Source organism: Bufo gargarizans, unplaced genomic scaffold (genome assembly GCF_014858855.1).
Source record: "Bufo gargarizans isolate SCDJY-AF-19 unplaced genomic scaffold, ASM1485885v1 original_scaffold_1156_pilon, whole genome shotgun sequence".
In the NCBI taxonomy this organism is placed as follows: Eukaryota; Metazoa; Chordata; class Amphibia; order Anura; family Bufonidae; genus Bufo; species Bufo gargarizans.
Genome location: NW_025334258.1, coordinates 17,628 through 154,395, shown reverse-complemented (window position 1 = coordinate 154,395; position 136,768 = coordinate 17,628). Strand labels below are relative to the sequence as shown.

The window sequence follows — 136,768 nt, the reverse complement described above, 5'->3', positions numbered from 1 at the left end:
CAGTCTCCTGGACTTTTCCAGCATCTTGCACAAGCAAGTGTACTCATTTAGAAAGTGCTGCACCACTAGGTTGATGACGTGTGCCATGCAGGGAGCATTTGTTACTTCGCCCAGGTTCAGGGCGGCCACGATGTTGCACCCATAATCGTTGACCACCTTGCCCAGTTCGAGTCAGCGGCGTGACAGCCAACAGGGTGTTTTTTACTTGATGTATTTGAGCAACTACTCACTGGTGTGGCTACTCTCTCCCAGGCTGATCAGCTCTAACATGGTGTGGCAACGCCTGACCTGACACATGTAATAGGAAGGAGGGGTAGTGAGAGTATAAAGCAGGGATGGCTTTTTTGGAGAAATAATGCCGGCTGAGTGCATGCCATTTGCTCCCTAAAGGCAGCAGTCTCAACTAAATGGTACAGCAGGAACTGCACCACCAGCAACTTGGCCAAGTGGGAATTAAGCTTGCGAGCTTTCGCACCATCAGATTGCTGGGCAAGTAGAGTTGTTTCCTGGCCACACATTTCATTATCGATGGCTGACGATGGAGCAGAGGAGGAGGAGAAGTCTGAGCGGGAGAAGCGGAAAGGGATGATGACGATGTAAAAGATTGTGTACGTGGATGTGCCCTGGCTGCCGCAAGCTGGACAGGGAGAAGGAGGGAATTCCTGCTGCGGTGGTTGGCTGCCACCTTTGTTTGCTCACGCGATGAGGTGATGCCCCTTCATGTGGTTTATTAGAGCTGTGGTGCCTACATTTGCCTGCCCACATTCTGTTTTACTCTTGCACAGATTGCACAAGGCAATGCTTTTTTCTTTTGGCAGTGTGGAGAAAAACTGCCAGATTGGAGATACTCACGCAGAGGTAGAGGCACCCGAGCTGGGCTTAGCTCTGCCATATTTTGGGGCCAACCCACCCACTGCATCAGCAGAATCACCTGAACCTGGCCCTGACTGTTTATTGGGAGGGAGTGGCCTCTGCTCTTTATTGCTGCCGCCATCACCCTCCTCCTGTGATGTTGCCTCCTCCTCAGCACCCTGATCTGTCTCCAAGGTCCTTCTGGCTCCACACAATTATCACCCTCCTTTTCACTTCTATCAGACTGTGGTATATCATGGTGGGTTCGTCCCCTTCTCTACTCTTTTCTGACTGCCACTATTTCTGCCCCAAATAGGGCGGCTACGGGGGCCACTACAACTACCACCACCAACATGGCTATGCCTAAGGTCTGCAGCCTCCTCCTCCACCTCCTCCTCACAGGAGGATTTTTTTTGCGGTGGTCACCACCCCGCAGTGGTGCAAGTACCTTTTCCACTGCAAAAGCACAAAAACCCTTTGTCCTGCGGGCATGAACCTGTACAAAATGTCTTGCTGCATTGGAAATATTGATGGCAGTGGGATTTGTAATGTAATTAAGGTGCTCCAATATTCTATTTTTAAGTTTGCGTATGGTACTTCCAACACACATGAGGTCACATTCTGTACAACGGATGACATACACCACACCAGTGGTTATATTACAGTTTATGTAACTTTTGATCGAAAAAATGGAAGAATGGTCAAAATTCTCAAAAGTTTGTGTTGGAACAACATAATTGCATGTTTTACAAGGGCTACCACCACATTTGGTGAAACCCCTATAACTCAACCAGTTGTTTTTCTTGTTGGTGTTCTTTTTGGATGAGAATAATGAGGGCGACAGGGTGTTGGACAAGGTAGGGGCCTTCCTTGACACTATATGACATCCCGATTTTAATGCATCATACAATATCTCATCGTCATATAGAATTGGCAAACAGCTATTCACTATATTCCGTACTTTGCCAAATTGTTTGCTGAATGTTAAAGTTAAGGTAGGGATAGAGTCCAACTCCCCGTCGCCCTGATCATTCCCACCATTCACACGATCTTTACTGCACTTTGTCCCGTCCTTGTGACCAAAGAGCATATGGAATCTAGTTTTCTGCAGTGCTATATTTTTACTTCTCTGGAGCATCCAATCTGTATAAGTTCTATTCTTTAACCTCTTATCTATCATAGAACATTCTTCTTCAAAGGAAGAAGTGGAGCTGCAGTTCCTCAGGGCCCTGATATATTCACCCACAGGAATCGCCTTAATGACATGTAATGGATGATGACTCCTTGCATTGAGTATGTGTGTGCACTATCTCTATTAACCTACAAAAGGCCACCTGTCGACTAGACAGTTTGCAAATACCACTTGTATGACATCTAAGGTAAACCAAAACTAACAAGTGGAGAATGGTATAAAAAATGTAAATTTATTAATAAAATACAAAAGATGGAGCTACTACAGAGTTGCAAGAATACGGAGAAGCACAGGGTCACAGGCGCCACAGTTCACCAAAGTGTCTATGAATAATGACACATTAACAGGTACCAAAATAAAGTGCTATTGTGCGTTTAAAGGTGACCAAAATGGCCCAATATGAAGGTTCTACACAATATCTACAAACAAATAATGCAATAAACCCTGTTGATGGCAGGGGAAAGGCACAGCGTATCCACACATGGCATTAAAACCGTAAAACAGCAGACCATGGAAGTGAAATTCTCTAATGGAGATCACAATGTAAACAGTAGTTACCAAGGATGCATGGAGAGACTCACTATGGATACGTGCAAAGTCACTAGCAGGAGTTAGGACAAGGAGATATCAGTGTAGAACGTACCTGAAGACATGGTGGTGAGTGGGCGTGGGGACCCTGAGCGCACAACCTCGACGCGCGTTTCGCCCTACGGCTTCGTCAGGAGGTATGAGATGATATGTAGACAGGGTATATATAGGGAGAAGTGGGTGGGTAAGGGGGAAATTACCTCCATATGGTACACCTGTGGTCCACATGTCTGGGCGCGGGATGCTCCATGATGCTCGACGCCATCTCTCGGCGCATCCACGTCATCGCGCAAGCGCGAAAATATGACGTCATGGAGCGCGTCCAGATGGCGCCGAGCAGCGCATGCGCAATCCGCGGCCCTGTGGAACGCAGGTGACCCGCAACCGGTAGTATATAGATAGGGAGACAGAAAATGCCACAAACATGTCGCTGACTGTAACAAAATGCCAAAAGGGACACCGGACGTATCCATATTGAGTCTCACAAAATTACAACTGCGCCTGGACACAGCAAATCACTTCATGTGCACGTGCCAAATAATACATAAAGTCAGCCGTGTGTGAGTGGGGGCGGGGCGGAGCACATGAGTAACCAAATGGTTGCTCTAGCCCGTCCCCACTGACCACGGCCGAAACAAAAAAAGTGCCCCCAAGGACCATATAATTATGGACCAAATATCATATGCCATAAAGTGACTGTGAAACAGAAAAGAATAAATAACATGATGTGTTGTACATTATATAAAAATATACACATATATATGTAAAGAATATAAAGAATATAGACAATATCAACACTAATTTAGCAATAAAATTTCATATATATTTTTAATGATAATAGTCAGATGTCGACTATGTGTTCAGAATCGATGATCCGGACGACGTAATTGAATACGCCTACCCGTTAGTGAATGCTCATAATGATTAGATTTAAAATTAAGAAGTCACCGGAGCATAAATAGATCCATGCCTTAATAGATAAACGATCTATATAAATTACCTAATTCGATATCGAACACACAGTCGACATCTAAAAGCCAAGCAGCATGATTCAAAAAAACATGATACAAAAATCATAATTGTAATTGAATAATCATGATGCGTATAATGAGAATTAAAAAATCACGAAAAATATGTACAACTTAAATATAATATTTCATAAACGACAGACAGTGAACACCAGTGAAAGAATAATTGTGATTATCTGGTGAATAAATAAATTACATATGCTGAGGCAGTGATATGTCAAATCACCCGCCCCTGCAGTTATTAAGAGTCGAGGTATGGGTGGGGGACATAAGGGTCGACACCGCGGGCGGCAAAAAGGGCCGCCGGCGGGGTCGACCGAAAAAGTCACCCATCCAACAAAAGCCCAGACATCTGCAGTGAAATACAAGAAGAAAAAGGGAGTCGAAATCGACCCAACAGTGGAAAAAAGAGAGACGATCCAGGCCAAACTGGGACTCGGAGATATCCACATAATCAGAAGGCAATGTCAGACCTGCTAACAAAATGAAAACTATATAGCAACCCTGGGTGTTAGGGCAATAGGGTAGCTGTGCTGAGGAACAGTGTCCTTCATATATCCAATGAAGCAACATCCGGTGTTATCCCGCATGACGACCGTATTCTACTATGGTTGATGGCGACCTCCCCTACCACCAGAACCCACAAGGAACTGGGTATATGGAATCTCAAAAAGAAGGGAAAAAGACATATAATATTATAGTCATGAAACATATATTGACATCCAAATATATATACCCTGTGATTAAAATTTGCGCGCTATTCATAGAAAAGAAGAAAAGCTACTAAACTCATTGAGGCCATGGGGTGTGACGGTATCTAGGGTGACAATCCACTTGGTTTCCCTACGCAGCAATGCCACTTTAATGTTGCCGCCTCTGGATCCCAAGTGGATTCTGTCAATGCCCCTAACTGATAGTCCCCCTGGGTCGGATCTATGGAATTTGTGGAAATGTCTTGGGACTGCTTGTAGCGAGTCCCAATCCTTTTCAAGTGTGCCTGCCGCTGCCCGAATGCTGCGAATATGTTCCAAGACACGAACCTTAAGTGCTCTTTTGGTCATACCAATATAAAATAAATTACAAGGGCAGGTGATCTGATATATCACTGCCTCAGTATTGCAATTTATATGATGTACAATGGTGTAGTTCTTCAGACCAGAAGAGTCACAAAAGCCAGTGGACCGGATCATGTACTGACAAGCAGTACAGGATCCGCAGGAGAAAGAGCCCCAATACGGGCCCCTACTCCCAAAAATTCCACCGGTGGGTTTGGGCACATAGTGACTCTTGGTGAGAATGTCGCGCAAATTGCGCGACCTTCTCCAAGTGATCTGGGGATACGCCGGAAGGCTCACAGCCAGATCACCATCGGTTTGCAGGACTGGCCAATGCTTGCGAAGGATATATTGTATATACTTCCACTTACTATTAAAGGGGGTGATGAATCTCACGTTATTATCTTTTTTGGTTTTTGGTTTCGACCTACTTACCAGCAGAGAGTCTCTGGATGTTTTTTTGGCTCTCTCATAACCCTGTTGGATAGTGTTGAATTGGTATCCTCTTTCGAGAAATCGTTGTGTCAGGGCTGAGGCCTGCTGGTCGAAGTACTCTTCGCTGGAGCAAATCCTGCGAGTTCTCAGGAATTGCCCTGTAGGAATTGCCTGAATCGTGTTTGGATGGTGAGCAGAGGAGGCGTGGAGAAGGGCATTGACAGCTGTGGATTTCCTGAATAGATCAGTAGACAGATATCCATCAGGGCCTTTGATGATCATAATGTCTAGAAATTCAACGTTTGTAAGGCTATATTTCCAGGTAAGTTTAATATTGCGAGTATTTGTATTAAGACGAGCCAGGAAATCTTCCAAGGCAGGAATGGTGTCATGCCATAGAAAAAATACATCGTCTATATACCTCGACCATAGGAGTGCGGCATCGTATCCAGGTGTTTCATGCACCAGCTCTCTCTCCCACAGCCCCAGGAACAGATTTGCATATGAGGGCGCACATGATGCCCCCATTGCTGTACCCTGGAGCTGTAGGAAGAGGCGGTCCTTAAAGAGAAAATAATTATGCGTCAATGTGAATTCTAATAACGCTAGGATGAATTCAATCAGATCGTTATCGTAGTCAGTCATGACTAAAAAGGATCTAGATGCTCGCACTCCCTGGTCGTGGTATATAGACGTGTATAGCGATTCAATATCGCAAGTGACAAGAACCGCATCCTGATCGACGTGAATACCGTTCAATCGCCTCAACATATCTGTCGTATCTTTAACAAAAGATGGGAGGATTTCCACACTCTTTTGAAGGAAGAAGTCAATAAACTTCCCTATGTTGGTACACAGACTACCGATCCCCGAGACGATCGGGCGTCCAGGAGGATGGGTGCGGTTCTTGTGCACTTTTGGGAGCAAATAAAGGGTTGGTTTGACGGGAAAGTCAACCCTCAGCCCTTCCATCATTTTTAGGGTGATAATGCCCTGGTCATGGGCATCCCTTAGGATATCGTCTAATTCCCTCTTGAAAATCAAGGTAGGATCTTTCTCAATTTTTCTATAACATTGTTTGTTATTTAGCTGTCGAAAGGCTTCCTTTTCATACATCTGCACAGGCCATATCACGACGTTGCCCCCTTTATCAGCAGGTTTTATAACTACCTCCTTAAGATTTTGGAGTTCACGCAGTGCCTGTCTCTGTGGGCGTGACAAATTATCACCCCTAATATGTGAGTGATCAATGTTAAGATCACGTTTAACAAGCTTCACAAAGACATCCACTGCGGGACATAATGTTTTAGGGGGAAACGTCTGTGAACGCCTGTGCAGATGTATGGGGGATCTACTGGATGTGGTTTCTACCTGGTCGTCCAAAAGGGATTCTAGGTCTCTAATCGCTTGCCTCTCAACTGGAGACAGGGAGGCAGTCCCTTCCTGACCACGATTAAAGTATTTTTTGAAAAGTAATTTTCGAGCAAATAGTTCTAAGTCTTTGACTACTTCAAAGTAGTCAAATCTACCAACTGGAGAAAATGATAAACCTTTTTGTAGGACCTCTTGTTGTACTGAGGTGAGATTAATGGTAGAAAGATTTATTACCTTTAGTTCTTTGCTCTCTTCCCTCGGCCATTCCCGTTCCAGTGTTTCCGCTTTTGTACTGGAGTGCGGAGGTTGTAACCTGCCCTGTCGGGATCTGGACCGCGAGTAGTGCCCGGGCGTCCTTCTAAAAAAGGCCCGCCACATTCTTCCTCAGATAAAGATGATACTAGGGACTGAGATCGTGAACGGGATTCGGATCTGAGGTTCGTGCGTTGCCACTTGAATACTTTATTTTGCTGGTAGTCTCCCAGATCTCTTTGGAATTTTTTTGTTTTAATCGACTGGATTTCTTTTTCCCACTTGATTAAGTCTTCCTCAAGACCTCTATCGAAGGTCTCCAAATCCTCCTTAGTCAGCAGTTGGTTGATATTGTCCTTATGGCTGTCAATGTCCTTCTCCACAGCCTCCAAAGATCTCCGATCCGCCCCAATCAGCAATTCAATTAGGGTTTGTGAACATTTAGTGAGAGTTTCCTCCCATTTTGCAATAAAGGAGGGATCCTCACCCTCCAAGGTTGGAAAAATCTGGATCCGAAGTCCCCGTGGTATAATATTCCTATTAAGGTAATTCTCAAGTGAGGCTTTATTCCACCACAACTTGGTGCGTTTTTTAAGGGCCTCTCTGAGCTTATGCTTTAATTCTTTGCTATCACATTTCTCCGCATCTTGCACTGTAGTGTCTCCAAACACTGATCCCAATTGTGACATCCAATCTTTGTCACGTGATCGATAATCCATGAATGAGGAATTGCCTATAAATATATATTCAAATGCTATTAACCTACAAAAGGCCACCTGTCGACTAGACAGTTTGCAAATACCACTTGTATGACATCTAAGGTAAACCAAAACTAACAAGTGGAGAATGGTATAAAAAATGTAAATTTATTAATAAAATACAAAAGATGGAGCTACTACAGAGTTGCAAGAATACGGAGAAGCACAGGGTCACAGGCGCCACAGTTCACCAAAGTGTCTATGAATAATGACACATTAACAGGTACCAAAATAAAGTGCTATTGTGCGTTTAAAGGTGACCAAAATGGCCCAATATGAAGGTTCTACACAATATCTACAAACAAATAATGCAATAAACCCTGTTGATGGCAGGGGAAAGGCACAGCGTATCCACACACTTACCCACCCACTTCTCCCTATATATACCCTGTCTACATATCATCTCATACCTCCTGACGAAGCCGTAGGGCGAAACGCGCGTCGAGGTTGTGCGCTCAGGGTCCCCACGCCCACTCACCACCATGTCTTCAGGTACGTTCTACACTGATATCTCCTTGTCCTAACTCCTGCTAGTGACTTTGCACGTATCCATAGTGAGTCTCTCCATGCATCCTTGGTAACTACTGTTTACATTGTGATCTCCATTAGAGAATTTCACTTCCATGGTCTGCTGTTTTACGGTTTTAATGCCATGTGTGGATACGCTGTGCCTTTCCCCTGCCATCAACAGGGTTTATTGCATTATTTGTTTGTAGATATTGTGTAGAACCTTCATATTGGGCCATTTTGGTCACCTTTAAACGCACAATAGCACTTTATTTTGGTACCTGTTAATGTGTCATTATTCATAGACACTTTGGTGAACTGTGGCGCCTGTGACCCTGTGCTTCTCCGTATTCTTGCAACTCTGTAGTAGCTCCATCTTTTGTATTTTATTAATAAATTTACATTTTTTATACCATTCTCCACTTGTTAGTTTTGGTTTACCTTAGATGTCATACAAGTGGTATTTGCAAACTGTCTAGTCGACAGGTGGCCTTTTGTAGGTTAATAGAGATAGTGCACACACATACTCAATGCAAGGAGTCATCATCCATTACATGTCATTAAGGCGATTCCTGTGGGTGAATATATCAGGGCCCTGAGGAACTGCAGCTCCACTTCTTCCTTTGAAGAAGAATGTTCTATGATAGATAAGAGGTTAAAGAATAGAACTTATACAGATTGGATGCTCCAGAGAAGTAAAAATATAGCACTGCAGAAAACTAGATTCCATATGCTCTTTGGTCACAAGGACGGGACAAAGTGCAGTAAAGATCGTGTGAATGGTGGGAATGATCAGGGCGACGGGGAGTTGGACTCTATCCCTACCTTAACTTTAACATTCAGCAAACAATTTGGCAAAGTACGGAATATAGTGAATAGCTGTTTGCCAATTCTATATGACGATGAGATATTGTATGATGCATTAAAATCGGGATGTCATATAGTGTCAAGGAAGGCCCCTACCTTGTCCAACACCCTGTCGCCCTCATTATTCTCATCCAAAAAGAACACCAACAAGAAAAACAACTGGTTGAGTTATAGGGGTTTCACCAAATGTGGTGGTAGCCCTTGTAAAACATGCAATTATGTTGTTCCAACACAAACTTTTGAGAATTTTGACCATTCTTCCATTTTTTCGATCAAAAGTTACATAAACTGTAATACCACTGGTGTGGTGTATGTCATCCGTTGTACAGAATGTGACCTCATGTGTGTTGGAAGTACCATACGCAAACTTAAAAATAGAATATTGGAGCACCTTAATTACATTACAAATCCCACTGCCATCAATATTTCCAATGCAGCAAGACATTTTGTACAGGTTCATGCCCGCAGGACAAAGGGTTTTTGTGCTTTTGCGGTGGAAAAGGTACTTGCACCACTGCGGGGTGGTGACCACCGTAAAAAACTCCTCCTTCGTGAGGCATATTGGATATTCAGGCTCAATACCAGAGTGCCTGCGGGTCTAAACCTAAAAAAAGAGCTCATGTATATATATATATCAATAATTTGTAACAAATGCAAGAGAATGTGTTTCCAAGCTGGTTATATGTGGATCTCTGTATAGGTTTCTATGGTGTAGAATCTAGGCCATTGAAAGGTTAGTTACTACATGTTTTATAAGGCAGTCTGCTGTTTACACTGTGCGGTTTATTTTTACCAGAGTATTGAAGCCCAAATGTGGAGACAATGTTTGTCTCAGGAATACAATGGAAGGCAAGGGTTAACCTGGTGAAATGACCTGAGCTTAATGTGAAAGGCACCTGCAATCTGATGATGTGTGTATAGGTAACAGGTGATTTCATGATGGAGTGACCAATGAAGTAGTCCCCCACCCCCCCTCGATTTTTGAGAGGAGGAATTAGTGCGCATTTAAATTTAGCTCTCCATCGTGATACTTTGTTACGACTAAAGACGCTATGTCTGAAATGCGTTAACGATCACTGTATACAAAGTGGATGTGTCTGCTGTTTTATATACTACAATAAAGGAGAAGTTTTAGAGGACCTTCATTGTATTCTGAAGCCGTCTTTCCACATTTTGCACTGGATTTCTATTACTCTACTACATCTGCTAGTAAATTATTTGCCATGTAGAAATATCATTTCTACCAAAAACAGTGATTGATTCAGTTAGTGATGTCTGACTGCTCCTTTTATTTTGAACACAACTGTATATGCTGCTAGTTTGAATATAATCAACAACCCCCCCCCCCCCCAAAATAAAAGTGTGAATATAGGGAAAAGGATACATTATCAATCCCAGATGCTTTTGTATGTCTCCCCATCAAGCAGCGAACAACTGCAGCTTGATGCTCAATTTCAACTTAATACATACAGGTAGATTGCTGCCACACAATGGGTATTACTGCAGTAATCACGTTTATATGCTGCTTAACAAAATGAAACCCCCCAAACAAATGTAAATTGCGACCGTGTAAAAACTGAATATATGTAAACGGACGACTGAGGCTTGATGCTCAATTTCAACTTAATACACACAAGTAGATTGCTGCAACACTGTGGGTATCGCTGCAGTATTCATGTATATATATGCTGCTTAATGGAATGAATCCTCCCCCCAAAAAATGTTTTTATTGTGACCATGTGGAAACTGATATATGTAAACTGATTTCTGAGGCTTGAGGCTCAATTTCCACTTAATACACACAGCATGGGTATTGCTACAGTAATCACGTATGTATGCTGCTTAATTAAATTGATACTTCCCCAAAAAAATGTAAATTGCAACCGCGTGGAAAGTGAAAATATACGTAAATGGACAACTGTGGCTTGACATGCAATTTCAACTAAATATACACAGGTATCATCACGCACTACAAAGATTTCACGCAGGATCTTCAATTAACATGGCCACGGCAGCCTCTTCTTATTCAAATGGATAAGGTAAGTACTTTTTTTTTCACCGATTAACCCCCAAAGTCCTAATTTTTTATTTCAGATTCTACGATTAGTGATGAACGCGGCATCTGAGGAGTTCAATGATGGGGGCGGCGCAATTACTGTTCCCCGTCATTGGGCCTGCTACTCACAAAGAAATGTTCTTCGTGATGAGGTTTACTTCAAACTTCTTTCATCTCTATTTATCATGTTCTAAGGTCCACTCTCTGCTGAGGTTCAGTTTTCTCGCAGCGATCATGTGGAAAGTGAAAATACGTAAAAACGGATGTCTACGGCTTTACACTCAATTTCAACTAAATACACGCAAAAATTTGCTGCTTCACTTTTTATTATGTTGCAACGTGGTCCACTATCTGCTGAGGTTCAGTTCTGGCAGCTGTTTTATTTTATCATCAAGCACCCTCTAGTAGTGTACTAGTGGGGAACTGATACATGGGCATTTACTAACCTATTTACGCAAATATTGTGGTGTTAAAAGGTCTAAAATTATGAAAACCACCATATTTTCACAATAATTTGTGACTTTTAGAGTTTCTGGCCAAAAAACGGAATAAGTTATAACGCAAGATTGCACCAGCCTTTAGCTTCTGGCTATGTTTCTGGTGCAGGGAGTGCCAGAGATGCACCTCATTTATTAAGAGGCATCTGCCTCTTAATAATATAGGTGCAACTCATGCCAGTGCATAGAGGATCAAGACTGACCTATGGGAACCGCAATCTTGATTAATGTACCTCACAATGTACTCAGTAGCGATCAAGCCTTGTTGCAGTTAAACTTCCACGAACAATTACTTTTCCACCATCATGCATTACAGTTCATATCAGGTTGTAAGAAGCTTGGAAATCAACCTTGTTCCTATAATCGTATGGCTTATAGGAACATTTGATATGGGTTACTCTTTGACCCTGTTGCAGTGGCAGTACCATCTAGCTGAACTGTTGAACTATAATGCGACTTTTGCTAGAACATGAAAGTATTAGTAAAATGTTATTTTTATGCATTCCATTGCATCTTCCAGCACTGGCACCCATGATGATATGCCATGTAGTAATGACATGTGTAGGGAAGGGAGGTGTAGGGGAGAGAGGACAGGAGTGGTGGGGCTCAGAAGGGTAGTAATACAGTCCACAATGGCCTTGGCCTCCCTTCTGGTGCGCCTTCAGGCCATGGAGTAATTGGAGGGAAAACCCTTCACTCGGGGCACACCCTGGTATTGGGGATTCTGCCTGGTGGTAGTTAGAGTGTCCTTGATGGTTAACAGTTTGTAGGGTGCAATTCAGGTGGGTAGATGCAGAGGCAGATCACTAGTGGAGTCAATAATCAGGCCCACAGGTAGCAATAAATAAAGCGGGTTATTTACTAAACAGAAATATGCTTAAATTAGGCATATTTATGGTGCAGATTGTTGTGCAAAGGTCCTTTTCTCCACTATCTGCAACTTCTCCCTGCAACTATCTGCAACTTCTCCAACTTCTCCCTGCTGAGTACAGTGGCCTCCATAATTGTTAAATGGAAGTCGTTTGGAACTACCAAGACTCTTCCTAGAGTTGGCTGCCCCACCAAACTAAGTATAAGGGTAGAAGGACCTTGGTAAGAGATAACCAAGAACCAATGGTCACTCTGGGTGAGCTCCAGAAATCCTTTGTGCAGACGGGAAAAACTTCAAGAAGTTGCCATCACTGCAACATTCCACCAATCGGGGCTTTATGGCAGAGTGACAAGAAAAAAAGCCTCTCCTCAGTAAAAGACACATGAAAGCCTTCCTGGAGTTTGAATTAAAGCAAGCACCTAAAGGACCCTCAGACTGTGAGAAACAAGATTCTCTGGTCTGATTAAACCAATATTAAACTTTTTGTCCTCAATTCTAATTGTCATGTCTGGAGTATACCAGGCACTGCTCATCACCTGCCAAATACCATCCCTACAGTGAAGTATGGTGGTGGTAGCATCATGCTGTGGAGGTGTTTTTCAATGGCTGGGACAGGGAGACTGGTCTGCATTGAGGGACAATTGAATGGAGCAAAGTACAGAGATATTCTTAATGAAAACCTGATTCAGACTGCTCTGGACCTCAGACTGGGCAAAAGGTTTAGCTTCCAACAAGTCAATGATGCTAAGTACACAGCCAAAACAACACAGGACTGGCATAGGGATGGCTCTGTGAATGTCCTTGAGTGTCCCAGTCAGACCCGTGACTTGAATACAATAGAACATATCTGGAAAGACCTGAAAATGACTGTCCACTGAGGGTCACCATCTAACCTGGACAGAACTTGAGAAGATCTGCAGAGAAGAATGTCAGATAACCCTCAAATCCATGTGTGTCTACTAACGAGCAGATGATTGTCGGGAAGGAACACTTCTTTCCCGACAATTGCCGGCAGAATCAGGCTGTCTAATACAGCCTTTAGTTGCAATACTAAACACAGCCTATAGACAAGAGTGGAATACAGCAGCCATGTTTTTCTTATCGTGGACCACCCTTTTAAATACAGATTTTTTAAAGATCTCGAGGGATAAGACACAAGGTACAGAATAGAGCAAAAACAAGCTGTCCTGAACTCTGTTGCTGTTGAATGTGGACTTGGTAGATATAGGCCCTGGCTTTTCAATTACTTGTTACGGTTCTGATACAGAGCAAGGATGTGCTTTTTTGATGTTAAAGACCTAAGTGTTATGATACCTGGAGTATCTTTTCTTTTCATATAAGACTTTAAATTGGTATTACCATCTGGCACATTGATGCATATCGCTAGGATATGCATCAGTGTCTGATAGGTGCAGGTCTCACCTCTAGGACTCACTCTTATCTCCAGAACAGGCCTGGAAGTGAAGGATAATTGGCTATGCAAGAGCGGCTACCCTCCATTCACCACCATGGGGGATCCAAGAAGTCCCATAGCAGTGAATGGAGAGGTGGCTGTTAGTGTTGATAGAGCATGCTCTGCCGAACACCAGATCTCCAGTGTACGCATCCAAAAAATACCTGTGACATCCAGTGTACTTTTTTCGTAGACAGTGTCTGCTGCGGACAGTTGCATTAGCTGCGCCACATCTGCAGTGTAAAGTGTGCGCATCCCAAAAATATCTGTGACATCCAGTGTACTTTTTCAATAGACGGTGTCCGCTTATGACAGTGACATTACCAGTGCCACATCTACAGTGTAACGTGTGCGCTGAAAAAATGTATCTGTGACATTCAGTGTACTTTTTCAATAGACGGTGTCCACTTCTGACAGTGACATTAGCTGCGCCACATCTCCAGTGTAAAGTGTGCGCATCCCAAAAATATCTGTGACATACAGTGTACTTTTTCAATAGACGGTGTCCGCTTCTCACAGTGACATTACCAGGTGCACATCTGCAGTGTAACATGTGCGCTGAAAAAATTTATCTGTGACATACAGTGTACTTTTTTAATATACGGTGTCTGCTTATGACAGTGACATTAGCTGTGCCACATCTCCTGTGTAAAATGTGCACATCCAAAAATATCTGTGACATAATAATAATAACTAGTATTTATATAGTGCTTTTCTCCCGAGGGACTCAAAGCGCTTTTCAGCGCACACTCGTGGAATTAACCAAATCAGCATCCAAATAGTAATAGATGTTACTATTACCCACCAATTGATGGTTCTCATTTTATCAACCTCAGAAGGATGAAGGGCTGAGTTGAGCCTGCCGGGATTTGAACCTGCGACCCAAGGGTTGAACAGAGTCTACTGATTTTGCATTAGCCCACATGTACTTTTTCAATAGACGGTGTCGGCTTCTGACAGTGACATTACCAGTGCCACATCTGCAGTGTAACATGTGCGCTGAAAAAAATGTATCTGTGACATTCAGTGTACTTTTTCAATAGACGGTGTCCGCTTCTGACAGTGACATTACCAGTGCCACATCTCCTGTGTAAAGTGTGCGCATCCCAAAAATATCTGTGACATACAGTGTACTTTTTCAATAGACGGTGTCCGCTGCGGACAGTGACATTAGCTGCGCCACATCTCCTGTGAAAAATGTGCTCATCCAAAAACTATTTGTGACATACAGTGTACTTTTTCAATAAACGGTATCCGCTTATGACAGTAACATTACCCGTGCCACATCTGCAGTGTAATGTGTGCGCTGAAAATATTTATCTGTGACATACAGTGTACTTTTTGAATAGACGGTGTCCGCTTCTGACAATGACATTTGCTGCGCCACATCTACTGTGTAAAGTGTGCGCATCCTAAAAATATTTGTGACATACAGTGTACTTTTTCAATAGATGTTGTCCGCTTGTGACATTGCCAGTGCCACATCTGCAGTGTAATGTGTGCACTGAAAAAATGTATCTGTGACAGACAGTGTACTTTTTCAATAGATGGTGTCCGCTGTGAGCAATGACATTAGCTGCGCCACATCTCCAGTGTAAAGTGTGCGCATCCCAAAAATATCTGTGACATACAGTGTACTTTTTCAATAGACGGTGTCCACTTCAGTGAGGCCGTACTAGGACGCTAGTTTAGGGGAGGCCGACATGATAGGTTTTGGCGAGAGGGGGCGGGCAGTGTACGGGTTAATGTTCGGAGGAGTTTGGTGAGTGGAGTATAGAAGGGGCGGGTTAAGGAGTTTATATTTGGAGGAGGTTACCAGCGCCATTTTAGTGTGAAAAATTAAAAGAAACAACTCACACGATGCAGGTGGTGGAGGCTCTGATCCAGCAGTTGCGGGCAGCGGCCGAAGCTCGGGGACCCGAATGGCTGCAGAAGCAGGTGTCCGGCGTGCTGCAGGGGGCGGCGGTGAGTACTTTCAGCTCACCACCACTTACTAGACGTCCGCGGCTTGTGCGCCTGCCGACACGCCTTAGTCCCGATGTGACCCCCAGGGCTCGGCGCCGGGTGCAGAGCCCCTCCGGGGACCCTCCACTTAGGGAGGTTGGCAGAGTGCCTGTGGCCAACTCCTCATGACGTGGGAGGAATCCATGTGCACGGTGGAGCCCACGATTAGGCGGTCGGATCCCTTCCCCGTCTTCAGCAGTGCAAGGCGTGGATGCAGGACCAGGTGCGGCGAGTGCCTCCAGTCCAGGGGAGTGAAGTGTTGCCTCTGGCGTGGGAATGAAGTGTTGTCGGTTGTGGCTGTGCGCAGGGAGATGGCGGATGCGCACAGGCCACAGGAGACAAGCGGACAGCATGGCGGAGGCTCCGCCCACCGTGGAAGAGAGGACGAGCAAGGGCCTGTGCAGAATGTATCCAGCAGGCCTGATGCTGGGATATTGGTGCCGCATGGAGAAGTGTCTCTGGGTCTGGAAGGCGAAGATGGTGCAGCCCAAGAAGATCATCAGGAGGCAGGATCATCAGCTGCGGGGTTCACAGCCCCCAGCAGCTAGGTGAGGCTAACTGGGGTACTGTTAATGCATGGATGGGCTGCTCAGGGGGGTTGGGGGGCCACAGGGGGACCTGGGTAGGGGCTTGGGTCAGGTTTTTCATAGTTTGGCGGGGTGGGTGTCGGGTTTTGGTGCGCCAGGTGTTTCCTCTGTACCAGCATGGGGGATGGGGGCTGGGGTTAGCAGGGGAGCTGGCAGTGTGGCGAGCAGGGCAGGCGACTCGGTGTCAGTGCAGACGCAGGTCAGGGATGAAGAGGATAGACCGAAGGTGGTCGACGCAGTGCGAGGAGAGGTGTATGTTTGCTTTGAGGGACCATTGGGGGCGCATTTAAAACAGGAGGTTCGAGAACAGATTTGGAAGGGGGAGTATGTGGAAATTTTTTCCTTGCTCCCCCGGAGAGGTTTTATTTAGATAAGGGAAAGAAGGAGGACAGAAAAAAGAAGGAAGAGGAAAAACATAGGTTTCGTCTAATTCCGCATACTTTTTTCTAATTGGCTCCATGCATTCGCTATTTTGGCCAGTGTGATAGGGAAGAAGAAGCCGGAGTGCTGTTCGGCTCTTTTTTGTTATATGGATGCGATTGGGGAGGCGTTCCGGGTGTACGGGGACCGCGCTTGCGATACGACGAACAGTTCCGACAGAGGATGGCAGTGCAAAGTAACATAAGATGGGATCATAAGGATATCGGCTTATGAATGCAGGTGATGGCTCCGGTGCGTACGGGGCAGTCCTTTCAGGGTGAGTCGGGGGGATCAGGACAGTTAATGTTTTCGATGGCTTCAGCAAAAGGGCTATGCTTTCTCTTCAACGAGGGAAACTGCAGATTCGGGGCAAAATGTAGGTTTAAACATGAGTGTTCGGCGTGCGGCGGTAATCATGGATTCAACCATTGTTTTAGAGGGAGCAGGCAGAAAGGAGGGGAGGCCACTGGAAAATGGTCTGACTCCGGTACGGGTGGAAAAGATGGGGCCCTATTTAAGTAGATACGCTAATCAAGGGGTGGCAGAGTTTCTGAGGGATGGTTTTACTAAGGGTTTTTGTATTCCTACGGCGCCGTTGCCGGTTGTTATGTGGCGAAAGAATCTGCGTTCGGCAACTGAACATCCGGAGGTGGTGTCGGCAAAATTGGCAAAGGAGGTTTTCTTTGGGGTGTATGGATGACCCCTTTTTAGAGCCGCCTTTGGCCAATTTGAGGATATCTCCTTTAGGGATTGTACCTAAGAAGGAGCTGAATAAGTTTCGGCTTATTCAACATTTGTCCTATACTAAGTGAGCGTCAGTCAATGAGGATATCAATCCAGAACTCTGTTCGGTGGTGTAAACTTAATATGACGCAGCTATGGATTGGGTGCGTAATTTGGGGGTAGGGGCGTTGTTAGCAAAAACGGATATTGAGTCAGCGTTCCGTCTTTTGCCAGTTAATCTGGATAGTTTGCATTGTTCGGTTGTTATTGGCAAGGGGGTTATTTCGTGGACAGGTGCTTACCGTTGGGGTGTTCAGTGTCGTGCGCATACTTTGAAGCATTCAGTTTGTTTTTGGGATGGGTCGTTGTGGACGTTTCGGGATGTTCATCCATTATTCATTATTTGGATGATTTTCTTTGTTTGGGCCCGGCGGGGTCCCGGGTTTGTTCGTTTTTGCTGAGCACCTTGGAATCAGTTTTTGGTTTGTTTGGGGTGCCATTGGCGGTTGAGAAAATGGTGGGTCCCACTACGGAGTTGAGTTTTCTGGGTATAGTCTTTAACACTGAAAAGATGGAAAGTCGATTGCCTGAAAAAAGGTACAGGATCTGCGGACGGTGGTTGACAGGGCAAGGAAGGCGTCAAAGATCAGATTGAAGGATTTGCAGTTATTTCTGGGAAAACTCAACTTTGCGTGTCGGATTATGCCAATGGGGAGGATTTTTTGTCGATGCTTGGCAAGGGGTACGGCGGGTGTGACGGCCCTGCATCATTTTATTGGGATAGGGAGAGAATTGAAAGGAGATTTAGCAGTGTGGGCAGAATTTCTACAGCACTTTAATGGTAGGACCTTGGTTTTGGGGGCAGCTGTGGATAATTTTGATTTTAAATTTTAAATTGTTTTCGGACACGGCTGGGGGCTCTGGCTTCGGGGTGTACTGTCATGGTCAATGGTGTGCAGACAGGTGGCCTGAGGCCTGGGTGGAGAGGGGATGGGTTCGGAACTTGGCACTGTTAGCGCTTTTTCCAATTGTGCTAGCAATCGTGTTGTGGGGGGATCGGTTTAGAGATAAAAAAATCAGTTTTCATTGTGATAATCTGGGGGTAGTGCAGGCCATTAATAGTATGACTGCGTAGTCGCTACCAGTGGTTTTTCTGTTACAGAATTAAATTTTGGTCTGTTTGTCGCTGAATGTGTGGGTGTTATTTTCACATAATTTTTTAGTACATATTTTGGGTAGGTATATAACTGAAATTTCACTGAAAAATTAAACCTACTTTAAAAATTAGCTTTTAATAGATATTTTTAAGATAAATCCCAAACGACAATAAAATATACATACAATTAAGTGGTTGGCCGGATGTGACAAAAACGTTTTTAGTTAGACAGGTGGTGCGGGGTTGGCGGCGCGGTAAGAAGGCTGAGGACAGGAGGCCAGTCTCTTTTGAGTTGTTACTAAAGTTGGGTTCGCAATTGGATTTGGTTTGTCGTTCATGTTGGGAGGTGAGTCTGTTTAGGGTAGCATTTTCTTTGGCATTTTTTGGGGCGTTTCGGTTAGGGGAGTTGGTATGTAACAGCGTGCAGGCTATTGGTGGGGGGTTATTGAGGGAGGACGTTGTGCTTTCAGGGGACAGGGTAGTAATTAAAATCTGCAGGTCAAAACCGGATAAAGAAGGTAAGGGTAGTTATGTTAGGTTATTTGAGGTGCCTGGTTGTTCCATCTGTCTGGTTCGGTGTTTGTGGGAGTATGGCTTGGATGGTGTTGTGGTGTTGGGTCCGTTATTGAGACATGAGGATGTTCGTCATGAGGGGCGGCAGTTAGGGTATGGTAGGGACGTCGCGGTTGTTTGATGGTTGGGGGTGAGAGGTATGTTGTGGGAAGGGGTTTTAAGGGAAGTTCATTGTTATGTTCGGTTGGGTAGATCCCCGGACGTGTTGGTGCTTCACGTGAGGGGGGGGGGGCGATTTGAGGGTGAGGCCAGTGAGAGATTTACTGCGGGACATTAAATTTGATTTGTTGCGTTTGTGGTCGTTATTCCCGGGGATGGTAGCGGTATGGTCTGACATCGTGCCTTGCCGAGTGTGGAATGGGGCACTATCAGTGGATCGCCTTAATAAGGCAAGGATTAAAGTCAACAGGGCGTTGGGAAAATTTATGGCCAGGAATGGTGTGGTGGCGGTGCCACATTCTGAATTGGAGACGGATGTGGGGGCATTTTGGTGGGCAGATGGTGTACATCTAAATGCTGTGGGTATTGATTTGTGGTCTTTGGGGCTTCAAGGAGGAATTGAGAGAGCATTTGTGTTGTGGAGGAACGCGCAATCCTGAGGGAGGTTTGTCAGGTTGCACATTGTTGGCGGTGGTAGGTCCTCAAAGTTGGTGGTACGGATGCTTCGGGAGAATGGGAGGGCCTCAATGGTGGGGCTGGACTCGCATGGTTGGACAGTTGGCTCGGATGAAAGGCATCCGTCATTTGGTCTCCGAGCTGGTGCTTTATGTCTGGAGGCAAGATGGATGTGCCAGTTTGGGGGAGTTGTGTTAAACAAATTTGGGGCTTCAAGGACCTCCCTCGTCAGGGCTAAAACATTTTAGTTATGTTATTTATGGTTATTGTATTTATTTTTAATAAACGGCTGCTGTGGCCATTAAAATCCGAATTTGGTCTCAGTGTTTTTATTTACTGAGTTTAGAGTAATAAGGTGGGTCAAAGCAAGTAAGGGAGGCCCCGAAAGAATAGCCAATAACCTACTCATAACAGTGACATTAGCTGTGCCACATCTGCAGTGTAACGTGTGCGCAGATTTTTTTTTATCTGTGACATAGTGTACTTTTTCAATAGACGGTGTCTGCTTCTGACAGTGACATTACCAGTGCCACATCTGCAGTGTAACGTGTCCACTGAAAAAATGTATCTGTGACATACAGGGATCTGCTGCACCGCAACAGGCTGGAAGAGGCAGTGGGATGGCAAAAGGGAGAAGGCGGGCCACACCAAACAGGCCTGCAACTATTCCACGGAGCACCCCCTCGCAGAAATATCCCTTGCCAAGGGGTAGGTGTTCCGCAGTATGGCGCTTTTTTGAGGAAAGTGCGGACGACAAAAGAAGAATAGCTTTCAACCTGTGCCGTACCAAAATGAGCCAGCCTTACACCAGCAGGTGTCCCGAAACGTCACGCATGCCCTGACCAACACAGTTACTTGGAAGGTCCACTTAACCACGGACACATGGACAAGTGCATTCGGCCAGGGACGCTACACTTCCCTGACGGCACACTGGGTGAACATTGTGGAGGCCGGGAGCGAGTCGTACCCTGCCATGTGCTACTGACGCCAAGGATTGCAGGCCATACGTCGATCAGGGTTTCCGCCAGCACTACATTAGTGGCTCCAACCCACACTTCTCTTCATCCGTCTTCTCCTCCACTTCCACCTCCGAATTAAGCATGCAGCAACAGTCAGCCATCAGTCGGTAGCTGGAAGCAGTGTAGCATTGCAGTGGTCGTGCTGAAGCTGATATGCTTAGGGGACAAACAGCACACTGCCGCAGAGCTGTGGCAGGGGATAAGAGACCAGACTGAGCTGTGGCTCTCGCCACTCAACCTAGAACCAGGCATGGTTGTGTCTGATAATGGCCGTAACTTGGCGGCGGCTTTGGAGCTCGGCAAGCTCACACACATCCCATGCCTAGCCGACGTCTTAAACTTAGTGGTTCAGCGGTTTCTCAAAACCTACCCCAATTTGCCTGAGCTACTGGTGAAGGTGCGCCGCGTGTGTGCACATTTCCGCAAGTCATCGACATCTTCAACCAGTCTGTCAACGCTGCAGCAGCGCTGTAAATTACCAGCTCACCGGCTGTTGTACAATGTGAGCACACGCTGGAACTAAACGTTCCACATGTTGGCCAGACTTTGTGAGTAGCAGAGGGCTCCAAAAATCTCCATCTGACAACGCTGGGGGCAGAGTCTGTAGTTCCTTGGGCAACTGAGGAGGGGAGACAAGGGGAACACAAAACAGTTCCAACAGAGGCAGGGCAACACTCTCCAAAGCCTGAGACAGTTTCATGACACCCCGCCACCACCCTCATCCTGATGCGTGGCCTACTGTCACAAGGAAGGAACATATTTGGAAGAAGGTGAAGGAGTACACAGTGTCAGCGTTCTAAATGATTCCTCAGTGCCTTACACCTTCTGGGTGTCCAAGCTGGACACATGGCACGAACTGGCGCTCTAGGCCCTGCCGCCAGTGTTTTGTCTGAGTGGGTATTTAGTGCTGCTGGTGGCATTATAATAGATAAACATATCCGCCTGTCAACTGAAAATGCTGACAGGTTGACTCTTATAAAAATGAACAAGGCCTGGATTGACCATGACTTCTCGACTCCACCAGAGGAAAGCTGATGAACATAAGGCACTTTAAATGTGTTGTTTATAATGTACTGAATACACTGTATTCCCATGCACCCCTTTCACCACATACAAGGGTATATGGTTGAATCTTCCTTTTCTCATCCTCCTCTTCCATCATATCAACTTGCTTATTTGTTGCATATAATGCCCTCGCATATATGCCCTTGCATATATTGTTTTACAGGTTCAACTCACCTACAGGCCCTCGCATATAATTTTTTAGAGGGTTAGCTCACCAGCAGGCCCTAACCTACAATCAGACAAACAAAAATGACCCAGGGTATCCCCAAGGCGGGTAAGAAACAGTGCCCACCCTGAATAGCCACAGGGGATACACCTAAAGTGTAACTCGGTAAAAGCTCCCGAGTGAAATAGCAGAAACAAATGAAAAGAGAGCTCATATTACCAAAAATATAAATTTTATTACAATAAGTTAAAAAGATTTCCAGAAAAAAAGGGGAGAAGGGTAAATTCATACATAAGATGCCGTGAAACAAGGTGATGGGAGCGGAGAAAAAACAGCACCACCCTGGGAGGAAGAAGCACACGGTTGAGACAAATGAAGAGATGTAATGTAGATAATATCTGACATGGAAATAAGCGATCTTGGGTGCAGTGCCCAGTCCATGTAATAAGCAAATGCAGAGATGGAATCATACAATATCAGGTAAAGCACGGTCAGCTCATGCACCCCCACATGTAAAGATGGAAATTGTATCAAACAGGGCAAAGTGCCGGTGGACTGGAATTGACCACACAATCAGCGGGGGGCAAAGGGAGACCAGAGCTTACCTGAAATAACCGTGTGCAATGAAACCCAGGGTGGCGCTACCCCAACGCGCGTTTCGGCGTGCCTTCGTCAGGGGGTAGCGCCATCTCTGTGAACCAAGTTTAAATAAGCTCTCTTAGCCAATAGAAATGAGTACTTACTCGTCCCCAGGTGTACATGTTGACGAGGCGCGCTGGGATCCTGGCGATTCGCATCCGGCTGCCCCACAGCCGGCGTCCCGCCGGCACGCCTACCCCACGTGATAAAATCACATGATCGGGCGGCACTGGCGTAAGGACGCACGGGTGTGAGGCGCCGGAAGCGGCACCCAGGATGACGCGCGCTCACATGACAGAAGGGGAGGAGCATGAAAATACCAGCGGATAGCCCAGCGAACTGCCCCACAGTCTCAGGATCATGAACCAAGCCGTATTGACAGATAATGATATTACAAACAAGCCACAAAAAACCATCAGTACGGCATCTGTGGCTCTGTAACAATATGTGTATGCATACACAGTACAGAAAAGAGAAAATATTAATATACAAATACACTGTGATACATAAATAGAACTATATAAATAATTTCATACATACAGAATCAATAATAATAATATTAGCAAGAATAATAAATAAAATGTATGCATACGACAGCATGATTGGAAGTATCAAACATGATTATAATTAGATAAGAATGGAAAAAGCAACAAACATAAATCATAATAGGAAAATAATAATAAATGTATAAAAAATGTATGAAAAATATATAAAAAAATAAATTGATGAACAGACAGATGGGGACGGGAAGGAAGAGAGGGAAAGAAAGGGGGGGAAGAAGAAAAACCAAAGACCTATTGCAATATAATACATGATCAATATTGTATCTATATTTTGTATATGCAAAGTAAAAGAAGGATAATAGAGAGTAGTACAAAATAAATAAATAATATAATATTCGCAGCACTATAAAAATATATAACTACATGATTGGAATACCAAACATGATTACAAGTATAATTAGAAGGCAGACCACATAGATCATGATCTAAATAAATAAATAAATAAATGGATATGTGTGTATGCAGTGTGCAAACATCAAAATGTGAGAAATGAACAAAGGAATTAGCAATGAATGAGGGGGGGGGGGGGGGGGAAGAAGAAAAAGAAAGGACCCGCTAAAAGAAAAGAAGGGGGAGAAAAAGGAAGAAGGGATGTGTGTGTGGGTGTGTGTGAAAGTGAAAATGAATAAAGGTAAAGTGCAGGCACTGGAATAAAAGAATCCAGAAATAATGAATAACCGATGTATGTCGTATATGGGTGAATGAAGTGAAAGTGTGGAAGACAACAACAAGTGTTGACATGAAAGTGTGGAAGACAACAACTAGTGTTGACATAGGCACAACTGTACATGGCAAATGCCAGAAGAAGTGGGTGCGAGGCACAATGCTACTAATAGGGAGCAAAGGGCAAATAAAGAAAGTGCAAAGAGATGAAAGAGATCAGACCGATACATGTAAAATAAATGTATCCATAGATCAGTCCCACAAATGAAAAGACACTAAAATAAAGCAATGAATATCATGTTGAAAATGGTCCATTCCTGAGAGCATTGGAGACGCATGAGAACGCTGGGTATCCATCAATGGAAAAGCTAAAGAGAGAGAAAGGACGGGAATAATGAGTAAAAAGTGAAAAAATGATAGACTCAGAAAGAGTACAAATGAATGAAAGTATATACACAACAGTTAAAAGGAAAAAGGGTCCACAGTGGTGGGCCCAGCGGCTAAAGAAAAGAAGAGAAGCCCAGATTCTCATTAAGGCCCCTGGGGCGTAATGTCCCCAGGGTCCATATCCAGCGGCTCTCCTTTTGGGCAAGCCGCTTGGATGTATTGCCTGCACGCAGGTCTACCTGGATACAATCTATACCTCTGACTCTAAGACATCTCGGATTACAGGAATGAAATTCCTTAAAATGTCTAGGGATGGGTTTTAAGGTCTCAATTTCCTTCACCTCCTGTGCACTGATAATACCTCTCACGTGCTCCCGCACACGAACCCTCAACTCACGGGTCGTCAAACCAACGTAGATCTTGGGACATGGGCACACTGCGTAATAGACAATTCGTGTGCTGGAGCACGTGAGGGGCTGAAGGATTTTAAAGGATCTCGCTCCAGATGAGTCCACAAAATCAAAAGAGCGTTCCATGTTTGGACATGCGGCACATCTGCCGCATGGTCTAAAACCAACCTTGGGGCTACCTTGTCCAATACAAAGTTGAGATGGTGTAGGTTGAAGGTAGCCACGGACCAAACTATCCCGTAGGGTATTGGCCCTGCGTGCCGTAACCAAAGGTCGTGCAGGTAAGAGCTTTTCTAGAATGGGATCCGTCAATAAGATGGACCAATGAGAGGCCAAGATCTCCCTCATTCTCACCTACAATCTTTTACAGGGTCAGCTCACCTGCAGGCCCTCGCATATAATTTTTCAGAGGGTCAGCTCACGTGCAGGCCCTCACCTACAATATTTTACAGGGTCAGCTCACCAGCAGGCCCTCACCTACAATCTTTTACAGGGTCAGCTCACCTGCATGCCCTTGCATATAAGGTTTTACAGGGTCAGCTTACCTGCAGGCCCTTGCATATAATGTTTTACAGGTTTAGCTCACCTGCAGGCCCTCGCATATTATTTTTTAGAGGGTCAGCTCACCAGCAGGCCTTCACCTACAATCTTTTACAGGGTCAGCTCACCTATAGGCCCTCACATATAATGTTTATAGAGTCAGCTCACCTTCAGGCCCTCCTCTCATATAATTTTTGGAGGATCAGCTCACCAGCAGGCCCTCAACTACAATCTTTTACAGGGTCAGCTCAACTGCAGCCCCTAACGTACAATCTTTTACAGGGTCAGCTCACCTGCAGGCTCTTGCATATAATTTTTTAGAGGGTCAGCTCACCTGCAGGCCCTCGCATATAATGTTTTACAGGGACAGCTCACCAGCAGGCCATCAATCATAATTTTTCAAAGGGCGTATGATGCTCTTTTATGTGTAATAAAGGGTGTATTGGAGTGCCCGTTCCTTGTCATTTTTGGCAGCCCTTTCATTTAGTGCATAGGCTTTATGAGTGTAGGAGTCCCACTACCTGAACAATTGTACCACAATGTGAATGAGGCCCTCCTTTATGTGATATACAGGTTGTGTCGGAGTGCCTCTTCCTTGTAATTTTTTCGAGCACTTGCACTTTATACACAAGTAAATATACAGGAAAAAATGTTTCCTAACAATTTTTCCTCTAAAATCGATTTTATCTTTGTTTTTGTGCGTATTATTGTCTGTCTGTAAAAGTGGCGTACTACTCGGACAACATCGTTCCTAGCAGCAACCTGGGAGTACAAGCTGCATCCAGACATCCTCCCCATGCTGTTCCTGAACCATTTCAGTGGTGTTTCCATCAATTTCTGACCTTTTCCTGTGAACCAGACACCCTCCCCTCTTCAGAGCAGAGACTTCTATTGTGCTCGGGTGCTCGGTAGAGGTGTTCATCCCGAGCACCCGAGCACTTTGGTGCTCGATCAACACTAGTCGCTGTGCATACGTGGTGCGCTCTCCATTCACTTCTATGAGACTTCTGAAAATAGGCAAACATGCTTGCTCTGCTATTTTTGGAACTCCCATAGAAATGAAAGGAGAACATTTCATGCATGCACAGTGCGCTCCCCTTCACTTTGAGGCACCATTTTAGAGATAGGTGCTAGTCTTACCTCTAGGACCCACTCCTCTCTGATAATGATGGCATATCCTATCAATATGCCATCAATGTCTGACATGGACCAACCCATTTAAAGGGTTTTTCCAGGACTTATATATTGATGACCTATCATCGGGATAGGTCATCAATATCAGATCAGTTCAACCCCTGTTTCTGGCAACCACCGGCACTGGAAAGTATACAGTGGATGTAGTTGGAAGCAGAAGGTGGAATGGGAGTTGAACTGCAAAACACCGGCTCCGGAAACTACATTGTGGACAGGGCCTTCTGCACCCACTTCTGCACAAAACAGCTGTTAAGTCTGTTTGGGTCTCAGACCCCTAACCGATCTGTTATTGATGACCTATCTTAACCACTTAAGGACCACAGGTTTATACCCCCCTAGTGACCAGGCCCTTTTTTACAAATCGGCACTCCACAACTTTAGCGGTTTATTGCTCGGTCATGCAACTTACCACCCAAATGAATTTTACCTCCTTTTCTTCTCACTAATGGAGCTTTCATTTGGTGGTATTTTATTGCCGCTGACATTTTTACTTTTTTTGTTATTAATCGAAATTTAACGATTTTTTTGCAAAAAAATGACATTTTTCACTTTCAGCTGTAAAATTTTGCAAAAAAAACGACATCCATATATACATTTTTCGCCAAATTTATTGTTCTACATGTCTTTGATAAAAAAAAAAATGTTTGGGCAAAAAAAAAATGGTTTGGGTAAAAGTTATAGCATTTGCAAACTATGGTACAAAAATGTGAATTTCCGCTTTTTGAAACAGCTCTGACTTTCTGAGCACCTGTCATGTTTCCTGAGGTTCTACAATGCCCAAACAGTAGAAAACCCCCACAAATGACCCCATTTCGGAAAGTAGACACCCTAAGGTATTCGCTGATGGGCATAGTGAATTCATAGAACTTTTTATTTTTTGTCACAAGTTAGCGGAAAATGATGATGATTTTTATTTTTATTTTTTTTCTTACAAAGTCTCATATTCCACTAACTTGCGACAAAAAATAAAAAATTCTAAAAACTTGCCATGCCCCTCACGGAATACCTTGGGGTGTCTTCTTTCCAAAATGGGGTCACTTGTGGGGTAGTTATACTGCCCTGGCAATTTAGGGGCCCAAATGTGTGAGAAGAACTTTGCAATCAAAATGTGTAAAAAATGACCGGTGAAATCCAAAAGGTGCACTTTGGAATATGTGCCCCTTTGCCCACCTTGGCTGCAAAAAAGTGTCACACATCTGGTATCGCCGTACTCAGGAGAAGTTGGGGAATGTGTTTTGGGGTGTCATTTTACATATACCCATGCTGGGTGAGAAAAATATCTTGGTCAAATGCCAACTTTGTATAAAAAAATGGGAAAAGTTGTCTTTTGCCAAGATATTTCTCTCACCCAGCATGGGTATATGTAAAATGACACCCCAAAACACATTCCCCAACTTCTCCTGAGTACGGCGATACCACATGTGTGACACTTTTTTGCTGCCAAGGTGGGCAAAGGGGCACATATTCCAAAGTGCACCTTTCAGATTTTGCAGGCCATTTTTTACACATTTTGATTGCAAGGTACTTCTCACACATTTGGGCCCCTAAATTGCCAGGGCAGTATAACTACGCCACAAGTGACCCCATTTTGGAAAGAAGACACCCCAAGGTATTCCGTGAGGGGCATGGCGAGTTCCTAGAATTTTTTATTTTTTGTCACAAGTTAGCGGAAAATGATGATTTTTTATTTTTTATCTTTTTTCCTTACAAAGTCTCATATTCCACTAACTTGCGACAAAAAATAAAAAATTCTAGGAACTCGCCATGCCCCTCACGGAATACCTTGGGGTGTCTTCTTTCCAAAATGGGGTCACTTGTGGCGTAGTTATACTGCCCTGGCAATTTAGGGGCCCAAATGTGTGAGAAGTACTTTGCAATCAAAATGTGTAAAAAATGGCCGGTGAAATCCGAAAGGTGCACTTTGGAATATGTGCCCCTTTGCCCACCTTGGCATCAAAAAAGTGTCACACATCTGGTATCGCCGTACTCAGGAGAAGTTGGGGAATGTGTTTTGGGGTATCATTTTACATATACCCATGCTGGGTGAGAGAAATATCTTGGCAAAAGACAACTTTTCCCATTTTTTTATACAAAGTTGGCATTTGACCAAGATATTTTTGTCACCCAGCATGGGTATATGTAAAATGACACCCCAAAACACATTCCCCAACTTCTCCTGAGTACGGCGATACCAGATGTGTCACACTTTTTTGCTGCCAAGGTGGGCAAAGGGGCACATATTCCAAAGTGCACCTTTCGGATTATGCAGGGCATTTTTTACACATTTTGATTGCAAAGTTCTTCTCACACATTTGGGCCCCTAAATTGCCAGGGCAGTATAACTACGCCACAAGTGACCCCATTTTGGAAAGAAGACACACCAAGATATTCCGTGAGGGGCATGGCGAGTTCCTAGAATTTTTTATTTTTTGTCGCAAGTTAGTGGAATATGAGACTTTGTAAGGAAAAAAGAAAAAAAAAGAAAAATCATCATATTCCGCTAACTTGTGACAAAAAATAAAAAATTCTAGGAACTCGCCGTGCCCCTCACGGAATACCTTGGGGTGTCTTCTTTCCAAAATGGGGTCACTTGTGGCGTAGTTATACTGCCCTGGCAATTTAGGGGCCCAAATGTGTAAGAAGTACCTTGCAATCAAAATCTGTAAAAAATAGCCGGTGAAATCCGAAAGGTGCACTTTGCAATATGTGCCCCTTTGCCCACCTTGGCAGCAAAAAAGTGTCACACATGTGGTATCGCCGTACTCAGGAGAAGTTGGGGAATGTGTTTTGGGGTGTCATTTTACATATACCCATGCTGGGTGAGAGAAATATCTTGGCAAAAGACAACTTTTCCCATTTTTTTTAAACAAAGTTGGCATTTGACCAAGATATTTTTCTCACCCAGCATGGGTATATGTAAAATGACACCCCAAAACACATTCCCCAACTTCTCCTGAGTACGGCGATACCACATGTGTGACACTTTTTTGCTGCCAAGGTGGGCAAAGGGGCACATATTGCAAAGTGCACCTTTCGGATTTCACCGGCCATTTTTTACAGATTTTGATTGCAAGGTACTTCTTACACATTTGGGCCCCTAAATTGCCAGGGCAGTATAACTACGCCACAAGTGACCCCATTTTGGAAAGAAGACACCCCAAGGTATTCCGTGAGGGGCACGGCGAGTTCCTAGAATTTTTTATTTTTTGTCACAAGTTAGCGGAAAATGATGATTTTTCTTTTTTTTTCTTTTTTCCTTACAAAGTCTCATATTCCACTAACTTGCGACAAAAAATAAAAAATTCTAGGAACTCGCCATGCCCCTCACGGAATACCTTGGGTGTCTTCTTTCCAAAATGGGGTCACTTGTGGCGTAGTTATACTGCCCTGGCAATTTAGGGGCCCAAATGTGTGAGAAGAACTTTGCAATCAAAATGTGTAAAAAATGCCCTGCAAAATCCGAAAGGTGCACTTTGGAATATGTGCCCCTTTGCCCACCTTGGCAGCAAAAAAGTGTGACACATCTGGTATCGCCGTACTCAGGAGAAGTTGGGGAATGTGTTTTGGGGTGTCATTTTACATATACCCATGCTGGGTGAGAAAAATATCTTGGTCAAATGCCAACTTTGTATAAAAAAATGGGAAAAGTTGTCTTTTGCCAAGATATTTCTCTCACCCAGCATGGGTATATGTAAAATGACACCCCAAAACACATTCCCCAACTTCTCCTGAGTACGGCGATACCAGATGTGTGACACTTTTTTGATGCCAAGGTGGGCAAAGGGGCACATATTCCAAAGTGCACCTTTCGGATTTCACCGGCCATTTTTTACACATTTTGATTGCAAAGTACTTCTCACACATTTGGGCCCCTAAATTGCCAGGGCAGTATAACTACGCCACAAGTGACCCCATTTTGGAAAGAAGACACCCCAAGGTATTCCGTGAGGGGCATGGCGAGTTCCTAGAATTTTTTATTTTTTGTCGCAAGTTAGTGGAATATGAGACTTTGTAAGGAAAAAAGATAAAAAATAAAAAATCATCATTTTCCGCTAACTTGTGACAAAAAATAAAAAATTCTAGGAACTCGCCATGCCCCTCACGGAATACCTTGGGGTGTCTTCTTTCCAAAATGGGGTCACTTGTGGCGTAGTTATACTGCCCTGGCAATTTAGGGGCCCAAATGTGTGAGAAGTACCTTGCAATCAAAATGTGTAAAAAATGGCCTGCAAAATCTGAAAGGTGCACTTTGGAATATGTGCCCCTTTGCCCACCTTGGCAGCAAAAAAGTGTCACACATGTGGTATCGCCGTACTCAGGAGAAGTTGGGGAATGTGTTTTGGGGTGTCATTTTACATATACCCATGCTGGGTGAGAGAAATATCTTGGCAAAAGACAACTTTTCCCATTTTTTTATACAAAGTTGGCATTTGACCAAGATATTTTTCTCACCCAGCATGGGTATATGTAAAATGACACCCCAAAACACATTCCCCAACTTCTCCTGAGTACGGCGATACCAGATGTGTGACACTTTTTTGCAGCCAAGGTGGGCAAAGGGGCACATATTCCAAAGTGCACCTTTTGGATTTCACCGGTCATTTTTTACACATTTTGATTGCAAAGTTCTTCTCACACATTTGGGCCCCTAAATTGCCAGGGCAGTATAACTACCCCACAAGTGACCCCATTTTGGAAAGAAGACACCCCAAGGTATTCCGTGAGGGGCATGGCAAGTTTTTAGAATTTTTTATTTTTTGTCGCAAGTTAGTGGAATATGAGACTTTGTAAGAAAAAAAATAAAAATAAAAATCATCATCATTTTCCGCTAACTTGTGACAAAAAATAAAAAGTTCTATGAACTCACTATGCCCATCAGCGAATACCTTAGGGTGTCTACTTTCCGAAATGGGGTCATTTGTGGGGGTTTTCTACTGTTTGGGCATTGTAGAACCTCAGGAAACATGACAGGTGCTCAGAAAGTCAGAGCTGTTTCAAAAAGCGGAAATTCACATTTTTGTACCATAGTTTGCAAATGCTATAACTTTTACCCAAACCATTTTTTTTTTTGCCCAAACATTTTTTTTTTATCAAAGACATGTAGAACAATAAATTTGGCGAAAAATGTATATATGGATGTCGTTTTTTTTTGCAAAATTTTACAGCTGAAAGTGAAAAATGTCATTTTTTTGCAAAAAAATCGTTAAATTTCGATTAATAACAAAAAAAGTAAAAATGTCAGCGGCAATAAAATACCACCAAATGAAAGCTCCATTAGTGAGAAGAAAAGGAGGTAAAATTCATTTGGGTGGTAAGTTGCATGACCGAGCAATAAACCGCTAAAGTTGTGGAGTGCCGATTTGTAAAAAAGGGCCTGGTCACTAGGGGGGTATAAACCTGTGGTCCTTAAGTGGTTAAGATAGGTCATCAATAACAGATCGGTTAGGGGTCTGAGACCAAACAGGACTTAACAGCTGTTTGTGCAGAAGTGGGTGCAGAAGGCCCTGTCCACACTGTAGTTTCCGGGAGCCGTGTTTGCAGTTCAACTCCCATTCCACCTTCTGCTTCCAACTACATCCACTGTATACTTTCCAGTGCCGTGGTTGCCAGAAACAGGGGTTGAACTGAGTCTGATATGATGACCTATCCCGATGATAGGTCATCAATATATAGTCCTGGAAAAACCCTTTAAATGGGTTGGTCCATGTCAGACATTGATGGCAATAATTGAGAGGAGATCCATCATTATCAGGAGGAGTGGGTCCTAGAGGTAAGACTAGCACCTATCTCTAAAATGGTGCCTCAAAGTGAAGGGGAGCGCACTGTGCATGCATGAAATGTTCTCCTTTCATTTCTATGGGAGTTCCAAAAATAGCAGAGCAAGCATGTTTGCCTTATTTCAGAGTCTCATAAAGTGAATGGAGAGCGCACCACGTATGCACAGCGACTAGTGTTGATCGAGCACCAAAGTGCTCGGTGCTCGGGATGAACACCTCTACCGCACCCCGAGCACAATAGAAGTCTCTGCTCTGAAGAGGGGAGGGTGTCTGGTTCACAGGAAAAGGTCAGAAATTGATGGAAACACCACTGAAATGGTTCAGGAACAGCATGGGGAGGATGTCTGGATGCAGCTTGTACTCCCAGGTTGCTGCTAGGAACGATGTTGTCCGAGTAGTACGCCACTTTTACAGACAGACAATAATACGCACAAAAACAAAGATAAAATCGATTTTAGAGGAAAAATTGTTAGGAAACATTTTTTCCTGTATATTTACTTGTGTATAAAGTGCAAGTGCTCGAAAAAATTACAAGGAAGAGGCACTCCGACACAACCTGTATATCACATAAAGGAGGGCCTCATTCACATTGTGGTACAATTGTTCAGGTAGTGGGACTCCTACACTCATAAAGCCTATGCACTAAATGAAAGGGCTGCCAAAAATGACAAGGAACGGGCACTCCAATACACCCTTTATTACACATAAAGAGCATCATACGCCCTTTGAAAAATTATGATTGATGGCCTGCTGGTGAGCTGTCCCCTGTAAAACATTATATGCGAGGGCCTGCAGGTGAGCTGACCCTCTAAAAAATTATATGCAAGAGCCTGCAGGTGAGCTGACCCTGTAAAAGATTGTACGTAGGGGCTGCAGTTGAGCTGACCCTGTAAAAGATTGTAGTTTGAGGGCCTGCTGGTGAGCTGATCCTCCAAAAATTATATGAGAGGAGGGCCTGAAGGTGAGCTGACTCTATAAACATTATATGTGAGGGCCTATAGGTGAGCTGACCCTGTAAAAGATTGTAGGTGAAGGCCTGCTGGTGAGCTGACCCTCTAAAAAATAATATGCGAGGGCCTGCAGGTGAGCTAAACCTGTAAAACATTATATGCAAGGGCCTGCAGGTAAGCTGACCTGTAAAACCTTATATGCAAGGGCATGCAGGTGAGCTGACCCTGTAAAAGATTGTAGGTGAGGGCCTGCTGGTGAGCTGACCCTGTAAAATATTGTAGGTGAGGGCTGCACGTGAGCTGACCCTCTGAAAAATTATATGCGAGGGCCTGCAGGTGAGCTGACCCTGTAAAAGATTGTAGGTGAGAATGAGGGAGATCTTGGCCTCTCATTGGTCCATCTTATTGACGGATCCCATTCTAGAAAAGCTCTTACCTGCACGACCTTTGGTTACGGCACGCAGGGCCAATACCCTACGGGATAGTTTGGTCCGTGGCTACCTTCAACCTACACCATCTCAACTTTGTATTGGACAAGGTAGCCCCAAGGTTGGTTTTAGACCATGCGGTAGATGTGCCGCATGTCCAAACATGGAACGCTCTTTTGATTTTGTGGACTCATCTGGAGCGAGATCCTTTAAAATCCTTCAGCCCCTCACGTGCTCCAGCACACGAATTGTCTATTACGCAGTGTGCCCATGTCCCAAGATCTACGTTGGTTTGACGACCCGTGAGTTGAGGGTTCGTGTGCGGGAGCACGTGAGAGGTATTATCAGTGCACAGGAGGTGAAGGAAATTGAGACCTTAAAACCCATCCCTAGACATTTTAAGGAATTTCATTCCTGTAATCCGAGATGTCTTAGAGTCAGAGGTATAGATTGTATCCAGGTAGACCTGCGTGCAGGCAATACATCCAAGCGGCTTGCCCAAAAGGAGAGCCGCTGGATATGGACCCTGGGGACATTACGCCCCAGGGGCCTTAATGAGAATCTGGGCTTCTCTTCTTTTCTTTAGCCGCTGGGCCCACCACTGTGGACCCTTTTTCCTTTTAACTGTTGTGTATATATTTTCATTCATTTGTACTCTTTCTGAGTCTATCATTTTTTCACTTTTTACTCATTATTCCCGTCCTTTCTCTCTCTTTAGCTTTTCCATTGATGGATACCCAGCGCTCTCATGCGTCTCCAATGCTCTCAGGAATGGACCATTTTCAACATGATATTCATTGCTTTATTTTAGTGTCTTTTCATTTGTGGGACTGATCTATGGATACATTTATTTTACATGTATCGGTCTGATCTCTTTCATCTCTTTGTACTTTTTTTATTTGCCCTTTGCTCCCTATTAGTAGCATTGTGCCTCGCACCCACTTCTTCTGGCATTTGCCATGTACAGTTGTGCCTATGTCAACACTAGTTGTTGTCTTCCACACTTTCACGTCAACACTTGTTGTTGTCTTCCACACTTTCACTTCATTCACCCATATACGACATACATCGGTTATTCATTATTTCTGGATTCTTTTATTCCAGTGCCTGCACTTTACCTTTATTCATTTTCACTTTCACATACACCCACACACACATCCCTTCTTCCTTTTTCTCCCCCTTCTTTTCTTTTAGCGGGTCCTTTCTTTTTCTTCTTCCCCCCCCCCCCCCCCCTCATTCATTGCTATTTCCTTTGTTCATTTCTCACATTTTGATGTTTGCACACTGCATACACACATATCCATTTATTTATTTATTTATTTAGATCATGATCTATGTGGTCTGCTTTCTAATTATACTTGTAATCATGTTTGGTATTCCAATCATGTAGTTATATATTTTTATAGTGCTGCGAATATTATATTATTTATTTATTTTGTACTACTCTCTATTATCCTTCTTTTACTTTGCATATACAAAATATAGATACAATATTGATCATGTATTATATTGCAATAGGTCTTTGGTTTTTCTTCTTCCCCCCCTTTCTTTCCCTCTCTTCCTTCCCGTCCCCATCTGTCTGTTCATTAATTTATTTTTTTATATATTTTTCATACATTTTTTATACATTTATTATTATTTTTCTATTATGATTTATGTTTGTTGCTTTTTCCATTCTTATCTAATTATAATCATGTTTGATACTTCCAATCATGCTGTCGTATGCATACATTTTATTTATTATTCTTGCTAATATTATTATTATTGATTCTGTATGTATGAAATTATTTATATAGTTCTATTTATGTATCACAGTGTATTTGTATATTAATATTCTCTCTTTTCTGTACTGTGTATGCATACACATATTGTTATAGAGCCACAGATGCCGTACTGATGGTTTTTTGTGGCTTGTTTGTAATATCATTATCTGTCAATACGGCTTGGTTCATGATCCTGAGACTGTGGGGCAGTTCGCTGGGCTATCCGCTGGTATTTTCATGCTCCTCCCCTTCTGTCATGTGAGCGCGCGTCATCCTGGGTGCCGCTTCCGGCGCCTCACACCCGTGCGTCCTTACGCCAGTGCCGCCCGATCATGTGATTTTATCACGTGGGGTAGGCGTGCCGGCGGGACGCCGGCTGTGGGGCAGCCGGATGCGAATCGCCAGGATCCCAGCGCGCCTCGTCAACATGTACACCTGGGGACGAGTAAGTACTCATTTCTATTGGCTAAGAGAGCTTATTTAAACTTGGTTCACAGAGATGGCGCTACCCCCTGACGAAGGCACGCCGAAACGCGCGTTGGGGTAGCGCCACCCTGGGTTTCATTGCACACGGTTATTTCAGGTAAGCTCTGGTCTCCCTTTGCCCCCCGCTGATTGTGTGGTCAATTCCAGTCCACCGGCACTTTGCCCTGTTTGATACAATTTCCATCTTTACCTGTGGGGGGTGCATGAGCTGGACCGTGCTTTACCTGATATTGTATGATTCCATCTCTGCATTTGCTTATTACATGGACTGGGCACTGCACCAAGATCGCTATTTTCCATGTCAGATATTATCTACATTACATCTCTTCATTTGTCTCAACCGTGTGCTTCTTCCTCCCAGGGTGGTGCTGTTTTTTCTCCGCTCCCATCACCTTGTTTCACGGCATCTTATGTATGAATTTACCCTTCTCCCCCTTTTTTTGGAATCTTTTTAACCTTATGTAATAAAATTTAATTTTTTGGTAATATGAGCTCTCTTTTCATTTTGTCACCACTCTTACAGTAAAGACGTCCATAGTCTCACTGCTCTTACAGTATAGAGTCCATAGGTCTCACTGCTCTTACATTATAGAGTCCATAGTCTCACTGCTCTTACAGTTAAAGAGTCCATAGTCTCACTGCTCTTACAGTAAGAGTCCATAGTCTCACTGCTCTTACAGTAAGAGTCCATAGTCTCACTGCTCTTACAGTAAAGAGTCCATAGTCTCACTGCTCTTACAGTAGAGTCCATAGTCTCACTGCTCTTACAGTAAGAGTCCATAGTCTCACTGCTCTTACAGTAAGAGTCCATAGTCTCACTGCTCTTACAGTATAGAGTCCATAGTCTCACTGCTCTTACAGTAAGAGTCCATAGTCTCACTGCTCTTACAGTAAGAGTCCATAGTCTCACTGCTCTTACAGTAAGAGTCCATAGTCTCACTGCTCTTACAGTAAGAGTCCATAGTCTCACTGCTCTTACAGTAGAGTCCATAGTCTCACTGCTCTTACAGTAAGAGTCCATAGTCTCACTGCTCTTACAGTATAGAGTCCATAGTCTCACTGCTCTTACAGTAAGAGTCCATAGTCTCACTGCTCTTACAGTAAAGAGTCCATAGTCTCACTGCTCTTACAGTAAAGAAGTCCATAGTCTCACTGCTCTTACAGTAAGAGTCCATAGTCTCACTGCTCTTACAGTAGAGAGTCCATAGTCTCACTGCTCTTACAGTAAAGAGTCCATAGTCTCAACTGCTCTTACAGTAAAGAGTCCATAGTCCTCACTGCTCTTACAGTAAAGAGTCCATAGTCTCACTGCTCTTACAGTATAGAGTCCATAGTCTCACTGCTCTACAGTAAAGAGTCCATAGTCTCACTGCTCTTACAGTAAGAGTCCATAGTCTCACTGCTCTTACAGTAAGAGTCCCATAGTCTCACTGCTCTTACAGTAAAGAGGCCATAGTCTCACTGCTCTTACAGTAAGAGTCAATAGTCTCACTGCTCTTACAGTAAGAGTCCATAGTCTCAGCTGCTCTTACAGTAAAGAGTCTCAATGTCCTCACTGCTCTTACAGTATAGAGTCATAGTCTCACTGCTCTTAACAGTAAAGAGTCCTTAGTCTCACGCTCTTACAGTAAAGAGTCCATAGTCTCACTGCTCTTACAGGTAAAGAGTCCATAGTTCGTCACCTGCTCTTACAGTAAGAGTCCATAGTCTCACTGCTCTTACAGTAAGAGTCCATAGTCTCACTGCTCTTACAGTAAGAGTCCATAGTCTCACTGCTCTTACAGTATAGAGTCCATAGTCTCACTGCTCTTACAGTATAGAGTCCATAGTCTCACTGCTCTTACAGTAAGAGTCCATAGTCTCACTGCTTACAGTAAGAGTCCATAGTCTCACTGCTCTTACAGTAAGAGTCCATAGTCTCACTGCTCTTACAGTAAAGAGTCCATAGTCTCACTGCTCTTACAGTAAGAGTCCATAGTCTCACTGCTCTTACAGTATAGAGTCCATAGTCTCACTGCTCTTACAGTAAGAGTCCATAGTCTCACTGCTCTTACAGTAAGAGTCCATAGTCTCACTGCTCTTACAGTATAGAGTCCATAGTCTCACTGCTCTTACAGTAAGAGTCCATAGTCTCACTGCTCTTACAGTAAGAGTCCATAGTCTCACTGCTCTTACATAGAGTCCATAGTCTCACCGCTCTTACAGTAAAGAGGTTCCATAGTCTCACCGCTCTTACAGTAAAGAGTCCATAGTCTCACCGCTCTTCCAGTATACAGTCCATAGCATCACTGCTCTTACAGTATAGAGTCCATAGTCTCACTGCTTCTTACAGTAAAGAGTCCATAGTCTCACTGCTCTTACAGTAAAGAGTCCATAGTCTCACTGCTCTTACAGTTAAAGAGTCCATAGTCTCACTGCTCTTACAGTAAGGAGTCCATAGTCTCACTGCTCTTACAGTATAGAGTCCATAGTCTCACTGCTCTTACCAGTAATAGAGTCCATAGTCCTCACTGCTCTTACAGTATAGAGTCCATAGTCTCACTGCTCTTACAGTAAAGAGTCCATAGTCTCACTGCTCTTACAGTAAAAGAGTCCATAGTCTCACCTGCTCTTACAGTAAAGAGTCCTTAGTCTCACTGCTCTTACAGTAAGAGTCCATAGTCTCACCTGCTCTTACAGTATAGAGTCCATAGTCTCACCTGCTCTTACAGTATAGAGGTCCATAGTCTCACTGCTCTTACAGTATAGAGTCCATAGTCTCACTGCTCTTACAGTATAGAGTCCATAGTCTCACTGCTCTTACAGTAAAGAATCCATAGTCTACACTGCTTCTTACAGTAAAGAGTCCATAGTCTCACTGCTCTTACAGGAAAGAGTCCATAGTCTCACCGCTCTTACAGTAAAGAGTCATAGTCTCACCGCTCTTACAGTATAGAGTTCCATAGTCTCACCGGTCTTACAGTAAAGAGTCCATAGTCTCACTGTTCTTACAGTAAAGAGTCCATAGTCTCCTGCTCTTACGTATAAGAGTCCATAGTCTCACTGCTCTTACAGTATAGAGTCCATAGTCTCACTGCTCTTACGTATAGAGTCCATAGTCTCACTGCTCTTACAGTATAGAGTCCATAGTCTCACTGCTCTTACAGTAAGAGTCCATAGTCTCACTGCTCTTACAGTATAGAGTCCATAGTCTCACTGCTCTTACAGTAAGAGTCCATAGTCCTCACCTGCTCTTACAGTAAAGAGTCCATAGTCTCACTGCTCTTACAGTATAAGAGTCCATAGGTCTCACTGCTCTTACAGTAGAGTCCATAGTCTCATCTGCTCTTACAGTATAGAGTCCATAGGTCCTACTGCTCTTACAGTATAGATCCATAGTCTCACTGCTCTTACAGTAAAGAGTCCATAGTCCTCACTGCTCTTACAGTATAAGAGTCCATAGTCTCACTGCTCTTACAGTATAAGAATCCATAGTCTCACTGCTCTTACAGTAAAGAGTCCATAGTCGTCACTGCTCTTACAGTAAAGAGTCCATAGTCTCACCGCTCTTACAGTAAAGATTCCATAGTCTCACCGCTCTTACAGTATAAGAGTCCATAGTCCTCACCGCTCTTACAGTAATAGAGTCCATAGTCCTCACTGCTCTTACAGTAAAGAGTCCATAGTCTCACTGCTCTTACAGTAAAGAGTCCATAGTCTCGCTGCTCTTACAGTATAGAGTCCATAGTCTCACTGCTCTTACAGTATAGAGTCCATAGTCTCACTGCTCTTACAGTATAGAGTCCATAGTCTCACTGCTCTTACAGTATAGAGTCCATAGTCTCACTGCTCTTACAGTATAAGAGTCCATAGTCTCACTGCTCTTACAGTATAGAGTCCATAGTCTCACTGCTCTTACAGTATAGAGTCCATAGTCTCACCGCTCTTACAGTATAGAGTCCATAGTCTCACTGCTCTTACAGTATAGAGTCCATAGTCTCACTGCTCTTACAGTAGAGTCCATAGTCTCACTGCTTACAGTATAGAGTCCATAGTCTCACTGCTCTTACAGTATAGAGTCCATAGTCTCACTGCTCTTACAGTATAGAGTCCATAGTCTCACTGCTCTTACAGTAAGAGTCCATAGTCTCACTGCTCTTACAGTATAGAGTCCATAGTCTCACTGCTCTTACAGTAAGAGTCCATAGTCTCACTGCTCTTACAGTATAGAGTCCATAGTCTCACTGCTCTTACAGTATAGAGTCCATAGTCTCACTGCTCTTACAGTAAGAGTCCATAGTCTCACTGCTCTTACAGTAGAGTCCATAGTCTCACTGCTCTTACAGTAAGAGTCCATAGTCTCACTGCTCTTACAGTATAGAGTCCATAGTCTCACTGCTCTTACAGTAAGAGTCCATAGTCTCACTGCTCTTACAGTAAGAGTCCATAGTCTCACTGCTCTTACAGTAAGAGTCCATAGTCTCACTGCTCTTACAGTATAGAGTCCATAGTCTCACAGCTCTTACAGTAAAGAGTCCACAGTCTCACTGCTCTTACAGTATAGAGTCCATAGTCTCACTGCTCTTACAGTAAAGAGTCCATAGTCTCACTGCTCTTACAGTATAGAGTCCATAGTCTCACAGCTCTTACAGTAAAGAGTCCACAGTCTCACTGCTCTTACAGTACAGAGTCCATAGTCTCACTGCTCTTACAGTAAAGAGTCCATAGTCTCACTGCTCTTACAGTAAAGAGTCCATAGTCTCACTGCTCTTACAGTAGGAGGACTGCTACTACTACTATTACAAGTACTATGACTACTACTACTACTGCTACAACTATGACCACTACAATAAGTAGTACTACTAATAAAACTACTACGACTGTTACTATTACTACTACTACTGCTTTTACTACTACTACTACTACTATAAATACTACTACAATTACAACTACTACTACAACTACTATAATTACTACAACTATGACTACTACTATTAGCACAATTACTGCAACAACTATGACTACTACTATAAGTACTACTACAATTACCACCACTACTACAACTACTACTATTGCAACAACCACTACTACTTCTACTAGTACAACTACCACTACTTCTTTTACTACTATGATTGCTACTACTATAAGTACTACTACAACTACAATGATTACTACTGCTACAACAACTACTATTACTATGATTGTACTACAACTACTACTATTACAACTATAACTATTACTACTAGTGTTGAATGAATTGTTGATTTGCTCCATATTTCGTTTTAATGCTGTACATAAGCTCAGCGTGGATACTACAGTACCTGTGGGATCCATTTCCAAAATCAGATCCTGGCAAAAGCCAAAGAAACACACGACGGACGACCAAGGAAGCTGAAAACAATTCACAGGAGATCGTCAAAATAATGGCGGCATTTGCTAACATCAGTTTTTACACCTGTGTGATCATATTTTACACCTGGAAACAGGCATAAAAGATGAGTGACAACTACTCCCATCAGGGGCTAGTATCACACCAGACACATGGACTGCAGAAGATGCGCCTAATCTATGATGAAGCCTGTGCCTCGTCCTAAATTAGGTGCCTCTGCCAACAGCGGAACAGCTATCAAAGACCAGTATAAGAACCCGGTCTTTGATAAGTGACCCCCAATGTTCCTTCATAGAAATCGAGCATGGGTATCAGACCTGAATGTACAGAACCTGAACCCACGTGCTCCCTCTAAGGTCCAGAGAAGTCAAAAGTGGTTATAATGAGGGGCTACTGAAGTCTGCAGCAGATAGGATGTTCTCCACTGAGCCCTGACCTCATCTTCATGGGGTTCTGAGGCAGAAGAAGAAGTCTGTAGAAAGCTCTGGAAGATATTGGAACAACCAAAGTCCTTCCCTGAAATACTGCCAGCTTCACTTCTTCCACCGCTCTCTCTGGTAATGAGAGACTTTCCATGTCATTACTCGTGGATGGTATTATTCCATTGTAGACACTGTATATTGATATCAGACATTATAGACACTGTCATCCTGGTCGCCTTCATCTTCTCATCATTCTTGTATTTAAGCTGTGGGTAGGACCCTGCGGAGAGCACTTCAGTATTTTGGAGAAGACTGGATTTTCCTGTTCTTGCTGGGAATCAGTATGGCGACAATCAGCTTCGGACTGGATGTCACTATTGCCAAACTACAGCGAGGTGGGTAACACGGAACCTATATTGGGCAATATTACAGCTAAACCCCCCCCCCCACACACACACACACACACAAAAAGAAAATATGACCCCACCACTAAGCATGACCACAATGCAGTTCTATCATACCCTATACATAAAACACTACAGCTCCTAACATGACCTGACCGTAATACAATTCTGTTATATTATATGCATAGCACACTACAACCCCCAACGTGAACCGATCATGAACACTAGGAGATTCTGATAACATGTTCTGATGGGGGTAGTGATTCACCTGGTTATAAGGTGGTTTCCCTGTAGTAAATTCAGTTTTTTAATAATGTATATGCTCCATGCTCCGATTACCAAGTCTGAGTACATACAGCACAGTCACTCGGATATGGACCTCACGAGTCCTGATGCTGATGGATCCCCCTCATGTTTCTTGAGCATGCTCTGATTACTATGTCTGAGTACATACTGCACAGTCACTCGGACATGGACCTCACGAGTCCTGATGCTGATGGATCCCCCTCGTGTTTATTGAGCATGCTCTTATTACCATGTCTGAGTACATACTGCACAGTCACTCGGACATGGACCTCACGAGTCCTGATGCTGATGGATCCCCCTCGTGTTTATTGAGCATGCTCTTATTACCATGTCTGAGTACATACTGCACAGTCACTCGGACATGGACCTCACGAGTCCTGATGCTGATGGATCCCCCTCATGTTTCTTGAGCATGCTCTTATTACCATGTCTGAGTACATACTGCACAGTCACTCGGACATGGACCTCACGAGTCCTGATGCTGATGGATCCCCCTCGTGTTTATTGAACATGCTCTGATTACCATGTCTGAGTACATACTGCACAGTCACTCGGACATGGACCTCATGAGCCCTGATGCTGATGGATGCCCCTCGTGTTTCTTGAGCATGCTCTGATTACCATGTCTGAGTACATACTGCACAGTCATTCGGACATGGACCTCATGAGCCCTGATGTTGATGGATGCCCCTCGTGTTTCTTGAGCATGCTCTGATTACCATGTCTGAGTACATACTGCACAGTCATTTGGACATGGACCTCACGAGTCCTGATGCTGATGGATCCCCCTCATGTTTCTTGAGCATGCTCTTATTACCATGTCTGAGTACATACTGCACAGTCACTCGGACATGGACCTCACGAGTCCTGATGCTGATGGATCCCCCTCGTGTTTATTGAGCATGCTCTGATTACCATGTCTAAGTACATACAGCACAGTCACTCGTGCATGGACCTCACGAGCCCTGATGCCTAATGGGGGAGATCTATGTACTTTCGATTACTGTTCGCTGATCTGCCCCTACAGCTGATGTCATGGGATATAAAGGTCCTCCACCTTAGATTTCAGCACGCCTGCTCCTTTTGGAGCTTATCTCCCATCGTACATGTTTAGGGGAGGTCTGTGTATGGGCGGCTTTATTAGCCAGTCTCTTTGTATACAGGTCCATATAGTTGCCTCTTATAAAGTGATAATGTGAGATCTAACTCCGAGCTTTATATCTTCTGCAGTCAACCTGTGGGTGTACGATGTCCTAGACCAGTACAGATATCTACAGTACTTCTCCTGGGTGCTGTACCACACTCTGCTCATGACTGTATCAGCCGGGGTGGCCAAATATATTGCTCCACAAGCTGCAGGTAAGTGACCTGCAGGATGATACATACAGAGGAGAGCTATGAGCCTGCCCCTCCTCCTGCAGGGTGATACAGACAGAAGAGAGCTATGAGCCTGCCCCTCCTCCTGCAGGGTGATACAGACAGAGGAGAGCTATGAGCCTGCCCCTCCTCCTGCAGGGTGATACAGACAGAAGAGAGCTATGAGCCTGCCCCTCCCCCTGCAGGGTGATACAGACAGAGGAGAGCTATGAGCCTGCCCCTCCTCCTGCAAGGTGATACAGACAGTACAGAGCTATGAGCCTGCCCCCTGCAGGGTGGTACAGACAGAAGAGAGCTATGAGCCTGCCCCTCCTCCTGCAGGGTGACAGACAGAAGAGAGCTATGAGCCTGCCCCTCCCCCTGCAGGGTGATACAGACAGTACAGAGCTATGAGCCTGCCCCTCCTCCTGCAGGGTGACAGACAGAAGAGAGCTATGAGCCTGCCCCTCCTCCTGCAGGGTGATACAGACAGAAGAGAGCTATGAGTCTGCCCCTCCCCCTGCAGGGTGATACAGACAGAAGAGAGCTATGAGCCTGCCCCTCCCCCTGCAGGGTGATACAGACAGGGGAGAGCTATGAGCCTGCCCCTCCTCCTGCAGGGTGATACAGACAGAGGAGAGCTATGAGCCTGCCCCTCCTCCTGCAGGGTGATACAGACAGAAGAGAGCTATGAGCCTGCCCCTCATCCTGCAGGGTGATACAGACAGAAGAGAGCTATGAGCCTGCCCCTCCTCCTGCAGGGTGATACAGACAGAGGAGAGCTATGAGCCTGCCCCTCCTCCTGCAGGGTGATACAGACAGAGGAGAGCTATGAGCCTGCCCCTCCTCCTGCAGGGTGATACAGACAGAAGAGAGCTATGAGCCTGCCCCGCCCCCTGCAGGGTGATACAGACAGAAGAGAGCTATGAGCCTGCCCCTCCTCCTGCAGGGTGATACAGACAGAAGAGAGCTATGAGCCTGCCCCTCCTCCTGCAGGGTGACACAGACAGAAGAGAGCTATGAGCCTGCCCCGCCCCCTGCAGGGTGATACAGACAGAAGAGAGCTATGAGCCTGCCCCTCCTCCTGCAGGGTGATACAGACAGAAGAGAGCTATGAGCCTGCCCCTCCTCCTGCAGGGTGATACAGACAGAAGAGAGCTATGAGCCTGCCCCTCCTCCTGCAGGGTGATACAGACAGAGGAGAGCTATGTGCCTGCCCCTCCCCCTGCAGGGTGATACAGACAGAGGAGAGCTATGAGCCTGCCCCTCCTCCTGCAGGGTGATACAGACAGAAGAGAGCTATGAGCCTGCCCCTCCTCCTGCAGGGTGATACAGACAGAAGAGAGCTATGAGCCTGCCCCTCCTCCTGCAGGGTGATACAGACAGAAGAGAGCTATGAGCCCGCCCCTCCTCCTGCAGGGTGATACAGACAGAAGAGAGCTATGAGCCTGCCCCTCCTCCTGCAGGGTGATACAGATAGAAGAGAGCACAGAAGAGAGCTATGAGCCTGCCCCTCCTCCTGCAGGGTGATACAGACAGAAGAGAACTATGAGCCTGCCCCTCCTCCTGCAGGGTGATACAGACAGAAGAGAGCTATGAGCCTGCCCCTCCTCCTGCAGGGTGATACAGACAGAAGAGAGCTATGAGCCTGCCCCTCCTCCTGCAGGGTGATACAGACAGAAGAGAGCTATGAGCCTGCCCCTCCTCCTGCAGGGTGATACAGACAGAAGACAGCTATGAGCCTGCCCCTCCCCCTGCAGGGTGATACAGACAGAGGAGAGCTATGAGCCTGCCCCTCCTCCTGCAGGGTGATACAGACAGAAGAGAGCTATGAGCCTGCCCCTCCTCCTGCAGGGTGATACAGACAGAAGAGAGCTATGAGCCTGCCCCTCCTCCTGCAGGGTGATACAGACAGAAGAGAGCTATGAGCCTGCCCCTCCTCCTGCAGGGTGATACAGACAGAAGACAGCTATGAGCCTGCCCCTCCTCCTGCAGGGTGATACAGACAGAAGAGAGCTATGAGCCTGCCCCTCCTCCTGCAGGGTGATACAGACAGAAGAGAGCTATGAGCCTGCCCCTCCCCCTGCAGGGTGATACAGACAGAGGAGAGCTATGAGCCTGCCCCTCCTCCTGCAGGGTGATACAGACAGAAGAGAGCTATGAGCCTGCCCCTCCTCCTGCAGGGTGAACCAGTGTCAGACATAATAAAGGTGTTTTGTTTTACAGGCTCTGGAATCCCGGAAATTAAGGTCACCTTGCGTGGAGTTGTCTTGGCTGAATTCTTTACTTTTCGAACATTTATTGCCAAGCTAATTGGTGTCACGTGTACATTGGCTGCTGGGAGCACAATATTTCTGGGAAAAGTGGTATGTATTGTTCAGTGGAGGGTACGGCACTGGTCCTGCGGTGGGTGTGTGGGGTCTGTACAGTGGAGACATACAGGCAGTGGGGCAGATGTAATCACACCAGTAGATATGTCTCTTTGGCCAGTTTATGAGCTGGTGCAGATATATGCTTTTAAGTCAATTCTCTGGCATAAATTATAATAAATCTGTTTGTCCAAAAACCCCAAACACCCAATCTCCCTCCAGACACAAACCTATATGAATAAAGCTGATCATTAATAAACGGACTGACAGGTAGTAATGTGCCGCCATCTCTCCGCAGGGACCCTTCGTACATATGGCCACTATACTTGCAACTCTTCTAGGAAGACTCATGGTGAAACTTGTTGGAGCTAAAGAGGTAAGAGGAGCTGTATGTGTGTTACTGGTTTTATGTAGTGTGTTACATCGGTGTGATATTATCAGGTGTGATATGTACAGTGTGAGATGTTATCAGGTGTTATATGTACAGTGTGATATTATCAGGTGTTATATGTACAGTGATATTATCAGGTGTGATATGTACAGTGTGATATTATCAGATGTTGTGTACAGTGTGATATTATCAGGTGTGATATGTAGAGTGTGATATTATCAGATGTTGTGTACAGTGTGATATTATCAGGTGATATGTGTAGAGTGTGATATTATCAGGTGTTATATGCAGAGTGTGATATTATCAGGTGTGATCTGTACAGTGTGATATTATCAGGTGTTATATGTACAGTGATATTATCAGGTGTGATATGTACAGTGTGATATTATCAGGTGTTATATGTACAGTGATATTATCAGGTGTGATATGTACAGTGTGATATTATCAGATGTTGTGTACAGTGTGATATTATCAGGTGTGATATGTAGAGTGTGATATTATCAGATGTTGTGTACAGTGTGATATTATCAGGTGATATGTGTAGAGTGTGATATTATCAGGTGTTATATGCAGAGTGTGATATTATCAGGTGTGATCTGTACAGTGTGATATTATCAGGTGTTATACTGTGTGTGACATCAGGTGTGATATGTACAGTGTGATATTATCAGGTGTTATATGTACAGTGATATTATCAGGTGTTATACTGTGTGTGACATCAGGTGTGATATGTACAGTGTGATATTATCAGATGTTGTGTACAGTGTGATATATCAGGTGTGATATGTACAGTGTGATATTATCAGGTGTTATATGCAGAGTGTGATATATCAGGTGTTATATGCAGAGTGTGATATTATCAGGTGTTATATGCAGAGTGTGATATATCAGGTGTTATATGTACAGTGTGATATTATCAGGTGTTATATGCAGAGTGTGATATTATCAGGTGTTATATGCAGAGTGTGATATTATCAGGTGTGATAATGTACAGTGTGATATTATCAGGTGTTATATGCAGAGTGTGATATTATCAGGTGTGATATGTACAGTGTGATATTATCAGGTGTTATATGCAGAGTGTGATATTATCAGGTGTGATATGTACAGTGTGATATTATCAGATGTTGTGTACAGTGTGATATTATCAGGTGTGATATGTAGAGTGTGATATTATTAGGTGTGATATGTAGAGTGTGATATAATCAGGTGTGATATGTAGAGTGTGATATTATCAGGTGTGATATGTAGAGTGTGATATAATCAGGTGTGATATGTAGAGTGTGATATTATCAGGTGTGATATGTAGAGTGTGATATTATCAGGTGTGATATGTAGAGTGTGATATTATCAGGTGTGATATGTAGAGTGTGATATTATCAGGTGTGATATGTAGAGTGTGATATAATCAGGTGTGATATGTAGAGTGTGATATTATCAGGTGTGATATGTAGAGTGTGATATTATCAGGTGTGATATGTAGAGTGTGATATTATCATGTGATATGTAGAGTGTGATATAATCAGGTGTGATATGTAGAGTGTGATATAATCAGGTGTGATATGTACCACAAGAAATTTAGACTAGCACATTCATATTCATAGTCAAACAGGTGCATATCCATAAATCAAACATGGTTGTTAAAAAAAAATGGCTGCACAACGTTACACATACAAACAATAGAGCTGAGAAATGGGGATCATTCTAAATTAAAGTGGTATCATACCTACTATAAATGGAAAAATGGAAGCTCTTAGCGCACATTTTGATCAAACTTGTGTCGGGCCCATCTACCAGGCGTCAAGGTGGCTTCCGCAGACGAGTACCTGACACTAATTTACCGCCTCTCTTGGACTTATCTAAGCCTACATTTTCACGGCAGTGTAGGAACCAGCTACATTTGTAGGGGTGTAGCTATAGGGGGTGCAGAGGTAGCAGTCGCTACCGGGCCCAGGAGCCTGACGGGGCCCAAAGACACTTGTGCCGCATAAGAAGACACACAAAGCACTGAGGGAAGGGGGGCCCAAGCTGAACTCTTGCACTGGGGCCCATGAGCCTTTAGTTACGCTAACCCGTAATAATGCTCCTCAACAATGCCCCATTATTAGAAGAGCCCTTCCATATTAATAATACCCTCACAGAGCCCCCAGTAGAAATAAGGCCCCCTATTGTTCCCCCAGTGGTAATAAAGCTCCCTACAGACCCCTCAGTAGTAATAAGGCCCCCATAGTGCGGTTAGTAGAAATAAGGCGGATCTATAAGACCCTCCTATAGAGCCCCCAGCAGTTATAAGCCTATAATGTCCCCTGCAGTTATACTCCTCCCTCTACCATACAGTCCCATGTAAATAACATCACCTCCTCCCCAGCCGCCTCCAACGCACAATCCCATGTAAACATCACCCCTAAGGCTACTTTCACTCTTGCGTTCGTGCGGATCTGTACTTGTACAGGACGGATCCGCACCGATAACACAAGCGAATGCATCCGTTCAGGACCGATCCGTTTGTATTAGATTTTAATTTCTAAGTCCCAATACGGATCCGTCGCGACTTACATCGAAAGTCAATGGGGACGGATCCGTTTACAATTGCACCATTTTGTGTCAATGCAAAGGGATCCGTCCCCATTGACTTACATTGTAAGTCAGGATGGATCCGTTTGGCTCCGCAAGGTCATGCGGACACAAAAACACTGCTTGCAGCATTTTGGGGTCCGCCTCCAAAACGGAACGGGGGCCGTACGGAGCCGAACGAATGCATTCTGAATGGATCCGCATCCATTCAGAATGCATTGGGGTTAAACTGATGCATTTGGGGCTGCTTGAGAGAGACCTGAAACGGATCTCACAAACGGATCCCCAAACGCAAGTGAGAACGTAGCCTAAACATTAAGTCCCATGTACATAAACATCATTCCCCCCACCATCCACTTTCAACATACAGTCCCATGTAAATAACATCCCTCCCTCCCCCAGCCACCTCAAGCACACAGTTCCATGTCAATAACATCCCTCCCTTCAGCCCTAACATACATCCCAGTTAAATAACTACAACTCCCAGCATTTCTCTGCCTCTCCCTTCACTTACCTCTCCTCATGTACAGACATCACCATTAGGCTCCTTCTCCTCTTCACTCCGGTCCAATCCTGCACTGGTCACATGATGGTGACATCATCCAGGTCATCCTATCACAACCTGTTTTGCTGATCACATGACCAGTGATGTCATCACAGGTCCTTCAGCTCTTCCCAGTGTATTAGATACAATTGTATTGCCGTTCTGTGTACGGCCTAGCAGGCAGGCAGGACATTCGGGGCATGGGACAAAACATCCGGGGGGCCCAGGCCCCGAATGTTTTAACCTAGCGACGCCCCTGGACTAGTGAATGGGAGTCGGGAAACAGAGCTCCCTTGGGCCCCCAGGAGCAACTGGGCCCGGGGTAGCTGCCCCTTTTGCCCTGCGGCAAAGACGGCCCTGGGTCAGTTTCCAAATAAGTGCAGTGTGCAGTGATTCTAAGAGCGACGCCTGTCATCTGCATGTCATACGGACTCACAGTATTATTGCACTACCACAGCAGACTCCCTATGTGTGTTATTGCAAGGCACAGTGTTCTACACCGCTATACAGGCACAGTGTTCTACACCGCTATACAGGCACAGTGTTCTACACCACTATACAGGCACAGTGTCCTACACCGCTATACAGGCACAGTGTCCTACACCGCTATACAGGCACAGTGTTCTACACCCTTATACAGGCACAGTGTTCTACACCACTATACAGGCACAGTGTTCTACACCGCTATACAGGCACAGTGTTCTACACCCTTATACAGGCACAGTGTTCTACACCACTATACAGGCACAGTGTTCTACACCCTTATACAGGCTCTCTGCAGCCCGGAAATAGCCGTTTCTTTTAATGCAATTGGTCATGAATAATTTCAGATTTAATCTTTTTGGGAAATTCGGCGAACCGTCCAAATCTAACTTATGAAAAAATCGCTTATCTCTATGTGTGACATTATCAAGGTTTGCGTTTAGTGTGATATCAGTGTTGTGTGTGATGTCATCAAGGGTTGTGTTGAGTGTGATATCAGTGTTGTGTGTGACGTCATCAAGGGTTGTGTTGAGTGTGATATCAGTGTTGGGTCTGACGTCATCAAGGGTTGTGTTCAGTGTGATATCAGTGTTGTGTGTGACGTCATCAAGGGTTGTGTTGAGTGTGATATCAGTGTTGTGTGTGACGTCATCTAGGGTTGTGTTCAGTGTGATATCAGTGTTGTGTGTGACGTCATCAAGGGTTGTGTTGAGTGTGATATCAGTGTTGTGTGTGACGTCATCTAGGGTTGTGTTCAGTGTGATATCAGTGTTGTGTGTGACGTCATCAAGGGTTGTGTTGAGTGTGATATCAGTGTTGTGTGTGACGTCATCTAGGGTTGTGTTCAGTGTGATATCAGTGTTGTGTGTGACGTCATCAAGGGTTGTGTTGAGTGTGATATCAGTGTTGGGTGTGACGTCATCAAGGGTTGTGTTCAGTGTGATATCAGTGTTGGGTGTGACGTTATCTAGGGTTGTGTTGAGTGTGATATCAGTGTTGTGTGTGACGTCATCAAGGGTTGTGTTGAGTGTGATATCAGTGTTGTGTGTGACGTCATCAAGGGTCGTGTTGAGTGTGATATCACTGTTGTGTGTGACGTCATCTAGGGTTGTGTTCAGTGTGATATCAGTGTTGTGTGTGACGTCATCTAGGGTTGTGTTCAGTGTGATATCAGTGTTGTGTGTGACGTCATCAAGGGTTGTGTTCAGTGTGATATCAGTGTTGTGTGTCACATCATCTAGGGTTGTGTTCAGTGTGATATCAGTGTTGTGTGTAACATCATCTAGGGTTGTGTTGAGTGTGATATCAGTGTTGTGTGTCACATCATCTAGGGTTGTGTTCAGTGTGATATCAGTGTTGTGTGTCACATCATCTAGGGTTGTGTTCAGTGTGATATCAGTGTTGTGTGTCACATCATCTAGGGTTGTGTTCAGTGTGATATCAGTGTTGTGTGTGACGTCATCAAGGGTTGTGTTCAGTGTGATATCAGTGTTGTGTGTCACATCATCTAGGGTTGTGTTCAGTGTGATATCAGTGTTGTGTGTCACATCATCTAGGGTTGTGTTCAGTGTGATATCAGTGTTGTGTGTGACATCATCTAGGGTTGTGTTCAGTGTGATATCAGTGTTGTGTGTGACGTCATCAAGGGTTGTGTTCAGTGTGATATCAGTGTTGTGTGTGACGTAATCAAGGGTTGTGTTCAGTGTGATATCAGTGTTGTGTGTGACGTCATCAAGGGTTGTGTTCAGTGTGATATCAGTGTTGTGTGTGATATCAGTGTTGTGTGTGACGTCATCAAGGGTTGTGTTCAGTGTGATATCAGTGTTGTGTGTGACGTCATCAAGGGTTGTGTTCAGTGTGATATCAGTGTTGTGTGTGATATCAGTGTTGTGTGTGACGTCATCAAGGGTTGTGTTCAGTGTGATATCAGTGTTGTGTGTGATATCAGTGTTGTGTGTGACGTCATCTAGGGTTGTGTTCAGTGTGATATCAGTGTTGTGTGTCACATCATCTAGGGTTGTGTTCAGTGTGATATCAGTGTTGTGTGTGACTTCATCAAGGGTTGTGTTCAGTGTGATATCAGTGTTGTGTGTCACATCATCTAGGGTTGTGTTCAGTGTGATATCAGTGTTGTGTGTGACTTCATCAAGGGTTGTGTTCAGTGTGATATCAGTGTTGTGTGTCACATCATCTAGGGTTGTGTTCAGTGTGATATCAGTGTTGTGTGTGACGTCATCAAGGGTTGTGTTCAGTGTGATATCAGTGTTGTGTGTCACATCATCTAGGGTTGTGTTCAGTGTGATATCAGTGTTGTGTGTCACATCATCTAGGGTTGTGTTCAGTGTGATATCAGTGTTGTGTGTGACGTCATCTAGGGCAGGGCCGTCTTTAACAAGGGGCAAAAGGGGCAGCTGCCCCGGGCCCAGTTGCTTCTGGGGGGCCCAAGGCACGAGGCAGCTGCCTCTTAAGCCCTGCTAGCCACTGCCCCAGGTGTCAGGCTGTCAGCTACACAGGGGGTGCTGCCATGCCATGCCTGCCGGCACTCCAGGCACCGTACTGTGAGAGCTGTGATTCTCTAGGACCTTAGATGACATCACCATGTGACCAGTAACCTAGCAATATTACTGGTCACATGGCTATGAGGTCATCAAGGTCCTTTCTACCAGGAGTGTTGCAGGAGAAGTTTGCCTTAAAGGGGTTGTCCGGGATCAAATTTTTTTTTTTTTTTTTTTATGTACTCCCTATTAACAGCTGAATCAAGGTCCCCCCATATGTTTTTAAGTATTTTCACCATTTCTATATGGCTCATACGGTCCCCCCACGCTTTGTTTACACCTATGTTTATTTTTTCCTACCTTCCTGCCGCACTGCACTGTGGTTCCCAGCACAGCGCGGCAGCATGGTTTCATCTCCGCCGTGACTCCGCCCCCTAATTAATATTCAGTGCTCTGCCTCTTTCATTCATAATAAAGCGCCCTGCCCGGTGACGTCACCTGACCGGATGGGCGTGGCTTAGCGCGGTTGGTTGCCGCCTTGTTACCGCCCATCCAGGCACTTTGAATAATTCATGTGGCTGAGGGTGACGTCACCGGGCTCCCTGGGAAGCGGAAGAAGAGGCTTCACTCGGCAGAAAGGGACCCGGTACGTCACCGAGTCTTGGAAACACAGCGCTTCCTGCTGAGAGTTGGAGACTTGAAAACTGGGCATTAGAAATGTCGGGTAAAGGTAGGACAGGCACGATTGTAACATTTAGGGCATTGTTGTACACATACTCCAATCTTCCCAATCCTGGACAACCCCTTTAACTGTGGAGCTTTTTTTGTGAAGATTACATCAGAAAAAGGTGACAGGGGCTGTTATGCTAATATACTGTAAACTACTGTATAGTGGGGTGCTGTATACTGTGGGGGCCTGTATACTGTGGGGGCCTGCATACTGTGGGGGTCTGCATACTGTGGGGGCCTGTATACTGTGGAGGGGCTGTATACTGTGAGGGGCTGTATACTGTGAGGGGCCTGTATACTGTGGGGGCCTGTATACTGTGGGGGGCTGTATACTGTGGGTGCTGTATATTGTATAATGCTATACTGCTGTACTGTATAGTGTGGGGTGCTGTATTGTGTATAGTTTGGGGTGATGTATGCGGTGAGGTGCTATACTGCTCTACTGTATACTGTGAGGTGCTGTATACTGTGGGCTGCTATACTGCTCTACTATATACTGTGGGGTGCGGTATACTATAGGGTGCTATACTGCATACTGTGGGTTGCTGTATACTATAGGGTGCATACTGTGGGGTGCTGGGGTGCACTGTAACGCTAGGGTGAGCCGAGCCCTGGTCTCCTTCCTGCAGAGCGGTGCCCACTTCCAGCCTGAGCCCAGCTGCCCAGAGCACTGATCCTGAGCCGCTGGAGTCTTCAGAACTGGAAGTATTTACAGTCATTCACTGTACTCTACCAGATGTGTTGATTTTTTGTGTGTGTGTTGTGGTGGAGGCCGTGATTGCCTGCTAAAGGAGTGGGAAGGCAGGATCCAGGGGGCCCAAGTAAATTTTTGCCCAGGGTCCAATCAATATTAAAGACGGCCCTGATCTAGGGTTGTGTTCAGTGTGATATCAGTGTTGTGTGTCACATCATCTAGGGTTGTGTTCAGTGTGATATCAGTGTTGTGTGTCACATCATCTAGGGTTGTGTTCAGTGTGATATCAGTGTTGTGTGTCACATCATCTAGGGTTGTGTTCAGTGTGATATCAGTGTTGTGTGTCACATCATCTAGGGTTGTGTTCAGTGTGATATCAGTGTTGTGTGTGACTTCATCAAGGGTTGTGTTCAGTGTGATATCAGTGTTGTGTGTCACATCATCTAGGGTTGTGTTCAGTGTGATATCAGTGTTGTGTGTGACTTCATCAAGGGTTGTGTTCAGTGTGATATCAGTGTTGTGTGTCACATCATCTAGGGTTGTGTTCAGTGTGATATCAGTGTTGTGTGTGACGTCATCAAGGGTTGTGTTCAGTGTGATATCAGTGTTGTGTGTCACATCATCTAGGGTTGTGTTCAGTGTGATATCAGTGTTGTGTGTCACATCATCTAGGGTTGTGTTCAGTGTGATATCAGTGTTGTGTGTGACGTCATCTAGGGCAGGGCCGTCTTTAACAAGGGGCAAAAGGGGCAGCTGCCCCGGGCCCAGTTGCTTCTGGGGGGCCCAAGGCACGAGGCAGCTGCCTCTTAAGCCCTGCTAGCCACTGCCCCAGGTGTCAGGCTGTCAGCTACACAGGGGGTGCTGCCATGCCATGCCTGCCGGCACTCCAGGCACCGTACTGTGAGAGCTGTGATTCTCTAGGACCTTAGATGACATCACCATGTGACCAGTAACCTAGCAATATTACTGGTCACATGGCTATGAGGTCATCAAGGTCCTTTCTACCAGGAGTGTTGCAGGAGAAGTTTGCCTTAACTGTGGAGCTTTTTTTGTGAAGATTACATCAGAAAAAGGTGACAGGGGCTGTTATGCTAATATACTGTAAACTACTGTATAGTGGGGTGCTGTATACTGTGGGGGCCTGTATACTGTGGGGGCCTGCATACTGTGGGGGTCTGCATACTGTGGGGGCCTGTATACTGTGGAGGAGCTGTATACTGTGAGGGGCTGTATACTGTGGGGGCCTGTATACTGTGGGGGGCTGTATACTGTGGGTGCTGTATATTGTATAATGCTATACTGCTGTACTGTATAGTGTGGGGTGCTGTATTGTGTATAGTTTGGGGTGATGTATGCGGTGAGGTGCTATACTGCTCTACTGTATACTGTGAGGTGTTGTATACTGTGGGGTGCTGTATACTGTGGGCTGCTATACTGCTCTACTATATACTGTGGGGTGCGGTATACTATAGGGTGCTATACTGCATACTGTGGGTTGCTGTATACTATAGGGTGCATACTGTGGGGTGCTGGGGTGCACTGTAACGCTAGGGTGAGCCGAGCCCTGGTCTCCTTCCTGCAGGGCGGTGCCCACTTCCAGCCTGAGCCCAGCTGCCCAGAGCACTGATCCTGAGCCGCTGGAGTCTTCAGAACTGGAAGTATTTACAGTCATTCACTGTACTCTACCAGATGTGTTGATTTTTTGTGTGTGTGTTGTGGTGGAGGCCGTGATTGCCTGCTAAAGGTGTGGGAAGGCAGGATCCAGGGGGCCCAAGTAAATTTTTGCCCAGGGTCCAATCAATATTAAAGACGGCCCTGATCTAGGGTTGTGTTCAGTGTGATATCAGTGTTGTGTGTCACATCATCTAGGGTTGTGTTCAGTGTGATATCAGTGTTGTGTGTCACATCATCTAGGGTTGTGTTCAGTGTGATATCAGTGTTGTGTGTGACGTCATCAAGGGTTGTGTTCAGTGTGATATCAGTGTTGTGTGTGACGTCATCAAGGGTTGTGTTCAGTGTGATATCAGTGTTGTGTGTGACGTAATCAAGGGTTGTGTTCAGTGTGATATCAGTGTTGTGTGTGACGTCATCTAGGGTTGTGTTCAGTGTGATATCAGTGTTGTGTGTGACGTAATCAAGGGTTGTGTTCAGTGTTATATCAGGGTTGTGTGTCACATCATCTAGGGTTGTGTTCAGTGTGATATCAGTGTTGTGTGTGACGTCATCAAGGGTTGTGTTCAGTGTGATATCAGTGTTGTGTGTGACGTCATCTAGGGTTGTGTTCAGTGTGATATCAGTGTTGTGTGTGACGTAATCAAGGGTTGTGTTCAGTGTTATATCAGGGTTGTGTTGTGATAACCCGATACTGCAGCCCTTGGGGGAGAGAGATGCCTGAGGTATTATATATGGGGTCAGAGTAAATATGACTGGTCCCTTTTTGCCATCACTATTCCATCTGTGAAATCAGTGTCCAGGCCTGGAAGTCCTCTATGGTCAGGACGATGAGTGAAGGCACAGATAATTTTTGGGGGTCCATAGAACCTAATATTTTGACTTTTATTTCATCAGAATCCAAGTCGGAAGTATGAGCTGCTGATTGCTGGCGCTGCGGTGGGTGTCGCTTGCTGCTTTGTGGCTCCTGTAGGAGGTCAGTGGTTCCTTAATATGTCCTGGATGCTCAGTTTAGTGTGTTCAGTCCAGTTGGATTGATGGCAGGAGCAGTAGTGATGTCTAATCCACCCTCTGAGTGACCTGGACACCTTTCTTGTTGTGGTAATGTTTCTTCAGTCCCCCATGTTTTTGTGTAGGTGTGGCATAGACACTCTGTATTACTACGTCTCTTCGCAGGTGTACTCTTCAGTGTAGAGGCAACAGCGACACATTTTGCAGTGCGGAATTACTGGCGCGGCTTTTTTGCAGCTACCTGTGCGGCTCTGATGTTCCGGCTCCTGGCAGTGATTAATAGCGAGCGGGGTGAGTCCTGTAGACACGGGGACTGGGGGCAGTAGAACACTGATGATGATACTGATGGTCATGACACTCATGTTTGTCACCTTTTCCTCAGAGACCGTTGCCATCCTCTTTAATACAAATTGGCGGGTTGAGTTTCCATTTGATCTCCCAGAATATTTGTCCTATGCCATCCTGGGGTGAGTATGGGGTTGAGGCATATTGACTCCTGCTCCCCTCTAAAATGTTCTCTTTACATGATGCGGCACACGTTTACCACCGGCATTTAGCATCAGCATTGTTGGTGGAGCTGTGGTCGTTGGTGGACATGCAGCTCTCTTGGTTTTTATTACACCTACAGTAAGCTTTAGTAGACCGTGTATGGCAGCAGAATTTCACCCCCAATTAATGTGCACCCAACTATGTGAAAGTGCCCGAGCAAAATAGATTCCTAGATTGTCTATTCCTGCAAAGGTGTGTTGTAGTTTTATTCTAACCTCCTGTCCTTGACCTTGGCCAGTTTACTGGATTGACTGCGTGCTGCCTGTCCTGATCCTTGCCTGACTTCTGTATTGTTTTTCTGCTTTTGTGCCAATAAGTTTGTGAATTTTACTGTCATTTTGTGTTGTTTTTGTTCCAGGGTGGTGTGTGGTTGTGTCTGCTGCATCTACCTGTATCTGCACCGTGTCACCTTGGTTTTTATAAATACCAATGAACGTATAGGAAAATTCCTGAGGAACAAGTAAGTATTGCTTCATCCTGTGCCCTGGTGGGAGTTGAGTCTTTTCCATAGGTTACTTCTATATAAAGGGGGAGATTGGCATCACCTGTTCTGCCTCTCCCTGTGTCCCCCGTCAGTTAGGCTGCTCCCAGACACATCAGATTCTTGGTGGTTTCCATTAAAATGGGTGATCTGCAAACCTGATCACGAGGACAGACACCTGAATGGGGCAGCTGGAAGATCCCATAGTCTATCCTGTCTAGCAGACCCCATTTTGGTTATTCTATGATTTAGTGCAACTATAAAAAGGTTTAGTGTAAGAACCAACTGAAGTGACTGCAGTCACGTTGAACAGATCAAACCATGCCCATAGCTGTGACCATTAGGTGTCTGCCAATGCACATCCAGAATTTGAATACATGCCTGATCTTAGACATAAGCAATGTTTCGGGGGTCACACCCCTCTTACTCATGTGAGAGTAAGGGGGTGTGACCCCCAAAACATCTCACATTATGGGATATGATCTAACTTAGCGTTCTCACGGAAAGAAACCTGCGAGCAATGAATCTATTTTAATATACAATAAAGGATTAAAAGTATGGATTGTGCTTCTTGAAGAGTGAGGAGCATCTATTTCTCACCTACAAACTGTCTTTGAAAAAATATGAACTAAATATAGAGACTGATAATACGGAGTCTGGGAGAGACTCTAGGTCAGACGTGGCATACTACACGTGGGAGCAGTTTGATTGAATATTGATCTTAGACATGGTCAAGAAGAAGACCATGAATGAAATGCACCATTGCCCAGGCTTCACCAGACTGGAGGTCAGTATGATGGAAGACCGGCCCTTATAACCTGCCCTACATTTCCATTGTAGTAAGATTGTCTACGCTGCCTTTGTTGCCTTGGTTTTGGCTAGCATCACCTTCCCACATGGATTTGGCCAGTACATGGGTGGAACACGGGTGAGTGGTTATGCTTTCTCTATAAAAAAAAAACACTTTTGTGACTTGCGGCTGCTCTCCTAAATGTTGTATTCTCTTGACAGTTAACCATGAAAGAACATCTAGAGACCTTCTTCAACAACATCACCTGGGGTTCGGAGGAAATGTCTATGGTGCTGAACGCCTCCCGCCAGCCTCCCAATCCCACCTATGATGAAAACTGGCTGCAGTGGACCCATCCGCAGCTGTCTTCTCTAGAAAAGCTTGCCATCTTCATGGTTCTTAAAGTAAGTAGCACTGGACTGGTAAATGTGCATCCTGCCATCGAAATCACCAGTGATATTCACTAACCTTCTAGTCTACTGTACGTCTCTATGATGCCGTGACTACCCAGCAACCACCTACCTAACGTTGTATGTAGAGTCCTGTGTTGCAGCTCATCCAGAGGCTGACTGGGATCTTAAAGTGGCCCTGGAAAAAAAAACATAACAGTTGGCCCCATGTTGTAGGTGGAGCAACACGAGTAGGCATGACCAACACAAAGGAGGGGTCAGTTATACCATATTGCAGTACAAAATACCGTTCTGGAAAAAACAAAATACCACAGTTCAGCACAAAATAGCTGTCCCTCTGTGGTGGCTATCAATAGCTTCCATGTTCTGTCCTCCTCCAATTATCTGGATTTGGAGCAGGGGTTTAGAAGGTGATGCCAGCCACAGCACCAAGCCAGCCCTACTCTCAGCATGCTGCCATGGGCTCCCATGCTTTTCCACATGATCCTGATGAGATACAGTTGAATTCAGAAGGGGGACCTGCAGCCACTGGCCAGGCACATAAGTACCTGATGCTCCCAGCGGCACAGAGGAGAGCTTGGGTGGCCCCTTTAGGCATCAGCCCACCTGGAAATTTCCCTGTAGGGTCTATGGCTAGTCTGCCTCTGGGCTCATCCTATGACAGATGAAGCTTAGAGGAGCAGTCATTAGATCAGTGGACCTTGGTAAAAATCCCAAAAGCTATATTTGTGGGTGCAGCCGTCATTCCCCCATTCCCACAAAAGTCTTTATAGGAAACCAAAGGGACTCTCGCCCCATAAGCTAATGCGGCCCTTCTACCTCAGTGAATCTTTCTGAAGGAGGACCACACACTGAGGATCTTAACGCATTATGGGGTGTTTCAGTTTATATCACTAGCTAAACGTGTGCTGGAAACAACGGGTGCACGCATCCGGAAATAAGCTGGGTCATCAGCAGGTTGCATCAGAGATACAGAGAGACAGAAAGGCAGAGAAGTGGACGTCCTGTGGCCACATCCCACACTGATGACCTCTTCATTGTGAACAATGCCGTGTGGAACCGGATGATGAATGCCACACAACTCCAGGCACATGTAAGGGAGGCTAGAGGCACCCAAGTGTCACGTCAAACCATTCGAAACCATTTACATCAGCGCGGCCTGCATGCTAAACGACCTGCAAGGTACGTGACCACACCACAAGGCACAGGTGTCATAGTCTTGTATGGGACAGGGAGGATCTCCTCTGGACGAGGGACCAGTGGGCCTCAGTGCTGTTAACTGATGAAAGTCAATTCACACTAAGCAGAAATGATGCCCGCCAACGATGTTGGAGACGTCAAGGAGAGCGCTCTGCATCAGCCACTGTCGTCACCAGACCAGCCTGTGGGCAGGTGTGTCTAGTCCATACAGAACTGCCCTACACTGTGTGAATGGTCCAGGGACAAGCCCATACTACCTGAAGAACATCATTAATCCAGTCATGGTGCCTCTGTAGGAACAAAACTGGCCTAATGTCATCTTCATGGAGGACAATGCTCCAGCTCATTGAGGTCCCATCATTAGAGAACGGCTGCTGGAGACTGGGGGACCTCACATGGAGCGGCCTCCACTTTCTCCAGACCTGAATCCCATTGAAAACCTATGAGATCAGCTGAGTCGACGTGTAGAGGCGCGTAACCCTGTACCCCAGAACCTCAATGACTTTAGGGCCGCCCTTCAAGAAGAGTGGGATGGCATGCCTCAGCAGACAATAATACGACTTGTGAACAGCAGGAGACGTCGTTGTCAAGCTGGAATTGATGCTCAAGGCCACAAGACAGGTTCCTGAGACGTTGACATTTTGTGGCGGTGTACCCAGCACTGGGGTCGGCTATTGAGATGGGGAAATCGCCATTACTGCTTCTACTTAATGTCCGACTATTAGAAGTGTACTGTATGAGAGTGTTATAGGTGTTATATGTGAGTATTATATGTCAGTATTAGAAGTGTACTGTATGAGAGTGTTATAGGTGTTATATGTGAGTATTATATGTCAGTATTAGACGTGTACTGTATGAGAGTGTTATATGTCAGTATTATATGTCAGTATTAGACGTGTACTGTATGAGAGTGTTATAGGTGGTTTACGTGAGTATTATATGTCAGTATTAGAAGTGTACTGTATGAGAGTGTTATAGGTGTTATATGTGAGTATTATATGTCAGTATTAGACGTGTACTGTATGAGAGTATTATAGGTGGTTTATGTGAGTATTAAATGTCAGTATTAGAAGTGTACTGTATGAGAGTGTTATAGGTGGTTTATGTGAGTATTATATGTCAGTATTAGACGTGTACTGTATGAGAGTGTTATAGGTGTTATATGTGAGTATTATATGTCAGTATTAGAAGTGTACTGTATGAGTGTTATAGGTGTTATATGTGAGTATTATATGTCAGTATTAGAAGTGTACTGTATGAGAGTGTTATAGTTGTTATCCGTGAGTATTATATGTCAGTATTAGAAGTGTACTGTATGAGAGTGTTATAGTTGTTATCCGTGAGTATTATATGTCAGTATTAGACGTGTACTGTATGAGAGTGTTATAGGTGTTATATGTGAGTATTATACAGTATGTCAGTATTAGAAGTGTACTGTATAAGAGTGTTATAGTTGTTATATGTGAGTATTATATGTCAGTATTAGAAGTGTACTGTATGAGAGTGTTATAGGTGTTATATGTGAGTATTATATGTCAGTATTAGACGTGTACTGTATGAGAGTGTTATAGGTGTTATATGATAGTATTATATGTCAGTATTAGAAGTGTACTGTATGAGAGTGTTATAGGTGTTATATGTGAGTATTATATGTCAGTATTAGAAGTGTACTGTATGAGAGTGTTATAGTTGTTATATGTGAGTATTATATGTCAGTATTAGACGTGTACTGTATGAGAGTGTTATAGGTGTTATATGTGAGTATTATATGTCAGTATTAGACGTGTACTGTATGAGAGTGTTATAGGTGTTATATGATAGTATTACATGTCAGTATTAGACGTGTACTGTATGAGTGTTATATGTCAGTATTATATGTCAGTATTAGACGTGTACTGTATGAGAGTGTTATATGTCAGTATTATATGTCAGTATTAGACGTGTACTGTATGAGAGTGTTATAGGTGGTTTATGTGAGTATTATATGTCAGTATTAGCAGTGTACTGTATGAGAGTGTTATAGTTGTTATCAGTGAGTATTATATGTCAGTATTAGAAGTGTACTGTATGAGAGTGTTATAGTTGTTATATGTGAGTATTATATGTCAGTATTAGATGTGTACTGTATGAGAGTGTTATAGGTGTGTTGTATGTGAGTATTATATGTCAGTATTAGCAGTGTACTGTATGAGAGTGTTATAGGTGTGTTGTATGTGAGTATTATATGTCAGTATTAGACGTGTACTGTATGAGAGTGTTATAGGTGTTATATGTCAGTATTATATGTCAGTATTATATGTCAGTATTAGATGTGTACTGTATGAGAGTGTTATAGGTGGTTTATGTGAGTATTATATGTCAGTATTAGAAGTGTACTGTATGAGAGTGTTATAGGTGTTATATGTGAGTATTATATGTCAGTATTAGACGTGTACTCTATGAGAGTGTTATAGTTGTTATCAGTGAGTATTATATGTCAGTATTAGCAGTGTACTGTATGAGAGTGTTATAGGTGTTATATGTGAGTATTATATGTCAGTATTAGACGTGTACTCTATGAGAGTGTTATAGTTGTTATCAGTGAGTATTATATGTCAGTATTAGCAGTGTACTGTATGAGAGTGTTATAGGTGTTATATGATAGTATTATATGTCAGTATTAGCAGGGAATCCCTTCAATCAGTCATACCGTTAACCTCTGAGTGGTGAGGAGAACCCCACTGATTACCTGGGGATAATGGAGCCTGTCGGGGCGATGGGAGGCAGCAAGTGTCAGATCTTAAAGGTGATGTGCTGGAAGCAAGAAAGATGAGAAAGTGCAAGGATCTGAGCAACTTTGACAAGGGCCAGATTGTGATGTGCAGATGACTGGCTCAGGGCATCTTATAGGGTGTTCCCAGTATGTTAGTGATTAACAACTGGCAAATGGGGGCCAAAGAAGGACATCTGGTGAAGAGGCGAAAGGGCCATGGGCGCTCAAGGCTCACTTATATGATTGGGGGTGAAGGCTAACCCGTCTGGTCCAATCCCGCAGAAGAGAAAATTGCCGACAAAGCTCCTGTTAGCCGCACAGGGCATCAGTGACCAGTCCGTCCATGTGGACCTTGTAGAGTCACGAGGGGACCAGGTTACCAGTCAGTTGGTTTTAATGTTCTGGGTGACTGGTGGAAGTATGATACATGTACTATTGTGTCATAGCTGTGCATTACGTGTCTCTATACATGAAATATCACTGGGCTATAGAATGATGAGCAGATTATAGTGTTTCTCATGATGTCTCCTTAGTTCTTTATGCTCCTCTTTGCGAACACCATGGTCATCCCCGCTGGATACTTCCTCCCAGTGTTTGTATATGGTGAGTAACATGAAGCAGCAGTAGATATAGTCACCCATCGATATCATGGTGCTGTCAGATTGCCATTGTACCTATAGTATACATAGGTCACAGATGGGAAGACGCTCTGCCGTATGACGCAGTGATGGCGCAGGCTTACACACAGCTTACGTCAGTCGCCTCCATTCAACCCCCTAGATACATCTAAGCCCTCACACAGCTCCATCAACAGAAAAATAAAATACTTCTAGGTCTTGGAATGCGTTGCTGCAAGGTTTATAAACTGTATGAATTAGATAGAGGCGTAATTGTACTGAAGGTAGTAAGGTGACCACATGGTGGACACTAGTGGGGTCCCTAATCCATGAACTGCACTGATCAGTCCATTAGTCCCGCCAAGACGGTCCACAACTAACTCCAGTCTGGTTCGCCAGCTCCGCAGTACTTAAACATGGATGTGGACGTGACTTTACCTCCTCTTCAGAGTTGCTCCAAAGGGCAACCTGGATGTTGGTGTCCACATAGTCCTTTCTATGCTATGATGATGGTACAGAATGATGGAGCATGTACACCTCCCTGGGAATGTGCCTCATCATCAGAAGATGTGGACCTCACCATCAAGAGTGTCCATGTGCTCACTGGTGAGGACATAAGTATATTTGTGTATATATGCCCACGTCTGATGGTCTGCAATGGAGTGTCACAGGGTCCAGAACTCTTGGGTTTCAGTAGGAATATGACTGTCTAGAACAATGTGGGGGGGGGGGGGTTTATCAGTCATACCCTGTCACATTCTCCATGTTTTTTTTATTAAATCTCCCCTTCCATAGGTAGATTACTGTCCAGAACACTGCCCAGTATGGATTCATCATCCCATCTGATGTTCTTTCCAACAGGTGCAGGACTCGGTCGGCTCTATGGAGAAATTATTGCCAAAATCTTCCCTGATGGGTTTATCTCAGAGGGGATCCCGATTAAGATCACTCCAGCTGGATACGCGCTTGCAGGTGCCTGTGGTGATCCCTGGGAGTTGATGTGTCACCTTTGCTAAGGATATGATGGTCCGTGTCTCATACCGTTCCTCTGGCTCTTGCAGGTGCTGCCGCATATTCTGGGGCGGTCACTCACACCCTCTCTACAGCTCTCCTGGTATTTGAATTAACCGGACAAATGTCGCACATTCTTCCCGTCCTGATAGCTGTTCTTATAGCGAATGCCATCAGCCAAAGCTGCCAGAATTCATTTTTTGACATTATAATTATAGTCAAGAAACTTCCATACCTGCCAAAGCTGGCAATGGGAAAGAACAGGTAAGATGCCAATGGGCTGGATGACTGGGGGATGGGGCTCCGATATGACAATAACTTAGGCTGGATCTCACTGAAATGGTTTTCTTCTATTCCCAGTGTCCATGACGTATGTGCTGAGGACTTCATGGTGACCGACCTGCGGTATCTTGTGAAGGGCTTCAAATACAAAGACGTCCGGAGCCTTCTGAAAACTTCAGATTTTAAACAGTTTCCGATTGTGGATGCTGAAGGTTCCTCTTCCCTTTTTCACGACTTGAATAGTAACATAGTATATAAGGCTGAAAAAAGCCCTCTGTCCATCCAGCTCGGCCTGTCATCCTGCAAGTTGATCCAGAGGAAGGCAAAAAAAAACTGTGAGGTAGAAGCCAATTTTCCCCACTTTAGGGGAATACAAAATTCCTTCCCGACTCCAATCAGGCATCAGAATAACTCCCTGGATCAACGACCCCTCTCTAGTAGCTATAGCCTGTAATATTATTACACTCCAGAAATACATCCAGGCCCCTCCTGAATTTCTTTATTGTACTCACCATCACCACCTCCTCAGGCAGAGAGCTCCATCGTCTCACTGCTCTTACCGTAAAGAGTCCATAGTCTCACTTCTCTTACAGTAAAGAGTCCATAGTCTCACTGCTCTTACAGTACAGAGTCCATAGTCTCACTGCTTTTACCGTAAAGAGTCCATAGTCTCACTGCTCTTACAGTATAGATTCCATAGTCTCACTGCTCTTACAGTATAGAGTCCATAGTCTCACTGGTCTTACAGTATAGAGTCCATAGTCTCACTGCTCTTACAGTAAAGAGTCCATAGTCTCACTGCTCTTACAGTAAGAAGTCCATAGTCTCACTGCTTTTACCGTAAAGAGTCCATAGTCTCACTGCTCTTACAGTAAAGAGTCCATAGTCTCACTGCTCTTACCGTAAAGAGTCCATAGTCTCACTGCTCTTACAGTATAGAGTCCATAGTCTCACCGCTCTTACAGTACAGAGTCCATAGTCTCACCGCTCTTACAGTACAGAGTCCATAGTCTCACCGCTCTTACAGTACAGAGTCCATAGTCTCACCGCTCTTACAGTACAGAGTCCATAGTCTCACCGCTCTTACAGTATAGAGTCCATAGTCTCACCGCTCTTACAGTAAAGAGTCCACAGTCTCACCGCTCTTACAGTAAAGAGTCCACAGTCTCACCGCTCTTACCGTAAAGAGTCCACAGTCTCACCGCTCTTACGGTACAGAGTCCACAGTCTCACCGCTCTTACAGTACAGAGTCCACAGTCTCACCGCTCTTACAGTACAGAGTCCACAGTCTCACCGCTCTTACAGTAAAGAGTCCACAGTCTCACCGCTCTTACAGTATAGAGTCCACAGTCTCACCGCTCTTACAGTAAAGAGTCCACAGTCGCACCGCTCTTACAGTAAAGAGTCCACAGTCGCACCGCTTCTACAGTAAAGAGTCCACAGTCGCACCGCTCTTACAGTAAAGAGTCCATAGTCTCACCGCTCTTACAGTAAAGAGTCCATAGTCTCACCGCTCTTACAGTAAAGAGTCCACAGTCTCACTGCTCTTACAGTAAAGAGTCCATAGTCTCACTGCTCTTACAGTAAAGAGTCCATAGTCTCACTGCTCTTACAGTATAGAGTCCATAGTCTCACCGCTCTTACAGTAAAGAGTCCATAGTCTCACTGCTCTTACAGTAAAGAGTCCATAGTCTCACTGCTCTTACAGTAAAGAGTCCATAGTCTCACTGCTCTTACAGTATAGAGTCCATAGTCTCACTGCTCTTACAGTATAGAGTCCATAGTCTCACTGCTCTTACAGTATAGAGTCCATAGTCTCACTGCTCTTACAGTATAGAGTCCATAGTCTCACTGCTCCTACAGTAAAGAGTCCATAGTCTCACTGCTCTTACAGTATAGAGTCCATAGTCTCACTGCCCTTACAGTATAGAGTCCATAGTCTCACTGCTCTTACAGTATAGAGTCCATAGTCTCGCTGCTCTTACAGTATATAGAGTCCATAGTCTCACTGCTCTTACAGTAAAGAGTCCATAGTCTCACTGCTCTTACAGTATAGAGTCCATAGTCTCACTGCTCTTACCGTAAAGAATCCTCTTCTATGTTTGTGTACAAACCTTCTTTCCTCCAGACGCAGAGGATGTCCCCTCGTCACAGTCAGAGTCCTGGGGATAAATAGATGATGGGAGAGATCTCTGTACTGACCCCTGATATATTTATACATAGTAATTAGATCTCCCCTCAGTCGTCTTTTTTCTAAAGTGAATAACCCTAATGCTGATAATCTTTCAGGGTCCTGTAGTTGCCCCATTCCAGTTATTACTTTAGTTGCCCTCCTCTGGACCCTCTCCAGCTCTGCTATGTCTGCCTTGTTCACAGGAGCCCAGAACTGTACACAGTCCTCCATGTGTGGTCTGACTAGTGATGTGTAAGGGGTAGGACTATCTTCTCATCACGGGCATCTATGCACCTTCTGATGCAACCCATTATCTTATTGGCCTTGGCAGCAGCTGCCTGACACTGGTTTCCACAGCTTAGCGTGGGTTCACATCAGCGTTATGGATTCAGTTATGGCGTATAATGGAAAATAACGGAATCCATAAGCCTGAAATCAAAACGGAAGCCTTTAAGAAGCATTCCGTTTTGATCCTTCATAATACAAGTCTATGGGAATCATAACGGATCTGTCTGGTTCCCGTTATGCAAGACGGAAAACAAAGTCCCGTCGACAGGACTTTTTTTCTCCGTTCTGCATAACGGGAACCAGACAGATCCGTTATGATTCCCATAGACTTCTATTATGACAGATCAAAACGGAATGCCTCTTAAAGGCTTCCGTTTTGATTTCAGTCTTATGGATTCCGTTACTTTCCGTTATAAGCCATAACGTAAGCCATAACGTAATCCATAACGCTGATGTGAACCCACCCTTATTGTGTTGTGTAGAACTTCCCTCTAGTGGTCTGGAGGACTCAGCAGAGAGATAAAAGGGAGGGAATGATAGACGTTCATACAATGTTGTGCAACTTTTTATAGAAAGCAGGACACGGCCTTTAAAGGGAACCTGTCATGTGGATATTTGATACAAGATGTTGTCAGATTGACTGAGTCAATTAAAGAAAGTGACCCAGCATTTCGCTAAGAGAATCAGTCACTTATTTATGTTGCCCTTAGTTAGGACACCATAAAACTGGTGACTGGTTCCCTTTAACTATTCTATATTATACAGCCCTTCATTACAAGCAAGTGAGAATGAGCCATAACTGTGATATCCTTTTCACAGTGAGATAACATAAGCTCCTCAGATAGGTTTTAAGCCTTCAAAATGTTGCTCAAGATGTTGGTTTGGTCTGGATTCTTGGTGAACCCCCTCCTCCAAAGTTGGCCCAACAGCCTCTGAGTGTCCACCATCATGCATGCGTCTTTTCATTAGTGAAACGGGCAGCACATGCTTATAAGACACTGGTGGTGGATCTCCATGGTTGGAGCACAAGGGTCCAGGGAAATCTCTCATGCTCCTCCAGGATAAGTGAGTGTTTTTTGGAGACCTATCGCAGCATCTTTCCATATCTCAATGTTCTGCAGGTTTTTATATAGAACCCAGGAAAGGACTTTGCAGGTTGCAGCCGGGATGTGAAGGTTATTAAGCTAAGCCTCCTTACATATAGAGTTATGCCACCTTTGCCCAGCCTCACCCTGCATCATATCTACCCATCTCTTCTTATCTCTGCATATCTAGGACTTCCACAAGGTTATCGACATTTGACTTGTCTCTTTGCCAACCGTATCTTTTTTTTTTTTATAGATTCTAAGATCCTCCTTGGTTCTGTTACTCGGAAAACTCTTAACAAACTCCTGTCTGATCTGCTGAGCACTGAGCGGAGAATCCAATATATGATGAACCAGCCCGGGAGTAACATGGACAACAACTGGACTGTGACTGTAAGGAACTGGTGGTGTCCAGGGGAAAGGGGGTCTTAGAAACCACTAATGACCACGGGGGTTGCAAAGGTGTTATATCATGTGACTACTCAATCTAGAGAAAATAAAATGAAATGTAGTAGTAATAGAGGAGTATAAGGAATGGAATGTGACAGCTAACAATCATGTCATCATATTTCCTCTATTTCAGTCCCTGGGTGATTACTCCAGACCTAAACTGCCTAGAACTGGTGAGTAATTCCATGTGTTTCCTGCTTGCTGCTCTGAGTACCTACCTAGTTATCTACCTATGCTATGGGCCGTAGGACCATAACACCCAGCAAATACATCAGCTGTATCCATAGGGCGCCCTTTTGACATCTGTTGGGCCTGGATCTGGTGATATGCCTTTATTTGTGCTGTGCAGAATGATGGAATACGCTTTTCTATACAGAGGTATTTGTCTGTACAGAGGTACAGTCGTGGCCAAAAGTTTTGAGAATTACATAAATATTGGAAATTGGAAAAGTTGCTGCTTAAGTTTTTATAATAGCAATTTGCATATCCTCCAGAATGTTATGAAGAGTGATCAGATGAATTGCATAGTCCTTCTTTGCCATGAAAATTAACTTAATCCCAAAAAACTTTCCACTGCATTTCATTGCTGTCATTAAAGGACCTGCTGAGATCATTTCAGTAATCGTCTTGTTACCTCAGGTGAGAATGTTGACGAGCACAAGGCTGGAGATCATTATGTCAGGCTGATTGGGGTAAAATGGCAGACTTGACCTGTTAAAAGGAGGGTGATGCTTGAAATCATTGTTCTTCCATTGTTAACCATGGCGACCTGCAAAGAAACGCGTGCAGCCATCATTGCGTTGCATAAAAATGGCTTCACAGGCAAAGATATTGTGGCTACTAAGATTGCACCTCAATCAACAATTTATAGGATCATCAAGAACTTCAAGGAAAGAGGTTCAATTCTTGTTAAGAAGGCTTCAGGGCGTCCAAGAAAGTCCAGCAAGCGCCAGGATCGTCTCCTAAAGAGGATTCAGCTGCGGGATCGGAGTGCCACCAGTGCAGAGCTTGCTCAGGAATGGCAGCAGGCAGGTGTGAGCGCATCTGCACGCACAGTGAGGCCAAGACTTTTGGAAGATGGCCTGGTGTCAAGAAGGCCAGCAAAGAAGCCACTTCTCTCCAAAAACACATCAGGGACAGATTGATCTTCTGCAGGAAATATGGTGAATGGACGGCTGAGGACTGGGGCAAAGTCATATTCTCCAATGAAGCCTCTTTCCGATTGTTTGGGGCATCAGGAAAAAGGCTTGTCCGGAGAAGAAAAGGTGAGCGCTACCATCAGTCCTGTGTCATGCCAACAGTAAAGCATCCTGAGACCGTTCATGTGTGGGGTTGCTTCTCATCCAAGGGAGTGGGCTCACTCACAATTCTGCCCAAAAACCCAGCCATGAATAAAGAATGGCACCAAAACACCCTCCAACAGCAACTTCTTCCAACAATCCAACAACAGTTTGGTGAAGAACAATGCATTTTCCAGCACGATGGAGCACCGTGCCATGAGGCAAAAGTGATAACTAAGTGGCTCGGGGACCAAAACGGTGACATTTTGGGTCCATGGCCTGGAAACTCCCCAGATCGTAATCCCATTGAGAACTTGTGGTCAATACTCAAGAGGCGGGTGGACAAACAAAAACCCACTAATTCTGACAAACTCCAAGAAGGGATGATGAAAGAATGGGTTGTATCAGTCAGGGATTGGCCCAGAAGCTGATTGAGAGCATGCGCAGTCGGATTGCAGAGGTCCTGAAAAAGAAGGGCCAACACTGCAAATACTGACTCTGCATAAATGTCGTGTAATTGTCCATAAAAGCCTCTGAAACGTATGAAGTGCGATGTAATTATATTTCACTACATCACAGAAACAACTGAAACAAAGACCTAAAAGCAGTTTAGCAGCAAACTTTGTGAAAACTAATATTTGTGTCATTCTCAAAACTTTTGGCCACGACTGTAGACATTGCGGAACACTCCTGATGCTTATATCCAACAGGCAGATTAAGGCTGAATGCACACGATCAGGATTGCGTGCGGATTTGCATGTGGAAAATCCGCACCCTAGGTCATGTACATTGTATTCTATGAGAATTAGAAATTCTCAATGCACATGATGCTGATTTTTTCCACGCGGATTTTGACTTGCAGTGCGGATTTTAAAATCTGCAGCATGTCAATTTATTAGATTTTTTTCTGACCGGATTTTCTTCATTCACTTCAGTAAAATCCGAATGCGGAAAATCTGCACCAAATCCGCACCAATTGATGCGGATTGACCGCACAGATTTGCCTGCGAACACCTGCGGATTTCAGTGCGGATTCTCCGCACATGAATCCTGAACGTGTGAATGTACCCTATCGCGCTCGTTCCCAACAATCTGTAAAGGTGCCGCTGGTCACCTGATGTGAAGCACTCGTTCATCGGGTGATCCGGTCGTTCATGCAGGCATCTAAATTATCAGCTCTCGTAACAGCGATCTGCTGCCCACCGACAATGCAGCTGCATGAGGACGAGCGATCGCAATAGCAGTGCTTCACCTCTACCTAACGAGGGACGAGTGGTGCCATCAATGATCACTGCTCCCTATACTGTGGAGGAGATCGCTGGAGGTAAATGTATCTCCTTCTCTGACGAGCAGGCGATTGCCGAGAAGGAACGCTTCCTTCCCCACAATCTCCTGTATAATCTACAGTTCTAATACAGCCTTTAGACGTGGTGTGAACAACGAGCTGCCGCGTCGTGCCGCGATCCCGATGCCTTGTCAACATTCCCAGCAGAGTTTTATGGTGGTGGTGGTGGGGGGGTATTGTATCTCTGTAGTCACATTCACACCACAAAGATAACGCAGCCAATCCCGCTGAACATGGCCTTCTTCTGTACTTCCTATCTCAGCAGAGGAGTCGGAAAACGGAGACACAATAACCTACAACAATCAGGACACCGTGACCTATGAAAGTGATGAGGTGAGAAGATGTCTGTCCCCTAATGCACCTGAGCTGCCCATACACATAGGAGAAGGAGAGATAAGCAGCCACCATACGTATCTGATGCTGCTTATCTCCAGAAAAGGATCCAATGGGGTAAAAGCCATAGTGGGGGCTGCCCTAAAACACATGAGATTGTCAGCAGTGATAACACTATGGCAGATATGTAAAGTGTATGGGCAGCTTAGAAAGCAGATGGGTCCGATCATGTTCCAGCAGCAAAGAAATGCTCCAAAACCATAACTACATCCCTGGCACCATCTCATTCACAGATGCAAAGGTCTGTAGGCCGCAAGAGACGCTCCAGTAAATTCCGAAACCAATACCTAAAAATGGTGAGTACAGTAGTCCTGGCGTATCACAATCATGGGAGCGTGCAGAATGTCAGGGGGGTCAGTGGAGATGTACGGAGCAGGGGTATACAGGTGGAGGTGTACGGAGCAGGGGTATACAGGTGGAGATGTACGGAGCAGGGGTATACAGGTGGAGGTGTACGGAGCAGGGGTATACAGGTGGAGGTGTAGGGAGCAGGGGTATACAGGTGGAGGTGTACGGAGCAGGGGTATACAGGTGGAGGTGTACGGAGCAGGGGTATACAGGTGGAGGTGTACGGAGCAGGGGTATACAGGTGGAGGTGTACGGAGCAGGGGTATACAGGTGGAGGTGTACGGAGCAGGGGTATACAGGTGGAGGTGTAGGGAGCAGGGGTATACAGGTGGAGGTGTACGGAGCAGGGGTATACAGGTGGAGGTGTACGGAGCAGGGGTATACAGGTGGAGGTGTAGGGAGCAGGGGTATACAGGTGGAGGTGTACGGAGCAGGGGTATACAGGTGGAGGTGTAGGGAGCAGGGGTATACAGGTGGAGGTGTACGGAGCAGGGGTATACAGGTGGAGGTGTACGGAGCAGGGGTATACAGGTGGAGGTGTACGGAGCAGGGGTATACAGGTGGAGATGTACGGAGCAGGGGTATACAGGTGGAGGTGTACGGAGCAGGGGTATACAGGTGGAGGTGTAGGGAGCAGGGGTATACAGGTGGAGGTGTACGGAGCAGGGGTATACAGGTGGAGGTGAAGGGAGCAGGGGTATACAGGTGGAGGTGTACGGAGCAGGGGTATACAGGTGGAGGTGTAGGGAGCAGGGGTATACAGGTGGAGGTGTAGGGAGCAGGGGTATACAGGTGGAGGTGTACGGAGCAGGGGTATACAGGTGGAGGTGTACGGAGCAGGGGTATACAGGTGGAGGTGTACGGAGCAGGGGTATACAGGTGGAGGTGTAGGGAGCAGGGGTATACAGGTGGAGGTGTACGGAGCAGGGGTATACAGGTGGAGGTGTACGGAGCAGGGGTATACAGGTGGAGGTGTAGGGAGCAGGGGTATACAGGTGGAGGTGTACGGAGCAGGGGTATACAGGTGGAGGTGTACGGAGCAGGGGTATACAGGTGGAGGTGTACGGAGCAGGGGTATACAGGGGGAGGTGTACGGAGCAGGGGTATACAGGGGGAGGTGTACGGAGCAGGGGTATACAGGTGGAGGTGTACGGAGCAGGGGTATACAGGTGGAGGTGTAGGGAGCAGGGGTATACAGGTGGAGGTGTAGGGAGCAGGGGTATACAGGTGGAGGTGTAGGGAGCAGGGGTATACAGGTGGAGGTGTACGGAGCAGGGGTATACAGGTGGAGGTGTACGGAGCAGGGGTATACAGGTGGAGGTGTACGGAGCAGGGGTATACAGGTGGAGGTGTAGGGAGCAGGGGTATACAGGTGGAGGTGTACGGAGCAGGGGTATACAGGTGGAGGTGTACGGAGCAGGGGTATACAGGTGGAGGTGTAGGGAGCAGGGGTATACAGGTGGAGGTGTACGGAGCAGGGGTATACAGGTGGAGGTGTACGGAGCAGGGGTATACAGGTGGAGGTGTACGGAGCAGGGGTATACAGGGGGAGGTGTACGGAGCAGGGGTATACAGGGGGAGGTGTACGGAGCAGGGGTATACAGGTGGAGGTGTACGGAGCAGGGGTATACAGGTGGAGATGTACGGAGCAGGGGTATACAGGTGGAGGTGTACGGAGCAGGGGTATACAGGTGGAGGTGTAGGGAGCAGGGGTATACAGGTGGAGGTGTACGGAGCAGGGGTATACAGGTGGAGGTGTACGGAGCAGGGGTATACAGGTGGAGATGTACGGAGCAGGGGTATACAGGTGGAGGTGTACGGAGCAGGGGTATACAGGGGGAGGTGTACGGAGCAGGGGTATACAGGTGGAGATGTACGGAGCAGGGGTATACAGGGGGAGGTGTATGGAGCAGGGGTATACAGGGGGAGGTGTAGGGAGCAGGGGTATACAGGTGGAGGTGTAGGGAGCAGGGGTATACAGGCGGAGGTGTACGGAGCAGGGGTATACAGGTGGAGGTGTACGGAGCAGGGGTATACAGGTGGAGGTGTAGGGAGCAGGGGTATACAGGTGGAGGTGTAGGGAGCAGGGGTATACAGGGGGAGGTGTAGGGAGCAGGGGTATACAGGGGGAGGTGTACGGAGCAGGGGTATACAGGTGGAGATGTACGTAGCAGGGGTATACAGGTGGAGGTGTAGGGAGCAGGGGTATACAGGGGGAGGTGTAGGGAGCAGGGGTATACAGGGGGAGGTGTACGGAGCAGGGGTATACAGGTGGAGATGTACGGAGCAGGGGTATACAGGCGGAGGTGTACGGAGCAGGGGTATACAGGCGGAGATGTACGGAGCAGGGGTATACAGGCGGAGATGTACGGAGCAGGGGTATACAGGCGGAGGTGTACGGAGCAGGGGTATACATGCGGAGATGTACGGAGCAGGGGTATACAGGGGGAGGTGTACGGAGCAGGGGTATACAGGCGGAGGTGTACGGAGCAGGGGTATACATGCGGAGATGTACATGCTGGATGTGGAGGTCCTGAGCTGGGGTGTTTTTTTTTTTTTTACAATGTGCAGATATTACTGTACTACTAACCCCTCCATCCCCCCCTACATACAGGGTAATACAGCGCCTCATACCTCTTACATCCAGGGTAATACAGCGCCCCATACCTCTTACATCCAGGGTAATACAGCGCCCCATACCTCTTACATACAGGGTAATACAGCGCCCCATACCTCTTACATCCAGGGTAATACAGCGCCCCATACCTCTTACATACAGGGTAATACAGCGCACATACCTCTTACATACAGGGTAATACAGCGCCTCATACCTCTTACATCCAGGGTAATACAGTGCACATACCTCTTACATCCAGGGTAATACAGCGCACATACCTCTTACATCCAGGGTAATACAGCGCCCCATACCTCTTACATCCAGGGTAACACAGCGTCCCATACCTCTTACATCCAGGGTAATACAGGGCCCCATACCTCTTACATACAGGGTAATACAGCGCCTCATACCTCTTACATCCAGGGTAATACAGTGCACATACCTCTTACATCCAGGGTAATACAGCGCACATACCTCTTACATACAGGGTAATACAGCGCCCCATACCTCTTACATACAGGGTAATACAGCGCCTCATACCTCTTACATCCAGGGTAATACAGCGCACATACCTCTTACATCCAGGGTAATACAGCGCCCCATACCTCTTACATACAGGGTAATACAGCGCCTCATACCTCTTACATCCAGGGTAATACAGCGCCCATACCTCTTACATCCAGGGTAATACAGTGCACATACCTCTTACATCCAGGGTAACACAGCGCCCCATACCTCTTACATCCAGGGTAATACAGCGTCCCATACCTCTTACATCCAGGGTAATACAGCGCCCCATACCTCTTACATACAGGGTAATACAGCGTCCCATACCTCTTACATCCAGGGTAATACAGCGCACATACCTCTTACATCCAGGGTAATACAGCGTCCCATACCTCTTACATCCAGGGTAATACAGCGCACATACCTCTTACATCCAGGGTAATAGAGCGCACATACCTCGTACATCCAGGGTAATACAGCGCCCCATACCTCTTACATCCAGGGTAATACAGCGCCTCATACCTCTTACATCCAGGGTAATACAGCGCCCCATACCTCTTACATTCAGTGACGTCTCTTTGATGTAGATGTTCTCTTTCCTCATCTTCTCCTTTTAGACCAGACACCATTTTTCACCCATTTCTCGTCTCTGCAGTTTGACTAACAAAATCTTAGTTTACTACTTTTCCATCATCCTCCCATCTTCTGGACAAATCTTCCTACTACCCCCAATACTGTGCCGCTGTGCTCCCCAATACTATACAACAGAAACCGATAATCCCCCTGATAACACTAGTGCAACACAGATAGTGCCCCCAATACTGTACAGCAGAAATAGATAAACCCCCTGATAATAGTAGTACCACACAGATAGTGCCCCCCAATACTGTGCCGCTGTGCTCCCTAATACTGTACAGCGGGAACAGAAAAACCCCCTGATAATAGTAGTACCACACAGATAGTGCCCCCCAATACTGTGCCGCTGTGTTCCCCCCAATACTACACTGCAGAAACAGATAAACCCCCTGATAGTAGTAGTACCACACAGATAGTGCCCCCCAATACTGTGCCGCTGTTCTCCCCAATACTGTACTGCAGAAACAGATAAACCCCCTGATAGTAGTAGTACCACACAGATAGTGCCCCCCAATACTGTGCCGCTGTGTTCCCCCCAATACTACACTGCAGAAACAGATAAACCCCCTGATAGTAGTAGTACCACACAGATAGTGCCCCCCAATACTGTGCCGCTGTTCTCCCCAATACTGTACTGCAGAAACAGATAAACCCCCTGATAGTAGTAGTACCACACAGATAGTGCCCCCCAATACTGTGCCGCTGTGCTCCCCAATACTGTACTGCAGAAACAGATAAACCCCCTGATAGTAGTAGTACCACACAGATAGTGCCCCCCAATACTGTGCCGCTGTGCTCCCCAATACTGTACTGCAGAAACAGATAAACCCCCTGATAATAGTAGTACGATGCAGAAAGTGCCCTGTAATAATTATTGCCACCCAGTGCCCTAAAATAACTGCGCCCAGCAAATAGTCCCCTTGACACTAATAGTGTAAACATAACTTCCCCAAAAAATAATTGTGGTAAGCTGATACTGTGCCAAGGTGTCCCCACAGTAATACTGCTCCCAAAAGTCCCACCATTAGGAATAATTCTCTTCTAGAGCACACATGGTAGTAATAGGGCTCCTACAGTGACCCCAACATGTCCCCACTGTGCCCCAGAAGTAATAATGCTCCCATAGTGCCCATACTAGTAATCATGTTCCCCATAGACCCCCAGTAGTAATAAAGCCCATCATAATGCCCCCCAATAGTAACAATTCTCCTTATAATGTGCCAGTGCCAAAAATACCCCCTTGTAATGCCCCCAGTTGAGCTAATGTCCCCATAGTGCCCCCATAATGTGCCAGTATAAAATACCCCTATATAGTGCCCCTAGTAAATTCCCCATAGTGCTCCTCTCCCCCTTCTTCCTAGTGCCCCCATAATGTATCAATATACAATGCCCCATATATAGTGCCCCACTAGATCCCCTCAGTGTCCCCCATAATTTGCAGTGTCCCCCCCCCCCCCCCCATAATTCAGCATATAGTACTCCTCTCTCCCCTTCTGGCCTCAGTAGATAGTAGATATACAGGTGGAGGTGTTATTATAGATGGCGTGGTATACAGGTGAAGGAGTAATTATAGATGGAGGGGTATACAGGTGAAGGAGTAATTATAGATGGAGGGGTATACAGGTGAAGGAGTAATTATAGATGGAGGGGTATACAGGTGAAGGAGTAATTATAGATGGAGGGGTATACAGGTGAAGGAGTAATTATAGATGGAGGGGTATACAGGTGAAGGAGTAATTATAGATGGAGGGTATACAGGTGGAGATGTTATTATAGATGGAGGGTATACAGGTGGAGATGTTATTATAGATGGAGGGGTATACAGGTGAAGGAGTAATTATAGATGGAGGGGTATACAGGTGAAGGAGTAATTATAGATGGAGGGGTATACAGGTGAAGGAGTAATTATAGATGGAGGGTATACAGGTGGAGATGTTATTATAGATGGAGGGTATACAGGTGGATGTGTTATTATAGATGGAGGGGTATACAGGTGGATGTGTTATTATAGATGGAGGGGTATACAGGTGGAGATGTTATTATAGATGGAGGGGTAAACAGGTGGAGATGTTATTATAGATGGAGGGTATACAGGTGGATGTGTTATTATAGATGGAGGGGTATACAGGTGGAGATGTTATTATAGATGGAGGGGTATACAGGTGGAGATGTTATTATAGATGGAGGGGTATACAGGTGGAGATGTTATTATAGATGGAGGGGTATACAGGTGGAGGTGTTATTATAGATGGAGGGGTATACAGGTGGAGATGTTATTATAGATGGAGGGGTAAACAGGTGGAGATGCTATTATAGATGGAGGGTATACAGGTGGAGATGTTATTATAGATGGAGGGGTATACAGGTGGAGGTGTTATTATAGATGGAGGGGTATACAGGTGGAGATGTTATTATAGATGGAGGGGTATACAGGTGGAGATGTTATTATAGATGGAGGGGTAAACAGGTGGAGATGTTATTATAGATGGAGGGGTATACAGGTGGAGATGTTATTATAGATGGAGGGTATACAGGTGGAGATGTTATTATAGATGGAGGGTATACAGGTGGAGATGTTATTATAGATGGAGGGGTATACAGGTGGAGATGTTATTATAGATGGAGGGTATACAGGTGGAGATGTTATTATAGATGGAGGGGTATACAGGTGGAGATGTTATTATAGATGGAGGGTATACAGGTGGAGATGTTATTATAGATGGAGGGGTAAACAGGTGGAGATGTTATTATAGATGGAGGGTATACAGGTGGAGATGTTATTATAGATGGAGGGGTATACAGGTGGAGATGTTATTATAGATCTGGAGGGGTATACAGGTGGAGATGTTATTATAGATGGCGGGTATACAGGTGGAGATGTTATTATAGATGGAGGGTATACAGGTGGAGATGTTATTATAGATGGAGGGTATACAGGTGGAGATGTTATTATAGATGGAGGGTATACAGGTGGAGATGTTTATTATGATGGGAGGGGAAACAGGTGGAGCTGTTATATAGATGGAGGGGTAAACGGCGAGATGTATAGATGAGGTAAGGAGTTATTATAGATGGAGGGGATATACAGGTGGAGATGTTATTATAGATGGAGGGTATTACAGGTGGAGATGTTATTATAGATGGAGGGGTAACAGGTGGAGATGTATTATAGATGGAGGGGTAAACAGGTGGAGATGTTATTATAGATGGAGGGTATACAGGTGGAGATGTATTATAGATGGAGGGTATACAGGTGGAGATGTTATTATAGATGGAGGGTATATACAGGTGGAGATGTTATTATAGATGGAGGGTATACAGGTGGAGATGTTATTATAGATGGAGGGTATACAGGTGGAGATGTTATTATAGATGGAGGGGTAAACAGGTGGAGATGTTATTATAGATAGAGGGGTAAACAGGTGGAGGTGTTATTATAGATGGAGGGGTATACAGGTGGAGGTGTTATTATAGATGGAGGGGTATACAGGTGGAGGTGTTATTATAGATGGAGGGGTATACAGATGTTATTATAGATGGAGGGGTAAACAGGTGGAGATGTTATTATAGATAGAGGGGTAAACAGGTGGAGATGTTATTATAGATGGAGAGGTATACAGATGTTATTATAGATGGAGGGGTATACAGATGTTATTATAGATGGAGGGGTAAACAGGTGGAGATGTTATTATAGATAAAGGGGTAAACAGGTGGAGGTGTTATTATAGATGGAGGGGTATACAGGTGGAGGTGTTATTATAGATGGAGGGGTATACAGATGTTATTATAGATGGAGGGGTAAACAGGTGGAGATGTTATTATAGATAGAGGGGTAAACAGGTGGAGATGTTATTATAGATGGAGAGGTATACAGATGTTATTATAGATGGAGGGGTAAACAGGTGGAGGTGTTATTATAGATGGAGGGGTATACAGATGTTATTATAGATAGAGGGGTAAACAGGTGGAGGTGTTATTATAGATGGAGGGGTATACAGATGTTATTATAGATGGAGGGGTAAACAGGTGGAGGTGTTATTATAGATGGAGGGGTATACAGGTGGAGGTGTTATTATAGATGGAGGGGTATACAGATGTTATTATAGATGGAGGGGTATACAGATGTTATTATAGATGGAGGGGTAAACAGGTGGAGATGTTATTATAGATAGAGGGGTAAACAGGTGGAGGTGTTATTATAGATGGAGGGGTATACAGGTGGAGGTGTTATTATAGATGGAGGGGTATACAGGTGGAGGTGTTATTATAGATGGAGGGGTATACAGGTGGACGTGTTCTAATAGATGGAGGGGTATACAGGTGGATGTGTTATTATAGATGGAGGGGTATACAGAGATATACAGGCGGAGATGGTAATATAGATGGAAGGGTTTACAGGAGGAGATATTATAGATGAGGGCATACAAGTGGAGATGTATTAGAGATGGAGGTGTATTATAGGTGGAGGTATATTACAGGTGGAGGTATATTACAGATGGAGGTGTATTACAGGTGAAGGTTGGGTTATGTGTTATGTGGATGGTGGGTGTGTTACTGCTGGAGTCTATGTGGCTCTTATCAGTGCGGTGTCTTTTACAGGTGGAGGAGTGGGAGTGTCGTCAGCTCAATGAGTTTGTGCCCATGGAGAACTTGACAATTGATCCAGCACCATATAGACTTCTGGAGAAAGAGACCCTCTATCAGGTATGAGAGTCCCATCAAGGTAGAGGCCATCATGTAATGTCAACACCCCAGGTATGGTCCAATTCACTGATACAGGTCAGGATGGTCCTCCCCATGGCTTATCCTTCTATATGCCACCCCCATATATTCCCTAATATGTTTATGACCCCAGGGCAGCAGCATTATTTATACTGTGGATCACTGTAGACATGCCATGTACTCCAGGCTGGTATAATCCTGACATTTAGTCCATACAACAAGGGTCTGGAGAAAGTCTCAGATGTGTCTCTCATCCATCTTCTCCTGTTTCCCCAGTGTTACGACCTTTTCAATCTTCTCGGCCTTCGCTTAGCTTATGTCACCAATACTGGACGCCTGGTGGGTGTGGTGTCCCTGACTGAGGTAATTATGATGTTATAGTCCTTCCACCTACAAAGTGTGACCATTGTGTAGAGATATTGGACAAGCAACATTTATACCATAGAAAAGGACGTATCCAGACCAACTATCTTTCTCAGACTTGGGCGTGGGCAGGGGGGTCTGAAAGTAGAGAGCACCTAGATCTCCATCATCCAAGAAGCTGAAAGTAGATGAAGTCCATCAGCGCTTGCTTGCTATCTATGTTCCGTCATAGTCATATTTCAGATAGGGGTCTGTGAGGTTGGACTTCTCTAGACATTCTGAGGGGCTGGGTAACATGCCTGAGGTATTGGGCGCTGCTCCAAAATCTTTCTAGCTGGGCCATAAGATTTACGTCCAGTGGTGAATGGTTCTGGGTGCATTCTTGAATTCTGGGAAATGATAGATGTCCAAATGTATCCTCTTGGGTGTCTCTCTTTGAGGAGGAATCCCCATATAGAGAGGAGAGGAATCACAAGGTCTATTGGAGAGATTCCATTACATAGATATATATCATACATGATGCTGAGTCCCCATATAACTCATCTCTTGTCCTCAGCTGAAGGACGCCGTTCATGGAACAGTGAAGGGCACATTTACTTCAAGGATAGCCTCCAAAACAGAAGACAGCGTTCCGGACAGCTACAGCCTGCAGCCCCTTGTCCACTTGCCCCAAGACTGTCAAGCTCAAGATTTAGAAGAGCCGTCCACCAAAACTTCTAGCTCATGACCCCATCATACGCAGTGGAGATGGACTCAAACACTGCGGCAGCCACCGATATTAGAAATTTAATAAATGTGTTTAGTGATCAAAATGTTACAGTGAGCAAAACATACCAGAGCGTGCGGGATATACCAGAGCGTGCGGGATATACCAGAGCACTCGTAATTTACCAGAGGGAGCGGGATATACCAGAGCGAGCGGAATATTCCTGAGTGAGTGGAACGAAGCAGAATATGCCCCTTAATTCTGAATGAAGCAGGATGGGGGAGAGAGAGAGAGAGAGAGAGAGATACTACAAACCAGTGGACTACATTCTGTGGCCTCACAGCAGTCTGGATATTACAGCTCCTGACGCCCTAAGGCCTCATGCACACGACTGTTTCCATTTTGCAGTCCTCAAATCACAGATACAGATAAGGTCTATGTGCCGTCTCCATTCTATTTGTGGACCAATTGTTTCAAGTAGTCTGTGGCCCGCAATTTGCGGAACAGATTTAAAGATGCGGAAAGCACATTGATAAAGCTACTTTCAAATTAGCATTTTGGCTTTCCGTTTGTGAGATCCGTTCAGGGCTCTTAGAAGCGGTCCAAAACGGCCCTCATGCATTCTGAATGGAAAAGCATTTTTTTGTCCGCAATTTGGTGCGGAGCAAGACAGATCCGTGCTTACACACAAGATAAGTCAACGGGACGGATCCGTTTTCTCTGACAATAGAAAACAGATCAGTCCCCCATTGACTTTCAATGGAGTTCATGACGGATCCGTCATGGCTATAGAAGACATAATACAACCAGAGCCGTTCATGGCGGATGCAGACAGTTGCATTATTGTAACAGAAGCGTTTTTGTAGATCCATGACGGATCCACAAAAATGCTAATGTGAAAGTAGCCTAATCCACATGCTTTCCGTATCCGTATGTCTGTTCTGCAAAAAAAAAATCGGACATTTCCTAAACATGTCAGCAATACACAGACTCATGAATCAATGGGTCAGAAAAATTGCAGATGCAACACAATGCATTATAATTTGGGGATCCATGAGTTACGGGCCACAAAATGGATAGGTCATGTGCAAGAGGCTTTAGCAGGGTTTTGGGTCAGTGCGTCAACGGTAAATCAGCTGACAACAGTTCATGTGCTGTGTAATAAAGAAAAGGCGTAATAAAGAAATTGTTTTTAAGAAAATGTTTTGTGTCACTGATAACAGTGGATATAATATCCAATCATACATCACAGGACTGAAGAGCGCGTCTGTAAAAAATCCTCCGCAACAGTATCACTGACAACACAATCACTACACCACAGCTTATAGAACAGTGAGTGCAGCTCTGGAGTAAATACAGGATGTAACTCAGGATCAGTACAGGATAAGTAATGTATGTACACAGTGACTGCACCAGCAGAATAGTGAGTGCAGCTCTGGAGTATAATACAGGATGTAACTCAGGATCAGTACAGGATAAGTAATGTATGTACACAGTGACTGCACCAGCAGAATAGTGAGTGCAGCTCTGGAGTATAATACAGGATGTAACTCAGGATCAGTACAGGATAAGTAATGTATGTACACAGTGACTGCACCAGCAGAATAGTGAGTGCAGCTCTGGAGTAAATACAGGATGTAACTCAGGATCAGCACAGGTTAAGTAATGTACAGTTGCAAGAAAAAGTATGTGAACCCTTTGGAATGATAGGGATTTCTGCACAAATTGGTCATAAAATGTGATCTGATCTTCATCTAAGTCACAACAATAGACAATCACAGTCTGCTTAAACTAATAACACAGAAAGAATTAAATGTTACCATGTTTTTATTGAACACACCATGTAAACATTCACAGTGCAGGTGGAAAAAGTATGTGAACCCTTGGATTTAATAACTGGTTGAACCTCCTTTGGCAGCAATAACTTCCACCAAACGTTTCCTGTAGTTGCAGATCAGACGTGCACAACGGTCAGGAGTAATTCTTCACCATTCCTCTTTACAGAACTGTTTCAGTTCAGCAATGTTCTTGGGATGTCTGGTGTGAGTCGCTTTCTTGAGGTCCTGCCACAGCATCTCCATCGGGTTGAGGTCAGGATTCGGACTGGGCCACTCCAGAAGGCGGATTGTCTTCTGTTTAAGCCATTCTGTTGTTGATTTACGTCTATGCTTTGGGTCGTTGTCCTGTTACAACACTCATCTTCTGTTGAGCTTCAGCTGGTGGACAGATGGCCTTAAGTTCTCCTGCAAAATGTCTTGATAAACTTGAGAATTCATTTTTCCTTCGATGATAGCAATCCGTCCAGGCCCTGACGCAGCAAAGCAACCACAAACCATGATGCCCCCACCACCATACTTCACAGTTGGGATGAGGTTTTGAGGTTGGTGTGCTGTGCCTCTTTTTCTCCACACATAGTGTTGTGTGTTTCTTCCAAACAACTCCACTTTGGTGTCATCTGTCCACAGAATATTTTGCCAGTACTGCTGTGGAACATCCAGGTGCTCTTGTGCAAACTGTAAACGTGCAGCAATGTTTTTTGGACAGCAGTGGCTTCCTCTGTGGTGTCCTCCCCTGAAATCCATTCTTGTTTAGTGTTTTACGTATAGTAGATTCGCTAACAGGGATGTTAGCATATGCCAGAGACTTCTGTAAGTCTTTAGCTGACACTCTAGGATTCTTCTTCACCTCATTGAGCAGTCTGCGCTGTGCTCTTGCAGTCATCTTTACAGGACGGCCACTCCTAGGGAGAGTAGCAGCAGTGCTGAACTTTCTCCATTTATAGACAATTTGTCTTACCGTGGACTGATGAACAGCAAGGCTTTTGGAGATACTCTTATAACCCTTTCCAGCTTTATGCAAGTCAAAAATTCTTAATCGTAGGTCTTCTGAGAGCTCTTTTGTGCGAGGCATCATTCACATCAGGCAATGCTTCTTGTGAAAAGCAAACCCAGAACTGGTGTGTGTTTTTTTTTTATAGGGCAGGGCAGCTGTAACCAACACCTCCAATCTCATCTCATTGATTGGACTCCAGTTGGCTGACACCTCACAGCTCTTGGAGATGTCATTAGCCTAGGGGTTCACATACTTTTGTGAATGTTTACATGGTGTGTTCAATAAAAACATGGTAACATTTAATTATTTGTGTGTTATTAGTTTAAGCAGACTGTGATTGTCTATTGTTGTGACTTAGATAAAGATCAGAACGCATTTTATGACCAATTTGGGAAGAAATCCATATCATTCCAAAGGGTTCACATACTTTTTCTTGCAACTGTATGTACACAGTGACTGCACCAGCAGAATAGTTAGTGCAGCTCTGGAGTATAATACAGGATGTAACTCAGGATCAGTACAGGATAAGTAATATACAGTCCTGATCAAAAGTAATGAGTAGCTCCGTCGTTATTATTTATCACTTCCAAAATTCATTTCGGCATGCTTGATGCAAGCGTTTCCATGAAGTGAGTAGGAACATTTCTCCAAGTGGTGAATACAGCCGCACGAAGGCCATCTACTGTCTGGAACTGTTGTCCACTTTTGTAAACTTCCCTTGCCATCCATCCCCAAAGGTTTTCAATTGGATTTAGATCAGGGGAACACGCAGGATGGGCCAAAAGAGTGATGTTATCCTCCTGGAAGAAGTCTCTTGTCCTGCGGGCATTGTGTACTGTAGCGTTGTTCTGTTGAAAAACCCAGTAGTTACCACACAGACGAGGACCCTCAGTCATGAGGAATGCTTTCTGCAACATCTGGAAATAGCCAACGTCCGTTTGATGCCCCTGCACTTCCTGGAGCTCCATTGTTCCACTGAAGGAAAAAGCACCCCAGACCATTATGGCGCCCCCTCCACTGTGGCGCGTAGAAAACATCTCAGGTGGGATCTGCTTGTCATGCCAGTAACGTTGGAAACCATCAGGTCCATCAAGGATACATTTTTTTCTCTTAAGAGAATAAAAATTTCTTCCACCTTTGAATGTGCCATGTTTGGTGCTCTTATGCAAAGTCCAAACGAGCAGTTCTGTGGCGTTCAAGGAGACGAGGTCTTTGAAGACGTTTTTTGTTTTTGAAGCTCTTCAGTCTCAGATGCCGTCTGATGGTTATGGGGTTGCAGTCAGCACCAGTAAGGGCCTTCATTTGGGTCGAGGATCATCCAGTGTCTTGACAGACAGCCAATTGGATCCTCCGGCTCAGTGCTGATGACATTTTTTGGGGTCTTCCACTTGACTTTTTTGTTCCATAACGCTCAGGATCATTTAAGAAATTCCCAATGACTGTCTTACTGTGTCCCACCTCAGCAGTGATGGCGCGCTGTGAGATACCCTGCTTATGCAGTTCAACAACCCGACCACGGTCAAAAAGGGAGAGTTTTTTGCCTTTGCCATCACAACGTGTGACTACCTGACAGAAGGTGACAATAAATCCACATCTTTGCACAGATTTGGCCTTTTAAAGGCATGTGGTCCTAAACTTTTGATCAGCTGAAAAACTGCCTGTTTCAGTTTAATCGTTGTTTTCATTAAATTGAAAGCTCAAATTTTTTTTTCTCATTTCTTCTTATTGCATGTTGAAGCTCTACTTGGAACCTTGTTAAGATCCAACAATGTAAAATATGTTTTTTTGCCATTTTTCAAGTGGTCTTAAACTTTTGATCAGGACTGTATGTACACAGTGACTGCACCAGCAGAATAGTGAGTGCAGCTCTGGAGTATAATATAGGATGTAACTCAGGATCAGTACAGGATAAGTAATATATGTACACAGTGACTGCACCAGCAGAATAGTGAGTGCAGCTCTGGAGTATAATACAGGATGTAACTCAGGATCAGTACAGGATAAGTAATATATGCACACAGTGACTGCACCAGCAGAATAGTGACCAGAAAACGCAGGGGCAACACGTGAGCTACAGTGGGCCGATGGGGGTAGTAGTTGTTTGTACTCACGGTTTTGCAGCTCTCTGGGCCAGCTTGCAGTGATGGGAAAGACCGCACTAAATCCTCCGGGGCACTCTCTAGTACAGGGATCACCAGCCAGATGGTAGTTGAGGTGCCCTTGATGGTATAGGTGTTTAGGGTGCTTTGACGGCTGGGCCCCTGGTGTTTGTGACACCAGCACCGTTAGGTGCAAATGAAGTTGGTAGAAAGAATGAGGAGTCAATTGTAGTAAACAACAGAACTTTTACTAGATCAATTGTCTTCAAACAGTCAGTACAGTTCATGTATATGGCAAGGCAATAATCCAAATATTGATTCAGCTGTATTCCTTATAACAGGCTTGTAAGTTGAGTTTTACTTTCTTTCTTTCTTATAATTAGAGATGTCGCGAACATAAAATCTTCCGTTCGCAAACGACGAACTCAAATTTTTGCAAATGTTCGCAAACGGGCGAACCGCCATTGACTTCAATGGGCAGGCGAATTTTAAAACCCACAGGGACTCTTTCTGGCCACAATAGTGATGGACTAACACCTGGACTGTGGCATGCCGGAGGGGGATCCATGACAAAACTCCCATGGAAAATTACATAGTTGACGCAGAGTCGGGTTTTAATCCATAAAGATTAAATGGGGGGAAAAAAGAAAAAGAAATAAGAACTAATCCTGAAACATCTATATGGATAAAAAATCCCATAAAAATCTTTTAAGTCTATATACATGTGGAAAAATAAGAATATACTATGGATACATGACAATTGATCTGATAGATGTGGATATATACTTATATAAGAATATCCTGGGATTTTGAAATAGCAATTAAGTGCATATCATCCCCATAGAATAAACTGTAAACTGCCGGAATGGAGATCTCTAGGGTTAAAGTCCGAATGTAGAAGTGTGATTAATATCAGGGGAATATAATCCTAGTCACAACATAGGCGAATGCGATTATGCTACTGGAAAGAAAAAGAAAAAAATTGGCGTCATCGCACGCGCTGTATAATGGAAGATCTAGTAAATTAAGAAATCGGATTCAACATTGGAGTGAGTCTATCTCCCGACGCATGCGCACAAACCCCCCACAGTTTCAAACACCAGACGCAAGCGCAGAGCCCACCCTGAAAGAATGTGACTGGCCGTTAGTGGACATCAATCAACATGAGAGTGCAATGCGATAGGTGGCTTCTAAATGAGACCCACCCTTTTGACATAAAAGATCGCAGACAGGAAGCACTCGTGTTGATAGTAGCTCCACCCCCCTGAAGACACCGCGTTTGCGGTGGAACATGTTGGGGGAGCTGTGTCTGTAACATTTTAATAAGAATGGTAGGGCTAAGGATGGACTAGGGAGAGGCGATCTGCAGACGCTGAACCTGTGTGAGGGCCCGATCAGAAATATACAAGTAATATAGCAACTGGGAAACTGTCAGTGAGGGACAATATAATAAAGACATAGTCTAGGACGCAACATTGTTACTAAGTGCGGCGTGTCCTCCTGATTAACCAGAAAATACGGATACTGAGCCCACAGGTCCAAGCCCTCCATATACATTTTAAAGAGTGTTTTTTTGTGTGTGAAATATAGAGTTTAATAAAAGGAAAATAAAAGTAATATTTTAATATAAGACCAGAAACAGGAAATTATAGTCAGCAGACTATTGGAATATTGATTTGACCTCCTGGGTTTAGTGGGTCATCTGAAATAGTGTATGTTTAATCCATAAAGGGCATAAATCACTTAAAATTCCTAAATTGTTTGGAATAACGTGCTTTAAAACATCAGGTATGATGTTGTATCGATCAGGTAGTGTAACGGTTACGCCCGCTTCACAGTGACAGACCAAACTCCCTGTCTAACGCGCCGCAAACAGTCCATTTGCACAACCGCAAACAGTCCATTTGCACAACCGCAAACTCCCCATTTGCACAAGGTTGTATACCAAGCTAGGCATGTCCCGTTCCTTGTCCTCACTGATTTCATTGAAAGTCTCTTCCTCCACCCAGCCACGTACAACACCAAGGGTCCCCGAAAGGTAACAACAAGCCCCCTGGGACGCCTGCTGTGTTTGGTCTCCCACCTCCTCAAAGCCACTTTCTTCCTCTGACTCCTCTTCTTCAGACTCCTCTCTCTGCGTTATTATAAGGTGTGTTAAGTAGTACTAGTCCTATCAGTTTAATCCCTGTTACGTCCCCTATCAGGGGATGTGTATATGGCATCGATTTTAGGAACCGGGAGATGGAAAAAGATGCTTGGTCGGTCCTCTTAATTCCAATTTGGGTCACTGCGCGTGCGCTGTGTGATGTACTGTGCAATCCCAATATGAGCGGAGTGTTAAGTAGTACTATTCTTATCAGTTTAATCCCTGTTACGTCCCCTATTGTATTCCTATATGCGTCAATCTTGGTGTAGTGATGACTGTGCTCGTGCGCATGCAGGCGATGGGGTTTTTTCAAAGCCTATGGTCATGCTGAGGTAGTTCAGTGACAGTTAAGTGACCCAGAAAACAATGATTCTGCAGTGTGGGCCCATTGTTGGCCTAGTAGGCTTCAATGATCACCTTAGATGATCACAAAGAAAATTAATGTTTTTTCTATGCAAAATTATCCAGCCGATCGCTTTTGGTCTGTTCACAACAAAACAACGACCCTATCATCTGGGGTGTGCCAACATTGCCATTGCCAACACACTCATAGAGGTGGTCGCTTCATTGTGATACGCAAGCCCCTTCACCGCAACAAGGTAACGATCACGAAGGGGAATTGACACATGTATGTGCCTTTTGTTTTTGTTTGGTTTTTGAAGCCACAGTGCTGCACCAGAGGCCAGAAAAATTAGGCATGTACACATGCCTGAAAAACTAGGTATTGTAGCAGCGGCCAGAAAAATTGATGTTTCCCAGGCAGAAAGTGCCCTAAAACATTGCAGCTTGAACCCTAGTTGGTGGCGGATAAGTCACGCAAGTCATCCGGCATTCAGAGATAAAATACAGCAGCGTGTGGACCATTTTTAGCCCAAGGCAGCTCATCTCAGTCATCAGGCCTTTTTTTAGTCGAATGTATCGCCCACTGTCAGTCCCTTTGGGATCCATCCCTCATTCATCTTAATAAAGGTGAGGTAATCTAGACTTTTTTGACCTAGGCGACTTCTCTTCTCAGTGACAATACCCCCTGCTGCACTGAAGGTCCTTTCTGACAGGACACTTGAAGCGGGGCAGGCCAGAAGTTCTATCGCAAATTGGGATAGCTCAGGCCACAGGTCAAGCCTGCACACCCAGTAGTCAAGGGGTTCATCGCTCCTCAGAGTGTCAATATCTGCAGTTAAGGCGAGGTAGTCTGCTACCTGTCGGTCAAGTCGTTCTCTGAGGGTGGACCCCGAAGGGCTGTGGCGATGTGTAGGACTTAAAAAGCTCTGCATGTCCTCCATCAACAACACGTCTGTAAAGCGTCCTGTCCTTGCCGGCATGGTCATGGTAGGAGGAGGATTACTTTCACCTCTTCCCCTGTTAGATTCCCGCTGTGCTGTGACATCACCCTTATACGCTGTGTAAAGCATACTTAATTTATTTTGGAACTGCTGCATCCTTTCCGACTTCCGGTAATTCGGCAACATTTCAGGCACTTTCTGCTTATACCGGGGGTCTAGTAGCGTGGCCGCCCAGTACAGATCGTTCTCCTTCAGCCTTTTTATATGAGAGTCCCTAAACAGGCACAACAGCATGAAAGACCCCATTTGCACAAGGTTGGATGCCGAGTTCCTCATGTCCCGTTCCTCGTCCTCACTGAAGGTCTGTTCTTCCCCCCAGCCACGTACAACACCATGTGTACCAGATGGGCGACAACGAGCACCCTGGGATGCCTGCTGTGGTTGGTCTTCCTCCTCCTCAAAGCCACATTCCTCCTCTGACTCCTCTTCCTCAAAATCCTCTTCCAGCATTGCCGCAGGTCCAGCAAGCGATGCTGATAAGGCTATTTCTGGTAGTGATGATGGTGACCACAACTCTTCCTCTTCACGCTCATCTACGGCCTGATCCAGCACTCTTCGCAGGGCACGATCCAGGAAGAAAACAAATGGGATGATGTCGCTGATGGTGCCTTCGGTGCGACTGACTAGGTTTGTCACCTCCTCAAAAGGACGCATGAGCCTACAGGCATTGTGCATGAGCGTCCAGTAACGTGGCAAAAAAATTCCCAGCTCCGCAGAGGCTGTCCTAGCATCCCGGTCATACAAATACTCGTTGACGGCTTTTTCTTGTTGGAGCAGGCGGTCGAACATTAGGAGTGTTGAATTCCAACGTGTCGGGCTGTCGTAAATCAAGCGCCTCACTGGCATGTTGTTTTGGCGCTGAATGTCTGAAAAGTGCACCATGGCCGTGTAGGAATGCCTGAAATGGCCACACACCTTCCTGCCTGCTTGAGGACGTCCTGTAAGCCTGGGTACTTATGCACAAAGCATTGTACGATCAGATTACACACATGTGCCATGCACGGCCCATGTGTCAACATGCCCAAATTCAATGCCGCCAACAAATTGCTTCCGTTGTCACACACCACTTTGCCGATCTCCAGTTGGTGCGGAGTCAGCCACGGATCCACCTGTGCGTTCAGGGCGGACAGGAGTGCTGGTCCGGTGTGACTCTCTGCTTTCAGGCAAGTCAACCCCAAGACGGCGTGACACTGTTGTATCCGGGATGTGGAATAGCCCCTGGGGAGCTGGGGGGGTGCCGTTGATGTGGAACAAGACGCAGCAGCAGAAGAGGACTCAGCCGAGGAGGTTATGGAAGAGGATGGAGTAGGAGGAGTAGAGGTGGCAGCAGGCCTGCCTGCAAGTCGTGGCGGTGTCACCAACTCCTCTGCAGAGCCACGCATTCCATGCTTGGCAGCCGTGAGCGGGTTCACCCAATGCGCAGTGTAAGTGATATACCTGCCCTGACCAGGTATCAGAGGTCATATGGACCCTTGCCCCAACACTGTGTGCCAGACATGCCATGACTTCCTTTTGCACAATCGAGTACAGGTTGGGGATTGCCTTTTGTGCAAAGAAATTTCGGCCTGGTACCTTCCACTGCGGTGTCCCAATAGCTACAAATTTTTTGAAGGCCTCAGACTCCACCAGCTTGTATGGTAAAAGCTGGCGGGGTAAGAGTTCAGACAAGCCAGCTGTCAGACGCCGGGCAAGGGGGTGACTTTGTGACATTGGCTTCTTACGCTCAAACATGTCCTTGACAGACACCTGACTGTGGGCAGATGAGCAGGAACTGCTCAAGGCGGAGTGGCGGATGGTTGAGAGGGGGCAAGGAGGACAGCAGTGGTTGACATGGCTGAAGATGCTGGACCAGGAGGAGGATGGTGGCTTTGAGTTTGTGTGCTGCTTTTACTCATGTGTTGATCCCATAGGCGTTTGTGATGTGAGATCATGTGCCTTCGCAAAGCAGTTGTACCTAGGTGGGTGTTGGACTTCCCACGACTCAGTTTCTTTTGGCACTGATTGCAAATGGCATCGCTGTTATCAGAGGCAGACACACAAAATAAATGCCACACTACTAAGCTTTGCAATGACGGCATTCTGGTGGTGGCAACAGCATGCGTTGATTGGCGTGCTGTCTGGCTGACCCCGGGTGCCAATACATGCTGTCTGACTGTGCCACTAGCTCCTTGCGACGACCTCCCCCTGCTTCCAACTCGTCTCCTCCTCCTCTCTGTCTCCCCATCTGAACTTTCCCCCTGTTCTTCTCTTCGAGCGGGCACCCACGTGACATCCACGGACACATCGTCATCATCAACCGCTTCACTTGTATCTGACAACTCAGCAAAGGAAGCAGCAGCGGGTACAACATCATCATCATCACACCGTACGTCCATGTGTGTAATGCTGCCTGACTGAGACATATCCCTGTTATCTACATCCGCTGGCAATAATGGTTGCGCATCACTAATTTCATCCAACTGATGTGTAAATAACTCCTCTGACCCTCTTCTCCCACTCTTCACACACTGATAGCAACACCGCAGGAGAAATGCTAGCACAGGCTTCCAGTATCCGTAGTTTCAGCATATGCTGTGAAGATACGAGATGTGCAGCACCTGAAACTACGGATACTGAAAGCCTGTGCTAGCATTTCTCCTGCGGTGTTGCTATTAGTGTGTGAAGAGTGGGCGAAGAGGGTTGCATTGACAATCCATCACAATGGGCAGCACAATGAACACATTTTATAAGTGGTCAGAAACTTGTAAATAACTCATGAAAGAATAAAGTTACGTTAAAACCAAGCACAACATTGTTTTTCTTGTGAAATTCCCAATAAGTTTAATGTGTCACATGACCCTCTTCCTATTGAAAAAACTAAAGTTGGATTTAAAATGGCAGACTTCAAAATGGCCGCCTTGGTCACCACCCATCTTGAAAAGTTTCCCCCCTCACATATACTAACGTGCCACAAACAGGAAGTTAATATCACCAACCATTCCCATTTTATTAAGGTGTATCCATGTAAATGGCCCACCCTGTATATTAAAGTAATGCCAGCACCACCTTGGGGCAAGTAGATGCAATGACACTCCTAACAGCCTGATAATAGGAATTACAGCTTGATACCACAATACATTAAATATGACAGTTCAAAAGTTTAAAGTGCCCACATATAACACATTGTGGGACACTGCATCACCCCTTGGTTTAAGGTAAGCCATCCTCGGCGTGTGTCTTGATGGACACCAAACATACGTTGCAAACAAAAGTATGCATACATTATTGCAAACTACTATTATGTCACTTTGATAACCTCCTATAAGAAAAGGGTTATGCATAACAATACACTTTATAATTTACATTTTTCTGGTTTTCTTGATGCAAAAAGAAAAGTGGGTGATGCAATCTTCAGTGCTTGACGGTGGCAAAAATGGGCGTTGATCTCATATTGGGGCAATACAGTCCATGACATATACAGTATAAATATTTTGTAATCCAATAGGTTAACATGCAAAAGTTTCTGATTAAAAGGATGTGCATTGCATAGGATAAGACACAGAAAAGTATTTCTGGGCACATCTTGAACGTTGCATAAAACTTGTTTTTTAAGTCCTAGACAACCTGAGAAGGGGTAAAAAGGGAACAAAATGCGCAAAACAAGGGTGCAACTGTGAATTTTTGCTGTAATATTGCTGGAGTCATTGGTAGAGTCCTTTAAAATAGCAGAGGGCTCTCTAGTGGTATGGTAAACGACCACTCAAACACAAACAGAAAGAGAGTTACTCAAGCAAACAGTGTCTTTTGCTCCATTTAGCTAGTTGGCCAACCTGCCTATTTAGGGATAGTGTCTAGACTTGAGGGTACAAACGTATACAGTGGACTACCCGACAGGAACATTGTGGTCGAGCGTCCCATCGAAATTTCGTTTTAGAAACTGTAGGCTCCAACCCAAAACAGGTATCTCGAAGATGGGAGGTTTTTCTCTTGCATTGGGCTCCGGCTCAACAGCGGGTTCCTCAAAGACGGCTGGTATGACCAAAGCTATTTTTCTGTCTAGTGCTGGAGTTTTCTGTAGGCCATATCTCTTTTGGTACTGCTACAGCTATAGGAGAGTTCTTTTGAGCTTCCTCTCTGGATTGCACAGACATCTGCAGTAGGCGTCTCAGGCACTCTTGTCCTGCTGTCTGGACATCCACAGGTTCAGTTTGCGATCGGGGATGTCTTTGTTTAGGCTTGGACCTATGGTGGTCCTCAGGGTCTCTGGTGGCAATGGCGGGCTGCCACAATATGTTGGTGCCATCAAATCCCGTAGGCACCTGGCTCTGACTGGGGGCAGGAAGTAGCACAGATTTTACAGTCGTCCGCCCAGGGGCGGTAGATAGCTCATGCTCTTCCTCTTCTTTGGACTCAAGGTCCTCTGCTGGCTCCCAAGATTCGGCCTTTGGCGCAGGCTGCGTAACTGCTGTAGAATAAGGCCCTCTAGTACCTTCGGCAGGGGTAAACTCCACAATCTAATTTCCATACAGACTCTGAAGCCTGCTGGGGAGATCTTTCCTCTTTACAGTTCGCCGGTTAACATAATAGTCTCTGTTGGTCTCCAAATCACTAATAAAACCAAAGCCTCTCTGTTTACAGAAAGAAAGGACCCGCCTAGTCTCCTTACTGGAGCCAGGCGGACTTAATTTTGGCTGATAGCTTGGCCCACAATTCGGCCTTCTCTACAGGCAGCAGCAATAGAGGGTTGTGCTTCCATGGTCTGATCCTGACTGGACCTTTCGGCTACATTATGTATGGTGGACTTTTCAGGGGGATTCTGAACTGCAGCGATGGACGGTCTGGGCAGTGGATCCTCACCACGCTCCATCCAATAATGATCCCACACTTCCCAGATGTGGGCCTGCAGCTCCTCTTCATCATGGGTCTCAGTCGCGGCTGGCTTAACAAACACGAGGGGTGCGGTAAGGGACATCTTCTCCGTTTGTTTCAACGCAGCTTCTGGTGTGAGGTCTTCAGTTCCCTCTATCTTTCCGGTGGCAGCCTCTGGCGTGGGGTCAGCGGGCATTTCCAACGAGTGACCACGGTGCTCTTTGGCCATGTCGTCTCCTCCTTTCTGTCTTCTCAACGTGCGCACGCATGTCACGCTCTTCTCTCGTGCCGCCTCCCAGGTCTGCATGCATGAAGAAGGGGGCGAGGCCGGCTTTGGTCAGTAGCGCTAACAGTGGCACAATGTAAATTAGCTTTCTCGCTTTGCATAAGGGGGTTTGTCTTCACTCTTTCCCGCTCAAGTGGGGGCAGTTACCACTGGTATGGCGCAGCAAATATGTCAAGAAGCTCTCAAGCAGCCATTTTAGGTGCAATTCACTGACTGCAAACAGTGTTGTTAACACAAAAATATACGATTTTTCTCACTTTTAATAAAGCAGGTGACTGGTATAATATCCCTGTGCAATTTCAAGTTACTTGGATAACTTTCCAGCTCAATAAAGTTTCCACTGTGTTAAAGCACATTTAAAGTCTCTCAAGTAAACAAGCAGGGCTTGTTCTCATAAGGCGCAGAGGAGTTTGGATCCTGTTCCCGACACCAATTTTATATGCAGCGACCAGATCCACAGGCACAACACGTGAGTTACGGTGGGCCGATAGGGGTATTAGTTGTTTCTACTCACGGTTAGCAGAGCCTCCCTGGCCCTAGGGGCAAATAGATGTGTAATGACACTAACAGCCTGATAATAGGAATTACAGCTTGATACTACAATACATAAAATATGTCAGTTCAAAAGTTTAAATTGCCCACATATAACACATAGCGGGACACTGTGAGTGCAGCTCTGGAGTATAACACAGGATAAGTAATGTATGTACACAGTGACTGCACCAGCAGAATAATGAGTGCAGCTCTGGAGTATAATACAGGATGTAACTCAGGATCAGTACAGGATAAGTAATGTATGTACACAGTGACTGCACCAGCAGAATAGTGAGTGCAGCTCTGGAGTATAATACAGGATGTAACTCAGGATCAGTACAGGATAAGTAATGTATGTACACAGTGACTGCACCAGCAGAATAGTGAGTGCAGCTCTAGAGTATAATACAGGACAGGATGTAACTCAGGATCAGTAAAGGATAAGTAATGTATGTACACAGTGACTGCACCAGCAGAATAGTGAGTGAAGCTCTGGAGTATAATACAGGATATTTCTCTGGATCAGCAAAGACTGGAGAATATGACAATTACTGTAACTTGGAAGATCCGAGAAGACTTGATATTATGTAAGGCCTGTGGTCTCAGTTATGAGCCATGTTGTGATGGTAAAGGAGAGATAGATGGTTAATAAGCGTTTATATTACAGACTCGTGGTCCCATGACACAAATCTCTGTCTTTGTTTGGAGAACTCCTGGCGCCCCTCTGCTTCAGATATACAGGAAAGCCTGGGTGCCGTCCGGCGGGACGAGACAAGGTCCTGACTGCCACCAGCAGATACCGATTGTATCTGGAACACAAATTTATTGTGCTTGATGTAATGAAAAGTGAGGTCTCATATCAAAGGGCCCGGCTGCCTCCAGCTGCATTCCTTCACAGGGATGAGACAATTGTCCTGAGAAGCCGAGTATCCCCTGGAGCCGACATGCAGCCCTTCAGTCTGGGATGTGAAGGGGGTCTGAGCTGCTCGTCTTCATGATGTATTACTCCGCTGGGCTGAATCTTGAGTGATGCGGGGTTTCTCCAGTCCCTCCATCACTGCCTGATACTAAGTCCAGCAAATTCCTTACTGTGTTCAGGATCTCTGCTTGATGTCAGTGATGGGGAAAATTCTTATTTACATCCAGAGATTAAAAATCACCCCTTCAGCTAAGGCTGGGTTCACATCACGTTTTGTCTTGCGTTAATCCAGCCGTCAACATAGAGTTCCATAAATTAACCTTGGACTGGTAGTTAGGCTTGTTAGTGGGAGCTGCCAGTCCACACACTTCCAGCACGGGTATTCCCTTTCACCTGAGGTGATCGCAGGTGAGGCCTGCTGGAATCAGGCTGGCATAAAGTACCTCCCAGTATGTCAGTGTGGGGGGAAATAATTCTTTGTGCAACAGAGTCCTGCTGGAGTCCGGGCTGGCTGAGGGGCCACAGGGCTAGGTGATAGCCTGAACTTTGGGGGATTCCGCGAGGTCGGGGAAACGGCGGTTGCAGGGTCAGAGTCAGCAGGATTGCTAGACCACATACCCCCAAAGGTACTGGACTTGCTACAGGCTGAGAAGTTGGAAAAGCCGCATATTATTACTGTGTGTGAAGGGCGCTTTAAGTGAGGTAGGGATATTTGATGTTTAGTTAGAGCCCAGACGGGCAAGGTGTTAATTTATGTTTGTTCTCTGAAAATAAAGCTCACGTTTGGACCTTGAACTTGGTGTCTGGTGAAGAAACTTGTGAGAGCTAATGCCATATATACAGTTGCAAGAAAAAGTATGTGAACCCTTTGGAATGATATGGATTTCTTCCCAAATTGGTCATAAAATGCATTCTGATCTTCATCTAAGTCACAACAATAGACAATCACAGTCTGCTTAAACTAATAACGCACAAAGAATTTAATGTTACTATGTTTTTATTGAACACACCATGTAAACATTCACTGTGCAGGTGGAAAAAGTATGTGAACCCCTAGACTAATGACATCTCCAAGAGCTAATTGAAGTGAGGTGTCAGCCAACTGGAGTACAATCAATGAGATGAGATTGGAGGCGTTTGTTACAGCTGCCCTATATAAAAAATAAAATAACACACACCAGTTCTGGGTTTGCTTTTCACAAGAAGTATTGCCTGATGTGAATGATGCCTCGCACAAAAGAGCTCTCAGAAGACCTACGATTAAGAATTGTTGACTTGCATAAAGCTGGAAAGCGCTATAAAAGTATCTTTAAAAGCCTTGCTGTTCATCAGTCCACGGTAAGACAAATTGTCTATAAATGGAGAAAGTTCAGCACTGCTGCTACTCTCCCTAGGAGTGGCCGTCCTGTAAAGATGACTGCAAGAGCACAGCGCAGACTGCTCAATGAGGTAAGAAGAATCCTAGAGTGTCAGCTAAAGACTTACAGAAGTCTCTGGCATATGCTAACATCCCTGTTAGCGAATCTACGATACGTAAAACACTAAACCAGAATAGATTTCATGGGAGGATACCACAGAGGAAGCCACTGCTGTCCCAAAAAAACATTGCTGCACGTTTACAGTTTGCACAAGAGCATCTGGATGTTCCTCAGCAGTACTGGCAAAATATTCTGTGGACAGATGAAACCAAAGTTGAGTTGTTTGGAAGAAATACACAATACTATGTGTGGAGAAAAAGAGGCACAGCACACCAACATCAAAACCTCATTCCAACTGTGAAGTATGGTGGTGGGGGTATCATGGTTAGGGGCTGCTTTGCTGCGTCAGGGCCTGCACGGGTTGCTATCATCAAAGGAAAAATAAATTCCCAAGTTTATCAAGACATTTTGCAGGAGAACTTAAGGCCATCTGTCCACCAGCTGAAGCTCAACAGAAGATGGGTGTTGCAACAGGACTACAACCCAAAGCATAGAATTAAATCAACAGAATGGCTTAAACAGAAGAAAATACGCCTTCTGAAGTGGCCCAGTCAGAGTCCTGACCTCAACCCAATTGAGATGCTGTGGCCTGACCTCAAGAAAGCGATTCACACCAGACATCCCAAAAATATTGCTGAACTGAAACAGTTCTCTAAAGAGGAATGGTCAAGAATTACTCCTGACCGTTGTGCACGTCTGATCTGCAACTACAGGAAACGTTTGGTTGAAGTTATTGCTGCAAAAGGAGGTTCAACCAGTTATTAAATCCAAGGGTTCACATACTTTTTCCACCTGCACTGTGAATGCTTACATGGTGTGTGCAATAAAAACATGGTAACATTTAATTCTTTGTCTGTTATTAGTTTAAGCAGAATGTGATTGTCTATTGTTGTGACTTAGATGAAGATCAGATCACATTTTATGACCAATTTGTGCAGAAATCCATATCATTCCAAAGGATTCACATACTTTTTCTTGCAAAATATATATATATATTATACACACTCACCTAAAGAATTATTAGGAACACCATACTAATACGGTGTTGGACCCCCCCTTTTGCCTTCAGAACTGCCTTAATTCTACGTGGCATTGATTCAACAAGGTGCTGATAGCATTCTTTAGAAATGTTGGCCCATATTGATAGGATAGCATCTTGCAGTTGATGGAGATTTGAGGGATGCACATCCAGGGCACGAAGCTCTTGTTCCACCACATCCCAAAGATGCTGTATTGGGTTGAGATCTGGTGACTGTGGGGCCACTTTAGTACAGTGAACTCATTTTCATGTTCAAGAAACCAATTTGAGCTTTGTGACATGGTGCATTATCCTGCTGGAAGTAGCCATCAGAGGATGGGTACATGGTGGTCATGAAGGGATGGACATGGTCAGAAACAATGCTCAGGTAGCCCGTGGCATTTAAACGATGTCCAATTGGCACTAAGGGGCCTAAAGTGTGCCCAGAAAACATCCCCCACACCATTACACCACCACCACCAGCCTGCACAGTGGTAACAAGGCATGATGGATACAAGTTCTCATTCTGTTTACGCCAAATTCGGACTCTACCATTTGAATGTCTCAACAGAAATCGAGACTCATCAGACCAGGCAACATTTTTCCAGTCTTCAACAGTCCAATTTTGGTGAGCTTGTGCAAATTGTAGCCTCTTTTTCCTATTTGTAGTGGAGATGAGTGGTACCCGGTGGGGTCTTCTGCTGTTGTAGCCATCTGCCTCAAGGTTGTGCATGTTGTGGCTTCACAAATGCTTTGCTTCATAGCTTGGTTGTAACGAGTGGTTATTTCAGTCAACATTGCTCTTCTATCAGCTTGAATCAGTCGCCCATTCTCCTCTGACCTCCAGCATCAACAAAGCATTTTCGCCCACAGGACTGCCTGCATACTGGAGGTTTTTCCCTTTTCACACCATTCTTTGTAAACCCTAGAAAATCCCAGTAACTGAGCAGATTGTGAAATACTCAGACCGGCCCGTCTGGCACAAACAACCATGCCACGCCTTCAGTTTGGAGTTCAGGAGATTGTCTTGACCAGGACCACAACCCTACATGCATTGAAGCAACTGCCATGTGATTGGTTGAATAGATAATCACATTAATAAGAAATAGAACAGGTGTTCCTAATAATTCTTTAGGCGAATGTAAAATATATATATATGTCATTGCTACGGCCAAGAGATATCCAAAGAACTCTAGGGAGAGAAACAACGTGAACAACCTAACCCAGCTAGGCGTGTCTTAGCTAACCTGACTAAATGGCTTGTTGTGTTCCCTAAGCCATGATCGTGGCTTGCAAGTTCGCTAAGGCCACTTTCACACTTCCGTTCGGTGCGGATCCGTCAAGGTATCTGCACAGCCGGATCGGCACCTATAAAGCAAACGATGGTATCCATTCAGAACGGATCCGTCTGCATAACAGCTTTTTCAGATCTGAGTTTTCAAGATAGTGAAAACTCAGACCCGACAGTATATTCTAACACAGAGGCGTTCCCATGGTGATGGGGACGCTTCAAGTTAGAATATACTAAGAACTGTGTACATAACTGCCCCCTGCTGCCTGGCACCACCCGATCTCTTACAAAGGGCTGTGAGCCGCACAATTAACCCCTCAGGTGCCACACCCACTTCCTCCCTCCCCAGTATTAGCATTGGTGGCCAGTGCGGCCCCCCCCCCCCTCCCTCCCCAGTATTAGCATTGGGAGCCAGTGCAGCCCCCCTTCCCTCCCTCCCCAGTATTAGCATTGGTGGCCAGTGCGGCCCCCCCCCCCTCCGTCCCTCCCCAGTATTAGCACTGGCCACCAATGCTAATACTGGGGAGGGAGGGAGGGAGGGAGGGGGGGCATTGGCCACCAATGCTAATACTGGGGAAGGAGGGAGGGGCCGCACTGGCCACCAATGTTAATACTGGGGGGGGCCGCACTGGCCACCAATGCTAATACTGGGGAGGGAGGGAGGGGGGCCGCACTGGCCATTAATACTGGGGAGGGGGGTCTGGCCCCTGCTGCCTGTCAGCTCCCAATCTGGGGGCTGTGATCCGCACAATTAACCCCTCAGGTGCGGCACCTAAGGGGTTAATTGTGCAGATCACGGCCCCCTGTGAGAGATCGGGTGGTGCCAGGCAGCAGGGGCAGTTATGTACACAGTTTTTAGTATATTATAACTTGAAGTGTCCCCATCACTAAGGGAACGCCTCTGCGTTAGAATATACTGTCGGATCTGAGTTTTCACGATCTAACTCAAATCCGATGGTATATTCTAACATAGAGGCGTTCCCATGGTGATGGGGATGCTTCAAGTTAAAATATACCATCAGATTGGAGAAAACTCCGATCCAATGGTATATTAATAGGGACGCCAAAGGCTGCAAGGCCAGGCGGACACCAAAACGCTGCAAGCAGTGTTTGGGTGTCCTTCTCCTGAGCGGAATGGAGGCGGAACGGAGCCAAACTGATGCATTCTGAATGGATCCGCATCCATTCAGAATGCATTGGGGACGTACGGATCCGTTCGGGGCGTGTGAAAGTAGCCTTAGAGAAGTCTCTTATCGTGACAAACAAATGAACAGCTTGTGAAAACATAGCAGGAAACTTACTCCTATTGGCCCACTGACCTCCGCTAAGGAGCTGTTTGGTGAACTGGGGCAGAAGACCAATCTGAGTGAATATAAACCAGAAGTAAAAAGGAGACCAGTCTGAGTGAATACAAACCAGAAGTAAAAAGGAGACCAGTCTGAGTGAATACAAACCAGAAGTAAAAAGGAGACCAGTCTGAGTGAATATGAACCAGGATTAAAAGGAAAAAAAAAAGTAGGCCTATGGAATGTAACAGACCACCGAGGAAAGGAACGTAAGCCTGAAAAGAACGCAGTTATGTTTGTCAGGAGAGAGGTACCGGAGCGGTGGGTGCAGACTGCCTCGGTGAGATTGAGCAAAACCATGATGTAGCAATAAACAGGAGAATGCAGCTTTGAGTGGGAGCAGAGTACAACACAAGATGTAACAACAAATGGGTGAATGGAGCTTTGGATGTGAGTGGTACCTTAAAAACATGGTATGGGCGCAGCTCTGAGTATGGGTAGCGCATGAAAAGCATGGTATAAAGCAGACGTATAAATGCAACCTGAAAGTGAGCAGAGTATTGACGTGATGCAAAAGCAGACACGTGAACACAGCTCTAGTAGTGAATGGAGTATAGGCCAAGATGTAAAAGAAGACATGCGGACGCAGCTTTGGATGTGAACGGAATATTAACTTGATGTGACAGCAGACATGGAAAGCTGCTTTGGTCAGTGGGGTATACGACCTGGTGTAGCAGTAGAAGTGTGAACACAACTCTGGGTATAAGCAGAGCATGAAATTTGGTATAACAGCAGCTCTGGTTGTGAACGGAGCATAACATAGATGTAACAGCGACATGAATGCAGTTCTTGAAATGGACCTGGAAAGAACTTGTAGTAGCATAGGACGTGTGAATGCAACTCTGGGTGCGAGTAGAGCAAACATGATATACCGATAGACTTATGAATGCAACTCTGGTCGTGGGTGGAGTGCAAAAAATGATTTGACAGCGTACTGTGAATGCACCTCTGGGTGTGCCCGAGAATGAAATTGGTAGAACAGAAGCTCTAAATGTGAGTGGAGCATAAACATGATGTAACAGTGAACGTGAATGCAGCTCAGAAACAAGCCTAGTATGAACATGATGTGACAGTGGACGTGTAAACACAGCTCTCACACTGAGCAGAGCAAACATGGTATACCAGTCGACGCATGAACGCAGCTCTGGTTGTGAGTGGAGCAATATGGGAACACCAGGGTGGTGCGTCCAGAGAATAAAAACGGAGTAACAGTAGCAGCTATGGCTGTAAGCAGAGTATACAACATGTAATAACAGGCGTGTAATACGGATCCGGCTGTCGGCTGGGGATGGAATGAGATGTAGCAGCCAACAGGTGACCGCAGCTTGAATGTGAGACCAATCTCAGTGAATACAAACCAAGAGTAGGAAAGTGCAGGACAGTAAGGACATGCGGATGCAGCATAAGACATGAAATAAAAGCCGAAAGTGTAAATGCCGCTCAGGATAACAGCAGAGCGTGAAAGTGCGGCAGGGTTTAAGTACGTGGAGCAGTGAAATATGTGAAGTCTAAGGATGGTGGTAGCGGGGGAGGGGGGAGACACGTGGCAAGGAACAGCTACAGCAAGAGGCCTAAACAATAACAGCTGCGTCCGATCTCCAAACATGACGTCACGTGCAGCTGGGTAACTCTGCCTTTACAGCAAACCGGCTGAAGTAACTTTTCATGAGATGAACAAAGCAAAGTGAAACTTGTAAGATTTATAGGAACCAACTCCTATCACCAACAAACAAAGGTGAAAAGAAATAGAAGGATTCAGCCCCAACGAGCAAACCTGAGGCAACGGATTCTGAGGCGAAGCCTCCCGTTCGCTAGCAAAGTCGGTTCCAACCGGCCTGGAGAGACGGCCCCGGCCCAACCTACTTACGTAGTATGGCGCGTGCATGTTATGGTAGCAGAGAGCAAAATAACAAGCTCAATGCTGCAAAGAAAGAATCCTACCACCAGAGAAGCTAGTCTGCTAATGACACCCAGCGGCAGCTCCGCACCTGAGAACGCGCGCCGGGGAGTGAGTGCACCTGAGAATGCGCGCCGGGGAGTGAGTGCACCTGAGAACACGTGCCGGGGAGTGAGTGCACCTGAGAACGCGCGCCGGGGAGTGAGTGCACCTGAGAACGCGCGCCGGGGAGTGAGTGCACCTGAGAACGCGCGCCAGGGAGTGAGTGCACCTGAGAACGCGCGCCAGGGAGTGAGTGCACCTGAGAACACACACCTGTGAGTGAGGCTGTGGCTCGTATATGAAGAGCCTCCTCCCCTCCCACAAATGCAGGCTGACTAATCAGCCTTACCAACATATACCGCGGCACTTCCATTAAAGTGACGTGCTTTATTCACCAAAGATGCAACGTTTCAGTTCACTCCATGGAACCTTTTTCAAGCAGTGCTCTCCTCTGTAGTATATATACAGTATAGTGTTCTCTTCTGTCCTTTTACTGTGCAAGCCTTCTACAAGATCATTAAAAAATATATTGTAGAGAGCAGGGTCCAGTACTGACCCCTGTGGTACCCCACTAGTGACAGTGACCCCTCCAGTACTGACCCCTGTGGTACCCCACTAGTGACAGTGACCCCTCCAGTACTGACCCCTGTGGTACCCCACTAGTGACAGTGACCCCTCCAGTACTGACCCCTGAGGTACCCCACTAGTGACAGTGACCCCTCCAGTACTGACCCCAGAGGTACCCCACTAGTGACAGTGACCCAATCTGAGTGTGTACCGTTAATAACCACCCTCTGTTTCTTATCACTCAGCCAGTTACTTACCCACATACAGACGTTTTCTCCCAGTCCGAGCATTCTCATCTTATATACAAACCTTTTATGTGGTACAGTGTCAGATGCTTTGGAGAAGTCCAGATACACGACATCCATTGATTCGCCGCTGTCAAGTCTAGAACTTACCTCCTCATAGAAACTGATTAAATTAGTTTGGCATGACCGATCCCTCATGAAGCCAATTTTCATTGAGGTCCTCCAAGATAGCATCTCTTAGAAAACCTTCAAACAGTTTACCCACGACAGATGTTACACTTACCGGCCTATAGTTTCCAGGCTCTGTTTTTGGACTCTTTTTGAATATTGGCACCACATTTGTTATGCGCCAATCCTGTGGGACACTCCCTGTCAGTATAGAGTCTGCACATAGACACCACTGTACTTTCTGGGTCAGACAGGACACTTTTAATGGCGAATTTACTTTTACATTCTGCATTTCATCTGACAGTTTATTTTCCTCAGTGAATACAGTGTTTTATAGCTCTGCTTTCTCCTCATCGCTGTCTGCAACTTCCCCCTCATTGCTCTGTAGAGGCCGACACCTTCAGATTTATACTTTTTACCATTTATATAATTTACAATAAAAATATTTTTTTCTTATTGTCCTCCTCTAAAACCTAGGTGCGTCTTATAGGGCGAAAAATATGGTACTTTCTGGTCACTATTTCCCAGGTGTTCCCCGACCTGCACGTCTGCTGTTCTGTCAGGTCGATTGGTTAATACTAAATCCAGTAATGGCCGTCCCTCTAGTCGGGTCCGGAACCAGTTGGGAGAGGTCATTGTCTTTGGTTATTGCCCAGTACCTTTTTCCTTTATGAGATGTACAGGTCTCAGCTTCCCAGTCTATATCTGCGGAGTTCTCCCATAACCACCTCATTATGATTTGCCGCCTCGTCTATCTCGTTTAGAAGTAGGTTATCTGTGGACTCCGGTATATTAGGTGGCTTATAATAAACTCCGATTGGTCTTTTATTATTGTTTTTGCCTCCATGTGTTTCTACCCACAGTGACTCCACATGTCCATGTCCCTCACTTATATCTTCTCGGACTGTGGGCTTTAGACAGGACTTTACATAAAGGAGAACCCCTCTCCGGTTTTTGCAATCCTTTCTAAACAGACTGTAACCATGTACATTAACTGCCCAGTCATAACTATCATCCAGCTGTGCCTCAGTTATTCCCACTGTCATAGCCATCATCCAGCCGTGTCTCAGTTATTCCCACTGTCATAGCTATCATCCAGCCGTGTCTCAGTTATTCCCACTGTCATAGCTATCATCCAGCCGTGTCTCAGTTATTCCCACTGTCATAGCTATCATCCAGCCGTGTCTCAGTTATTCCCACTGTCATAGCTATCATCCAGCCGTGTCTCAGTTATTCCCACTGTCATAGCTATCATCCAGCCGTGTCTCAGTTATTCCCACTGTCATAGCTATCATCCAGCCGTGTCTCAGTTATTCCCACTGTCATAGCTATCATCCAGCCGTGTCTCGGTTATTCCCACTGTCATAGCTATCATCCAGCCGTGTCTCAGTTATTCCCACTGTCATAGCTATCATCCAGCCGTGTCTCAGTTATTCCCACTGTCATAGCTATCATCCAGCCGTGTCTCAGTTATTCCCACTGTCATAGCTATCATCCAGCCGTGTCTCGGTTATTCCCACTGTCATAGCTATCATCCAGCCGTGTCTCAGTTATTCCCACTGTCATAGCTATCATCGCTATACCGTGTCTCGGTTATTCCCATTCTGTCATAGCTATCATCCAGCAGTGTCTCAGTTATTCCCACTGTCATAGCTATCACTCCAGCCGTGTCTCAGTTATTCCCACTGTCATAGCTATCATCCAGCCGTGTCTCAGTTATTCCCACTGTCATAGCTATCATCCAGCCGTGTCTCAGTTATTCCCACTGTCATAGCTATCATCCAGCCGTGTCTCAGTTATTCCCACTGTCATAGCTATCATCCAGCCGTGTCTCAGTTATTCCCACTGTCATAGCTATCATCCAGCCGTGTCCTCAGTTATTCCCACTGTCATAGCTATCATCCAGCCGTGTCTCAGTTATTCCCACTGTCATAGCTATCATCCAGCCGTGTCTCAGTTATTCCCACTGTCATAGCTATCATCCAGCCGTGTCTCAGTTATTCCCACTGTCATAGCTATCATCCAGCCGTGTCTCAGTTATTCCCACTGTCATAGCTATCATCCAGCCGTGTCTCAGTTATTCCCACTGTCATAGCTATCATCCAGCCGTGTCTCAGTTATTCCCACTGTCATAGCTATCATCCAGCCGTGTCTCAGTTATTCCCACTGTCATAGCTATCATCCAGCCGTGTCTCAGTTATTCCCACTGTCATAGCTATCATCCAGCCGTGTCTCAGTTATTCCCACTGTCATAGCTATCATCCAGCCGTGTCTCAGTTATTCCCACTGTCATAGCTATCATCCAGCCGTGTCTCAGTTATTCCCACTGTCATAGCTATCATCCAGCCGTGTCTCAGTTATTCCCACTGTCATAGCTATCATCCAGCCGTGTCTCAGTTATTCCCACTGTCATAGCTATCATCCAGCCGTGTCTCAGTTATTCCCACTGTCATAGCTATCATCCAGCCGTGTCTCAGTTATTCCCACTGTCATAGCTATCATCCAGCCGTGTCTCAGTTATTCCCACTGTCATAGCTATCATCCAGCCGTGTCTCAGTTATTCCCACTGTCATAGCTATCATCCAGCCGTGTCTCAGTTATTCCCACTGTCATAGCTATCATCCAGCCGTGTCTCAGTTATTCCCACTGTCATAGCTATCATCCAGCCGTGTCTCAGGTTATTCCCACTGTCATAGCTATCATCCAGCCGTGTCTCAGTTATTCCCACTGTCATAGCTATCATCCAGCCGTGTCTCAGTTATTCCCACTGTCATAGCTATCATCCAGCCGTGTCTCAGTTATTCCCACTGTCATAGCTATCATCCAGCCGTGTCTCAGTTATTCCCACTGTCATAGCTATCATCCAGCCGTGTCTCAGTTATTCCCACTGTCATAGCTATCATCCAGCCGTGTCTCAGTTATTCCCACTGTCATAGCTATCATCCAGCCGTGTCTCAGTTATTCCCACTGTCATAGCTATCATCCAGCCGTGTCTCAGTTATTCCCACTGTCATAGCTATCATCCAGCCGTGTCTCAGTTATTCCCACTGTCATAGCTATCATCCAGCCGTGTCTCAGTTATTCCCACTGTCATAGCTATCATCCAGCCGTGTCTCAGTTATTCCCACTGTCGTAGCTGTCATCCAGCCGTGTCTCAGTTATTCCCACTATGTCATAGTCCTGCTCACACATCACTAATTCCAGCTCCCCAGTTTTATTAGTCAGGCTTCTGGCATTTAAGAGGTTTATGTATATTTTTTACCCTACACCTTTCCTTCTGAACTGTTCTAGTCCCTCCTTCCATTTCTCCGCCAGTCCCACTACCTTCCCCCCAGTCTCTATCTGCCCTATCTTCCCCTCCTATAATGTAATTTTCCTCCCCCCCAGTCCCTAGTTTAAACACTCCTCCAACCTTCTAGCCATCTTCTCCCCAGCACAGCTGCCCCTTTCCCCATTGAGGTGCAGCCCGTCCCTACGATAAAGCCTGTACAGAGAAGTCGCCCAGTTCTTCAGGAACCCAACCCCCTCCTTCCTGCACCAGTTCTGGAGCCACTTGTTCCCCTCCCTAATCTCCCGCTGCCTTTCTTGTGTGGCTCGTGGTACCGGTCGTATTTCGGAAAACACTACCTTTGAGGTCCTTGCCCTAAGCTTGTGACCCAAATCCCTAAAATTATTTTTAAGGACGCTCCACCTACCGCTAACTTCGTCATTGGTTCCGATATGGACCATGACAACTGAATCTTCTCCATCCCCTCCCAGTAATCTGTCAACCCGATCCACGATGTGTCGAACTCGAGCACCAGAAAGACAGTCCGCCGATCCCGGCCTTTGTGACAGATCGCCCTATCTGTACCCCTAATAATTGAGTCTCCCACAAAGAGAATGTTTATCTAACCACATAGTGAGGCAGACCTCGTGGAGCCAAGGGGGCCTCTGTCCAATATGGGATATGACATAACACATACTGTATACTACAAGATGGGCCCAGCTTATCCCAGTCTGTGCAGGAGGCAAGAAGACCTGTATTGGTGAAACAGCTCAACCTCTACCCAAAACTTGGAAGTGCGATCTCAAAATAGATCCAACATGTAAATGAATATGGTTGTCTTATGCTATAACGCAAAATTAGGTAACCTGAACCCCTAGAGCAGGGATGATCAACCTGCGGCCTTCCAGCTGTTGTAAAACTACATTTCCTATCATGCCCTGCTGTAGGTAGTTGTAGTCTGTACGGGTATGCTGGGAGTAGTATTCTAATCGCAAATTTATATCGCGAATATCGGCACTTCAAGAATTCGCGAATATCTAGAATATAGTGCTATATATTCGTATTCGCAAATATTCCCAAAAAAATAATAATTTTATCAGTACCCATGATCTCTCACTGCTTCTTGCTTGTGGGCCAATGAGAAGGCTGCAATATCCTTGACTTTAGGAGTAGTGTTGAACGCGAATTTTCATATTGCAAATTTTTCTCGCAAATCGAGAAAATAATGACTGGAGATCACAAATTCTCGAATATATGACGAATATTCGCCCAAATATTCGCGAAATATCGCAAATTTGAATATTGTTCCTGCCGCTCATCACTGGCTGAGAGTTGTAGTTTTGCAACAGCTTGAGGGCTGCAGGTTGGGCATCCCTGCCCTAGAGCAAGCCATATTTGAACCTCAGCCTAGCTCTCGTTCAAACAAAGGTGGTAGCCAAAAGGTTTGGCTAAACATAATCAGTTGGTCATGGAGTTGCTTTTTTTCCATTCCAAAAATGAAAGAGCTTTTCAGTATGTTATATGGAATAAAAGACACAAATTAGGAACTGCTTGTAAAAATTTGGACAAATTAGGGCTCTTTCACATCTGCGTTCTTGTCTTCCGGCATAGAGTTCCGTCGTCGGGGCTCTATGCCGGAAGAATACTGATCAGGATTATCCTAATGCATTCTGAATGGACAGTCCGTCCTTCAGGATGCATCAGGATGTCTTCCGTTCCGGAACGGAACGTTTTTTGGCCGCAGCAAATAGCGCAGCATGCTGCGCTTTTTGCTCCGGCCAAAAATCCGGAACACTTGCCGTAAGGCCGGATCCGGAATGAATGCCCATTGAAAGGCATTGATCCGGATCCGGCCTTAAGCTAAACGTCGTTTCGGCGCATTGCCGGATGCGACGTTTAGCTTTTTCTCAATGGTTACCATGGCTGCCAGGACGCTAAAGTCCTGGCAGCCATGGTAAAGTGCAGTGGGGAGCGGGGAGCAGTATACTTACCATCCGTGCGGCTCCCGGGGCGCTCCAGAGTGACGTCAGGGCGCCCCACGCACATGGATGACGTGATCGCATGGATCACATGATCCATGCACATGGGGCGCTCTGACATCACTCTGGAGCGCCCCGGGAGCTGCACGGACTGTAAGTATGCCGCTCCCCCGCTCCCCACTACTACTATGGCAATCAGGACTTTAATAGCGTCCTGGCTGCCATAGTAACACTGAACGCATTTTGAAGACGGATCCGTCTTCAAATGCTTTCAGTACACTTGCGTTTTTCCGGATCCAGCGTGTAATTCCGGCAAGTGGAGTACACGCCGGATCCGGACAACGCAAGTGTGAAAGAGGCCTTAGCTTCCCTCTTCAAAGATGTAGTTAAAAAATACAACTTGTCCAGTGAAAAACAAGCACTCAGATGGCTACATCCATGGAAAAATAAAAAAGTCACGGCTCTTGGAAGGAGAGGAGGAGAAATAAAAACTGTGACAAGAAGGGGTTTAAAGGCACAGTATAAGCTGTGATACTGTGGGACGGGACATTCCCAGCATCTATAGCAGGGTGGACTTACTTTCCTCTGCTGTCTCCTGACACCAATGGGTGGCACATCCCGTTCCATCATTCCTGATGATCCCAGCCCTGGGAAAACAATCCAAAGGGACAAGTGAGGCAATCTGTGACATAGGCCTCAGTATGGTCAGTGCAGAGAAGCTGCAGAACTCGTCAAACACAAGATCCTACCAAGCCCTGCCAGGAGTATCGGCGTCTCATGGGGAAGACTGCGCATGCGTTCCCACACAGGCAGTGCCCTATTGCACAGTCTCCCCATGAGAAACCAACACTCCCGGCACTCTGCTACCATTACATAAGGGACACATGGGCAGTCTTCCCCATGAGAAGCCGACACTCTGGCGCTCTGTTACCATTACTGTACATAAGAACACATGCGCAGTCTGCCCCATGAGACACCAACACTCCTGGCACTCTGCTACCATTACGTAAGAGACGCATTCGCAGTTTTCCCCATGAGACACCAACACTCCTGGCGCTCTGCTACCATTACGTAAGAGACGCATGCGCAGTCTTCCCCATGAGGCGTTTGTTCTCCATCCGTGTAACCCCCGGTACCTATGTCTTTAACACACATTTGTGTGCATCTGACGATACATGGTCGTTGCTCGATTATAGTATTAGTTTACACAAGCAGTTTGTATGCACTCTTGTCGCACACCGATGAAGTCACTAGGCGGTGTGATATATTTTCTGTCTTAGTTCACTATTTATGTATGCTGGAATAAATCACTTTATTTCATCCAAACGGAGTGCTGCTTCCACCATTTTACTTTTGTGGATATACTTTTCAGGTGAGTTTGACCAAACCCTGAGGCAGCGGATACCCAGTACTATTATAGTTCACCTTCCTCTTTCCTTTAAATATCAAACACTGATAGGATAGCTACCTTACATCTAGTGGCATTAGAGGTGGAGCTTGCCAACAGCTCATTTGCATACCCTCTGCCCAGAATTCCAGTGGAGCGTTACCTGACCTATAAGACTCCTTACAATGTTTAGACGTTCTCCATAAGGAGATATAGTATCCCCTGTATTAAAGAACCAGCACTTCAAGCAGTCCAATATAATCCCAAATTCTTTACTCCATAGACATCCACATCGCTATGACCACATCTGATCAAAACACCTCAGCTAATTACCTGAGATAGTAACCATCTTCTTATGGTAAAGAAGCCTTCTTGCCTCGTTATCTTCTCCGGACGGACGCAAGGCTCCCTCGTCTTTTGAGGGGATTTTACATAGAAATGGATAGGTCAACAGTATTTAAATCTTGTAAAACCCTTTAAATCATTATATTCAGGTGTTTAATTCAGTGCCATTACCTCAGTGTATAACATCCAGCCTCTAGCCATGCAGTCTACCATTACCTCAGTGTATAACATCCAGCCCCTAGCCATGCAGTCTACCATTACCACAGTGTATAACATCCAGCCTCTAGCCGTGCAGTCTACCATTACCTCAGTGTATAACATCCAGCCTCTAGCGTGCAGTCTACCATTACCTCAGTGTATAACATCCAGCCCCTAGCCATGCAGTCTACCATTACCACAGTGTATAACATCCAGCCTCTAGCCATGCAGTCTACCATTACCTCAGTGTATAACATCCAGCCTCTAGCGTGCAGTCTACCATTACCTCAGTGTATAACATCCAGCCCCTAGCCATGCAGTCTACCATTACCACAGTGTATAACATCCAGCCTCTAGCCATGCAGTCTACCATTACCACAGTGTATAACATCCAGCCTCTAGCCATGCAGTCTACCATTACCACAGTGTATAACATCCAGCCTCTAGCCGTGCAGTCTACCATTACCTCAGTGTATAACATCCAGCCTCTAGCCATGCAGCCTACCATTACCACAGTGTAAAACATCCAGCCTCTAGCCATGCAGTCTACCATTACCACAGTGTATAACATCCAGCCTCTAGCCGTGCAGTCTACCATTACCACAGTGTATAACATCCAGCCTCTAGCCATGCAGTCTGCCATTACCTCAGTGTATAACATCCAGCCCCTAGCCATGCAGTCTACCATTACCTCAGTGTATAACATCCAGCCTCTAGTCGTGCAGTCTACCATTACCACAGGTGTATAACATCCAGCCCCTAGCCATGCAGTCTACCATTACCTCAGTGTATAACATCCAGCCTCTAGCCATGCAGTCTACCATTACCTCAGTGTATAACATCCAGCCTCTAGCCATGCAGTCTACCATTACCTCAGTGTATAACATCCAGCCTCTAGCCATGCAGTCTACCATTACCTCAGTGTATAACATCCAGCCTCTAGCGTGCAGTCTACCATTACCACAGGTGTATAACATCCAGCCCCTAGCCATGCAGTCTACCATTACCTCAGTGTATAATATCCAGCCCCTAGCCATGCAGTCTACCATTACCTCAGTGTATAACATCCAGCCTCTAGCGTGCAGTCTACCATTACCTCAGTGTATAGCATCCAGCCTCTAGCCGTGCAGTCTACCATTACCTCAGTGTATAACATCCAGCCTCTAGCCATGCAGTCTACCATTACCTCAGTGTATAACATCCAGCCTCTAGCGTGCAGTCTACCATTACCTCAGTGTATAGCATCCAGCCTCTAGCCATGCAGTCTGCCATTACCTCCAGTGTATAACATCCAGCCCTCTAGCCATGCAGTCTACCATTACCTCAGTGTATAACATCCAGCCTCTAGCCATGCAGTCTGCCATTACCACAGGTGTATAACATCCAGCCCTAGCCATGCAGTCTACCATTACCTCAGTGTATAACATCCAGCCTCTAGCCATGCAGTCTACCATTACCTCAGTGTATAACATCCAGCCTCTAGCCATGCAGTCTACCATTACCCCAGTGTATAACATCCAGCCTCTAGCCATGCAGTCTACCATTACCTCAGTGTATAACATCCAGCCTCTAGCGTGCAGTCTACCATTACCTCAGTGTATAGCATCCAGCCTCTAGCCGTGCAGTCTACCATTACCTCAGTGTATAACATCCAGCCTCTAGCCATGCAGTCTACCATTACCTCAGTGTATAACATCCAGCCTCTAGCCATGCAGTCTGCCATTACCACAGTGTATAACATCCAGCCCCTAGCCATGCAGTCTACCATTACCACAGTGTATAACATCCAGCCTCTAGCCGTGCAGTCTACCATTACCTCAGTGTATAATATCCAGCCTCTAGCCATGCAGTCTACCATTACCTCAGTGTATAACATCCAGCCCCTAGCCATGCAGTCTACCATTACCTCAGTGTATAACATCCAGCCCCTAGCCATGCAGTCTACCATTACCTCAGTGTATAACATCCAGCCTCTAGCCATGCAGTCTACCATTACCTCAGTGTATAACATCCAGCCTCTAGCCATGCAGTCCACCATTGCCTCAGTGTATAACATCCAGCCTCTAGCCATGCAGTCTACAATTACCTCAGTGTATAACATCCAGCCCCTAGCCATGCAGTCCACCATTACCTCAGTGTATAACATCCAGCCTCTAGCCATGCAGTCTACCATTACCTCAGTGTATAACATCCAGCCTCTAGCCATGCAGTCTGCCATTACCTCAGTGTATAACATCCAGCCCCTAGCCGTGCAGTCTACCATTACCTCAGTGTATAACATCCAGCCCCTAGCCATGCAGTCCACCATTACCACAGGTGTATAACATCTAGCCTTTAGCCATGTTTAATACCCCAAAGTGGCATTACAACCTCCTATACCCTCACTTTCTTGATTGGTGCAGCTAGTGTCATCTCATATATAATTATCGCCATTTCCTACAATGCGTTTATTCATTTCCTTGTAAAACAATGTTAACATGTAATGTGCCTGGTTCACCAGCAGGAGGCAGCAGCATTGGTAGAGAGTTAGTTTCTCTGGAGAGGAACTTCTAGTTCCATTCCAGCCCTCTTTAGAGAGGGATGAGTTTAGTTAGTGAGCAGTCTAGCCCTACCCTCCTCAGGGAGAGGTTCTGTCGGCCAGCAGAGCACTGTCCGCTCTGCTGTGCCCAGAGGCCCTGCCTCTGAAGCCTACATGGTTGCTTGTCCCATCCTGGGCTAACATTGCCTTCATCCAAGCTGAAGCTACAGCTTGAAGTACTCAAAGCCAAGATTCTAGGATTAAAGATAAAGAGACTACGGCTAACCTAAGTTCCAGCAGAAGAGGGGAAGTTCCTATTTACCCAGCCAAGTATAGCAGAGCTGAGAAAGCTACAGTATAGCAGAACTGACATAGTTGCAGAAGTGTTTGCCTGCCAAAGTTAAGCCAATACCTGCTGATGACCAAGATACCGTTTGGAATACTGTTTATGCCAAGTAAAGCTTTGTTCAACATTACTACAAGTCTGGACTCAATGATTCCTTCATCATCCAAGTTACTCACCCCTTTTTGCACTGCTTCGCAAGAGCACGTCTGGGATCCAAGGATATCCAGGTAGGAGCACCGTGACACGTACAGATAACATCTACAGAGACATTGTAGGCCACTCTATACCACTCTGGCATTCCTACCCTGGGTTTCACAAATACCATCTACAAAGTGGATTCCATGTCCTAGTTGTTTAATTGCAACTAGCGTTGCGTTAACTTTCTCTATAAAAAGGGACATATTTTGTAGAAACCTCATAAAAGGGGGCAAGGGATACCCCAGACGTCCGGCCTATGGGTGTTGCACGTGCAGTCTTCCATTACCACAGGTGTATAACATCCAGCCTCTAGCCATGCAGTCTGCCATTACCACAGTGTATAACATCCAGCACCGTCCATGCAGTCAGACATTGGTGACAGAATGGGTTGTTGCAAAGAGCTCTCTGATTTCCAGCATAGTCCTGTAATAGGGACCACAGACCACAAAGTTACAGAGCTGGGACCACGAGTGCTGAGGAGCATAGTCCATAAAAGTCACCAACGTTCTGCTGATTCCATAACTGCAGAGTCTAAATCTCTACTGCCATTAACAGCAGTGCAAAAACTTTGCTGTGTCTAGAGCTTCATGGACTGGGTCTCCATAGCCGCTGCATGCAAGCCTTACATCACCAAGCACAATGCCAGGCTTGGGATACAGTGCTGGAAAGCACACCACCACTGGACTCTGGAGCAGTAAATAGGTGTTCTGTGGAGTGACCATTCTCCCTTCTCTATCTGCCAATCTGATGGAGTCTGGTGAATGCCAGGAGAATGTTACCTGCCTGCATTGTGGCCGCTGTACAGTCTAGTGGGGGAGGTATAGTGCAATGGAGGGGGGGGGGGTCAGGGTTTAGCCTAGGCCCCTTAATCACAGTGTAGAGAATTCTTAATGCTTCAGCACATAAGACATTGTGGACAAATGTCATTTATTTTTATTCTGTTCCAGCATCACTCTACCCTAGTGAACAAGCTCCAGAGATCAGGAATTTATTGCTATGTACCACACAAAGTTATCCCTGCAATATAAGCAGATGCCAAACCTGTTCCCATATAGTGACAACAGACAAGATCCGGGTCCCCAAAATTCAGCAGGACTAGAAGATCCCCGGGACATTGACGTGTTCTACATCCAATGTTGTGGACCTGATTCTATGCACTAAATGTCCTGTTGATAGTCTCTACGCAGTCATGACCTGTTGGGGGGTCTCTATGCAGTCATGTCCTGTTGGGGGGGTCTCTATGCAGTCATGTCCTGTTGGGGGGGTCTCTATGCAGTCATGTCCTGTTGTGGGGGTCTCTATGCAGTCATGTCCTGTTGGGGGGGGGGGGTCTCTATGCAGTCATGTCCTGTTGGGGGGGTCTCTATGCAGTCATGTCCTGTTGGGGGGGTCTCTATGCAGTCATGTCCTGTTGTGGGGGTCTCTATGCAGTCATGTCCTGTTGGGGGGGGGGGTCTCTATGCAGTCATGTCCTGTTGGGGGGGTCTCTATGCAGTCATGTCCTGTTGGGGGGGTCTCTATGCAGTCATGTCCTGTTGGGGGGGGGGGTCTCTATGCAGTCATGTCCTGTTGGGGGGGGGGGTCTCTATGCAGTCATGTCCTGTTGGGGGGGGGGTCTCTATGCAGTCATGTCCTGTTGGGGGGGGTCTCTATGCAGTCATGTCCTGTTGGGGGGGGTCTCTATGCAGTCATGTCCTGTTGGGGGGGGTCTCTATGCAGTCATGTCCTGTTGGGGGGGGTCTCTATGCAGTCATGTCCTGTTGGGGGGGGGTCTCTATGCAGTCATGTCCTGTTGGGGGGGGTCTCTATGCAGTCATGTCCTGTTGGGGGGGTCTCTATGCAGTCATGTCCTGTTGGGGGGGGGGGGGGTCTCTATGCAGTCATGTCCTGTTGGGGGGGGGGTCTCTATGCAGTCATGTCCTGTTGGGGGGGGGGTCTCTATGCAGTCATGTCCTGTTGGGGGGGTCTCTATGCAGTCATGTCCTGTTGGGGGGGGTCTCTATGCAGTCATGTCCTGTTGGGGGGGGTCTCTATGCAGTCATGTCCTGTTGGGGGGGGTCTCTAAGTAGCCATGTCCTGTTGGGGGGGTCTCTAAGTAGCAATGTGCTGGTTGTGGTCTCTATGTAGCAATGTCATGTTGGTGGTCTCCATGTTGGAGAAATTGGACAGAAACCTAAAGCAAGGATAAGGTCCCACCGCCACACAATTAAAGAGAAAAGGGTACATTTTCCTGTGGCTAAGCATTTTTTGTAACCCAGGACACAATGAAGAACTCATGAAAGTTCTCATATTAAAAAGGTAATTTCAAATCTCAAAAAGCCAGAAGAATTTGGTAATAAAATTTATAACACACACGTTGAATACTGGACTGAATTTGTTCCAGAAATTCATGGCACACTACAAGATCTAAAGAGTCTGCTATAGACATAGTGGGGGCACCAGGTCTCTGAGATAACATCAATTTAGAGACTATAAAATTGTCATACCTGCTTCTCTGTAAAATAAAGGGATTTGCTGAGATTTATATACTGATGACCTGAGGATAGATAAATCAGTATCTGATCGGTGGGGGCCCAATACCTAGGACCCCTGATGACCAGCAGTTCGAGAAGGCAGCAGCACTCGCAGTAGCGCCGTGGCTTTCATCAGCTTCTCCTAGGCCAGTGATGACACATTTATTGGTAATGTGGCCTAAAGCGCAGCATGGCCACTATACAATGTACGGCGCTCTGCTTGGTAACCACAGAGAAGGAGTCCCGGTATCTTCTGAAACAGCTAATCAGCAGGGGTCCTGGGTGTTGGACTCCCACCGATCAGATACTGATGACGTATCCAGAGGACGCCATACTAAAGCCTAAGGATGCAGAATAGGAGGTCATAAGAGCTATTGAAGGTGGAGCGTGGACATGATCAATACTTTTCCCCATATCGCGTAGTACAGGCATGCTCAACCTGCGGCCCTCCAGCTGTTGCAAAACTACAACTCCCAGCATGCCCGAACAGCCTACAGCTATTAGCCTAAAGCAGGGCATTGTGGGAGATGTAGTTTTACAACAGCTGGAGGGCCGCAGGTTGAGCATGCCTGGTGTAGTATATTGAGATCATCTGCAGATGCCCATGTTGGTGCATACACTGGAGTCAGCATTTATACAGAGGATGGATTCTGATTTTGGAGATTTGCTGACATCTAGCGTCCAGTCCTAGAATTGCAAACTGTAAGAGACATTGCTCTTAAATTCATTTTGGGTACATTTCTAATAAATTTGTCATTAAATTCTATTTGGTCTAGGAATAAATTCTACAAAAATTTAAGGGTGTGCTCCAACTGGCATGAAAATTGGTGCATGACACCCTGGGGTCTCCTATGACTCATGTTTTTTTCTAATGTATTTTTTTAAAGAATTTTTCCCCTGCTCTAACTCAATAATTGTAAATAATATCAGAATGACAGTGACATATATAGCTAAGGGTAAACGCATGGTAGACAGTATTAACAAATGGCCCATTCGATAAAAAAAAAACATGAAAAATCAGAGGTGCAGTGTCTTAAGTTTAAAAACATTTGAAAACTTCACCTTTATGGGGGGCAGATGCCAGCCAGTGTTTAAATACACAGTAGTATCAGGAGTAGAGTTGAGCGAACACCTGGATGTTCGGGTTCGAGAAGTTCGGCCGAACATCCCGGAAATGTTCGGGTTCGGGATCCGAACCCGATCCGAACTTCGTCCCGAACCCGAACCCCATTGAAGTCAATGGGGACCCGAACTTTTCGGCACTAAAAAGGCTGTAAAACAGCCCAGGAAAGAGCTAGAGGGCTGCAAAAGGCAGCAACATGTAGGTAAATCCCCTGCAAACAAATGTGGATAGGGAAATGAATTAAAATAAAAATTAAATAAATAAAAATTAACCAAAATCAATTGGAGAGAGGTTCCATAGCAGAGAATCTGGCTTCCCGTCACCCACCACTGGAACAGTCCATTCTCAGATATTTAGGCCCCGGCACCCAGGCAGAGGAGAGAGGTCCCGTAACAGAGAATCTGTCTTCATGTCAGCAGAGAATTAGTCTGCATGTCATAGCAGAGAATGAGGCTTCACGTCAGCCACCACTGCAACAGTCCATTGGCATATATTTAGGCCCAGCACCCAGGCAGAGGAGGGAGGTCCCGTAACAGAGAATCTGTCTTCATGTCAGCAGAGAATTAGTCTGCATGTCATAGCAGAGAATGAGGCTTCACGTCAGCCACCACTGCAACAGTCCATTGGCATATATTTAGGCCCAGCACACACACAGGCAGAGGAGAGAGGTCCCGTAACAGAGAATCTGGCTTCATGTCAGCAGAGAATCAGTCTGCATGTCATAGCAGAGAATGAGGCTTCACGTCAGCCACCACTGCAACAGTCCATTGGCATATATTTAGGCCCAGCACACACACAGGCAGAGGAGAGAGGTCCCGTAACAGAGAATCTGGCTTCATGTCAGCAGAGAATCAGTCTGCATGTCATAGCAGAGAATGAGGCTTCACGTCAGCCACCACTGCAACAGTCCATTGGCATATATTTAGGCCCAGCACCCAGGCAGAGGAGGGAGGTCCCGTAACAGAGAATCTGTCTTCATGTCAGCAGAGAATTAGTCTGCATGTCATAGCAGAGAATGAGGCTTCACGTCAGCCACCACTGCAACAGTCCATTGGCATATATTTAGGCCCAGCACACACACAGGCAGAGGAGAGAGGTCCCGTAACAGAGAATCTGGCTTCATGTCAGCAGAGAATCAGTCTGCATGTCATAGCAGAGAATGAGGCTTCACGTCAGCCACCACTGCAACAGTCCATTGGCATATATTTAGGCCTAGCACACAGGCAGAGCAGAGAGGTCCCGTAACAGACAATCTGGCTTCATGTCAGCAGAGAATCAGTCTGCATGTCATAGCAGAGAATCAGGCTTCACGTCACCCACCACTGCAACAGTCCATTGGCATATATTTAGGCCTAGCACACAGGCAGAGCAGAGAGGTCCCGTAACAGACAATCTGGCTTCATGACAGCAGAGAATTAGTCTGCATGTCATAGCAGAGAATGAGGCTTCACGTCAGCCACCACTGCAACAGTCCATTGGCATATATTTAGGCCCAGCACCCAGGCAGAGGAGAGAGGTCCCGTAACAGACAATCTGGCTTCATGTCAGCAGAGAATTAGTCTGCATGTCATAGCAGAGAATCAGGCTTCACGTCAGCCACCACTGCAACAGTCCATTGTCATAAATTTAGGCCCAGCACCCAGGCAGAGGAGAGAGGTCCCGTAACAGACAATCTGGCTTCATGTCAGCAGAGAATTAGTCTGCATGTCATAGCAGAGAATGAGGCTTCACGTCAGCCACCACTGCAACAGTCCATTGGCATATATTTAGGCCTAGCACACAGGCAGAGCAGAGAGGTCCCGTAACAGACAATCTGGCTTCATGACAGCAGAGAATCAGTCTGCATGTCATAGCAGAGAATCAGGCTTCACGTCAGCCACCACTGCAACAGTCCATTGTCATAAATTTAGGCCCAGCACCCAGGCAGAGGAGAGAGGTCCCGTAACAGAGAATCTGGCTTCATGTCAGCAGAGAATCAGTCTTCATATCATAGCAGAGAATCAGGCTTCACGTCACCCACCACTGTAAGAGTCAATTTTCATAAATTTAGGCCCAGAACCCAGGCAGAGGAGAAAGGTCCCGTAACAGACAATCTGGCTTCATGTCAGCAGAGAATCAGTCTTCATATCATAGCCTAGAATCAGGCTTCACGTCACCCACCACTGTAAGAGTCAATTTTCATAAATTTAGGCCCAGAACCCAGGCAGAGGAGAAAGGTCCCGTAACAGACAATCTGGCTTCATGTCAGCAGAGAATCAGTCTTCATATCATAGCAGAGAATGAGGCTTCACGTCAGCCACCACTGCAACAGTCAATTGTCATAAATTTAGGCCCAGCACCCAGGCAGAGGAGAGAGCTCCCGTAACAGAGGATCTGGCTTCATGTCAGCAGAGAATCAGTCTGCATGTCATAGCAGAGAATGAGGCTTCACGTCACCCACCACTGCAACAGTCCATTGGCATATATTTAGGCCTAGCACACAGGCAGAGCAGAGAGGTCCCGTAACAGACAATCTGGCTTCATGTCAGCAGAGAATCAGTCTGCATGTCATAGCAGAGAATGAGGCTTCACGTCACCCACCACTGCAACAGTCCATTGGCATATATTTAGGCCTAGCACACAGGCAGAGCAGAGAGGTCCCGTAACAGACAATCTGGCTTCATGACAGCAGAGAATCAGTCTGCATGTCATAGCAGAGAATGAGGCTTCACGTCACCCACCACTGCAACAGTCCATTGGCATATATTTAGGCCTAGCACACAGGCAGAGCAGAGAGGTCCCGTAACAGACAATCTGGCTTCATGTCAGCAGAGAATCAGTCTGCATGTCATAGCAGAGAATGAGGCTTCACGTCACCCACCACTGCAACAGTCCATTGGCATATATTTAGGCCTAGCACACAGGCAGAGCAGAGAGGTCCCGTAACAGACAATCTGGCTTCATGACAGCAGAGAATCAGTCTGCATGTCATAGCAGAGAATGAGGCTTCACGTCACCCACCACTGCAACAGTCCATTGGCATATATTTAGGCCTAGCACACAGGCAGAGCAGAGAGGTCCCGTAACAGACAATCTGGCTTCATGTCAGCAGAGAATCAGTCTGCATGTCATAGCAGAGAATGAGGCTTCACGTCACCCACCACTGCAACAGTCCATTGGCATATATTTAGGCCTAGCACACAGGCAGAGCAGAGAGGTCCCGTAACAGACAATCTGGCTTCATGACAGCAGAGAATCAGTCTGCATGTCATAGCAGAGAATGAGGCTTCACGTCACCCACCACTGCAACAGTCCATTGGCATATATTTAGGCCTAGCACACAGGCAGAGCAGAGAGGTCCCGTAACAGACAATCTGGCTTCATGACAGCAGAGAATCAGTCTGCATGTCATAGCAGAGAATGAGGCTTCACGTCACCCACCACTGCAACAGTCCATTGGCATATATTTAGGCCTAGCACACAGGCAGAGCAGAGAGGTCCCGTAACAGACAATCTGGCTTCATGTCAGCAGAGAATCAGTCTGCATGTCATAGCAGAGAATGAGGCTTCACGTCACCCACCACTGCAACAGTCCATTGGCATATATTTAGGCCTAGCACACAGGCAGAGCAGAGAGGTCCCGTAACAGACGATCTGGCTTCATGTCAGCAGAGAATCAGTCTGCATGTCATAGCAGAGAATCAGGCTTCACGTCAGCCACCACTGCAACAGTCCATGGTCATAAATTTAGGCCCAGCACCCAGGCAGAGGAGAGAGGTCCCGTAACAGACAATCTGGCTTCATGTCAGCAGAGAATTAGTCTGCATGTCATAGCAGAGAATCAGGCTTCATGTCAGCCACCACTGCAACAGTCCATTGGCATATATTTAGGCCTAGCACACAGGCAGAGGAGAGGTTCATTCAACTTTGGGTAGCATCGCAATATAATGGTAAAATGAAAATAAAAATAGGATTGAATGAGGAAGTGCCCTGGAGTCCAATAATATATGGTTATGGGGAGGTAGTTAATGTCTAATCTGGACAAGGGACGGACAGGTCCTGTGGGATCCATGCCTGGTTCATTTTTATGAACGTCAGCTTGTCCACATTGGCTGTAGACAGGCGGCTGCGTTTGTCTGTAATGACGCCCCCTGCCGTGCTGAATACACGTTCAGACAAAACGCTGGCTGCCGGGCAGGCCAGCACCTCCAAGGCATAAAAGGCTAGCTCTGGCCACGTGGACAATTTAGAGACCCAGAAGTTGAATGGGGCCGAACCATCAGTCAGTACGTGGAGGGGTGTGCACACGTACTGTTCCACCATGTTAGTGAAATGTTGCCTCCTGCTAACACGTTGCGTATCAGGTGGTGGTGCAGTTAGCTGTGGCGTGTTGACAAAAGTTTTCCACATCTCTGCCATGCTAACCCTGCCCTCAGAGGAGCTGGCCGTGACACAGCTGCCTTGGCGACCTCTTGCTCCTCCTCTGCCTTGGCCTTGGGCTTCCACTTGTTCCCCTGTGACATTTGGGAATGCTCTCAGTAGCGCGTCTACCAACGTGCGCTTGTACTCGCGCATCTTCCTATCACGCTCCAGTGCAGGAAGTAAGGTGGGCACATTGTCTTTGTAGCGTGGATCCAGCAGGGTGGCAACCCAGTAGTCCGCACAGGTTAAAATGTGGGCAACTCTGCTGTCGTTGCGCAGGCACTGCAGCATGTAGTCGCTCATGTGTGCCAGGCTGCCCAGGGGTAAGGACAAGCTGTCCTCTGTGGGAGGCGTATCGTCATCGTCCTGCCTTTCCCCCCAGCCACGCACCAGTGATGGACCCGAGCTGCGTTGGGTGCCACCCCGCTGTGACCATGCTTCATCCTCATCCTCCTCCACCTCCTCCTCATCCTCGTCCTCCTCGTCCTCCAGTAGTGGGCCCTGGCTGGCCACATTTGTACCTGGCCTCTGCTGTTGCAAAAAACCTCCCTCTGAGTCACTTCGAAGAGACTGGCCTGAAAGTGCTAAAAATGACCCCTCTTCCTCATCCTCCTCCTCCTCCTCCTGGGCCACCTCCTGTTCCATCATCGCCCTAAGTGTTTTCTCAAGGAGACATAGAAGTGGTATTGTAACGCTGATAACGGTGTCATCGCCACTGGCCATGTTGGTGGAGTACTCGAAACAGCGCAACAGGGCACACAGGTCTCGCATGGAGGCCCAGTCATTGGTGGTGAAGTGGTGCTGTTCTGTAGTGCGACTGACCCGTGCGTGCTGCAGCTGAAACTCCACTATGGCCTGCTGCTGCTCGCACAGTCTGTCCAGCATGTGCAAGGTGGAGTTCCACCTGGTGGGCACGTCGCATATGAGGCGGTGAGCGGGAAGGCCGAAGTTACGCTGTAGCGCAGACAGGCGAGCAGCGGCAGGATGTGAACGCCGGAAGCGCGAACAGACGGCCCGCACTTTATGCAGCAGCTCTGACATGTCGGGGTAGTTGTGAATGAACTTCTGCACCACCAAATTCAGCACATGCGCCAAGCAAGGGATGTGCGTCAAATTGGCTAGTCCCAGAGCTGCAACGAGATTTCGCCCATTATCACACACCACCAGGCCGGGCTTGAGGCTCACCGGCAGCAACCACTCGTCGGTCTGTTGTTCAATACCCCGCCACAACTCCTGTGCGGTGTGGGGCCTGTCCCCCAAACATATGAGTTTCAGAATGGCCTGCTGACGTTTACCCCGGGCTGTGCTGAAGTTGGTGGTGAAGGTGTGTGGCTGACTGGATGAGCAGGTGGAAGAAGAGGAGGAGGAAGCCGAGAAGGAGGAGGTGGCAACAGGAGGCAAAGAATGTTGCCCTGCGATCCTTGGCGGCGGCAGGACGTGCGCCAAACAGCTCTCCGCCTGGGGCCCAGCTGCCACTACATTTACCCAGTGTGCAGTTAGGGAGATATAGCGTCCCTGGCCGTGCTTACTGGTCCACGTATCTGTGGTTAGGTGGACCTTGCTACAGATGGCGTTGCGCAGTGCACACTTGATTTTATCGGATACTTGGTTGTGCAGGGAAGGCACGGCTCTCTTGGAGAAGTAGTGCCGGCTGGGAACAACATACTGTGGGACAGCAAGCGACATGAGCTGTTTGAAGCTGTCTGTGTCCACCAGCCTAAATGACAGCATTTCATAGGCCAGTAGTTTAGAAATGCTGGCATTCAGGGCCAGGGATCGAGGGTGGCTAGGTGGGAATTTACGCTTTCTATCAAATGTTTGTGAGATGGAGAGCTGAACGCTGGCGTGTGACATGGTTGAGACGCTTGGTGACGGAGGTGGTGGTGGTGGTGTTGGTGGTACATCCCCTGTTTGCTGGGCGGCAGGTGCCAACGTTCCTCCAGAGGCGGAGGAAGAGGCCGAGGCGGCAGCAGCAGAATAGGCCGAGGCGGCAGCAGCAGCAGAAGAGGTAGCAGGGGGAGCCTGAGTGACTTCCTTGGTTTTAAGGTGTTTACTCCACTGCAGTTCATGCTTTGCATGCAGGTGCCTGGTCATGCAGGTTGTGCTCAGGTTCAGAACGTTAATGCCTCGCTTCAGGCTCTGATGGCACAGCGTGCAAACCACTCGGGTCTTGTCGTCAGCACATTGTTTGAAGAAGTGCCATGCCAGGGAACTCCTTGAAGCTGCCTTTGGGGTGCTCGGTCCCAGATGGCGGCGGTCAGTAGCAGGCGGAGTCTCTTGGCGGCGGGTGTTCTGCTTTTGCCCACTGCTCCCTCTTTTGCTACGCTGTTGGCTCGGTCTCACCACTGCCTCTTCCTCCGAACTGTGAAAGTCAGTGGCACGACCTTCATTCCATGTGGGGTCTAGGACCTCATCGTCCCCTGCATCGTCTTCCACCCAGTCTTGATCCCTGACCTCCTGTTCAGTCTGCACACTGCAGAAAGACGCAGCAGTTGGCACCTGTGTTTCGTCATCATCAGAGACATGCTGAGGTGGTATTCCCATGTCCTCATCATCAGGAAACATAAGTGGTTGTGCGTCAGTGCATTCTATGTCTTTCACCGCTGGGGAAGGGCTAGGTGGATGCCCTTGGGAAACCCTGCCAGCGGAGTCTTCAAACAGCATAAGAGACTGCTGCATAACTTGAGGCTGAGACAGTTTCCCTGGTATGCATGGGGGTGATGTGACAGACTGATGGGGTTGGTTTTCAGGCGCCATCTGTGCGCTTTCTGCAGAAGACTGGGTGGGAGATAATGTGAACGTGCTGGATCCACTGTCGGCCACCCAATTGACTAATGCCTGTACCTGCTCAGGCCTTACCATCCTTAGAACGGCATTGGGCCCCACCATATATCGCTGTAAATTCTGGCGGCTACTGGGACCTGAGGTAGTTGGTACACTAGGACGTGTGGATGTGGCAGAACGGCCACGTCCTCTCCCAGCACCAGAGGGTCCACTAACACCACCACGACCATGTCCACGTCCGCGTCCCTTACTAGATGTTTTTCTCATTGTTATGGTTCACCACAACAACAAATATATTATTTGGCCCAATGTATTGTATTCAAATTCAGCGGGATATAAATTTGAGGCCTAGTATTTAGGCGCTGGGTGACCGGTATGGATTTAGTGACAGAATTAGACTTGGAAATGCACAGAAGCGTGTGTGTGAAGTTATTCTGAATGACCCTATGTGCACCTTCAATATTATATACCCTTTTAGGGATAGATTTCAAATAGCTCTGATATAGCAGAAACCACTAAATTATGAAATTGCTAAATTGGGAATTGTACTTCAACCCAGAACAAAAAATGTGCTTTGACGGACACTAAATATCTTGCCCAGCAACAACAGTACACCGGTGGGTAACGAGAGATTTAGAGGGAATTAAATTTGAGGCCTAGTATTTAGGCGCTGGGTCACCGGTATGGATTTAGTGACAGAATTAGACTTGGAAATACACAGTAGCGGGTGTGTGTGAAGTTATTCTGAATGACCCTATGTGCACCTTCAATATTATATACCCTTTTAGGGATAGATTTCAAATAGCTCTGATATAGCAGAAACCACTAAATTATGAAATTGCTAAATTGGGAATTGTACTTCAACCCAGAACAAAAAATGTGCTTTGACGGACACTAAATATCTTGCCCAGCAACAACAGTACAGCGGTGGGTAACGAGAGATTTAGAGGGAATTAAATTTGAGGCCTAGTATTTAGGCGCTGGGTGACCGGTATGGATTTAGTGACAGAATTAGACTTGGAAATGCACAGAAGCGTGTGTGTGAAGTTATTCTGAATGACCCTATGTGCACCTTCAATATTATATACCCTTTTAGGGATAGATTTCAAATAGCTCTGATATAGCAGAAACCACTAAATTATGAAATTGCTAAATTGGGAATTGTACTTCAACCCAGAACAAAAAATGTGCTTTGACGGACACTAAATATCTTGCCCAGCAACAACAGTACAGCGGTGGGTAACGAGAGATTTAGAGGGATTTAAATTTGAGGCCTAGTATTTAGGCGCTGGGTCACCGGTATGGATTTAGTGACAGAATTAGACTTGGAAATGCACAGAAGCGTGTGTGTGAAGTTATTCTGAATGACCCTATGTGCACCTTCAATATTATATACCCTTTTAGGGATAGATTTCAAATAGCTCTGATATAGCAGAAACCACTAAATTATGAAATTGCTAAATTGGGAATTGTACTTCAACCCAGAACAAAAAATGTGCTTTGACGGACACTAAATATCTTGCCCAGCAACAACAGTACAGTGGTGGGTAACGAGAGATTTAGAGGGATTTAAATTTGAGGCCTAGTATTTAGGCGCTGGGTCACCGGTATGGATTTAGTGACAGAATTAGACTTGGAAATACACAGTAGCGGGTGTGTGTGAAGTTATTCTGAATGACCCTATGTGCACCTTCAATATTATATACCCTTTTTGGGATAGATTTCAAATAGCTCTGATATAGCAGGAACCACTAAATTATGAAATTGCTAAATTGGGAATTGTACTTCAACCCAGAACAAAAAATGTGCTTTGACGGACACTAAATATCTTGCCCAGCAACAACAGTACAGCGGTGGGTAACGAGAGATTTAGAGGGATTTAAATTTGAGGCCTAGTATTTAGGCGCTGGGTCACCGGTATGGATTTAGTGACAGAATTAGACTTGGAAATGCACAGAAGCGTGTGTGTGAAGTTATTCTGAATGACCCTATGTGCACCTTCAATATTATATACCCTTTTAGGGATAGATTTCAAATAGCTCTGATATAGCAGAAACCACTAAATTATGAAATTGCTAAATTGGGAATTGTACTTCAACCCAGAACAAAAAATGTGCTTTGACGGACACTAAATATCTTGCCCAGCAACAACAGTACAGTGGTGGGTAACGAGAGATTTAGAGGGATTTAAATTTGAGGCCTAGTATTTAGGCGCTGGGTCACCGGTATGGATTTAGTGACAGAATTAGACTTGGAAATACACAGTAGCGGGTGTGTGTGAAGTTATTCTGAATGACCCTATGTGCACCTTCAATATTATATACCCTTTTAGGGATAGATTTCAAATAGCTCTGATATAGCAGAAACCACTAAATTATGAAATTGCTAAATTGGGAATTGTACTTCAACCCAGAACAAAAAATGTGCTTTGACGGACACTAAATATCTTGCCCAGCAACAACAGTACAGCGGTGGGTAACGAGAGATTTAGAGGGAATTAAATTTGAGGCCTAGTATTTAGGCGCTGGGTCACCGGTATGGATTTAGTGACAGAATTAGACTTGGAAATACACAGTAGCGGGTGTGTGTGAAGTTATTCTGAATGACCCTATGTGCACCTTCAATATTATATACCCTTTTAGGGATAGATTTCAAATAGCTCTGATATAGCAGAAACCACTAAATTATGAAATTGCTAAATTGGGAATTGTACTTCAACCCAGAACAAAAAATGTGCTTTGACGGACACTAAATATCTTGCCCAGCAACAACAGTACAGCGGTGGGTAACGAGAGATTTAGAGGGAATTAAATTTGAGGCCTAGTATTTAGGCGCTGGGTCACCGGTATGGATTTAGTGACAGAATTAGACTTGGAAATACACAGTAGCGGGTGTGTGTGAAGTTATTCTGAATGACCCTATGTGCACCTTCAATATTATATACCCTTTTAGGGATAGATTTCAAATAGCTCTGATATAGCAGGAACCACTAAATTATGAAATTGCTAAATTGGGAATTGTACTTCAACCCAGAACATAAAATGTGCTTTGACGGGCACTAAATAACTTTCCCAGCTACAACAGGACAACGGTAACGAGAGATTTAGAGGGATTTAAATTTGAGGCCTAGTATTTAGGCGCTGGGTGACAGGTATGGGTTTAGTGACAGAATTAGACTTGGAAATACACAGTAGCGGGTGTGTGTGAAGTTATTCTGAATGACCCTATGTGCACCTTCAATATTATATACCCTTTTTGGGATAGATTTCAAATAGCTCTGATATAGCAGAAACCACTAAATTATGAAATTGCTAAATTGGGAATTGTACTTCAACCCAGAACAAAAAATGTGCTTTGACGGACACTAAATATCTTGCCCAGCAACAACAGTACAGCGGTGGGTAACGAGAGATTTAGAGGGAATTAAATTTGAGGCCTAGTATTTAGGCGCTGGGTCACCGGTATGGATTTAGTGACAGAATTAGACTTGGAAATACACAGTAGCGGGTGTGTGTGAAGTTACTCTGAATGACCCTATGTGCACCTTCAATATTATATACCCTTTTTGGGATAGATTTCAAAGAGCTCTGATATAGCAGGAACCACTAAATTATGAAATTGCTAAATTGAGAATTGTATTTCAACCCAGAACAAGAAATGTGCTTGAACGGACACTAAATAACTCGCCCAGCTACAGCACTAGGGACAGATTTAGCTGGATATAAATTTGAGGCCTAGTATTTAGGCGCTGGGTGACCGGTATGGATTTAGTGACAGAATTAGACTGGGATATGGCCAAAAAATGAACAGACTATTGCTGGTTAAATGCACTTGGTGTGACAGCTTCACCCTGATGTAGGCTTTAGCCAAAAAACAACCACACCATTGAGGGTTAAATGCACTTGGTGACAGGCGCAGCTTGCCCCTGATTTTGTATATGGCCAAAAAATGAACAGACTATTGCTGGTTAAATGCACTTGGTGTGACAGCTTCACCCTGATGTAGGCTTTAGCCAAAAAACAACCACACCATTGAGGGTTAAATGCACTTGGTGACAGGCGCAGCTTGCCCCTGATTTTGTATATGGCCAAAAAATGAACAGACTATTGCTGGTTAAATGCACTTGGTGTGACAGCTTCACCCTGATGTAGGCTTTAGCCAAAAACCAACCACACCATTGAGGGTTAAATGCACTTGGTGACAGGCGCAGCTTGCCCCTGATTTTGTATATGGCCAAAAAATGAACAGACTATTGCTGGTTAAATGCACTTGGTGTGACAGCTTCACCCTGATGTAGGCTTTAGCCAAAAAACAACCACACCATTGAGGGTTAAATGCACTTGGTCGCAGCTTGTGCTGGCGCACCACAAGACACAAAATGGCCGCCGATCACCCCAGAAAAATGAGACTGACAAACGGTCTGTGCAGCCTAAAAACAGTGAGCAATTGAGGATCAGCAGCTCAATGATCCACAGCTGCAGATCGATCAGTTAATCAAGTCCTTTGGAGGAGTTAATCTGCCTAATCTCGCCCTACTGTCGCAGCCGCAACCTCTCCCTACGCTAATCAGAGCAGAGTGACGGGCGGCGCTATGTGACTCCAGCTTAAATAGAGGCTGGGTCACATGGTGCTCTGGCCAATCACAGCCATGCCAATAGTAGGCATGGCTGTGATGGCCTCTTGGGGCAAGTAGTATGACGCTTGTTGATTGGCTGCTTTGCAGCCTTTCAAAAAGCGCCAAGAAAGCGTCACAAAAGCGCCAAGAAAGCGACGAACACCGAACCCGAACCCGGACTTTTACGAAAATGTCCGGGTTCGGGTCCGTGTCACGGACACCCCAAAATTCGGTACGAACCCGAACTATACAGTTCGAGTTCGCTCATCCCTAATCAGGAGTAATGTCTTGTTCTGAAAAAGCAGTCCAAAAATGATGCCTAACAGAGACAGATGCCTACCCTGTTTATACAGGGAGTGCAGAATTATTAGGCAAGTTGTATTTTTGAGGATTCATTTTATTATTGAACAACAACCATGTTCTCAATGAACCCAAAAAACTCATTAATATCAAAGCTGAATATTTTTGGAAGTAGTTTTTAGTTTGTTTTTAGTTTTAGCTATTTTAGGGGGATATCTGTGTGTGCAGGTGACTATTACTGTACATAATTATTTGGCAACTTAACAAAAAACAAATATATACCCATTTCAATTATTTATTTTTACCAGTGAAACCAATATAACATCTCAACATTCACAAATATACATTTCTGACATTCAAAAACAAAACAAAAACAAATCAGTGACCAATATAGCCACCTTTCTTTGCAAGGACACTCAGAAGCCGCCATCCATGGATTCTGTAAGTGTTTTGATCTGTTCACCATCCACATTGCGTGCAGCAGCAACCACAGCCTCCCAGACACTGTTCAGAGAGGTGGACTGTTTTCCCTCCTTGTAAATCTCACATTTGATGATGGACCACAGGTTCTCAATGGGGTTCAGATCAGGTGAACAAGGAGGCCATGTTATTAGATTTTCTTCTTTTATACCCTTTCTTGCCAGCCACGCTGTGGAGTACTTGGACGCGTGTGATGGAGCATTGTCCTGCATGAAAATCATGTTTTTCTTGAAGGATGCAGACTTCTTCCTGTACCACTGCTTGAAGAAGGTGTCTTCCAGAAACTGGCAGTAGGACTGGGAGTTGAGCTTGACTCCATCCTCAACCCGAAAAGGCCCCACAAGCTCATCTTTGATGATACCAGCCCAAACCAGTACTCCACCTCCACCTTGCTGGCGTCTGAGTCGGACTGGAGCTCTCTGCCCTTTACCAATCCAGCCACGGGCCCATTCATCTGGCCCATCAAGACTCACTCTCATTTCATCAGTCCATAAAACCTTCTTGAGACATTTCTTGGCCCAGTCTTGACGTTTCAGCTTGTGTGTCTTGTTCAGTGGTGGTCGTCTTTCAGCCTTTCTTACCTTGGCCATGTCTCTGAGTATTGCACACCTTGTGCTTTTGGGCACTCCAGTGATGTTGCAGCTCTGAAATATGGCCAAACTGGTGGCAAGTGGCATCTTGGCAGCTGCACGCTTGACTTTTCTCAGTTCATGGGCAGTTATTTTGCGCCTTGGTTTTTCCACACGCTTCTTGCGACCCTGTTGACTATTTTGAATGAAACGCTTGATTGTTCGATGATCACGCTTCAGAAGCTTTGCAATTTTAAGAGTGCTGCATCCCTCTGCAAGATATCTCACTATTTTTGACTTTTCTGAGCCTGTCAAGTCCTTCTTTTGACCCATTTTGCCAAAGGAAAGGAAGTTGCCTAATAATTATGCACACCTGATATAGGGTGTTGATGTCATTAGACCACACCCCTTCTCATTACAGAGATGCACATCACCTAATATGCTTAATTGGTAGTAGGCTTTCGAGCCTATACAGCTTGGAGTAAGACAACATGCATAAAGAGGATGATGTGGTCCAAATACTCATTTGCCTAATAATTCTGCACTCCCTGTACACACACATTAGTATCAGAAGAAGTAGTGGCTTGTTCTGAACAAGCATTCGAAAATTCTGGTGGCCTCTTTAAAGGGCCCGAGTACGTGACACATCCCTGATGAGCTGCCACTGCCTGAACTCAAAATAACACATGCTCCTTGCTAAGATGGTCTGGTGCAAGATCAAATCATTCAGAGCTTTACACTGTTCATAGAGACCAACATCTGCAAGGTGGAATTCTATCAAGTTGGGACATTGCAGATCAAGTGGTGGCTGAAATGCACATACACTCTCCTGAACATGGCCAGCACCTTTGTTAGGGAGCAGCAGCAGTAAGATGTGGAACCTCATGGACAAAGCAGGAGATGTGCAGCTGTATACGGTAATAGTAGTGGTAGCAGTAGCAGCACAGTATGGAACCAGACAGATAAATAGGGCAGGAGATATGTGGCTCTATACGGTAATAGTAGTGGCAGCACAATATGGAACCAGATAAATAGGGCAGGAGATGTGTGGCTGTGAAGGGGTAGCAGTAATGGCTGCAGTAATATAGTACAGAACATGGACAGGCAGACCGTGGCAATGGCATAATTGGGCCAGCAATAAATGGCCACTGTCAGCAATGGCAGATGTATTAATTCATGAGCTGGAGGAGTGTGAAAATCTTCACAGATCCATGCCTCACTCATTTTCACAAATGTAACGCTTTCAAAACTTGCGAAGGACAATTTTGTCTCTTCGGTTTGATGACGCCACCTGCTTTGCTGAATACCCTCTCTGACAGTACAGCAATGGCAATTTGGGACAGTTCTGGCCACTGTACCAATCCTCTTGCCCAGAAGTCCATGGGGTCAGGTAATCTGGTATGTGCCAGAAAAAGATGATAATTACTGTTATCGGTAAGTGGATTTTCCTTTAGCCTCCACAACTGCACCACCTAGAGGGTACCCCACCTTCTTAGGGACAGGAAACTACTGCAAGATCAGCCAATAAAAGGCTCCATCACTTTTACCTTCTCCAGTTAATAACCTAACTCAGAAGTATATGCCATAATTTAATAATGTTCAAACAGAACAAATAAAATAACTTGATCCAGTTACATGAAATCAACAGAAAATAATCTGTTATAGATAATAACTTGGTGGGAATTCCTCTGGCCGTTGGAGGCTAAAGGAAAATCCAAATACCGGTAAGAGTAATTATGTTTTCCCTACGCTTTCACAATGGCACCACCTGGAGGAATAACAGAGTAACAATCGGGGGGACTACAGCAGACAAAACTTTCCTGCTAAAAGACAAGGGACTCACAGACTGAACAAAAATCCTGTTCAAGGGACTATAGTAGAATTAGGTCAATACATAAACGGGTATCACAGAATAACCATTAATTCTAAAACTTCACTTTTAATATTTATGTTTAAAATTTTAGACCCTTATGATATAACAAATAAATAAACAAAAAATGAATAAAGCAAAAAGAAATCTATCTCGCTTGTCTCCTAAGTTGTAGGATACCAAGTGAATAATCTATAGGAGCAATATCCCTAATGTTTTCCCCTAATATTACGGCCCTGCCTGGAAACGGAATGGCCGCCCCGATAGGGGGCGATCCCGTATCTCGTACCTCCTGTATTACCCTGGAGGACCCTGATACAGGTGACAGATGATAATAATCCTATTAAGAGGCTAGTACTAGTCTACAGGTGAGCCAAAAATAAAAAAGGTTTATTAATACATAGAACACCCCATCCCCCGTATGGTGGAGGTGAGAATTAATGACAAAGACAGTGTGTGATTATGACATGTTTGTATAAAGCGTCCCTACGCGTTTCGCCCTGTTGATGTTGGGCTCCTCAGGGGACAAAAACCAGAAAACATACGGAGTGTCCAACACCATAAACCAAAGTAAGCAAAATAGCAAAGAAAAAGATACAAATACGTGACCACAATATATTTTTATGTAGCTTAAAGCGCTGGTCACTTAGTTACAAATAGCTATTAAAAATATAACATGCGGGGCTCCAGTTATAGAGAGAGGCAAGAAGCATGCCAAATAATATAGCTGGAGAGGTGGCGATATTCATCCAATCGCATTAGTAGATGTAGAAGCCGCTGAGAAGAAGCGGCTGCTATAGTGCGATCATCAGATCGCTTACCTGGTGTTGCCCCCTGTTTCTATGGGATTATGCTGTTATATTAGTGTGTTAAAGAAGCCCCCACATAAGAGCGCTGTCTTGCAGGACTCCAAGGGATTGCCATATAGATGTATATATTAATAATTTTATATATATATATATATATATATATATATATATTTATATATAGTTTTAATCTAGTTAAAATCTCATATCTGATCAAATATATGTATTGATGATAAAATTAATATTTTATTTAAATAGAAGGAGAGGTGGGCAAGGTTAGAAGATTATAGTGTTATAGTATCAAGCATACTGGTCACCACCTGGATCTAGATCATGTTATATAATCGGCTGGTCCTCCATCATGTATTTAGAGACTGCCGATTAAATTTATGGGTCCAAAATAATAAATTTGCAAAATATTGATGAGTATAGAGAATATTCATCTCTATACGATTAACTGGTATAATACCACTGGTCTACAGATTACCAGTATTGAAAAAAATATATATATTTTATTGACCTCTTCATAAAAAGCACGCAAAATCAATATGTTCATTTAATCCAGCCGGTGTGGTGGTATTGAGCCTAAAGATCCATTTAGACTCTTTTTGTTTTAGGAGCTTATCTATGTCTCCTTTTCTGGTTGTAAGTTTAAGTACCTCGATCACTAAGAATCGAACTACCTCAACAGTTCCAGCGTGATTTGTCCATACATGGCGGGAAATTGGTTTATCACGTCTTTTGCGGATGTCTCCAATGTGTTCCAAAACCCTTATTTTGAACGGTCTTTTTGTCTTTCCTATATATTTAAGGCCACAGACACAGGTGGCCATATAGATCACACCCATGGTATTGCAGTTAGCGAAGCTGTGGACGTGAAATATTTTATCGTTAGAGCTGTTCTGGAATGTATTACCTGGGGATAGAAAGCTGCAAGCTTTACATTTACCTCATCTAAAAGTGCCCAATTGTCTGTTTGTCAGCCATGTGTTGGATAGCGGAGGATCAAGATGACTATGGACCAGTGTGTCCCCTATACTGCGTCCTCGTCTAAATGTGATAGACGGGTTTTCTGGCAGGACATGTGTCAGGTCTGGGTCTGTTTTGATTAGCACAGACGCTGTTTCCCAGTTGCGGCCGCGTCTTCATCTGGATAGCGGTCACGCCGGGACTCCTGTATACCAGCCTCTCCAGCCCCCCCATTAAGAGATACCATCACCCACCAGAGCGGGCCATTCATCAATAGAGGCATCTTTTCCTCCACCTGGACACGCAAGTTTCTGTGTATTATTATTATTTAGTAGCCATTCAGCCCGATTTCTATCCATAACAGGTTTATAATGCCGCCATACAAGTGCTAATAGGTATCAGTATCCTATAATGGTTAATATAATATGTTAATATATTCACAGACTGAGAGGGCATTGTTATCAATGTAACTGGATGGGATAGGTTAACTCTCTTGCATTATTGTACTTAACCTTCCAGCCCCATCTATATCTAGAATAGACTGTTATTACCTACCACACCAGTACTGCTGTCTACTAGCATTCCGAAAAATATATCAACATATTCATAGATTGAGAGGGCATGTGCTATTATAATGATTGATTTCCACTACTAATGCGATTGGATGAATATCGCCACCTCTCCAGCTATATTATTTGGCATGCTTCTTGCCTCTCTCTATAACTGGAGCCCCGCATGTTATATTTTTAATAGCTATTTGTAACTAAGTGACCAGCGCTTTAAGCTATATAAAAATATATTGTGGTCACGTATTTGTATCTTTTTCTTTGCTATTTTGCTTACTTTGGTTTATGGTGTTGGACACTCCGTATGTTTTCTGGTTTTTGTCCCCTGAGGAGCCCAACATCAACAGGGCGAAACGCGTAGGGACGCTTTATACAAACATGTCATAATCACACACTGTCTTTGTCATTAATTCTCACCTCCACCATACGGGGGATGGGGTGTTCTATGTATTAATAAACCTTTTTTATTTTTGGCTCACCTGTAGACTAGTACTGGCCTCTTAATAGGATTATTATCATCTGTCACCTGTATCAGGGTCCTCCAGGGTAATACAGGAGGTACGAGATACGGGATCGCCCCTATCGGGGCGGCCATTCCGTTTCCAGGCAGGGCCGTAATACTAGGGGAAAACATTAGGGATATTGCCCCTATAGATTATTCACTTGGTATCCTACAACTTAGGAGACAAGCGAGATAGATTTCTTTTTGCTTTATTCATTTTTTGTTTATTTATTTGT

General features: G+C 45.5%; 1 protein-coding gene across 1 annotated transcript; it reads left to right on the top strand.

The window, feature by feature from the left end:
* Nucleotides 1–15,645: 15,645 nt before the first annotated feature.
* On the top strand, nucleotides 15,646–82,548 carry LOC122923012 (chloride channel protein ClC-Kb-like). Its single transcript, XM_044273802.1, has 20 exons — nucleotides 15,646–15,750; nucleotides 45,953–46,135; nucleotides 46,437–46,514; nucleotides 56,617–56,695; nucleotides 56,896–57,021; nucleotides 57,113–57,197; nucleotides 57,638–57,739; nucleotides 58,601–58,688; nucleotides 58,772–58,954; nucleotides 63,446–63,515; nucleotides 64,391–64,501; nucleotides 64,591–64,804; nucleotides 64,901–65,034; nucleotides 68,626–68,762; nucleotides 68,953–68,992; nucleotides 71,707–71,777; nucleotides 72,071–72,133; nucleotides 80,545–80,649; nucleotides 80,944–81,030; nucleotides 81,587–82,548. The coding sequence occupies exons 1-20, from the start codon at nucleotides 15,646–15,648 to the stop codon at nucleotides 81,755–81,757; spliced, it is 2,232 nt and encodes a 743-aa protein (XP_044129737.1). The 3' UTR covers nucleotides 81,758–82,548.
* Nucleotides 82,549–136,768: the final 54,220 nt, after the last annotated feature.

Excerpts from the sequence above, each read along its gene's own strand:
- LOC122923012 (XM_044273802.1), top strand. The coding sequence starts at position 15,646 with ATGCAGGTGGTGGAGGCTCTGATCCAGCAGTTGCGGGCAGCGGCCGAA. Across the intron at positions 57,198-57,637 it reads TTGTCCTATGCCATCCTGGG|GGTGGTGTGTGGTTGTGTCT; the intron begins GTGAGTATGGGG and ends TTTTTGTTCCAG. Across the intron at positions 71,778-72,070 it reads TGACCTATGAAAGTGATGAG|ATGCAAAGGTCTGTAGGCCG; the intron begins GTGAGAAGATGT and ends TCTCATTCACAG.